We start from the raw sequence: 141,500 nt of genomic DNA, 5'->3' as shown, positions 1-141,500 counted from the left end.
CCTGAATAGCCCTTGATGCAGGACACAGGAAGTGGGGTGAGTAGGCCGAGCTAGGGTCACTGATGAGTGTCTCCCAGTCCCAGCATTCCTGCGCCACGAGCTCTAACTGTCCCTAAGCTTACAGTTCCTGTTCAGGGCCTCTCTCTGAGGGAGAGCACAGAAGGCCACTTCCCAAGGTCAGCTGTAGCTGAAGGAAGACTTTCAGAGTTCTTCCTAGGCCTGGCATACCTCAGACGACCCTCCTCACACCGCTGGGGCCCTGCAGCAGGCTGGTGCTGGGCTCGCCTCATTTTCACAGCAGGGGGACTACACTCTGTGAAAGGGGTTCAGTGGCTTGCAGGGACACAGGAAGAGGCCCTGTGATCTTCAGGAGCCTGTGACAGTATCCTGGGGAGGGCCCATGGATACACTGTGCCAGATGACAGATCCTTCCTTCAACCCTGTGCTCCTCATGGGAGGTCCTAGCCTTAGGATCTAGATCTGTGTGAAGGAAACTAACCGGAACAGGCCATATGGTCTCACTAAGTTCACTCAGAGTCCTCAGGGAAGCAGGCCTGTCCCCTTAGAAGATGTGGAATCTAGAGAGAAAGAGACTTGGGACTTGGACTCCGGTCCCCACTGTGTCCTGGGCTACACCTGTCTGTCCATCATGTGGTCTTTCTGATGACCCAGGAAGAAGAAACAAAGGCCAAAGTCACGGGCTCGAGAGTCTTTGGAACTTAACTTACAGGAAGGATTTTCGCACCTTCCATTTGCCGTGGACGCCGATGGAAGAGTCCGAGATGGCGAGCCTCAGGCCCTGGCCCGGGAGCGGCTTCAGGGAGGAGCCACGCAGTTCGCAGTTTTGGATCTCCAGGCTGCAGGGAGATAGGTAGGTATCAGCTGGTGCCCGACACAGCTGCCCAGGGACCTCGATCCCTCTGTCACAGCCTTGCCTGGAACACCACCAGGCTCCCTGACTTTCAGAGTTCTTCCTAGGCCTGGCATACCTCAGACGACCCTTCTCACACCGCTGGGGCCCTGCAGCAGGCTGGTGCTGGCCTTGCCTCATTTTCACAACAGGGGGACTACACTCTGTGAAAGGGGTTCAGTGGCTTGCAGGGACACAGGAAGAGGCCCTGTGATCCTCGGGTGCCTGTGACAGTATCCTGGGGAGGACCCATAGATATGCTGTGCCAGATGACAGATCCTTCCTCCAACCCTGTGCTCCTCATACCCAGGAAGGGGGCCAGATTTAAGAAAGCCTGAGATAGCCCTCAGAAAAGCCAGGGCTGCCCATGAGAACATAGGTCCGAGCCTTGACGATTCAGCTTAGGTGCCCCCTCCTCTGGGAAGCCTTCCCTGACTGCTCCACCCACAAATGGCAGTGTTAGTGTTCAGGACACTTCATTTTAAGTTCTAAGCCTGTCTTCCCTTCCAGGTCACTCGAAGTAGCCAGATCCTGAATTAACCCTCTAAGGGGGAGAGCAGCAGCAGCAGCTCCATTATACAGATGAGGAAACTGAGGCTCAGGCTACACACTCCGGAGGCATTAATGCTGCTGTGTGTTGAATTTGGGGGCCCAGCTCCCTCCAAGAAAGCCCGACTAAACCCCCCACCCCACTGCTTGACCCAAGAGGCTTCCAGGACCCACTCCTGGGCTTTGTCCCCTCTCCAGTCACCTATGAAACTCGTACTGCCCACGGCCTATGGCCTTGATGTCCCCTCTGATGTCAGGCAGTGTGATCTTGTACAGCTCTCTCTGCAGAGTCAACAGCCCCTCCTTGGCCGCTGCAGACAAGGAAAAACTGAAGTCAGCCTGGTCACCACGCCTCCTGCCCTGTGCTCCAAATTCTTCAGTTGCTGCGGCCATCCCTGGTTCCCTCAGTGCTGGTAATCACGGCGTAGGCTGCCGCTCACTCACGCCAGGCCCCACGGAAGGCAGGAGGTAGGCATCGTGCAGGGTTGTCAGAGCGTGGGCCCATTTACAGGCAAGAACGGAGAGACCTTTACCAACTACGCGACCAGAAAAGGAGTGCTGAGTACCGGGGTGTGGCCCTCTTTCTTTTCTTTGTCCTCCCTAGTACTAGGTCTGTGTAGGAAACATTGGAGGGTTTCAGGGCTAGAATCCTGGCGGTAACATTTTTCATTGTTGTTACCACTGCTCAGGTTAGAAGAGTGGGCCTGGTTCCAAGGGGATAAGCCACACCCACTTTCCCTTGCACGGAGGAGGGGGGAAACCCCCGCACTCCCTGGAGGTTCTGCCTTGCCTCCGCCAGTCTTCTTGACTCTCTGCTAACCCTAACCGAGAGGCTTTGAACAAGAGCCCAGTCATCACTTTCTCCTCATAGGCGGAATGGAGCCCGGAGCCCGGCCTGTCAAAGCAGCAGCAACCTAAGGCAGAAGAGGCACTTGCGGCTTGGGGCTGGCATACAGTAGGTGCTCAGTAAATGCCCAGAACAAGGAAGGAAGGTTCGTTACTAAAAGTGTGGAAAGGACCACACAGCCGGCTTTGGAGCACTGGGTACACACACTTGGCACGTGTGCCCAGGGAAAGGGGCAGAAAACACATGCTCCTGACTCGGGGTTCCCAAACAATTGTAGTTAGTGGCCCCACTCAGTGTTCTGACACGAGTCTGCCCAGGAGTCTGCCCCCAGCCGGGCAATGCACACAGGTCACTAGAGGCATCCATTTTTACCCTTTTCAATGACACCTCTTCTTTAGGGTGTATACGGCAGGATCCCTCCGACGGAACGCCCCCTTTGCCCCTGGCTAGTTCTTATTGCTGGTTCTACTTTACCTCCCCCGGGGAAGCCCTCCCTGATTTCCCCTCTGTCCATAGCCTGTCTTTGATCCCACCATCCCTACTGAACTAAAGGAGTGTTATGACCTCCGTTAGACAAGGCGATGGAGGCTCTCCGGAAGTGATAGGTCTGGGCCGTACAAACATCCCAGCTCTCTCATCCCGTGGATACGATGATTCTGTGTCACTCTCAGTAGCTTATCCAATACCTTCTCTCAGTTTGTAAAGTTGGATCAAGCCTGGTGGCGAAGAAATGGAACCCAGGGTACTTTAGGAGGCTGAGGCAGGTGAATCACAAGTTCAAGGCCTGCCCGGCTTAGAGAGTGAGTTCAGAGCTAGCCTGGGTGACTTAGTGTGGTGCTCTCCAAAGTCCAAAAACGAAAAAGAGAAGGTGCAGCTGCACTGTGGTAGAGCACCTGCCTAGCATGCGCAAGGCCCTGGGTTCGATTCCCAGTACGGCAATATATGAAAATTCAAAAAGAAAAGAAAAAATAAAGAAAGAAAAAAAGAAAAACCAAGCTGGGAATAGCATGCATAAAGGCACCTAAGGAGTGCTCATCTTGAAGGGACTGAACGAAAAGTTTTGGTAAGTCACATGACTGCCGCTCAGATGTTGGCGCATCCCACCCCCACGCCCCAGCCTGGCTTGGTCCCTCCCAGTATCTAACTGCCTCCACTTACGATTTGTGGTTTTTAGGTCATGTTTTCAAATTCCTCCAAGACTCTTCCACAGGACCAATCCCCAGGCGTGGGGGTGGGGGGGCGGCTGTTTACCAAGCACTCTCTGCTGTCTGCCTTCTCTTCCCGCTATCTGCCCTCTGCTACCTGCCTTTTCTCTGCCACCTCCTGCTTCAGCTGCTGGAACCCAAACCTTCCTCCCAGTCCCGAAAACACAAGCTATGTGCTGAGGTCACACATCCGGAGAGTGACCAGCCAGAATCGGAGCCGTTGCCACTTATCCATATAGCAGGCTCCGGACCAGAGGGACGGTGCTCTCCACATCCAGGCTGTTCCTGGTGTCCCGCCTCTTAGGCCAGCCTATTTTAGTCTTCTTACCGTATGCCAGGCCCTTATCCGTGATCCTGGCCACCAGGGCAGGGTTGGCACCGCGAGTCCCGGGCATGGACAGGAACAGCAGTCCTAGCAATGTAGAGAGCAGAGGCCCAGTCCCAGCCTTCATCCTGGATGCTCCCTGGGTGAATGAGGTCTGTGACCATGTGGGCTGGCTCTGGTGTCCTTAACTAGCCAAGGCCCAGGTCTAGGGGGCGGTTCTTGAGGGAGGGCGGGCTCCTGGGAGCGGGAAAGAGAGGCCCACAGACTGGAACCTGCTTGCGACACCAACGGGGGTGGGAGGGTGGGGGGTGGGGTGGTGGTGATTATTGTTGTTACCACTGCTCAGGTTAGGGGCCTGGTTCCAAGGGGATGAACCACGCCCATTTACCCCTGAATACAGGAGGGGGGAACCCCACACTCCCTGGAAGTTCTGCCTTGCCTCTGCCAGTCTTCTTGACTCTCTGCTAGGAAGACCTGGTGTCACAATCAGGAAACTGAGGTTCACTCAGGGTGGCGGCCCAGCCCATGAAAGCAGGGAGGAAAAAGAAGGTTAGGCTTCCCTGCTCTCAGGACTTTTAACTGTTTGTTTAAAGACGCACGTCTCCTCCCAACCCCGCTATGGGGTAACTGTCTGGACAGCAGCTTGGCAAATCTTTCCAGCACCACGCCAAACCAAACACCACCCCAAAGCTCTTAAAACAGCCTTGTGCCCCATGACCCCAGCAAGCCCTTCTGGAACTGCCTGTGCATAACAGTCCTGTGTTCTAATGTGTCAGCTGCCTCGCCCGCTGTGTGACCCAGGCAGAGGAGTGCGCACCAGCTAAGGCGTCAGGGAAGAGGGACTGGTCACGCGGATCTTAACAAGGTCTTTCTGAGTGAGATTACAATGATGCCAGGTTTCTGAGAGCTGGGCATGGCAGGCTCATCTTTCCGTTCCTGTTTTCTCGTTTACCTTTTGTGAGGATCACATGTCTGTGCCCCCCCTCCCCACCCTCACCCCCACCCCCCGTTTCCCTGCATTCTAGAAAATTCTTCCGTTTGTTTTTGGAGATGAGGGAGGGAGGTCTTCCTTTGTAGTCCAGGCTGGTCTTGAACTCTTGATCCTCTTCAAGCCCTTTCCACTAAATTCAGCTTATGATAAAGATGTTAACTGCTAAGCACTCTAAGATTTACAGAACAGAGAGCATCGGGGACCCTCACGCTAGACCAGAGCCCGCAGTGCCTGCCCTCTTCAGCCTTTCCTTCTGAGTACAAACTAACACAACTACCCTGAACTGCCCGAGGGCTGACACGGAGGAAAAGCGAAAGCAGGAGGCCGAGGCTCTGTGGAATAGTCCTAAGGCATTCACAAAGTCCCAAGCGTGTGAGGCCAAAACTGCAGTATTCGACAGCCAGAAAGTAAGAGGAAAATAAAAATGACTCACACCCGGAACTGGAGACAGGAGAAAGGGGCAGCCTTCCCGCCCACAGTCTGGTCTCCTCTTACCCTGTGAAACCCCTTTGTGTTGAGCGTGTTGAGACATTGAGGGTCAGAGTTCCCTGCACCGCCCCGGTTGCCAGCCGGGGAATAAACCTGACTTCCCACCGACCAGCTCTTGCCTCCCAAGGACCAGCTTCCAAGAGGCAGAGTGGCAGCAGCATCTGGGTCTGGTTGGGTGACAAAACTGCGGAAATAAGCGGGAATTGTCATTCCTAATGACACTATTGCCTTTGATCAAAGTCATAATCGTCAAGAAATTATGAAGGGCAGTCTCTGCTTAGGTGGGTAGGATTGTGGGTATTGGGGCTCAAGATATAACTGCGTGGCAGAAGGCTCACTCAGCACACAGAGGGCACTTAACTCTGTAGTTTCCTGGGTACTGAGATGTGGTCCTGGAGATTTTTATGTTTGTAGTAAGGAAAGATAATAAAAGTCCATAGCAGGAAACAAAATTTACAGTAGGGATGGTCTTGTGTTTTCAGATTTTGCCCAGAATTTCCAGTAATTTTAAACTTTGTTCCACCCTCGGCTCCAGGAACCCTTCCCTGACCACTCCCATGTTTTCCTGAGATCCAATAATTCCCAGCATGACATTAATCACACTGCTTTGTGGTAACTGGTCACTTAGAAACAAGATTGCAGACTCTGGTATTCTTCATCAAAAATGGAGACTGCGACTGGAGAGATGGCTCAGTGCTTAAGAGCACTGACTGCTCTTCCAGAGGACCAGGGTTCAATTCCCAGCACCCACGTGGCACCTCACAGTCATCTGTTCACACCAGTCCCAGGGGATCCAGTACCCTCTGCTGGCCTCCTCAAACACTGCACACAGATGGAGGTGCACAAGACAGACATACCGGAAAAATAACTGTACATATAAAAATAATTCAAAAAATTAAAGATGGAGCTTGTTCAGTTCCGATGGCCTTGGGGTGCCTCAGTAACTTCGTCAGTCTGAATGTGAAGGGGATAATAGTGTGACACGCAGGAAGGACTGGGGGCACTGGGGTTACGTGCGCATGCGCAGCACAGGCAACCCCACAGGACTGCCTACTCCATGTATCAGGTAGTCCTTGTCACGGGGGCAGAGGGTTGTGGAGGCCTTTGTCCCTGGGCCAGCCCCCAAGCCTGGTTATTTCCAGACAAGTCTTTTACTGTGTGGCTGCTGCTAAGCATTGCCAGGGATTAGAAGGAAGCTGTGCTTATTGAGGTCTTTATATGCTTTATATTGAGGTTTGTTTTTATATATACTTTTTGGCTAAGCCCAAACTCCTTCCTGTACCTGCTCAGCCCTCTAGGGTGTGTACTTTAATCTCTGGTGGGTAACTGATGTAGCTCACAGCCACCAGCAGGTCCTGTGTGGTTCCATCCCCATACACTGGCCAAGGAAAGCCTGTTTGAGGAGGTGACATGCTAAGGCCAGGCACTAGGATAAGAAGAATAGTTCTAACAACAGGGACAAAGGCTTGAGAGGAGAACAGAGCTCACACACATGTCCCAGGTCCCCAGGGAGCCTCTGCTTCCCCTGAACCAGGCTGGAGAGACATGTTCAGCTCCGTCCTCATATCCTTGGGCTGCCTCTTCCTGTCAGGCCTCAGTTCCCTGTGTGAATGGGAGACTCTCCTGGGCTTTGCAGCTTAGAGGGCAGAGAGGGACGGGATTGTTTGAAGTCTGGAGACTTGGTGGGGATGGGAATTTCCTGCATCAGGTGGTTTGAGGATGTCCCCAGCTGGGAGATGTTTGCAGGAAGGGGAAATCCCCAGCAACGACCTTTGGACCTCAGAGCTGCCAGTCAGTGTGCTATTGATCCAGGTCTGGGCTTCCTACCCCACCCACTGATGGCCTATCTGGCATAGGTCCCTGCTAATGCCCCAAGGTTCATCAGAGACATGAGGGAGCACATGCTCCTGATGCTGATGCTGGTGAGAACTTGGAGTCTAAGCTTTATAATCCTCCCCTGCTTTACGACTTCATTGACCTTCTCCTGTGAGATAGGTGAATCCTCCTGAGAGCTGTCTCTCAAGAAAGAAACATGCCTTTATATTCTTGATTTGACCTGTGTCTTAGTTAGGGTTTCATTGCTGTGTAGAGACACCATGTCCAAGGCAGCTCTTAAAAAAGAAAACATTTAATTGGGTCTGGCTTATAGTTTCGGAGGTTCAGTCCTTTATCGTGGCAGGAAGCATGGCAGCATGCAAGCAGACATGGTGCTTGAGATGCTGAGAGTTCTCCATCTTGATCTGAAGGCATCCAGAGGAGACTGTCTTCTGCAAGCAGCCAAGAGAGGGACTGTCTTCTACAGTGGGTGGAGCTTGAGCACTTGGAGATCTCAAAGCCCCCCCACATAGTGACATACTTCCTCCAACAAGGACACACCTATTCCAACAAAGACACACCTCCTAATAGTGCCACTTACCATGGGCCACCATGGGCCAAGAACATTCAAACCACCACATTCCACTCTCTAGTCCCCATAGGCTTGTTCAAACGCATGAGTCTATGGCGGCCATACCTGGCCATAACACAATGCAAAAGTACATTTAGTTCAACTTCAAAAGTCCTCATAATCTATCACAGTCACAACAGTGTTTAAAAGTTTAAAGTATCTTCTGAGATTCATGCAATCTCTTAACTGTTATCCCATATAAAATAAAAATAAAAAAGCAGATCACAGACTTGCAGAATCATAGGATATGCATTACCATTCCAAAACTCCATAGTGAGGAAATAGTGAACCAAAGACAGAGAGAAAACCAGCTGAGCAAACTCCAATCTTTGCCTCTCCATGTCTGAGGTCAGACAGTCTTCAGATCTCCAGCTCCTTTCATCTTTTTTGACTGCTACACAGTTATTTCTTTGGGGCTGGTTCTACTCCTTGTTAGCAGCTTTCCTTGGCAGGTATCCCACAGATCTGTCATTTCTAACATCTTGGGGTCTTCAAGGCAATTTTAATTGTACAGCTTCTTGTTCCAATGTCTTGGATCCACACATGATCCTCTGGGCTCCTCCAAAGGCTTGGGTCACTTCTCCAGCTCTGCCCTCTGTAGCATTCTAGGCTCTGGCTAATCCTACTCCACTGCTGTTGCTGTTCTTGGTGATCATCCCCTGGTACTAGCATCTTCAATATGCTGGGGTCTTCCACTGCATCTAGGCTTTACCAATAGCCTCTCATAGGATCTCTTCATGTGCCAAGACCCCTTCAGTCCTGGGTCATATAACTGAGGCTGTATCTTGACCTTTCCTGGCTTCTCCCAGTACCAAGACTTAGCTGCTCTCCATGACCCCTCTATGCCTTTAAAACCAGTACCACCTGGGCAATTTTTTACATAATATTAAGTATGGCTGTCAGCACAACATTTATCTCTGGAACACAGCTTCTTTGTGCTCTCAGAAAAATACTTCCCAGAAGATTTCATCTCAGAGATGCTGGTCTCTTCTTCTGCTAATTTCTTAGCTCCAGCTAATCAGCATCAATTTTCTCAGTAACTCATTCTATTCTTGATTCTAAAGTCAGAGTTACATTACTCAAACTGCTGAGTTCTGCTGCTTGCTCAGGCTAGAACATGCCCCCCACCACCACCCTGGTCTATTACATCATTACCAGCTTTCTGTTTTCCAACCTCTTCACTGCTTAAGATTTGCCATCCTGGACCTTGCTCTGTAAGCTAACCTTGAACTCAGAGATCTGCATGACTCTTCTCTCCTGACTGCTGGGATTAGAGGTGTGTACCACCTGAGCCTTTCTTTCTTTACCCTTTTCACAAGATCTTTATAAGTTCTGGATTGTAGTTCATTCCAGATATAGTCAAGTTGACAACTGAGAATAGCTATCACAAGCCATCAGTTGTCAATTTGACACATAGTCATATCTCCTTACATTCAAATGAAAACAAAAACCAGATAATAATAATGCTTAACATGACACAACCATCCCTTGTTCAACTGCAAACACATAAACAGTAAACTTATCTGGGTGGGATCTTGTCCCAAATTCCCTTAATTCTACTTAATATCCTTGAACACAGGACTTAGTTCCATTTCACTTCCTGGTGCCCCTTTAATATTTTGTATTTTTTCTTTCTCAGCTTGCTACACTTGATCAAAATTCTCTTCAAAAGAGTGAACCACAGGGCAGAGTCTGTGTTTGGCTTTTTTGAGGCCTCCTTTCTCAATGCAATTAATCTGAATCTCTTTACCTTAGCCTCAGCCAGACTCCCCAGAAGAGGGCAAAAAATTCCATATCATACTAAAATTTCTCTCCTCGGAAACCTATTGAGCCAGGCCCCCAGAGTTCAAATCACCCTCAGCACCAATGTCTTCCATGTACCCACTAGGGTGGCCCATTAAGCCCCACTTAGAGCATTCCATTGCTTTCCAAATTCAAAGTCCCAAAATCCATATTCCAAACAAAAACATGCTCTGGCCTATCACAATACCCTACTCCTGGTACCAACTTCTGTCTTAGGATTTTATTGCTGTGAAGAGACAACATGACCAAGGCAACTCTTATAAAAGAAAACATTTGTTTGGGGTTTGGAGGTTCAGTCCGTTATCGCCATGGTGGGATGCATGGGAGCATGCATGCAGACATGGAGCTGGAGGAGCTGAGAGGTCTACATCTTGATCTGAGGGGATCCAGAATGAGACTGTCTTCCTCAATCAGGAGAGGACTCTCTTCTACACTGGGCGGAGCTTGAGCACTAGGAGACCTCAGAGCTTGCCTACATGGTTTCTCCAACAAGGCCACACCTCCTAATAGTGCCACTTCTCATGGGCCAAGCTTATTTAAACCACTCAGCTTGAATTGGCTTATTGCCTCAGTGGAGAAAACCTATTATCTTGGTGCCAAGAACCTGGGGGGAGCAGAGCCCCCAGCCTGGTGGGCTGAGTCCCCAGCCAAGTGGGGAGTCTTTCTCTCTCTGCCTGACACAATCAATTTTTTTACTCATGGTTAGTTACCCTTTCCAGCTGCTGCCTAAGAGGTACCAGGTGCCTCTTTTGGGTTTCAGACCCCTGGGGTCCCCTGCCAAGCCACAGCTGTGCCAGGGCAAGTCTGTTCTTTCCAGGACAAAGACAATCTTTGTTCCAGGGAGCCTTTGGATTCTTAGAAGTCCTTTCCAGGGCAAACCCCTACCCCAAGCTGTTGAACCTCAGGCTATCATTAGGAGCGCTGCCTCATAGTCTTCTAGTTACTGATACAAGCTTGGAAATAGGCAATACTGAGTCTAAACCCAATCCTCAGTCGCCCTTGGGGTGCCTGCCACAAACCTTATCCAAATTGGGGCTGTCTCAGATCATACATCCAAAAAGCTTAGTTTTTCTTTGTTCTGTGTCTTGGCCACCAAAAACCTTGGACAATGAGTTCAACTGATCACCACGGGGCACTCTTGTCTGTAGCATTCATGATTTTGACCATTTTTGCTGGTCTGTGGACAAATGGTTTGAGCTCCCTTATATCCAGGTTTTGAGGGACCTGCGCTCCTGCTCCTCCCTCTGTAGCCAATGCTTGGTGACTTAAGTTTGTTGGCCAGGGTTGTGGCATCCTCAGGCACCCTTCCATCCAGGACGCAGGCCCCAGTCACTGACTGAGATACCTGAGTCACTGCCACGCCCACCCCTTCCCCAGCCCCATCTACTCCCCTTCCCCGCCCCTCCTATACCCCAACTGACCCCTTCCTTTCCTACACTATCACATGTTCTGCCCGTGGCTAGATGAAGGAGTTGTTCAAGTTCACATTCCTTTCTACCACAAGGCCTCTCCCAGACTGAAAAATGGCTGGGTTCCTTCTCTGCCAACCCATCTGCCTATATTAAGGAGTTCTCCTACCATTGCTAAGACCTACATGGCATGGCCTTTGTGTCATCCAGGCTTCCACTCTCACTCCCAAGAAGTACAAACAGGCTCAGACAGCACCTATTGGTCTGTATAGTCCCTGCGAAGAACTGAATTGCAAGTATCACCTGGGTCAAAATGGCCTCCAGAGGGGGGGAACCTCCTCTGGTCTGCTGCCTCCTTCAAGGTGTGAAAATGGTCTCAAGTTGTTAACTTTGATAAGCTTTGTGAAATTACACAAATTGATAAAATCTGGCCATTTTTCTAAACTGATTACAACAGACCCTGATCCCATACACCTGCCATTACCCCGCCCCACTAGCGGGAGCCACAATTCCAGCTACCCATTTGATTTCCCAGCCATCACAAGATATTTGGGAAAAAGGAGCTGAAGATGGTAATCAAAACCCCATACAGGAGTTGGTAAGGATGGCTTTTAAGGTCTTTAATTCCTGAGAGGAGACACCCACATCTTCATGACAGACTTAGATACAGCAGAAGGCTATATTCTAGACCCAAGTCTTGGCAGTTGCCCTGAAGCCAAGGATAATCCCATAGAGGAAACAGTGGAGACCCACCAGTCCCCATCCCATCAGGGTCCAGCCAAAGTCAACTCCTCCAGGGGCCTTCTTCATATGTGACTGAGAAAGCCACTAGTCCTGCGGCTGTGCCAACCCTTGACAGCCTATCAGGCCATGGCCTATCTCCAGCTATAGGAGGTCAGAGGCTCATCCCCTCTGCCACACCATGGAGGTCCAGCCCCACCAGAGCAGGCACCTCAGACCCTCTCAGCCTTAGAGCTCCTTGGTCTGGTGGAAGATTGACAGCCTCCATACTAGGGAACTCCCATCTCCCTCACCAAGCTCCAGGAAGCAGGTAAGTCCATTGCCTTCCTGGTGAGTACAGGGGCTACCGTCTCTGTCTTGACTTCCCACTCAGGTCCCACGGCCCAGACCCATCACCAATTTCTGTTATGGAAGTAGACACCACCCCCTCCTCTTCACCCAAGACTCTGCCTCTTCCTTCCATTCTTACAGGACAATTCTCATGTTCTTTTCTGGTCATGCCTGTCTGCCCGGTGCCTTTACTTGGCCTTGAAATCCTCAGCTGCCTTGGGGCCACCCTCTCCCTGGCCCCCATAATGATTTTGTTCCCCACTCGCCTCACAGACCCCTACCCCAGATTGCTCTGTCCCTACCCTACCTGATTCTGTCGACCCTCAACTATGGGGTATCTCCACCCTGGTAATTGCTACCCACTACCAACCTGTCCAAATTCACCTTAAGGACCTCTTTTCCCTCTCGTCCAGACCCCAGTCTCCCATTTCTGAAGCTCGTTGATGCAGTCTCAAGCCCATCATTACCTGCTTCCTATCCCAGGGACTTCTACACCCTTTTGACTTGTTTTGCAATGCTCTCACCCTCCTTGGTGTGAGCCTTCTGGTGCCTACTGCTTAGTTCAGAATCTTGGCCTCATTAGTGGGGCAGTCATCCCAATCCACCCCAAGGTGACCAGCCCCCCACCCCCTCCTCTCTAACAGTCCTCCTACCACTTCCCACTTCACCATCCTTGTCCTAAACTGTGCCTTCTTTATGTCCCCCCACACCCTGACCCACATTTTTCTCTTTGCCTTCCCCTGGGAGGACCCTGATACAGGGCTGTGGGACAGCTCACAGGGACAGTTCTCCCCCAGGGCTTTGGGGCTAGTTTGCATTTCTTTAGCCATGCCTTGGCCCAGGACCTCTCCTGTTCTGACCTTAACCCTACTAAACTCCTGCAATGCGTAGATGACCTCCTGCTTTCCAGCCCCACCCTGTCTGTCCCAGATGGCTGCCTCTTTACTTCTAAACTTTCTTGGCTCCCTGGGGTACCACATCTCCCTCTCTAAAGCTCATCTCTGCTCTCCAACTGCAGTATACTTGGGCATTCAACTTAGCCAGTGCTCTAAGACTTTCTCACCTTTGACCAAGTGTGGGCTCCGAGGGACCTCCAACCTCCAACTACAGCAGATCAGATTCTTTCATATTGGGTTTCCTAGGCCTACCTTTCACAAACCCACAACTTGTCCTTTTTGTGGATAGAAGTTCCTTTACAGACAACTCATGAACCCAGCAGGTGGCATATGTGGTGGTCACCTCGGCTGAAACAACTGATGTAAACTTTCCCAGTAGGAACATCTTCAAAAAGGCTGAACGAATTGCTTTAACCAGGGCTCTCCATATTGCCAAAGGACAGCATGATAAAACATCTACACTGCTTCAAAGCATGCCTTTATAATTGCTCATAGCCACTTTGTCCAATGGAAGGAAAAAGATTTCTTCACTGCCAAGGGCATTCCTGTTGTCTGTGGTCCCCTTATAGCAAAGCTCTTGGGGGTCCTCCAACTCCCTGCAGAGGTGGCCGAAATTCACTGCTGGGGGCACCAGAGCTCCACAGACCTGTAGCTCTGGGCAATGGCAGAGCTGATTCAAAGGCCCAGGATTTGGCTTCTAGCTCCTCCAGACCCACAGGGCACATCCTCTTCCTGATATCCTCCTACAAACCCAAGCCAGGGGAAGAAACAATTCCTTGGCAAAGGGACCACACAAGCAAAAGAAACAGGTGCCTTCCGTCATCTCTGACATCCACTAGAGCCTACGCATTGGTCCCAAGGTCCTATTCCAGGTTCTAGAGTCCCTTTTCTATCCCACTGACCTAAGAGTCTATAAGAGTCTATATTTTACAGTCCCAGCCTTCAGGGGGATCTCCAGATTTGTCAGACACTGCACCAGCTCAGAGGACACCAACCGGACAAAAGACTGGCAAATTGACTTCACACACACTCCTACCCACAAAACCTCTGCTGTCTCCTAAGCTTTATTTTTACAGTGGATTGCGGCATTCCCCAGGGACACAGTGGACATGGTGGCCTGGAAGCTGCCTGAACACATCATTCCTCTGTTTGGCATGCCATGGATCTTCCAAACAGACAACAGTCCAGCCTTCGTTTCCAAGGTCATTGAGCTCATCTCTGAAGCCTTGAACGTCTCTTGGAAATTTCGTATTCTGAATTGCCCCCGGTCATTGGGAAAGGTAGAGGGAGCCTATGGCCTCATCAAACAACTCACCAAGCTTTCCCTCAAGCTCAGATTGTCCTTGCCCTCCCTCCTTCCCCCCTCCCAAGCCACTCCAGGCTCTCCTACAGGCCTTGTCCCTTTTCATTCCTCCTTAAAGCTTTCCACCTGACCCAGGCTCCCTCATGGCTGGCTACTTACTCTGCCTCTCTCTCCCATGTTCCCCTCTCAGCTCACACCCTGACAGCCGTCACCCTACTCCCACATCAGTGGACTCAGCCACTGATGATCCTCTCCCCCTTTTCCCGGGGGACCAGGCACTTCTCTTATATTTTTGGTTGTGAGCCTAGCCTTTAACAGCAGAGCCATCTCTCCAGCCCCACTGGGCACTTCTCAAACAATTTTCTTCTCTCTTTGGAATCCTGGTGGATGGGACCTGTAGTGGCTGTTCCTGCTTGTCAACTTGACTATATCTGGATTGAACTACAATCCAGAATTGGAAGGCTCACCTGTGATCCTAATCTGGAGGCTGGGAGATACAAGTTTCTGACCTGGATCTTGGCATGGAGAGCTTGAGGCATAGTGGCTATGAATTCCAGAAGATTAAAACAGGGAGATTTCTGAGTTCAAGGTCATCTGGGACAAAGCAAGTCCCAGATCCAGGCATGGTAGCACATGCCTTTAATCTGGGCCACATCTTTTACTGGAGACCTGCATAAGGACATTGGAAGAAGGAAGATTAACTCTTTCTTCTTCACCTGCTTGCCTTGTAGGACTGAGCAACTTGCTAGATCCTTAGACTTCCATTCACAGCTGCTGCTAACCATTGTTGGGGAGTTGGACTACAGACTGTAAGTCAACAATAAATTCCCTTCCTATATAGACTACCCATAAGTTCTGTGACTCTAGAGAATCCTGACTAATATAGAAATTGGTACTTGGAGTGATTCTAGAGGAGCAGAAGTATAAGGATGTATCTTTTAAGAATCTGGAATTGGTTTAATAATTCACCAGCACCTTGATCTATTGAAACCTCTTCAGATACTCTCTCTCCTCAGAGAATATTGAAGACCTGTGGTTGAAACTATATTTCAAACTGAAAGAAGCTGATGCCTTTGATTATCTTGATGAATTAGGTGATCCAGTGTACAAAACTTTCTACAAGTTGAGGGGGAAATTGGAAAACGACTTTGCTACCTTGTTGTTCTTCGTATCTCTGGAAAAAAATGATGAGGGAAAAGAAGGAGTTGTATGATAAAATCGAACGGCTCCGGATGCAAGTAAACAATCTAAAAGTTGCTAAATGTGCCCTTGAAAAGAATCTTCTCTCCAACAGCCATAGAGCTCAAGTTGCAGAAAACCAAACTGAAGTCCTCATTATAAGGTTGGCAGAATTACAGCGAAAATTCAAGTCTCAGCCTCAGAGGGTGTCAGCAGTTAAAGTAAGGTCATGAATTGGCAAAGAATGGGAAGCTATAACTTGGGATGGGGATTGTGGGAAGACCCTGTTGAAGCTGAGAATTTTATCTTTAGATTCTCAAGAGTTTGCCCCATCTGAGGAAGTCGTACCCTCAAGCCCCACCCCTTGAAATAATGCCTTTTTTACATGAAGAAATTAATCCCCCAGAGTCTGATAAACCAGCAGTGACTTTCACTGAAGAAAATGCCAGACAAGACAATATAGATATTTCTCAAGGACCAGCAATAGTTTCTTCAGGACCTATAATCAGACTCAAGGCAAAGCAGGCCCCGAGGGGAGGTAGGAAGTGTGGTCCATGAGGAAATACACTATACTACTAAGGAGCTTAATGAGTTTGCTAATTCATTCAAGCAGAAGTCTGGGGAATATGTGTGGAAATAGATTTTAAGGGTGTGGGATAATGGTGGAAAGAACATAAAACTAGATCAGGCTGAGTTTAATGACATGGTCCCTCTGAGTAGAGATCCTAGATTTAATAAGGAATCTCATACAGTTAAAAAAAAAAGGTGTTGGAAATTTGTTTGAATGGTTGGCTAAAGCAGTTATCAAAAGACGGCCTACTGAAGAAGAGTTGTAGATGCTTGATATCCCTTGGCTTAGTGTTGAGGAAGGGATTTTAAGGCTCAGGGAAATTGCAATGCTAGAGTGGATATGTTGTGTAAAATATAATCCTCCATACTGGGAAGGCCCAGAAGATACGCCCTTCACAAATCCTATAAGATGCAAACTGGTGAGAGGGGCACCAGGACATTTGAAGAGTTTTGTTCTTGTCCTTTTCTTTGTGCCAGACCTTAGGGTTGGAGATGCTACTGCTCAATTAGATGAATTTAATTCAATGGCTTTAATTGTGCCCTGAAGTAACAAGGGCCAGGTGGCAGCATTGAATCGCCAGAAACAAGATGATCGTAGTTATTATAATGAACAGTGTAGACAAAACAATGTTTATAATGACAAACCCCATAATGGTCAGCACAAGATAGGTGAAATTTATAATGGCATGACTCATTTGGACGTTTGGTACTGGCTAATCAGTCATGGTGTTTCCAGACATGAAATAGTTAGCTACTGCATATGTGTTTGATCTGTATACACAGAAAAGTTCTCAAACAAATGAAAGAAAGGCTACTTTGGATCGTGGCAAAAGGCAATCTCGACCAATGAATCAATTTCTAGACTTGAGCCAATTTGCAGACCTAGAACCCCTCAAATGAAGAGGTGGCCAGTATCCCCTGTGGATGGATCTTGATAAGACACCTAAAAATTTTTCTGTTAGCCTTTCTCCAGTTCTTCTCCAGGGGGACCTACAGCCTTTTACAAAGGTAACTGTACTCTGGGGTAAAGGAAACAATCAGGGGTCTATTGGAAACTGGGGTCTTTCGGAAACTGGTTCTGAATTGACGTTGATCCCAGGAGATCCCAAGAAACATTGTGGTCCTCCAGTTAAAGTAGGGGCTTATGGAGGACAGGTGATTAATGGAGTTTTGACTGATGTCTGACTCACAGTAGGTCCAGTAGGTCCCCAAACACATCCTGCGTAATTTCCCCAGTTCCAGAATGTATAACTGGTATAGATATACTCAGAAATTGACAGAATCCTCACATTGGTTCCCTGACCTGTAGAGTGAGAGCTCTTATGGTTGGAAAGATGAAATGGAAGCCTAAATCAGGTAGTAACTCCAATTGCAGCTGCTGTACCAGATGTAGTTTCATTACTTGAGCAAATTAACACATCTCCTGGAACCTGGTTTGCAGCTATTGACCTGGCAAATGCCTTCTTCCAATACCTATCCATAAGGACCACCAGAAGCAATTTGCTTTCAGTTGGCAAGGCCAGCAGTATACCTTTACAGTTTTGCCTCAAGGATATTTTAACTCTCCTGCCCTGCATCATAACTTAGTTAGAAGGGATCTTGATCATTTGTCTCTTCCACAGAATATCACATTGGACCTCACTCATTCCCATCGGTCCTTGGGTTCAGATTGTGGATGTGTGTCACGACGCTGAAAAGGATGAAAAACTTATTCGTCTGATGGAAGAGATTATGAGTGAGAAGGAGAATAAAACCATTGTTTTGCTGAAACTAAAAGAAGATGTGATGAACTGACCAGACAAATGTGGAGAGATGGGTGGTCTGCTGTGGGCATCCCTGGTGACAAGAGTCAGCAGGACCGTGACTGGGTTCTAAATGAATTCAAACAGGCAAAAGCTCCTGTTCTGATTGCTACTGATGTGGCCTCTAGAGGGCTAGATATGGAAGATGTGAAATTTGTCATCAATTATGACTACCCTAACTCCTCAGAGAATTATATTCATCGAATTGGAAGCAAATCATCGGATTGCTCACAGTACCAAAACAGGCACAGCATACACTTTCTTTACACATGAAAACATAAAGCAAGTGAGCGACCTTATCTCTGTGTTTCGGGAAGCTAATCAAGCAATTAATCCCAAGTTGCTTCAGTTGGTCAAAGACAGAGGTTCAGGTCATTCCAGGGGAAGAGGAAGCATGAAGGATGATCAACGTGACAGATACTCTGCAGGCAAAAAGGGGAAGATTTAATACCTTTAGAGACAGGGAAAACTATGACAGAGGCTACTCTAGTCTGCTTAAGAGAGATTTGGGGGCTAAAACTCAGAATGGTATTTTCAGTGCTGCAAATTACACCAGTGGAAGTTTGGAAGTAATTTTGTATCTTCTTGTATACAGACCAGTTTTAGGAGTGGTAATCCAACAGGGACTTAGCAGAATGGTTGTGATGGCACTCAGCAATATGGAGGTAATGTTGCAACTATGCACAATGGTATGAACCAACAGGCATGTGCATATCCTGCTACTGTAGCTGCTGAGTCTATGATTGTCTATCCCATGCCAACAGACGATTCTCAATAAGACTTTAGAAGTATATGCAAATGTCTGTTTTTCATAATTGCTTTTCATATTGTGTGTTATCGACAAGATAGTTATTTAAGAAACATGGGAAATGCAGAAATGACTGCAGTGCAGTAGTTATTATGTGCATTTTTCTGCTATTTAGGTTGGATATTTCTCTACATTCCTGAAACAATTTTTAGGTTTTTTATTTGTACTAGAAAATGCAGGTAGTGTTTTCACAAAAGTAACTGTATAGTGATTTCAAATACAAAAAATGAAGGCAATGCATGGCCTTCCAATAAAAGATAGTTGTAGACTGAAAAAAATCATATTGGTGCACTGTATTGATGACATTATGCTGATTTGACCAAGTGAACAGGAAGTAGTAACCACTTTGGACTCATTGGTGACACATGCATATCAGAAGTTTGGAAATAAATCCAACCAAAATTCAAGGGCCATCTACCTCAGTGAAATTCTTAGGAGTACAGTGGTGTGGAGCATGCAGAGATATTCCTTCTAAGGTGAACGATTATGCTATTGCACATGACCCCTCCCACCACCAAGAAAGACACACAACATTTAGTGGGTCTATTTGGATTCTGGAGACAGCACATCCCCACTTGGGTGTGTTACTCAGGCCCATTTACCAAGTGACTCAGCAACCTGCTAGCTTTGTGTGGGGCCTGGAACAGGAGAAGGCTCTTCAACAGGTCCAGGCTGCTGTGCAGGCTGCTCTACCACTTGGACCATATGATCCAGCAGACCCGATGATACTTGAGGTGTCGATGGCAGATAGAGATGCTGTTTGGAGCCTCTGGCAGGCCCTTGTAGATAAATCACAGAAGAGACCTTTAGGATTTTGGAGCAAAGCTCTACCATCATCTGCAGACAACTACTCTCCCTTTGAAAAACAGCTCTTGGCCTGCTATTGGGCCTTAGTGGAAACTGAACATTTGACAAATAGGACACTAAGTTACTATGTGACCTGAAAGATACAAGTGAAGGAAAATCTTCACAGTGGACAGAACTTTGGGCAGTACACATGGTATTATAGTTTGTTTGGAAGAAGAAATGGCCAGATGTACAGTTGTTCACCGACTCATGGGCTGTAGCCAATGGATTGGCTGGATGGTCGGGGACTTGGAAAGATCATGATTGGAAAATTGGTGAGAAAGACATCTGGGGAAGAAGTATGTGGATAGAGCTCTCCAAATGGGCAATGGATGTAAAGATATTTGTGTCCCATGTAAATGCTCACCAAAGGTGACTTCAGCTGAAGAGTTCAATAATCAAGTGGATAAGATGACCCGTTCTGTGGACAGTCAGCCTCTTTCCCCAGCCATCCCTGTCATTGCCCAATGGGCACATGAACAAAGTGGCCATGGTGGCTGAGGCGGAGGTTATGCTTGGGCTCAACAACATGGCCTTCCAGTCACCAAGGCTGCCCTGGCTACAGCTGCTGCTGAATGCCAACATCAGAGACCAGCACCGAGCCCCAGATGTGGCACCATTCCTTGAGGTGACCAGCCAGCAACCTGGTGGCAGGTTGACTACATTGGACCACTTCCTCCATGGAAAGGACAATATTTTGTTCTTACTGGAGTAGATACTTATTCTGGTATGGATTTGCCTTTCCTGCACGTAACACTTCTGCCAAAACCATCATCTGTGGACTCACAGAATACCTTATCCATTGTCATGGTATTCCACACAGTATTGACTCTGACCAAGGAACTCATTTCACAGCCAGAGAAGTGCAACAGCGGGCCCACAATCATGGAATCCACTGGTCTTACAATGTTCCTCATCATCCTGAAGCAGCTGGTCTGATAGAAAGATGGAATGGCCTTTTGAAGAAGCAGTTACAGTGCCAATTAGGTGACAACAGCATGAAGGGCTGGAGCAGAGTTCTTCAGAAAGCAGTATATGTTTTGAATCACTGTCAAATATATGGTACAGTTTCTCCCATAGCCAGGATCCATGGGTCCAGGAATCAAGGGGTGGAAAAGGGAATAGTTCCACTCACTATCACTCCTAGTGACCCTCTAGGAAAATTTTTGCTTCCTGTTCCTACAACTCTAGGTTCTGCTGGCCTAGAAGTTTTGGTTCCAGAGAAGGGATTGCTCCTACCAGGAGCCACAACAAACATTCCATTGAACTGGAAGCTCAGACTTCCCCCTGGTCATTTTGGGCTTCTAATGCCCTTAAACCAACAGACTAAGAAAGGAATAACAGTGTTAGGAGGGGTGATAGCTCCTGATTACTATGGGGAAATTGGATTGCCTCTCCACAATGGAGGTAAGAAGGATTATGTCTGGAGTGCAGGAGATCCCTTAGGGCGTCTCTTGGTACTACCATGTCCTGTGATTAAAGTCAATGGGAAACTACAACAGCCTAATCCAAGCAGGATGACAAAGGATGAGGATGCAGACCCATCAGGAATGAAGGTATGGGTCACTCCTCCAGGAAAAGAGCCAAGACTTGCTGAGGCGTTTGCAGAGGGTGGGTGGGGAAATACAGAATGAGTAGTAGAGGAAGGTAGTTACAAATACCATCTAAGGCCACGTATCCAGTTGTAGGAACGATGATTATAAAGTAATATGAATGCTTCTGTTTTATTTTGTTAAGAACATATTTGTCGGAGGTTGGAGAGATGGCTCACCGGTTAAGAGCACTGACTGCTCTTCTGGAGGTCCTGAGTTGAATTCCCAGCAACCACATGGTGGCTCACAACCATCTGTAATAAGATCTGATACACTCCTCTGGTATGTCTGGAGACAGCTACATTGTACTCACATAAATAAAATGAATAAATAAATCTCCCCCCCCCTTTTTTTAAAATTGAAACGGGAAGTAAAAACACTTTATGATAAAATTAAAGATTTATATGGAAAATATTTCAGATAAAATAGAAGAGATATATAGAAAAACACATTAAAATTGACAATTTTCATGGAAAATTAAAGAGTAAAGTGGTAGGCATATAAAACATTGCTAAATTAATTGAAATATGAAATAGAAACATTTTATGATAGAATTGAAGATTTACATGAAAAATATTTCTGATAAAATTGTAGAAAAATGTAAAAAAAATGTTAGAATTGAAGATTATCATGGAAAATTTTGTATAGATATAATAATGGTAGGCATAAAAGTATTCCTAAGTTGATTGAAAGTGGAATTATAAACATTTTCTGATAAACTTGAAGATTTACATGTAAAATATTTCTGATAAAATTGAAAAAATATATAGAAAAACATGTTAAAATTAAAGATTATCATGGAAATCATATAGATAAAATGATAGGCATAAAGATAATTATAAGTTGATTGAAGGTGGAATTATAAACATTTTCAGATAAAATTAAAGATTTACATAGAAAATATTTATGGTAAAATTCAAGAAATATATAGACAAACATGTTAAAATGAACTATTTCATGGAAAATTTTACATATAAAATGGTAGATATAAAAACTCTTTCTAAATTAATTGAAGGTGGAATTAGAAACATTTGTGATAAAATCAAAGATTTACATTGAAAACATTTCTGATAAAATAGAGGAAATATATAAAAAGACATATTAAAATGAAGATTATCATGAAAGATAATGCAGATAAAATGCTAGACATAAAAGCATTACTAAATTAATTAAAAGGGAAATTACAAACATTTTCTGATAAAATTGAAGATTTAAATGAGAAATATTTGTTAGTCTATGCCTTTTTATTGGGGAGTTGAGTCCATTGTTGTTAAGAGATATTAAGGGATAGTAATTGTTGCTTCCTGTTATTTTTGATGTTATTTTTATGTTTGTGTGATTATCTTCTTTTGGGTTTGTTGGAAAAAGATTACTTTCTTGCTTTTTCTAGGGTGTAGTTTCCCTCCTTGTGTTGGCATTTTCCATCTATTATCCTTTGTAGGGCTGGATTTGTGGACAGATATTTTGTAAATTTGGTTTTATCATGGAATATCTTGGTTTCTCCTTCTATGACGATTGAGAGTCTTGTTAGGTATAGTAGCCTGGGCTGGCATTTGTGTCCTCTTTGGGTCTGTATGGGGTCGGCCCAGGACCTTCTAGCTTTCATCATCTCTGGTGAGAAGTCTGGTGTAATTCTGATAGGTCTGCCTTTATAAGTTACTTGTCCATTTTCCCTTACTGCTTTTAATATTCTTTCTTTGTTTAGTGAATTTGGTGTTTTGATTATTATGTGCCGGGAGGAGTTTATGTTCTAGTCTAGTCTGTTTGGAGTTCTGAAGGCTTCTTGTATGTTCATGGGTATCTCTTTCTCTAGGTTAGGGAAGTTTTCTTCTATAATTTTGTTGAAGATATTTACTGGCCCTTTAAGTTGGAAATCTTCGCTCTCATCTATACCTATAATCCTTAGGTTTGGTCTTCTCATTGTGTCCTGGAGTTCCTGGATGTTTTGGGTTACCAACTTTATGCATTTTGCATTTTCTTTGACTGTTGAATCAATGTTTTCTATGGTATCTTCAGCACCCGAGGTTCTTTCTTCTATTTCTTGTATTCTGTTGTTGATGCTTGCATCTGACTCCTGAATTCTTTCCAAGGTTTTCTATCTCTAGAGATGTCTCACTTTGTGATTTCTTTATTGTTTCTACTTCCATTTTTAGATCCTGGATGGTTCTGTTCAGTTCCTTCACTTGATTGTTTGTGTTTTCTTGTAATTCTTTAAGGATTTTTGTGTTTCTTCTTTAAGGTCTTCTGTCTGTTGACCCATGATCTCCTGTCTTTCTTTCTTTCTTTCTTTCTTTCTTTCTTTCTTTCTTTCTTTCTTTCTTTCTTTCTTTCTTTCTTTCTTTCTTTCTTTTTCTTTTTTCTTTTTGGTTTTTCGAGACAAGGTTTCTCTGTATAGCCATGGCTGTCCTGGAACTCACTCTAGACCAGGCTGGCCTCGAACTCAGAAATCCACCTGCCTCTGCCTCTCAAGTGCTGGGATTAAAGGTGTACACCACCACTGCCCAGCAGATCTCCTGTATTTCTTTAATGGATTTTTGTGTTTCCTCTTTAAGGGCTTTTACCTGTTGACCAATGTTCTCCTATATTTCTTTAGGGGAGTTATTTAAGTCTTTCTTGGAGCCCTCTATCAGCATCATGAGATACGATTTTAAATCCAACTCTTGCTTTTCCAATGTGTTGGGGTATCCAGGACTTGCTGGGGTGGGAGAACTGAGTTCCGATGTTGCCATGTGGCCTTGGTTTCTGTTGGTAGGGTTCTTTTGCTTGCCTTTCACCATCTGGTTATCTCTGGTGTCTCTGGCTGCAGTTTGTTCCTCCTGTGGGCCTATAAGCCTGTGTCCTTACTCCTCTGAGCTCAGAAGTGAAAGCACTGCTGGGTGATCACTCTCTCCTGGTGGGCTGTGCACAGAAGGCTGTGGAGCCTCCTGGCTCCCTGGTGCAAATGGCTAAATAAATAAATCTTAAAAAAAAAGAACATATTTTTCTTTCTTCCAATCTCTTTAACATCAGTTGGTATTTAAGTTGAGATACTAAAAGAATTGAAGATTTACACTGACAGCCCTTGCTATGGTGGTCCCCACAATAGCAACCAATCGGCTTAAGCCGTGAGATCAGAAGGCTATCCGACTGGCTCCAAAAGGCCACCAACAGCTCAGTTCCCTCACTGGCCTCCCTCCAGCGTCAGATCACTTCCCTGGCCCCGGTTGCCATGCAGAAGGGAAAAGTATCGGAGGTTTCTCCAGGCAGGCATGGGAGGAACCTGCGTGTTTTTAAGAACACTGTTACTATATCAACGAATCTGTTCTGGTGGACACTAATCTGAATCACTCTACCAAATGTCTGAAGAACTCTGCCAATGCGACCAAGGCACACCTCTGTCCTGTTCTTTCTGGCGGTCTTCACCCTTCACGTGGCCAGCCCCGTTCCTAGGGCTGATGGTAATGAGCTATTTTTCTCCTAGTAGCTTGTCTCCTCTGCTTTCTCCCAAAATGGATTTGTGAAGTTTCCCAAGTAATGGTCAAGCAAATGTGTACTTCTGCACAAGCCCACTGACTCCCATCTCTCCCACCCCATGCTGTCTCCCCTCAGCAGGAAAGAGCCAGATCTGAACCGGTGTTCCTATACCCAAAGAGGTTGGGGTGTTTGGTTGAAGCCCCTGCTCACCTCCGCACAAGCTGGGAAACCCCACGCACCTGCACGCTCTGGGCTAACACTTCATCAAGCCTCACCTCTGTGTTTCTGGAAACCCACCCAAGAGTTTTTAACCATATATGAACACAATCCCAGCTCCTAGCTGACACGTCATCACTCCTTGCCTAAGCTCTATAAATATCCCTGGCTTTCACCCTGGTGGGCGACTTCTTTGACCTCCACCTGTAAGACAGGTGAACCCTCCCTGGAACTGTCTCTCAATGAATTTATGTTCTTGATTTGGCTTGAATTGGCTTATTGTGCTGCTGGACACCCAGCCCTCACAGTAGGAGGGAAACTATCATTCCTGAAGCTGGCAGTACCTCAATCTCCAGCAATGGCTCCTGGAAATTTCCCAGCAAGAAGAGGTTGTTTAACATTTGTCCACACAGAGGTCATTCCCTGAATTCAGAGAGTCCTTACTTGTCAGGGGGCAGGAACTGAGCCTGGATCAGGAGGAGGACCACACTGTCACATGTGAGCAGGATTTCCTCAGCTGAGGCACTGCTGAGACATCCCCCCCCCCCATACACATGGTGGCTTTGGGTCACTCAGATGTGGGGTCATGTCCTAAGTCATTTAAAGAATATTTTTTTGGGTACCTTGTGATGTCCTGGCAGTGTGATGAAAACCTAGCTGTTGTCATGGTAGCTGAGAGAACTCAAGACCAGAGAATGATATAAACTCCCCGAGGTTACATAGCTGGCAAATGGTAGAGCTGGGATTTGAACCCAAGGTGCCTGGGATCATATCTCCTGTTCTTAATTCTGTCGAGCATGCTCATCAGAGGCACCACAGGTTCCTCCCAGCAACCTCAGCTGAAACAGGGGTCAGGATTTTACCTCTTGTTTCCAAAGACAAAAGAGGGCTCAAGAGCCAAGTGACATTTGTAAAGTCCCACAGCCTGGGGGTGGGGGGTGGAATTGGGGTGGAACACTGGGTTGGTGTTTGAAATGAGGGCCAGGAATTCCATGGCTAGGGCTTTGAACATTGAGCTGAGCCCAGGCCTCACAACCTCTCTGGAGACTCTTGTAGAACATGAGGTGCCCTGTCTACCTCGGGCATTGCTGAGAGGATCACACGGGATGAAGAGTCAGGGCTGCCCTGCTCATGCCACCCATGTGCTATGGCAGAATGACAAGCCAGGGGCTGGTCTTCTGTGGCCCGCCTCACCCTCACTCCCCTCAGGGCGCCTCTCCCCACCTGTCATAACTCAGCAGACAGTGCCTATCCCACAGCTAAGCCGCTGCAAGTGAGAGCGTTTGGCCATCCTGGAGTGGACAGCCCCTTCTGCTATTTAATCTAAAAGATAGCTTTTTGACGTTACGTTTTCCTGTACTGGTTTGGCGTCATGAGATGACATCCATGAGACAAACATCTGAAGGGAGGAGTGATTTAAACTGGCTAGTGGTTTCAGAGGTGTCACTCCCCCACGACAGAGAGGGTGTGGCGGAACTGAGTCACTGAAGTCATGGTGGACAGCAAGCAGAGAAAGATGATTGTAGGAAAGGCCAGAGAAACAGCCCCTAGACATCCGGTGGCCTGCCTCCTTCAGGTAGGCCGTATCTTCAACCTCTGCCACCTCCCCACAAGGTCACAGTCTGAATCCATTAGGAGATCTATCCATCCACTACATCAGAGCCGCCATGATCTGATTCTTTCTGCAAACACCCCGAGATGTGCTTCACCCACCTCCTGTTTATTAATCAAAGTAGGTTGATAGCAGTAACCTTCATATATGCTGTAACATTCGCCAAGCACGAAGTTGGGCTTCCTTTGGTCTATCACAGCCTTCCTTTGGTCTATCACAGGCCAACTCAGTCATGTTGCCATTTAACTTTAAAGCCTTCTCAACCCTGGGAGGGACTTGGGGTACACTGGTTGCAGCAGGAGGTCCCTGCCTGAAGGAGAAATGGCTCAGAGGGCAACTCTGCAAACTGGCCTTGTCTGAATCTTTGGGGAACATGCTCCCAAACCAGACCCCATAGTGCTGCCTTTTGTGAACACGAGAGGAGATATTTGGGGGGGACTGTGGCTCTGCCTGCCCATTTAGGGCCCAGAAGTGACTGTTTGTGTTTCAGAGGGCAGAGCAGGGTTGTCACGCGTGTTGGAAAGTGGCCAGAAAGTTAATCATGAAAATGATGGGAGAGGGGGGGGGAGGGTCATCTCTCTCTATGCAGCAGAAGTCCCCAGAGAGCAGCCTAGGATAGACTTACAAAAATGAATTGGATTGTGTCTTGAAAAAAAAAAGATTTATGAGAAAGTCTGTATTCGGGCATTGCACATGCATGCAGGGACCCACAGAGGTCAGAAGAGGGCATTCCATCACCGGCAGCCACAGTCGCTGGAGGTTGTGAGCTGCCTCCTGGGACCTGAGCTCTGGTCCTCTGAGAGAGCACTGAGCATTCTCAGAGTCTGAGCCATCTCTGCAGCCCCGGAAGTGTCCTTCCTGTGCTCAAATCCTTCCAAGGGCTCCCCACAGCGTTTGGGAGCAGCCTAGCTTCATCTCTCGCTGTGTTTCCATCACTTTCTTCCTTTTAGCCCCATCTGGATGCCCTCTGGTCCCAAGCGGGGTCCTCCACTAGCTGCCAGCAAGGAGGAACAGGTACACCATCCTGGCTGACAAGTGAGAAGTTTTGTTTCCTTTGCCTTGGTGCCCTTTAATCTGTGTGTGACCTAGGCAACCGAATGTAGGAAATCTACCTTATGCATACCAAAGTCTCCAGACAGCTGTGACATCTGGAAGGAAGTGGAGGCTCATGGGCTGAGGGAAGTCGTGTAGGAACCCAAGTGGGCTTGTGATTGGCTGTGGCACAATCTGAAAGACCTAAACGAGTCGCAGAATGAGGGAGATAGAGTGCACCGAGGCCTGAATGAGATCTTCAGACTAAAGGTACCCAGCCTAGAGAGGCCTTGGGGCCGCTTGATCCATGCAAAACCCATCTAACAGTTTTGGGCAGTCCCACCAAACGTCTTGAGGAAGGACATGGCCCAAAGCCCTTGGTGAGATCCAACACCAGTCCTGGAGAGCCTGGAACTGATGTTTTTCACACCAGGGTCTGGAGATTGTGAGGTTGCTATTTACACTAAGTTAGAGCTGCCTACCCTGGCCTGTTGCTGGCTGAGGCACAATGACATGGACCATCACCTTTTTGGGTCCGGTGTTCAACAGCGCCACCATGTGGTAGTGAGGAATATTGGCCACAGGAAGACACAGGAAGTACAGGCACGCCCCACCAACAGCCCACCTCTCAAATCTTCAGGACCCTAGAAAGCCCAGCTCATTCCTTCCGATTAAGAAACCCCCAAGGACAGTTGGAACAGTGGGACTTTGCGCTAACGTAAGTGTTCAGGACTCAAGAGTTCATGTGGTGCAGGCCACGCTGTACAGCCAGTGAGTGCATTCATGAATGGACAAAAAGCCACACCAGCACACAGAATCTACAGGGGGAAAAATGGGTGTTTTTGTAAAGCCCAAAGTAATGTCGCAGCTCCAGCGGAAATGCCGATGCTGGAGGGGCTGCTCTGAAAGAGTCACGGAGCCCGTCCACAGATCTCCTGCTTTCCCCTCAACTTCCACGGGCTTGGGTTATTTCTAGAGCTGAGCATGGGGAAGCGAGCAGGAGGCTGCAGGTCAGGGCCAAAGACTAAAGGATTCCTGGAGCAGGACAGCCGGTAAGTGTGATGGCCCCTGGGGAGCAGCTGCAGAGCTTCCTGGCCCAGGGTCCGTCCGAGGTGATTTCAGGTACGGTGCAAATCTGCTTCAAGCAACAGGAAATTCTAGGGAGAAACGGGCACCGTTAGCAGAAATGCACCTTTGCGGCTGGGTTGGATTTTTAAAGAAGGGATCCTGTCTGGAAAACTCTGTCTCAATCTAGAAGGTAGAGAGCAAGGGATGAAAACAGCTCACCTTTGGCCTCTACATGCATGCACACACCACACACTTTTTTTGTTGTTTTTGTTTTGTTTTGTTTTTCGAGACAGGGTTTCTCTGTGTAGCTCTGGCTGTCCTGAAACTCACTCTAGACCAGGCTGGCTTTGAACTCAGAAATCCACCTGTCTCTGCCTCCCAAGTGCTGGGTTTAAAGGCATGGGCCACCACCGACTGCCCACACTTATTTTAAAAAAGGAAACTTGGGGGCTTGGCTATGATGGGTGTGGGGCGGGGCCGGGCCAGGTATGCCTGGGAAAGGGAAAGGCAGGAGGCATGGAGACCCTGTGGTGTCAGCAGAGGGCCAGTTTGTGTGGCTGTAGTGACTCCCGGAGAACCTGTCATCAGCTTCCTGAGCAGAGCAGGCCCGCCTTGGGGGCCTCTGTGTGTCGTCCCTGCCTTGCAGCATCTGGAAAGACCTGGTTCCAGTCAAGGCTGAAAAATTACTCCCTACCCGGAGTGCCCTTCACTCTGTTTCCAAGGGAAGAAATTAAATTTTCCCCGGGGTGGGGTGGGGGGGTGGGGGGGTGTTTTTTTGTTTGTTTGTTTGTTTGTTTTTTTTTTTAAGGTAGACCTTGATAAAATTTAAGAACAGAGGTTCTGGGAGGCCGGCAGGGAGGGGAGGCAGATTTCTCTGATCTATATCACCTGTTTTCCAGTCTCATCTTCAACAGCCCCCTGATCTAAAGAACTGAGGTTGACTGACACCAGGCATCAGAGCCGTGGTTCTCAGCCTTCCTGATGCTGCAGCCCTTTAACACAGCTCCTCGTGTTGTGGGTACCCCAACCATAAAGCTATTTTTGTTGCTACTTCATAACTGTAACGATGTGAACCATAATATAGATATCCGATACGCAACATATCTGATTTGTGGCCCCTGTAAAAGGGTGGCTCGACCTTCAAAGGGGTTGAGACTCGCTGCATTAGAGCTAGGAACGTGGTGACGAGGACCTTTCTTGTAAGGGCCATATGTCAGAAGGGCAAGCTGTCAACAGAGGTAGGAACTCAGGACTGGACGAGGGTTTCATTGTGGAGGTACAGGTTTCTTGTGATGGGTAGGGGGACAAAGGGACTTGGGGCCTGAGGAAGGGAGGGGCCCCAACATGCACAGCACAGAGGAAGGCTGGTCCCAGAGCTGGGAAGCTGGCTGGCACAGAGGTAGCTGCTGAGCTTGAGGAGTTGCTGAGAGACAAAAAGAATGGCAGTAATATGGGGGGGGGGGGAGGGGAGGGAGACGGGGCTTGCTGCGGTGCAGGGAGGGGCAGGGGAGGGAGGCGGGGTTTGTTGCGGTGCAGGGAGGGGCAGGGGAGGGAGGCGGGGCTTGCTGCGGTGCAGGGAGGGGCAGGGGAGGGAGGCGGGGCTTGCTGCTGTACAGGGAGGGGCAGGGGAGGGAGGCGGGGCTTGCTGTGGTGCAGGGAGAGAGAGGGGACAGGACAAGACAGGGAGAATGAAATGCTAGAGGGAAAGGGGCCCAGGAGCCTGGAAACTCAGAGGAAGGCACCCTATGCAAGCCATAGGGTGTCACACATCTGCAGGATGTTTGGAGAGAACCCAGTATCTAAATGGGCCTGGACCGATGCTGGGTACATTTGTGGCACACACCATGCATGATAGTTTCCTGCTGAAAGACTACACTTCCCAGCTTCCCTTGAGGACCACAGAAGTCATTTCCATCCCAGAAGAGGCCCATCTTATAGCATATATAAGTGTACAATAGCAAGAAGAGTCCCATCTTCTCCTACAGGCACTTTGGCGATCTGCAGGTGTGCGTGAGAAAGATGGCCCCCTGGCTATGAATGGGCATGGCCCCGCCTCAGATCTGAGCCATCCTCTCTTTCCTTCTGCCTTCTCTTTCTCTACAGCTGCTTTGTAATCGAATCTAACACTAGGCACATAAACACATGCACCTAAAAAGAACCATGAGTCCGCCTGGTGAGTCTGTGTTTACAGAACAAGCAATGATGGTGTAAAAAGTGAGGAGCCTGGTTTAGACTGGACTTCACTTAATGCCAGGCGGGTTTTCTAAGCCCCAGCTCCTCTGTGTCCTGGGGATGTTGTGAGACCAGGCAGAGCTGCATATGGAGCATGGGTTGCTGTCCTTGTGGGATGCTTGGTGACCAGAGACCTCAAGGACTTACCTGGTAGGAGTTAAACACGAAGTTGATGATCTGGATCCCGGCAGGCAAAGGGAGAGGAAAGCCTCTCCGCAGCCTCTCTGTGGTGTGAGACAACAGAGAGGGGAGTGAATCAGGGGCTGGCAGAGGTTTGTGTGCCAGGAAGGAAGCCTGCCCTGGCGCTGTCCTCCATCATCCCCCAAGGCCACATGCAGGCCCTCTGTGGGCCTCTCCCTTTCTGAGGATACACACAGCTGGCCTGGACCACCAGAGCGAAACCAGGGGCTACAGAGACAGAGCGTGGACCTGCCGTGCTTGGGGAACCCTTCTCTGTGGCAGATGAAACTGGGATGGAGCAGTTGCCGGGGCCAGCCACTCCTGAACTCCAAGAACTCAGGTGGAGCTGAGGCAGGCGAGGGCAGAGGAGAGTTTAGTGACCAGGGTTGGTTGGGGGTCATCCCTGAGGAATACCTCAGAGACCCATCTTTCCCGTGAAGATGAACTTGGGCGGGTCAGTCTCGGAGCTGCTGTGAAGCCCAGTTTGGGGGTGGGGGGCAGATGTTAGTTTATACCACCCTGAAAAAAAAATCACTCAACAGCTCCCACCTCGTAGGCTGCTGTCAGACGCGCAAAAATGATGTAAGGGATGGGGGCAGAGTTGGAGCCCACAGCCTGTGAGTTCCTTTTGTCCTCTAAACTTTTGGGTTAGATGTCATAGGTCATTTGAGGGGCCCATCCTTTGCCCTCACAACCCTGGCCAGGATCCAGGGCCTGCAGTCAGGTAGCCCCGCATTTCTGACCTGGACCAAAAACTATTGTTTTCTCCAAAGCTTCTTACCATTAATCTTGGGCAGCACCACTGTGGGTATGAGGTAGTTTATTATATCTTCCAGGAACTTCACCTGCAGAGGGAACAAGATGGCTTCTGTTACCCACCCTTCACACTTCCTCTCCTTCCCACTCCACAGCCTCCCAGTCCGGAGAAGCACGGAGTGGCCACAAGAAACATATGATACCCTGACAAGGTGACAGGAGCACAGGTCGGCTAGGAAGGTCGGGAGTCGATGAGGGGAAAGGGGGCGGGGTTCAGCGCTCTTCCACATTGGTCAACAGAAGTCTTGCAAATGAGCAGGACATGGTACAGGCCTGCGATTGAGGTGCTGAGGCAGGAGGATCATGAATTTGAGATCAACATAGATTACTAAGATTGTGAGCCCTGGCTCAAAAACAAAACAAAAAGCCCCCATAACCAGAAACAAAAACAAAAACAAAACAAAAGCCTGGTGAGGTAGCTCATGCCTTTAATCCCAGGTCCTCTGGAGATTCAGACTGGTGGAAGGCAGAGGATGGATATCTGAGTTCAAGACTAGGCTGGTTTACATAGTGAGTTCCAGACTCAGGTTACCATAGTAAGACTCTGCCAAAAAAAAAAAAAAAAAAAAAAAAAAAAAAGCAAAGGGGGCGGGGCAAGCCTTTCAAATGTATGGTTTTTGGGCAGTAAAAATCCTCATGCTTTTATCCTCGGGGAGGGGGGAGGAGTGGGAGGATAACATGGGACAAAAGCAAAACTTGAGAAGCAAGTCTTCCACTGACACACATACTACAAACAATAAGCTAACAAAAGCACTGAGTGCTACATACAGCATTAGGGCAAGTGGCCCTACTTTGATACCAAGAAATAGGAGGCAGTCATTAAGCACGATATGGTAGAAATATCACCATCAGCACAGGGATGAGCCCGTGTGTCAGGCAGGAGGAGGAGGCTCCAGGAACCAAGGAATTGTGAATTTTAATTAATGAGGCATAATGAAAAACCAGGAAGGATATATTCTAGACCACAAACCGAAATGGTAGGAATACAAGTAAGTTTCACTTCTTGGGTTTGCAAAAGTGCAGGTTCCTGGTGCTACATATGCGCTGTTTTGACAATAATAAAAAATAAAAACTGGAACCATTCCGGAACCCACATTAAGATGCCTGCCCCGAGCGATGACACTGAGAGCTCACAAGTGTGTAAGCTGGGGTCCCTGGGCTCTGCTCCCCAGGCCACTCGGTGTGACGTCCTCCTAGCTCTGCTTCTGGGAAAACCCATTTTCATCTTCTGCAGGAGCAGAAGTTAGTTACCAGCCCAAGCCAGCCTGGGGCAGGGGAACCTGGAGGATCCCCAGGAGGGGAAGGCAGGCCTTCCGATTGCTGTTGTTATCCCAGATGAGTTCCCAGCAGCTTTAGAGGTGGCAGGCCAGGACCGTGTGCTTTTGGAGCTGGTGGCTTCAGGGCCCCAGTGGGGAACTTGAGGCATGTCCACCCATCAAGGCGATAAGGGCGGATGCTCTGCAAAGGCAGCGGGAAGCAGGCTTCTGCTGGATGCTGTAGGAGCATCAGCCTCCGTGGATACAGGTGCACAGTGTGGAGGTGCCGTGTGGTGGCTGGGACCATGTAGGAGAGACTGTCGTGGCTGTTTTGCACAGTTTTAATGGTTGTACCTCAGAAAGGCGCAGCCCCTGGGCGGCGGAGTCCCTGGGGGTTGTTCCTTACTGGTGTGGTGCCTTCTCAAGTTTGTCTTGATTGGGCATGGAGAGACCCTCACCGCCTGTAGTCTGGTATGGTTGCCTCTTGGGAGAGACAGCCCACTCACTCTATTGGGCAGTTTTCCTGCAGATCAGCATGATGATGAACTTTTATAAAACAATAGTTTAGAAGAGCTAACGGTTTTACAGAATTCCTGATTTGATTTAGTTTTAGGAAGTTGAGGCAGCTGATAGAAAGTTTAAGGAGGAGGTTTAAGTTGTTTCTGCCAGAACTATATAAATAGCAGTGAGCTTTCATGCGTTACAAGCACATGATTGTACTTGGAAGAAAAAAAATGGGCTTAGGACAAGTTAATGATCAAAGAAAACATTGCATTCTAGGTTGGGGCTGAGTTCCTGGATCTTGTGATCTAGGGGTGTGGTCACAGGTTTCAGTGTGTACCATGAAAAGTCCGGGTTATGAATAAAGAGTAGATAATTCTATTGTGAGAATAGAGAACAGGTGACTAGCCAGCTGAACAAGACCTCAAAAATACAATGTCAGATAAGACGATGATCTGTGTCTTGGTAAATACAAATCGTCATTAGCTAAACATAGGAAAAACATTTACAACTATAGATGGGCTTGCTTAAACTTTGTTAATCAATGACAAGAGAATTATTACTTTGGGGGTTATGATGACTTGTGGAGAGAAAGATAGATAGGAAGTATTCAGTTAGGTAAAGAGTTAAAAGAAGAATACGCAATCAAGAATCCTGTTGTAATTTCCTTTTGTGTGATGATTTTAATCTGTTTTTGAAGAATATGTTTTTATGGTAATTGTTTTTAGAGAACAGGTAACTTGTGGCTATCAGGCAATCTTTTCTTACCTAGAGAACTTTGTCTTAAGATGGTGTAAAAAGGCTAAGAGGAAAAAAGTTGTTTGAGCCTGCTCTTGAAGCTTGTGTGCCTGTGTACATGTGTGTGTAAAATGTGTGCCTGTGTACATGTGTGTGTAAAATGTGTGCCTGTGTACACATGTGTGTAAAATGTGTGCCTGTGTACACGTGTCTGTAAAATGGCTGGAGCTTGCTACTTAGAGCTTTGTTCCGTCCAGCCACAAAAGTGAATGCATGAATGTGCACAAATGTATGTAGGTATATATGTATATGTGTGAAATTGTTGGAGTTTTTCTTGCTTCATCCACTCAGTGTGTGTATATGTGTGTGCGCATGTGGGTGTATGTCTGTATGTGTGTGTATGTCTGACCGTCTGCATGTCTGTGTGTATGTCTGTGTATTTGTGTGTATGTGTATGTGTATCTGTGTGTCCATGTGTCTGTGTGCCTGTGTGTGTGTCTGTGTGTGTATGTGTATGTCTGTGTGTGTCGGTGTGGTGTCTGTGTGTGTATGTATATGTCTGTGTGTGTCTGTGTGTGTGTGCTTCCTTTTATTTTTCTTTTCCTTCTGACTGGTCCTCAAGGAATGTAAAGAGTTCAGAGTGTGGTCACTGGTCAGGGAAGTTCTTGCCCCAATGAATCACACTTTATTCCCTCAGAAAAACCTGCTGAGTGATCAATTGCCAACTCCACACTCAGCCCTCCTCAGTTTACCTGACCTGTCGAAGCTGGCCTTCAGCAGTATGCATGGGTCTGTGGGCAGGGCTGGGGGAGGAGGGTTGGGGAGGATGGAGAACACTAGGGCAGCCGAGTGGCCAGACCTCTTCTGGGTCATTCAGTCGCTCAGCCACAACCCGGCTGCCACTACAATGCCTTCTCACAAACATCTCACATCAATCTTACCTGAGCCCCCTCCAAACCATTCCTTCAGTCACCCTCCTTCCTCTGCTTCCTGGCCTCCTCAGACCCCTGTGCCCGTGCTCTCTGGCTGGTTCCTGAGCCCAACCACGGGCCCCTAAAAGCAGCATAAACCATAGCTCCTTGTTCCCTGTAAGAACAGGCTCACTGAGGCTGGTCACTGACCCTGAGCCCAATCCTCCATCCTCCCCCCTCCCTCCTCCAGTCTACCTACAGGGACTTGGAGGACCCCAAGCCTGGCCTACTTTACCCATATCTTCTATGACCTCTACTCAGTACATATCAGCCACCCTGGTTTCATACACATGTCAAGGGTTTCATCCCCTACACATGCTAAGATGTTCCCATCACAGGGCCTTATGCCTCTGTTGTTCCCATGGGCGCCAGCTCATTCTGACTGGCAAAATATCACGTCCCTCAGAGTGGCCACTCTCATCACCACCACCACTCGCCTCTTTCCTCGAGACGTGGTCTCATTATGCAGTATCCCTGGCTGGCCCAGAGCTTACTATGTAGACAAGGCTGGTCTCAAACTCACAGAGATCTGCCTGCCATTACTCAAGGGCTGGGACTAGCACACCCAGTTTGTTCGCATCTTTTAATACCAAGGACCAGGTGCTCAGTAACGTGATTGATTCCTCTGCTTGATAAACGGACTCCCAGGACACAAGCTCAGGTGATGAAAGACCGAGTGGAGAGGGCACATGACTGGCCCGGGGCTGCTCGCAAAGCAGGCTGCTTGCTGAAGAGCCAGGAGCTTCCTCAGCAGAGCCCAGACTCACCTTAAAGGAGCCAAAGTTAGACTGCTTCAGTTCCAGCAACAGCCTGCCAAGGAAGGAAGATGAGGCCGGACATCAGTGGCCAGAGTGGCCGAGAACCACGGACACTACCCAGGCCTCTGACCCAGGACTCTTTCTCAGCATGACTCCAGATCTCCCTTGGGGACAGTCACAGGTCCTCAATATTACTAGTGTTGCTGACCACACCCTAAACGCACAGTCCACCTCCCTGCCCCATGCTGACAGAAAAAATGTGTTGTCCAGTGGGGGCTGTTCCCAAGGCGTCTAGAAATACAGTAAGTGTCACTGTCCTGTCCCATGGGAAGCTGCGTGCTGGGACAGCTTGCTGGGAATGCAGACAGTCCAGCAGACAGCAAAGCCAAGAGACAGAGGGACTCAGGCTCCCAAGGACTTCACTGGGGCACTTGGGTCTCAGGCTTGTCAGTCACCTGATCCCACGGTCCCTGGTGGCTAGGATGTCATTTGATGGTGATTTGAGAGCAAGAGGGGGTACTGGAGTGGGTGCTTTGTTCCTGTGAGGCTCCAGGAGGCTCCTGTCTCACAAGTGAGCAAACTCCCTCAGAGAGGTCAAACCGTCTACCCAAGGCCACACAGGTAATAGTAGCAAAGTAGAATTCCAGTCAAATCTCTGAAGTTCTTCAAAGTCTGAAAAGTCGTTGCCCCTGTCCATCAAGCCAGTAGCTCCACCCCCATCCCTGCTCTGTGGAGTCCCAGCCCTCACCCCATCTCTGACACACACACACACCAGAGGCCATGTTTTCTAGTTTTCTATCATCCCATTCTTTTTTATCAGTGTTTCTCATCCTCTCTGTGCCTGACCCCGGCCCCACCTCTCCCCGGCTTTGAGCGAATGGGCAGAGTCTGCCCTCTGCACACTGTCTGAGGCCTGGTCGGGCAGACCAAGGCCAGGACTGGGTCCTGAGTGTGTGTGGCAGCCATGAGTTTCCTTCGGATCCAGGGTCGGGCAGGTGCCTTTCCCTCTCGGCCCCACAGGCCTGCTTACCTGCCTAGCTTCATCTCCCCAATAAGCCTGTTATCTTCAGCATCCACTTCCAAAGAGGCATTTGTTTTCTGCAAAGCGAGTGATCCAAGGGGTTGGTCTGGCCTCCAGGGCAGGGAGGGTCAGGGGTCAGCTTCTCAGACCCCTAGCAATATGGCCATACCTCTGGGCCACACCCACAGAGCCCAGGAAGCAGGGAGGCTGGCTTTGGCCTTGTGGTTCTAAGTCCTGCACTGTCAGCCTGGGGTGGGGAGAACACTGGAGTCCAGCCTGGCCTTGACTTACAATAGCCACCCATTGCATCACACCAGACCTACTAAGAAAGGGAAGGCCCACCTCAGCTTATGGCCTACGTATGGCCTTGGGTAAGGAAAGCCAGAACCCATTTCATCAACAAACTGGGCAGATTGGTCACAGATCTCTAGCACCCTCTTCTGGGAGGGTATAGGCTCATGTAGGTGGTCCATGGACCTCTAGTGTCCCCTACTAAGTGATGTTGGACATATGCAGGAGTCACCAACCATTTCTGTAACAATAGGGTGACCCAACCAATGAACACAAATCAACGGTGGAATGAAAATTTGAATAAATGAAGGGTTAAGCAAACGAATCTGTGAATAATTGAATAAGTGATGGATGTGGGGGCCTGAAAAGGTAGAGAATATTTCCCATAAGAATGACGGACTGACTTAGTCAACAACTAAATAAATAGGTGAATGAATGGATGGAAAAGCACACAGGTGCTGTCTGACTCACAAAGATGGGCAGCTGGGAATTGTTTTATGCTGTGATGTATGTGTGTGTGAGCAGGTGAATTGGTGTCTCGAGGCTCAAGCTATGGAGTCAGGGCGTCTGGGCTTGAATCTGGGTCCCCACCCATCTTACCATGCCAAGCAGGAAGAGGGGGATCAGGGAGGAGTTGGGGAGGACCACAAAGGCCTGGGTCTCCAGCTTAGGATTGAAGGAAAGGCCTGAGGGCTGAATGCTCAGGTGTGGAGGCGAGGGCGCTGAGATCAGCAGCTGCACCCCCATGCTGGGGAACATCTTGGCCACCTGCATTCCCCAGTGGGGACAAGGGACAAAGAGGTCTTTCTTATTTCAAGGTTTCTAAGAGGCATGATGGCCCATCAGCATACAGACCAGTGTCAGTCCGGTCCTGCTGGCCCTGTCGACTCCCCTCTGTTGCCCCCCACCCCAGGAGGAACACGCATCGCTTCTGCTCTCTCGTGCAATGCTTTTTCCCATGGGAACCCCTTCCCACTGTCTGTCCCTGCCCTGAGTGCTTGTCCCTATTCTTCCCCAAGCTTCCCTCAGACATCAGCTCAGCTGTCACCTTATCACAGGACAGTGGTGGGCTTGAGGAGAGCTTAGGAGAGTCTTGGCTCTTCCTTCTTCTCTCGGTAAGCCTTCCTGGGGAACCTTTGAGACAACTTCTCCTAGACATTTCTACCATCCATACCTCCCCAGCCTCCACCTCCTGATAGAAGTTTCTATGGAGTGTGTGCTCCTTCTCTGTAATTCACGTCACAGCAACGTGGCTTTGCTTAGAGATGGGCCTCTATGGAAACCAGGCTGTGTAAGGTCATGAGCCTGGCAGGGCTATGAGCTGACAGAACTGTCTTGCCGGCGCTCCCCTCTCCACTAGTGGCTGTCAGACTGTCCTCCTGGAACCCCAATCTTGGTCTTCCAGTTCACAGAACTCTTAGACATAAATCTCTGGCTTAAGCTCTTCAGTCTGCAAAAGGAACCTTCCTGTCTACCTTAGCTACCTGTCACCGTCACCGGCTGCATACAGGGTTTTGTTTGTTCAACTGCTTTGTGCACCTCAGTGGAAATTTTCCATCTTTATAGAACTGAGAGAGGCAGGAAGCAGAGGAACATGAAGGAGGCAGAGAGGGGAAGGGAGACAGAGAAGGGAGGGGAGGCAGAGAGGGGAGGGGAGGCAGAGAAGGGAGGGGAGGCAGAGAGGGGAGGGGAGGCAGAGAGGGGAGGGGAGACAGAGAAGGGAGGGGAGGCAGAGAGGGGAGGGGAGACAGAGAAGGGAGGGGAGGCAGAGAGGGGAGGGGAGTCAGAGAAGGGAGGGGAGGCAGAGAGGGGAGGGGAGACAGAGGGGGAGGGGAGGCAGAGAAGGGGAGGGGAGGCAGAGAGGGGAGGGGAGGCAGAGAGGGGGGTAGGACACCAAGGGGAGGGGAGTGCCATGTGTGTGTGTGTGTGTGTGAGAGAGAGAGAGAGAGAGAGAGAGACAGAGAGACAGACAGACAGACAGACAGACAGGCAGGCAGACAGACAGAGAAAGAGAGAGAGGGGGAGAGAGAGACAGAGACAGAGAGAGGGAGAGAGAGAGAGGAGACAGAGATGGAGGTGGAAGATAACAGGTAGGTAGAGCTTAGCTGAGATCTGGCTGTGTGAGGGCCACACCTGGCCTCATCCTCAGGGCATTGGTGGGGCACTTGGACTATGTCTGCCCTGGGCTATCCTGATCCACCTCCAATCTGCTGCCTACGGGCCTGAAGGGGGGGATTCTCATCCTGTCACGATGGTCCAGTCCTCCCCAGCACTCTAGTGAGCTGAGTGAGGAGACAAGTCTCCTACCTTGGGCAGGAAGCCCTTCAGGAAGTCAGTGTTCAGATGGAATCTGGTATCCTTTGATAATTGCAGCGAGGAGAGAAAAGGGTATTGGGAGATTGTTATAGGCTGAGAAGAAAAGACACACGCCAGCCAGACTATGGACACCGGTGCACACTGGCACCTCTGTGGCAATACCACCTGGAACTACTTGGGTAGTAATAGGCCAGGAAGGGTATATAGGGCCATGACTGCCGTCTGCTGCCGGACCAATCATAGGATGGTCTGCTTCAGTGTGCCTGCCTCCATGCTACCCCTCAAATGACAGAAGCCTGACAAACCCATCCCCAACCCCGTCCTGTGATACCCCACCCCTGCTGCCTCTGACTCTTGAGGAATACCAGCTGTGGGTCCCAGACTTGCTCTGAGTAAAGCAGCCCGAGCCCCCACCCGGTGGTCTATGGTTGCTCAGTGGGTCGTGGGCATTCATTCCGCATTCCTTCCTATACAGAGGCAAGAACCTGACGGTTCTGACGAGTGCTGTAGGAAGAACCCAGAGTGTTGGGGGCCATGTTGGGATGGCTGTATCTCCTAGGTGGTAGAGAAGTTTCATCATGTACATACGGGGAAACTGAGGTCCAGAGTGAGTCCAGCCATGAACATGAAGTAAGAGCCAATGAGATTGATGGTTGCTTTGGGCAGGTGTCGCTGAGTCAGGGGTGGGAATGACATATGGTGTATGTGTGTGTGGGGGGGGGGGGGTGGGGACTGCTCAGCACTGAGCCCTGGGCTCCCAGCCTCTTCTTACCCTGCTGCCTCATTAATATTCACAATGGCCTTTGGGGAGGACATCAGTGTGGTGGCCGTAGATGAGTCTGAGGTACAAGGGTGACTAGAGTTCCTCAGTTGACAATGAGTGGAACCAATACTTGAACTCAGGGCTCCGTGACTCCTGACCCCCACAGCACCTTGGACTCCGCCCTTGGGGACAAAGCCTCCCACCTAGGTCTGCTGGGCTCGGAGTCCTTGTTCTTCTAAGCTTGCAGGCAGCCACACTACTCACCAGTCGGCTCCCCAGGGTTATTCTCAAGGTTCCAGACTCTTGGTATGCAAACACCGCGGTGTTGAAGAAGTAGTCAGAGATGCCCATGCATACCATGTAGTCGTTGCTGGGCACAAACTTCATTTCTGGTGGCTCAATGGGATATGGGCCTCGGTGTCCCCGCCAGAAAAACTGTCCCTGGAAGGAAAGAACAGAGCAAGTCTCGGTGTCCTTCTAGGGATTGCAGGCCAGTCCAGTAAAAGACGGGAGAGAATCAGCTAGACATAAGTAGGAACTGCCAGCGGTATGAGCACAGTGGGGGCACCTGGGTGAGCTTTCCAGCATCCTGGGACACGAGGAGGCCGTACTAAGTGTCTGAGGCAGAGGCGTCCAGTCATCACCTCCTCCCCGCTGTACCACTCCACCTCCCTCTTGTCAGTCAGCTGGGCATCCATCAAAAGAACAGTTGCTTCCTCTGTCCCATTAGCAGAATTTGGAAGGCTGAATCCTGTGTTTCAGCGAGCATGGCATGCTACGGGGAGGACACATGCTCCCTGTGTCTCTAAAACGAGATTTGACAATGTGCCATGAAAGCAGATGGTTCGTTCAGGAAGAAAAAGAATGTTGAGCTCAGAGAAGCAAATTATAGGTGCACATTGTGGACTATCACTTAGGCAAAGCTGAAAGAGCATGGAGGGTCTGAAACGTGCACAGGAGAAGCAGTGTTACAGTCAGCGCGGTGCCTTGTGCCGGCAGGAGGGCAGTGCGGACCGTGAACCTTTGGCGTCAGACGTGCAGAGAGGCCCTGTACCACTGCAGTCCAGGAACTCTCTGAGCCTGCGAGTCATGCTGGCCTTAACAGTTACTGCCCATGTCACCCATAATTCCTTTCTTTACTTTTCCTTATTCTTCCTTCCTTCTTTCCTTCCTTCCTTCCTTTCCTTCTCCCTCTCCCTCTCCCTCCCTCTCTCCCCCCCTCTCTTTCTGAGATAGGATCTCCATGTAGCCTTGGCTGGCCTGAAACTTGCTATCTAGTCCAAGCTGAACTTACAAAGGATCCTCCTGCCTCTGTCACCTGAGTGTTGGGATTAAAGGTGTGAATCACTCAGCAGACCACACAGTTCTTTGGACTTTTTTTGTTTTGTTTTGTTTTTGTTTTTGTTTTTGCTTTTGTTTTTGTTTTTCAAGACATGGTTTCTCTGTATAGCCCTGGCTGTCCTGGAACTCACTCTGTAGACCAGGCTGGCCTCGAACTCAGAAATCAGCCTGCCTCTGCCTCCCAAGTGCTGGGATTAAAGGCATGTGCCACCATTGCCCAGCCACACAGTTCTTAAAGACGGTGGAAACTCTTCAATCCGCATCCTTATAGAGCAACACAGACAGGACACACCAGTCCACCATGTAAAACAGCCCATCAGCCAAGACCAGACGTACCTCCTGTGTGATCGAGTATATGTTTCTATACGTGTACAGGTGAATGTGTCTATTTGCACGTGTTTGTATGTACATGTATGTGCACATGTGTATGTGTATATATGTATATCCTATGCATGTGTGTGGACTGTGTGTATGTGTGTGCGCATGCATGTGCATATATGCATGTGTTCAGATATATGCATGTGTGTGCAGTGTGTTTATGTATGCAGGTGTGTCTATGTGTATGTGTTGGTGTGTGCCCTGCTTGTGTATATGTGGGAGAGGGGCATTCGGTCTTGTCTAGCACCACTAGAGGGCAGTCACAGTGGACAGAGAGCTGTCCGGATGATCCCTGCCATGCAGCCTCCTGCTCTTTCTTCCCGGATCACCGCAGGGCTCTGCTTGCCCTGAGTTCATTGTTATTCTGTCCTCCATCTGCCCCTGGTTAACCTTCCATCACCTCCCCCCAGGTCCCAGCCCATGAACGTCCCCGAGTTCATCCTTAGGGAGGACTAGAGACCTGGGCTCCATGTGCACACTTAGCTATCATGTGACTAGCTCTTGTCATTTTAGCGACCAGCATGCCACACAATGGGCAATATGGTCCTGGTTCAGTACCAACTGCAGCTCTGGTTTGCTGCATGGGATGCCCAGGCGGGGAGCTGCTCCGGCCTTCCTCTGGTTGTTCACTGAAGGACAGAGCTACCAGTGGAAGGCCACAGGAGATGATTCGTGGACGGCTTGGGAGTTGTCCACATTGTGCTCCTCTGACTCAGTGATCGCAACAGGATCATGAAGCATGTGTGTGCAGCGTGTGCATTTGCATGTGGGCTGCATGGGCAGTGCTGCGAGGGCAGTACTGTGTGGACAGTGCTGTGTGGATCTGCTTCTACGCCTGCATGTGTGCTGTTGCTGTCTCTGTCTATCTTGTGTCTGTTCCCTATTCTCCGTGTATATTGTATTATCTTAGAGAAGGATTGGACAATCTACCTCGGTCTTGATAGTGTTTATTTCTAGGTGGTATGATATAAGCCAGTAGTCCTCAACACGTGGGGTGAGACCCCTACAGGGATCACATAGCAGATATCCTGAATATCAGATATTTGCATTACAATTCATAACAGTAGCAAAATTACAGTTATGAAGTAACAACAAGATAATTTTATGGTTGGGGGTCACTACAACGTGTGGAACTGCATTAAAGGGCCGTAGCATTAGGAAGGCCAATAACCACTGACTGGGAATGCCATTGACCTCCCTCTGTCGCTTTGCCAACCTTTCCTTCCTTCCCTCCCTCCCTTCCTCTCTCCTTCCTCCCTTCCTCCCTCCCTCCCTTCCTTCCTTCCTTCCTTCCTTCCTTCCTTTCTTCCATCCAACAAATTTCCTGAGCACCTGCTGTATATACAATGAAAAGAGCAGCCCTGCCCTGCCTCATCACAGTGTGTGTTGGGTATTTAGCTTTGCTGAGATAAAGCATTGCCGGGGGCACAGTGAGGGGCTATTTCAGCAGGAGTGGCTGGGGACAGCACCCCTGGGAAGACATCTCTAGGGAGAAAGCCTATTTGAGCAAGAACTGGAAGGAAGCAGGGAGAGCTCTGTCCATATCTGGGGCAGAGGAGCCTGGGCAGGGGAGAGAGGCAGTGCAAAGGCCCTGGGCGGTGGGCAGGCAGAGGGAATTTTGGGGATCTTGGGGGCCAGCATGGCTGGGGCAGGGATGCAGGGGAGTGTGGACTGGGGTAAAACAAGCAGTCCATTTCTGGGGTTAGAGCACATGGAGTAGGTACAAATCTCTGTGGAAGCCTTACCTTTAGCTCTCCCTTCAGAAACTGGTTCGTAGTTATAATAGGAGCCACCGGACTGTAGTCAATTGACGTCACATCATCCGCTCTGGATATCACTACACAGAAAAGGTGAGCTGTGAGCTGTGAGCTGTGGGCTGTGGGCTGTGAGCTGTGAGCTGTGAGCTGTGAGCTGTGAGCTGTGGGCTGTGGGCTGTGAGCTGTGAGCTGTGAGCTGTGAGCTGTGGGCTGTGGGCTGTGGGCTGTGGGCTGTGGGCTGTGGGCTGTGGGCTGTGGGCTGTGGGCTGTGAGCTGTGAGCTGTGGGCTGTGGGCTGTGGGCTGTGGGCTGTGGGCTGTGGGCTGTGAGCTGTGAGCTGTGAGCTGTGAGCTGTGGGCTGTGGGCTGTGAGTTGTGAGCTGTGAGCTGTGAGCTGTGGGCTGTGGGCTGGGAGCTGTGAGCTGTGAGCTGTGGGCTGTGAGCTGTGAGCTGTGAGCTGTGGGCTGTGGGCTGTGGGCTGTGGGCTGTGGGCTGTGGGCTGTGGGCTGTGAGCTGTGAGCTGTGAGCTGTGAGCTGTGAGCTGTGAGCTGTGGGCTGTGGGCTGTGAGCTGTGAGCTGTGAGCTGTGGGCTGTGGGCTGGGAGCTGGGAGCTGTGGGCTGTGAGCTGGGAGCTGTGGGCTGTGAGCTGTGAGCTGTGAGCTGTGAGCTGTGAGCTGTGGGCTGTGGGCTGTGAGCTGTGGGCTGTGGGCTGTGAGCTGTGGGCTGTGGGCTGTGGGCTGTGGGCTGTGGGCTGGGAGCTGGGAGCTGTGAGCTGTGAGCTGTGAGCTGTGGGCTGGGAGCTGTGAGCTGTGAGCTGTGAGCTGTGGGCTGTGAGCTGTGGGCTGTGGGCTGTGAGCTGTGGGCTGTGGGCTGGGAGCTGGGAGCTGGGAGCTGTGAGCTGTGAGCTGTGGGCTGTGGGCTGGGAGCTGTGAGCTGTGAGCTGTGAGCTGTGAGCTGTGGGCTGGGAGCTGGGAGCTGGGAGCTGTGAGCTGTGAGCTGTGGGCTGTGAGCTGTGAGCTGTGGGCTGTGAGCTGTGGGCTGTGGGCTGGGAGCTGTGAGCTGTGAGCTGTGGGCTGTGAGCTGTGGGCTGTGAGCTGTGAGCTGTGAGCTGTGAGCTGTGAGCTGTGAGCTGTGGGCTGTGGGCTGGGAGCTGGGAGCTGTGAGCTGTGAGCTGTGAGCTGTGGGCTGTGAGCTGTGAGCTGTGAGCTGTGGGCTGTGAGCTGTGAGCTGTGGGCTGTGAGCTGTGGGCTGTGGGCTGGGAGCTGGGAGCTGGGAGCTGTGAGCTGTGAGCTGTGAGCTGTGGGCTGGGAGCTGGGAGCTGTGAGCTGTGGGCTGTGAGCTGTGAGCTGTGAGCTGTGGGCTGTGAGCTGTGAGCTGTGAGCTGTGAGCTGTGAGCTATGAGCTGTGAGCTGTGAGCTGTGGGCTGTGAGCTGTGAGCTGGGAGCTGTGGGCTGTGAGCTGTGAGCTGTGGGCTGTGAGCTGTGGGCTGGGAGCTGGGAGCTGGGAGCTGTGGGCTGGGAGCTGCTTCCAGTGACAGTAGTCTGTATGACTGGAACTGTGATCTATTACTGCTCCAGGGAGCCCATGAGATTTCCTTAAAGATGTGAAGTCTGGAGATGGAGATTGGGTTTGAGTACTTAGTGAGCCAATGCCAGACCCTGGGTTCAGTCCCTAGCCCCATATGCACACACATGCACAGGCACGCACGCACATGCACACACCCCACACATTCATACAGGTGTCAATGGCTCACTGAGGGGGAAACATGCTTATAGTCCCATTAAATGGGGGACAGAGGCAAGAGGATTGCTTTGAGGTTGAGGCTAGCCAGATTGCTAAGAATTTGAGGCTAGCCTGGGCTGCTAAGTGAGATCTTGGAGGGGTGGGAAGAGGCTGTTTTTTTGGTCCCACATCAGAGCATGTATTATGGACCCAATGGGGCTGCAGTCCAAAAGGGGACAGTCAGTTTATAAAACCCAACTTCAGGTGGACATGATTAATAGACATCATATACATGTATGAAATTGTCAAAGAATAACTTTTTTTCTTTTTCTTTTTCTTTTTCTTTTTCTTTTCTTTTTCTTTTCTTTTTTTTTTTTTTTTTTTTTTTTTTTTTTTTTTTTTTTTTTTTTTTTTTTTTTGAGACAGGGTTTCTCTGTGTAGCCCTGGCTGTCCTGGAACTCACTCTTAAGACCAGGCTGGCCTCAAACAAAGAAATCTGCCTGCCTCTGCCTCCCAAGTGCTGGGATTAAAGGAGTGCGCCACCACCGCCCAGCCAAAGAATAACATTTTAACTCCATTCTGGGATCCAGAATTTTCTGGCGGCCTCTGAAGCCTCAAGCCCATGTCTGCCCCTCTCTGAGTCTTAATTTCTCCAAGAGTGAAGTCAGGAGGCTGGGGCATCCTGAGTTCCTGGGACAGAAGGATGCCTGCCAGCAGTCACTGTTCTTTGCCATTTGCTGTGTATAGAGATATCAGTCCTTTAGCAGTGTGTGGAGAATGAGGTGTAGAGAGAAATGAGGAACCTCTCATCTCAGACTGTGGCTCACAGGCCTCAGAGAGCCAGGGTGTTGGGGTACGGTCCCAGGGTGCTAGTGTACAGGGGTGCCAGGGTGTCAGCTGTTTGCCCTCTGCCTGACTGAGGGCAGTTTCTTTCCATTTTATTTCTGGATGCACAAGGAGCTGGCCCAATGCCAGCTGTGGTGGAAAGAAGTCTGCCCGGCCCCTCCTCACAGGCTCAGGCCTGACACATCCGCTCTGCCTCTCTCCCACTCCCGATGCCCTGTCTACCCTCAGCCCACTCCAGCCCTCACCTGGAAGAGTCTTCACATAAGGCTGAAGTTTGGAGGATACGGAGTTTCTCACGATCTTGCAGATCTAGGGGCAACCAAAGGGATGTCAGTGAGCTTCCATCCACAGGGGCTGGAGAGATGGCTCAGTGGTTAAGAGCACTGACTGCTTTTCCAGAGGTCCTGAGTTCAATTCCCAGCATCCACATGGTGGCTCACAACCACCATTTGTAAAGGGATGAGATGCCCTCTTCTGGTGTGTCTAGAGAGAGTAATAATGTACTTATGTACATAAAATAATTCTTTTTTTTAAGTGCCACCTACAACTAAGAGTCAAGACACACTGTCTCCATCTTTTCTTTTCTTTCTTTCCTTTTCTTTCTCTTCCTCCTCCTCCTCCTCCTCCTCCTCCTCCTCCTCCTCCTCCTCTTCTTCTTCTTCTTCTTCTTCTTCTTCTTCTTCTTCTTCTTCTTCTTCTTCTTCTTCTTCTTCTTCTTCTTCTTCTTCTTCTTCTTCTTCTTCTTCTTCTTCTTCTTCTTCTTCTTCTTCTTCTTCTTCTTCTTTCTTCTTCTTCTTCTTCTTCCTTCTTCTTCTTCTTCTTCTTCTTCTTCTTCTTCTTCTTCTTCTTCTTCTTCTTCTTCTTCTTCTTCCTCCTCCTCCTCCTCCTCCTCCTCCTCCTCCTCTCCTCCTCCTCCTCCTCCTCCTCCTTCTTCTTTAGATTTGGTTTTTTCGAGACAGGGTTTCTCTATGTAGCCCTGGCTGTCCTGGAACTCACTCTGTAGACTAGGCTGGCCTCGAACTCAGAGATCCGCCTGTCTCTGCCTCCCAGAGTGCTGGGATTACAGGCGTGCACCACCACCGCCCGGCCCATCTCCATCTTTTCTCTGTGGCTATAGCAAAATACCGGAGACCAAGTAATTTGCAGAGAACACGGGTTTATTTTGCACCTGGGTTCTTTATAAATTCCAAGAACAAGGGGCTAGCATCTGCTTGGTGTCAGGAGGAGATTTCTTGCTGCATTTTAACATGGTAGAGGGAAGACCATGGCAAGACAGAGAGACATGTCCTGGCTTGGGTTCCTCTGTGTCTTCCTATCAAGCAGCAATGCATCATGGGCACTCATTTGACTCTGATTGCCTTTTCAAGGTTGTATACCTTTAAACACCATTAACAGGTTATTTTGGAGATTAAGTTTCATATACCCACATGAACTCTGCGGATACAAATCAAAACCACAGCCTGGGCTTTCCCTTCCTTTGGTGTCTTCTTAAAAATCATGCAGCTACTCAAGCTTCCTGGCCGCCAGGAAGCTCTGAAAGAGCAACTGTTGTACAAGACTATATTGCCTGCTTGCGTTCCGTGTCTTTCCTGTACGTAAAACTTCCCTAGTGGGTATTTGTGTGATCTGTGCTATAGAATTGTGTTCACTGTTGTTGTTAGTTATTTTGTCTTATTTTTTAATTAACCAATTAATTAATTAACTACTTAATTTTTTGTTGTCTCAGATTCTCCATGGGATGAAGCAGCGAGCAAACACAGGTTGGACCATGGCTAGCCTTCCCTGCTGTGCTCTTGATCGTGGTGCATCCTCTAGTCTCAGATGTTGGTAGGCACCCTCACCTTAGCCTTGTGACTGGAGAGGCCACCTCTGGCAGCTTCCCAGGATGTGGCTCCCAAGGGAAGACACACTGGCCTAAGAACCAGCCGACTTTATTGCTGAGGAAGTCTCTCCATTTCTCTAGAACCTTATTCCCCACCTGTGACATGGAACAGGTCAATTGCAGTAGCCTAGATAACCAAACCTCTGCCACTGGCAAAATTTGGTTACCTACAGTCAACCATTATCCAAAACTATGGAAATGGAAAATTCTAGAAATATGAAAATTTCAAGTTTTAAATTGTGTGTTTCTTTGAAGAGATGACAAAACCTCACCCAATCCCACCTAAGACACAGATGACCCCTCTGTCCTTCACATTCAAGTTCTGTAGGCTACCTGTCTGTTAGCCACGTAGTATCTACCCATCCAGGTCATCAGACCAATCCCGGTGTTTGTGCCCAAGTAACTGTACTTAATAATGGCCCTAAAATCAGGCGGGCTGCCGCTGGAACTATTAAGACAGTGTCTTATCATGAATGTGACAGAGCACTGGCTCATTTTAGCTCTATTTCATCCTCTGGGTGGTACAGGACCCAAGATTTAGCCTTCAAGGCAGGAAGAAAGGCTTTATCGGGTGACATCATTCCAAGAGGTGGTTCTCCAACTGAATAAAAAGGAGACACACGTAATAACCTAGCATCCATCTCTCTGCTTCCTGAGTGGATGTGGTGGTACTGGACGCCTCATTCTCTCACCACCCTGACTGACCTTCTATAATGGGCCACACCTTCAAACAACAGCCAAATTAACCCTTGCTACCTTTGCCAGGTTTTGAACCGGCAGTGAGTAAAATAGCTAATGTGATCATTAAGAGACTAGACCAGGAGGACAAAGGAATGTTGGGAATTGAAGGCAAGATTGAGGGGCTACTACACACAGATGGTGGCCAGGGAAAAGGAGCTGTGGCCACAACATCCAAGATCTCTGTGTCATGATAACTAGACCAGTGGGTGACCAGGGAACCAGGACAGAACAAGGGTGGGAAACCAACTCAATTAAAAAAAAGTATTATTGCAGGAAATCCCCCAGATCTGGGGAAAGAAAAGACATTTAAGAACACTAGGTATTTGGGACCCCAGAAGAGAACTGTCTCATGTCCTACTGAGGCTAAAGACCAGAAGCCAAAATAAAGGAAGAACCCTGGAGACTGTAGAAGAGAAGCCACTCCTGTAGGCAAAGTCACCAGAGTAACAGCACACCAGTCCCCAGGAGCCCTGGGCAGGGGGTGGGGCAGGGGTAAGGGATTCCTCTTCTCAGTCCCAAAACAAAGAACTGTCTGCAGGCTACCAGGAAAAGCTATCACCGAAAGGGAAATAAAGACTCCCCCCACAATGACCACAGACCAAAGCCATTCTTCCCACTAACCAGTGCTGAAGGGGTTGTTTAGAGGAGTCCTCTGTGGGTGTGGGTGGGTGTGTGGGGGCACTCGTGACACACGGCAGAGACTCACACCAGTACAGAGCTTGGGCAAGGATCTGTCTCATTAGGAGAATAAGCATCGAGAGGAAGGAAAGACTCTGGCTTCAACTCAGTAACCTAGAAAACCTTTAAGAAGGAGAAGTTGGTGTGCACCGTCTCTCAGTGACAACCCTAATAGTGGGGTTCAATGGTAAAGATGCTTGCCACTCAAGAGTGAGGGGCTGAGTTCTGAGTTCAAATCCCCAGGGCCTATGTAGAAGCTGGTAGCACAACCACCTGGAACCCTAGTGCTTCCGATGGAGAGATGGTAGATGGAGATAGAAAAGTGTCCAGAGGCCGGGCAGTGGTGGTGCACGCCTTTAATCCCAGCACTTGGGAGGCAGAGGCAGGCAGATTTCTGAGTTTGAGGCAAGCCTGGTCTACAGAGTGAGTTCCAGGACAGCCAGGGCTACACAGAGAAACTCTGTCTAGAAAACAAAACAAACAAACAAAAATGTCCAGAGGTTGGAGCGTCACCTTGCTTGGTTTATGCTGTAGACAAGCAAAAAAGGACTTGCACATCTCAAACAAGGTGGAAAGTGAGGACAGTTTCCTGAGTTGTTCTCTGACCTCCACATGGGCAGAGTGGGCACAAGTGTGTGTGCATTGACACATGTAAGTACACACATAACCAGTGTACACGCGTGCACATGCACGCATGCGAGCTGACCACAAATGTAAATCGCCTTAACTCTCCAATTAAAAGATGCAGACTGACTTAATGGATTAAAGGATAAAGTCTACTTATTGCTGGGCCTTGGTTTGCAGCCCAGATCCTTCCAGGGGCTTCCTGGGAAGAGAGGGAGGAGGGAAGGGAGAGATGGAAGGTGGGGAGGAAGAGGGGAAGAGGGAAGGGGTGGATAAGCTTCCCTTGGAATGTGCTTCTGTTACAGGAGGCCATAAGGTCCCAGGAGGAACTGGGCCATCCTTCTCCAAGGCTCTGTGCCACTTTTCTCCCTGGCCCAGGTTGACAGGGCTTTCAGGGATGGCCGAACACTGGCTGCTCCAGAGAAACTATTGCTTACCCACCAGGCCAGTGGGAGGTCCCAGATCAGCAAATGGAGCCCAAGAGTCTCTGCAGCCTCCCAGGGCCTCAGCTGCTTAGCCAGCTCCCCAGTATGCTCCAGCCTGCCCAGGCCCACCTGCAGCCTGTAGAATCTGGCACCCAAGGTTCTTCAGCAGGATATCCTGCTGCTGCTGACCTTTGGGGACCTCGCACCCAGTGCATACACAGAGGGTTCTTGGAATAGTGCTATGCTGTGGAGGATGAGGGTGCCCTGTCATATGCACCCTCATCATCACTGGGCTCCGCATTCCACAGGGATCCCTTCTAGATGCCTCTTCTTGTGTTCTAGGGTAGCACAGGCAGGGCAGGGGAGGGGAGGGCAGCTAGGAGGAGACAGCAGGGAGGCTGGCTGTTCCTCTGTGAACAGAGGCGGGTGCACACAGGTTGCCTGGCAGTTACGGGAAGGTTTTCTGGGTAGAGGGCACCCCTTCCCTGTTCCATCTATGGACCTTGCTGTAAAGCACACAGCTGGGTTCTGGGGATGACACTGTGGATTCAAACGCTCTGTGGAAGCTGAGGGATTGGGATGAAGGCCAGGGTGGGTCCCTGAGGCCTCTGCCCTGCCACCGCGGGTGCCCAGCCCTCCTCCTACCTTTTTGTAAATGATGTTTTTCAGGGAAGTCTCAATTTTCCTGTGGAACAGTCGGATCAGCCACCTGGAGGTTGACATGTGGGGACATACAGGAGACTTTCAGGTGTACCTGGGAACCCTGGCAGCTAGGCCTTGGTCTGGGAGGCAACCTGGACTGCTTTCATACTAGCTACAGACACCTCCCCATCCCATTCCCAGCTCCCCACTGCTCTCCCCCTCTGTAAATCAGCCACACCGGCCTGCCTTGTTCTCCGCCCCCTACTCTCCCCTGTACCTCTGCTTCCTCTCACTACAGTTGGTACATGTCATCCCCCCCTTGTCCAAAACACCGCATCACCAACTTCTACCCACTCATTCTTTTCATCTCTGCTCAAATGTCATTTCCTCCTGCCCCAGACTGGGCCAGGTCCTCCAGTTCTAAGTGTCCAGGGCACTCTGTACCTCTCCTAAGTTCTTACGGGTCTAGGTGAACCCTGCATTGATATAACGACATCACTAATGTTTCTCTCCCACACTGAGTCAGGTGCTTCAGGAAACAGGAAACAGGGCTGGGCTGCCTGAGAGCCTGGGGTCACACAGCCCTGACCTTGACTACTCGGTGGCCGGCATGAGACCTCTTCCTGAAGACCCTGGGCGGATGGCGTAAGAGCATTAATACACTGAGCCACATAGCTGCACAGCAAGGCCTAGGTGGGGCTTCGTCAGTGTCCACCACCCTCTGTGCAGGCTTCCCAGGCCTGGTGCAGAGCGTGTCTTGTAAGTGATTATGGAATAGGAATTTGAACACCTATCAGTACTGAGCTGTCCCTCGAGACAGTGTCTGCTCCACTTGAGGCCCTGCCCCTCCCACACCCAAGGCTCTGAAACACCCGCGTGGAGGCAAACCTGCTCCTGTATTTTCTGAGGAAGGAGACTTGGGGGTTGGGAAGGGAGGGACAGTCTTCTCTCAGGACTGCAGCCCCAGGATACCTACCCCAGCATGCTGCCTGAGATTTTGATACTGACGCTGTCGATGTGACTGTCGCAGTTGGAACAGGTGATGGTGATGTGGCCTGTGGGGTCACTACCCATTGTCAGGTCAGCGAAGATGGAGACGCCCTCGACGCTCAGATCAAAATTGCCACTGGCTTTGCTGAAAGGGAGACAGAGGAACGTGAAGCCTTTCCTCCTTATACTTCCCCCATTAGCAGGGGGATTCCCCCATTCCGGGGATCAGGGGCTTCAGAGAGAAGAGGCAACGGTGCAAGCAAACCCCACAACACTGGGTGTCAGTGTTCTAACTTGACATCCCAACCTGTTTCTTCCTGGTAGTTACTCTGCCTCCCTCAGAGCCCTTGCTGTGTGGCTTTGTCCCTGTGTCTTAGCCTCTCTGAGCTGTTTTCTCATCCAGGCTTTGTACTAGCAGCTAAACGTGGGGTGTACATCTCGGTTCTGTCACTAAAAATCTGTGTTTGGTGTTGTGACTTTAAACAATTACTGATCGGGTATTCTATTAATGAAGTTAATCGCCATCCCTGTTGGAAGGAAATGAATTTAAATAAGGCAGGGGACAGGAATGCATGTGATTACCACTAAGACTTATGCTCTGGGTGGCACACGCTGCCTCAGGGAAGGAGCCACACCTCTCAGCTGGGCCTAGCTGATACACAGACACTGCATCCTGCTGTTTTAAGTCCCTGAGATTGGGATGCTTGTTACACAGCAGTGGTTGCTGGCTAATACAGCGAAGAAACCAAAAGTCCTGCTTAGCTTTCCCTTCTGAACCATACACACCAACTCAGCCTTGCCAAGTCCTTCACTGGGACATAAATAAACTCCGCTCCCCATCCAGGCTTTTGTAGAGTTCTTTTAAGTGGGACAATTCTCCCAGCCCAGAGACCCTGCTGAAGTGGACTTCCCCCCATCCCCCGCCCCGCCCCTGGCTCTGATTCCTCCAAGTGCCACCAGTCCATCCAGAAACCCTTGCGCATGGGACTCACAAGAAGTTCTTCTTAGTTTTCCATTTTCCGCTGATCTTGATGCTGGCTTCTTTGATGGACAGCTGGAGGCTATCAGTGGGCTGCAGCTTCATCTCAGGATTAGGAATATGAAACCCATTCACAACCATGCTACAGAGGAAAAAGTCCAGTCACCATCCTAAGAAGGCTCAGTGAGTCCCTTCACCCACATGTCGCCCCGGACAGACTATTCGGTCACTTAGGTGTCTTAGGCTCCTTAGGTTCACCATGGACGGGCAGTTTCCGTCTCGTAGGGTGATTATCAACGAAGACGACAAGCCTCACCTGTAGAATTCGTAGGAACCTTTTCCCAGGTGCTTTATCTTAAAGACTCCAGAGAAGTCAGGAACACTGATAGTTTGTAGCTCCTCCTGTAATACAACCATGCCCTGCTGGCACGCTGGAGAACAGAGCATAGAGAGGCAAGCTCAGAACTCAGCTCATAAGCAGGGCTGGAGGCTCCTGGCAGCTCCAGACCCTTGGGCCTGACCTCAGAGAAGACAGCAAGATGCAGCAGGGGTGCCTTCAGATAGCCAGAACCTTGAGCTGATAGCTTACCCACTTCTCCCTTTCTGTATGCCACTCCAATATCACAGAGATAAAGACAGAGAGGACCATGTCCCAACGCGGCTCTGTGAACACTGGAATAGTCATTCTCAGGCAGTGGACCATTCTTTTGATTTTTTTCAACCATTTGAACCACAAAGACCATCTTTAAGGATATATGTGTACACCTGTAATCCCAGCACTGAGGACGCTGAGGCAGGAGAGCTTGAATATAGGGGCCTACAGCAAGACCCTGTCTCCAAAGAAGCCAAATGCTGGGGACTTGGTTCAGTAGAGTAATAGCACCACAAAGATAAGGACCAGAGTTCAGAAGCCACAAAAAACTGAAGGGTGGGGTGACTTGTCTGTAATCCCAGTGCTCAGGAGATGGGGGACAGGGGTCCCAGGGCAAGCTGACTGGCTAGAATAGCTGTATCAGAGAGCTCTAGATTGAAGATTGGCTTCAAAATTTAAAATGGAGAATGATCAAGGAAGATATCCAGTGTCATTTTCTGACCTTCACACGACATATATGCACTGTCACCCCCACACAATCATGGGTATGTATGTACTCATGCACACACACACACACACACACACACACACACTGTGTATTGTGCCTGAGGAACAACACCTGAGTTTTTTTCCCCCTAGCTCCCCGGTGTACCCACCCCCATTACAATGTATGCACACACATCCCAAAACAAATCCTTCCTGGTTCATAGGTCATTCAGAAATATACAGTGAGTCACACTGAGCCTACTGTGGGCTGTATTCTGTAAATCCTGCTCTGATCTAACACCTCCAAACAGTCGGTCAAGTATCTCTCGCCACACCTTCCTCCCGACTGTAGTCCCACTGATGTGCACCCTCTACAGCCTCCAGACTCTGTCTACAGGACCTTTGCACGTGCCACTCCTGCTAGCCACCTGTTCATCTTTCTTCCCAGTTCCATTGCCAGTTCTTCAGGAAGCTTCCCTGACACAGACTGTTCAGCATCTCCACAGTCTTAGTGTCTCATCTGGAGCACCCATTCTCCATTGTAATCAGGCATCTATTCACACGACTCTGATGTCACTCTCCCTTGCTAGGATGGACATCCCGAACAGTTAGTGCAACACCAGCTTTTATGCTTCAGTGTGTCCCGCTGGTGTTTACCGTGGTACCTGGCACTTACTCTTTGTTGGGTAAATAAATGAATGCCCCAGAGGCAGGAATTCTGCCACCAGTGATTATGTGGCTAACAGCACCAAGGATCCAATTAACAGGCAACCATGTCCCTGAGGTGAGAAGAGGGAGGCAGAGAGGTGACCTGAGGTGGCTTCCAGTTTCCCAGGAACCAAGATGTAGTTATAACCAACAGTTGTAACAATAAAAAGCACAGGGGTCTTCCTGTCCACCAGCCCTGCTCCCTGCAAAACTGGGCAATCCTAGGAAGGAAGGGGGGTCCTTCCCTTCTCTCCCATCCCCTAGCACTCTGATCAAGAGCTCACAGCTGACATATGGTTGAGGCAAGATGGGGAACTAGGTTTCTAGTTCCCCAAGCCCAGGCCCTAGGGTCAGCCTTTGGATGTGGGCATACAAACAACTAATAGGCTTGCTGCATTTTCAAAAACCCACTCCAGTTGCCAAATAGGACACTGGAGCTGAGCCTCTGCTCTCCCTAAAGCTGTCAGTCACACATGCACTCATGTGACATGTACACACACACACACACACACACACACACACACCAGCTCTGGGTTTAAACACAACCATATCCTCCTCAAAGCTCATAGGGGAATCTGTTTGCATCCCTGCGATGTCCTGCATGGCCTGAAACATGAGTTCTGGGATAGGCAAGCAGATCCCCTGGGCCCTGTGCACACTGGGTTTGAGGACCCGCCCCCACCTGGTCTGATCTGATCTGGGATCACCCTGAGTTCTGCAGTTCCTCTCTCTGTCACCAGGGGGCAGCACTAAACAGCCCCAAGAAGGGCCTCAGTGAGGACCAGAGCGCACTTTCCATAGCCCTTGCAAGAGACTCTGCTCACGTGCAGGAGTGCTGTGTCCCACCCAGTCCTACAATGGAAAAATCGGGAATGGTGGATCTGTGAGGCACCTGGCAGCGAAGCAGGTGAGCGGAGCTGTTACCTGCCTGGGCTTTGGGAGTAGCCTGGGTTAGCTTTTCCAGAGTCTGCCAGCAGAGTGTGTACGTCTCATTGGAGGCTCCGCCCCCCGCCCCCAACCCGCTCAGTCTCTAACAAAGGAGGTAAGGCTTTGTAAAAAAAGGGCCTAGAAATGGCACGGTATAGAGAGAAGGGATTGTGGGGACCCTCAGAGCCCTGGGGAACTTGGAATCTTCTAGAGAGTAGTGTGGTCTAGTCCCAGCTCTGACACTTTCCAGCCCTATGAGACAGTGCCTTATTGTCTTTCTATGTAAAACAGGGGGAAAGGGAGGGTCTCCCCAGCAGAGCTATGACCTTGCCAGGCACCCGATTTAAAGGGGTATGCACCCTAAGTGCCCGGTCAGGGAACGGGAGGGAGGAGAAAGGCGTCCAATTACCGAAGTCCAGACCCTTCTGGGAGATCAGGGCCACGAAGCCAGGGGAGTCGGTGGCCACTGTCAGGGCTGTGCCCATGATGGCCAACAGCGCCAGGGTTGACCATTTCCGCACGTTGTCAGGGCCCCAGGCCATGTCCTCCAGGGCAGTCCAAACCTCAGGGCCTCGGATGGGAACCTGAAACCTGTAGAGAAGCCTTCTGGGGAAGGGCAGGGCAGTAATAGAAAGAGGAAGGAGGAAGGCGACCGTGGGGGCGGGAGGGGGAGGGCAGCTGCGGTTCCCCATCAACGTTGGGGACCAGTCCAGGGGCTGCCCCAGTGGAGCCTAGAGGTCTGTGCGAGCATGGGCGTGTGCGCATGTGCTGTGCACGCGCACATACATGCAAGCACGCGCGAGCCTGTTGAGACCTGTGGATCCTGGGCTGATTTCTCTTCCTAAGCATTCCGTCCTTTTCCTGAGTCCTCCTTGCTTCATTTAAGGCTTTCTTCTAAGTTGGGTGGTGACACCACATGAAGATTCACTGTATCTATTTTCTATTCCTTTGTTTTTTTCCGTAGTAAAATATTAAAAACAAAAAAAACAAAAAACAAAAAACAAGAAACAACCCAGGACCTTTGGAGGTGTCCCCCATCCCAGGTCTCAGAGGTATTTTTTAATGCTCTAATTCTGGAGTCTTGTCCTTGATATCTCGGCTACACTTTAAGGCTAATCTCAGCCTCTCTGTGCTTCTCGGAGTCTCATTTTCTCTCCTATAGAGTGCGGGGTCTAATCACCTTTGCCCCCGCTCACTGTGAGGACAGGATGGCCTTACAGTAGGGAAAGCCGACATACTGTGCCTTCCGAGAAAGAGATTCCAGATGGGAGCATTAATCGGAACCTCAGAAATAAATACGAGAGAATCAGTTACATGGACTCTTCTCCAAGAAACAGCACCACACATATTTTCATTTTCTCCTGTCCCATTTTTTTTCCTGGCAAGCGTACATAGTTGGTTCTGCCTGTTTGTTTTCCTGTCAGAAATAGGATCATACTTGGTAGCCCTGTAAACTTCGCTTTTTCTGAATAATAAACAGTGAACGTTCTCGCCCAGCATTCACTATTCCATCGTTTCCTAAACTCAGTTTTCTTAACCAGATATCTGTTTTCACAATTTCACCCCTCCTTCTCGGGAATGAGGACTTGAGGCTTCTGAGGGGACAGCAGGCTACTCTTAAAGCCAAGATACTTCTAACACCAGCAGAAGCAGGAGGTACTAGGCTGGAGAGGCAAGGTGGGACACACACACACACACACACACACACACACACACACACACACCACAATCAAGTTCTGCTTTGCACGAAGGACCAAAGGACCATGAAGTTCTGCTCCTCCTGCAGCAGCCTCAGGCCGTGAGTGGGAGTGGCTCCGTCTCCATGGTGAACAGAGGGGGCTGGACTTCAGAGGCTCGAGGTTTCTCATGCCCCACCCCCATCCCTGGATTTTATAGAAGTCTAAGGAAGCTTGCCTGGATCCTCCTATTCTCCTGAGGGTTTTCTTTCTTTCTTTCTTTCTTTCTTTCTTTCTTTCTTTCTTTCTTTCTTTCTTTCTTTCTTTCTTTCTTTCTTTCTTTCTTTCTTTCTCTTTCTTTTCCTCTCTCTCTCTCCTCCCTCCCTCCCACCTTCTCTTTCTCTCTCCCTCCCTTCTTCCCTCCCTCCTTTCCTTCCTCTTTTTTCTCATCACCTCTCTCTAAGTGGATCTCCTGCTGTCTGCCCCATCTAGGAGACATCGCCTTCCCAGCATTGGAAGAAACACAGAGCTGTGTACACAGGACCTGCCAGATGTTTCTCAGGGACCCTTGCCAAGGCTGGGGAGGGCTGGTTGCTCCTCCTAAGCAATGATATCGAGTCCGGTAATGGTCACTGCCTTTCAAGAGGAGGTGAGGGGGAGATGACAGGAATTCTTGTCCCTGGATTGTTGCCCTTTGTACCTCCCTCAGAACCTTTCTTCTGCACCCTGAGGCAGCTGGGATCCATGACCTGTCATAAAATGCCATTTTCAGAAAATAATCGTGGCCATCTTTCCATTCAGACATACACTTAGGCAAAACACCCAGGCACATAAAGTGAAAAAAATCTTCCAAAAAATAAAATAAGGAGTAGAGTGACACAGGAACACACAGAGAGCAATTCTCCTAGGCTTAGGAAATCTTGACATTGTGCATGTACCCTGATCTTTGATTCCTATGGATTTCTAGTCTTTTTCCCAAGTATTTTTTTAAGCATGTATATGCCTGTATATCTGTGCAAGTGTGCATTTGTGTGTGCACAAATGAGTGCAAAGTGAATTTAGAGACCAAAAGAGGGTTTTCAGATCTCCCTGAGCTGGAATTAGACAGTTGTAAGATGTCTGAGACAGGTGCTGGGGACTGAATCCGGGTCCTCTGCATGAAATAGAATATATTCTTTTTTTTTTTTTTAACCACAGAGCCCTCTCTAGCCTGTACTTTTATACTGCTCAGAATGTCCACTTGTGTCAACCTCACCCACACTATTCTGCCCTGACTCCACATGGTTCAAGCGATGAGCAGAACCTATGGTCACAGTAGGACTTCATGGGGGGACATCCCGAGTGTGCTGGCCCAGAGGCTGATTCCCGCCACTGTCCTGTTCTCGGTCCTTACTCTGTTGAAAGGTAAACTAGACTGAGAGCCACCTGGACCTGGGCTCCGGCTCCCGCCTTGTCACCTGCTCCTGGCGAGAGTCTGCCTATGCTCCTGCCCCTTTCTGAAGCCATGCTCCTTTATGGATGAGACTGTCTGTCCTGGAGGCGTGAGCCATCAGACATGCGTAGATGTGCAGACGCAGCTTCTGGCTTAGTCGTGATTCAGCTTTGGTCTGCTCTGACAGGGGAGGCCCAGACCCCCAGTGTGACAGCTCACCAGAGTCCTACCGCACAGACGTGGGACCTCTGGCATCTGGGTTTGTCCTGAGTGCCTTCAGCCCTCCGCCTAGCAGCTCCCCAGGTCAGCAGGCCCCAGCCACAGCAGTTAGGATCGGCTGTGGAGCCTGACAGTCACTGGCCTGAGTTCCAGACCTACTGAACTTGGCTGAACCTCAGATTTCTCCTCATCCTTAGACACCATGCCTTTCATTAGCTCTGACCAATGTTTGAGGCCAGCCTGGTCTACAGAGCAAGTTCCAGGACAGCCAGGGCTACACAGCGAAACAAACAAAACCAAAGAACAGATATAGATGCTCAATTGTGGTAGTCATGCATTATAGTTTTGGGATGTGTATGAATTTGGAACTAGGAAGTTGTTTTGGTTTTTTTTTTTTTTTTTTTTTTTTTTAAAGAGCTTCAAAGTTCACAAAGGAAGTTGATGGAATTCCCTGTAGTGAGGGTTGTTACAATGAGAGGCCAGGGCCACAGAGGGGTCTGGAGGAGGGAGAGGAGTTAGACATTACATTAGACAGAAGCAATATAGTATATGGAGATCTGAACTCGATATAGGGAAGGAGGGGCTTCCCTGTAACCTAGTGGTTCTTAACCTTCTTAATGCTGTGACCCTTTAATACAGTTATGGCGATCCCCAAATATAAAGTTATCCCATTGCTACTCCATAATTGTAATTTTGCTACTGTTATGAATTGTAATGTAAATAGCTGATATGTGACCCTATATAAAAGGCTTGTTCTACTCCAGAAAGGTCTCGGCCCACAGGTCAAGAGCCACTGCTTTAAAGCCTGGAGAAGCGCTTTATTAAGAGTGAGAAAGAAAGCTAACTCAGGAGGCAGAGGCAGGAAGAGATCCGTGAGTTCCAGACTAGCTTGGGTGACATAGTTGAGACTCTGCTTACAAAAAAATAATAATAATGGCGAGTGGGGTGGTGGCTTCACAGTACTTCTGAAGAGTCTCCCTGGGGATAGGGAGCTCTCAGAGCAAAGGAGGGGTCTGACCTTTTATATCCTTTTAGGAGTAGTGGGAAGTTTCATTCACGATTTAGTTGTTAACATTTCATGACATTTGTCTCATGCACATAGAAATCTATGTGTATAGATGTATATATTGTGTATAGATGTATATATTAGGTGCTTTCTTGGAAGTACTTGAGCATAGATGCAGTATTTGTTTCCTAGAAACAAGGGCATTGTCCCATATAACCACAGCACCATCATCAGTCCAAAAGCCAGCGGCCAGCTTACAGACCCCATTCAGGTCTCATGTGAGGTCTCCACAGGGTCCTGCCTCCAGGACTTAGGATCCAGACAGGATCTGCCACTGACGTCACTTGTGTCCCCCCGAGCCTCCTGTGAGCTGAAACAGTTCCTCTGTGTTCCCTTGTATTTCGTGACCTTGGCATTTCTGAAGAACAAGCCAGCTACTATCTGAAGAATGCCAGTTTGGGATGGTCGGAAGTTTTCTGGGGGTTGGAGTTAGGCCACGCAGTCCCACAAGGGACCTGGTAGTGATGCTGCCTTCCCAGGACATTAGGCTGTGCCATTAAGTTGTCACCCGCTGTGGGAATGTTGCTGTTGTCTGTGGTTTGGGTGTGTTGAGAAGGCTTGAGGAGGGCTGGCAGATGGGGTACCAGCCCACGTGCCTTTCTTGTCGAGCTTAATGGGTTTATGGTCTTAAAGAAAGCAGAGTGGGGGCCCCAGGAAGCATCTGAGCATCTTGTGGTAGCGACTGTAGTCACACTCAGGGCTGTGACTTAGGTTAGAGCCCAGGCACGCATTCTGGCTCACCTGATTCTCCCAGGTGGATGCCCATTTGTCTGGAAGGTATGTTTTCATCCTGATACCCTCCTGGAACCAGGACCTGACCCTCAGGGTGACTTTCTAGGACAAATCTCAAGGTTCCCAGAGTACCTGACTGGGGACAGAGAGGAGGAGTCATCATCCCCCACCTCCCGGGGCGGGGTGGGAGGGACAAGTGGGGGCGGAGCCTAAGGAGCCAGCATCACATCTTGATGCCTCCCAGTACAGTACCAGTCCCTATAGGAGGTCTCCTCTTCCTGAACACCCGTTCTTGACCTCTCTCTGTGTGTCTGGAAGTCTCTGAAGCACCAGGCCTGGGTCAGAGTGCAGTCACTGACTGCTCTGTCTTGTTAGGCCGGGTCCACCCACTCACTGGTTTCAGCCAGCCTGCGTGTCCTTACCTGTTAGGTGGACAGTGACACTGACCTCATGGGGCATCAGGAGGCAATGTGCACAGCAGCAGGGTGCGGACATGGCGGGAACCTATGAGAGTGTCTTACTTTTTCTTTCTTCCCCATCTTCCGGGTCTATCCATGCCTGCAGCTGTTGGGAAGACAGGGACTTTCATAATCTAGATTCCATCCTTCCAAATTCAGTCAAGCATGGGTTAAATATTTGGGGGAAAAAATCCAGAAAGTTCTGTAAAACTTGAACTGGTCCCATGCTAAATGCATGTGAATGTGTGATAGTGTGTGGGTGTATCCTGTGAGGTGAGGTGGGTCTTCCGGCTGAGAGGCTGCACCTCAGGCTCTCTGCCTTCTGCCAGCAGCCCCTTCTGATTCAAAGGAAGGAAGCAGGTTTGGTGAGGTTCCTGGGTCCAGGAGGCTTAGCTTCACCTCTCCTGATTCCCAGGAACCTGTGCCTAGACGGGGCGCCTCCATCTGAAGGCCAGGGCCTGTGTCCTGCCAACAGGACAGGTGCTTTTGAAAAACTCAGAGAAGAGACAAGTGCAACCAGATACACCTTTCTAGAACAGTCCTGATGGCTACATGCAGGATGGCAGGTGGGGTGAGGAAGGGAACACCATGGACCTGGACCTGTGAAGAAAGGGCTTCCACAGCCCTGGTGGGACCTGGGCATCCAGCCCACAGGAAGGCCTCTCTAACCTGGAACCTGCTGTGTGGAGGCAGCCCTGGTGGGAAGGAAAAGGGAACCTTAAACAAAGGGGCAGAGGCTGTGGTCCTTCGGGGTTATAGTATGAGACCACAAGAAGAAGGCATTGTGGATCAGGCCACAGGGATGTGTTCTGGTCTTGTCCCTGAAGGTAGGTGACTCCACGGATTTTAAGTATGAGGGTCCTTCTGCATGCTAGTTAGATTTGGGGGAGGTGACACTGCAAATTTAACACATTTGCATTCTTTTGGTCCCCAGTTATAGATCTCTGAACCAAGAGGGCCTGAGGCTCGTCCAAGGACCCTGGATGGAGTTTAGCCACTGACGTAACAAGAGAGTAGGGTGGGAGTGGGGTCTAAATTATCATGAGAGGAAATAGTTTGGAGATAAAGACTGGAATCCAGCCCTCCCCTTGACCCACTGAAAATACATAAGTCCTGTCTTCAGTTCTTTAGCAGCTGCTGCTTGTGACAGTGAGTACAGCCCCAGCCAGTGTCCTGCAAGCCTCGTGATGTCTGACTAGCCTGGTGTGGGGAGAGTGGGAAGGGTGAGAGTGAGCAGCGTGGGATTAGGAGAAGCAGAAGAGGGGAGGGAACCCTAGGTGGTGGCCATTTAACTACCCAGAGTTTAAAAAAGAAAAAGAAAAGAAACAAAAACAAACAAACAAACAAAACAAAACAAAAAAACCCCAACATTACTGATGTCACAGTTTCAAATTCCAGAGAACAGAGCAGCTGCAGAGGTGGAGAGAGGGGTGAGCCCGAGGGCATTGTGTGCCAGTATGTGTGCACTGTTAAAGAACTCAAAGCGCCCATCGCCACCAATTTGTGCCCAGACCAGAGTCCAGAACTGCTACAGAGGACGACCGGAACTCATAAAGGATGCCGAGCCGAGGCCTCGCGCCTAGAGGGACAGATTATACCATTAAAACTTCATTGGGTGAAGGCACAGAATCTTCACTTGGGGCCTAGAGACAGATGCCTGGGAGGTACGTACAGCAGGCAGAAGCTCGGAGTCAGCCACCCTAGCGCACCTCTCTCCTCTGTTACTTTAAATCTGGTCTGATCCTAGCTCGCTTGGCCCCAAATGAAAAATGAAAATGTTTTCAACATTTGCAAGGGACATTACAATCAACTCATTGCCAACTGCCAGCTTGTATAATGTCCGGTTGCGGCTACGTAGCAGGGTCTCTAAGCACAGCAGAGCCTGCAGCAGATCACACCATGAAACATTCCCTATTGCAGCCCGAACCTAACCTGCCCCGGAAGGTGCTTATGTTGAACACTTGATCCCCCTCAATTTTGGGAGGTGTTGGAAACTTGAGGGGTCGGAGCCTGAAGGGAACAGATCCTGGGGCTGGGCCATTGGAAGTTATCCCTGGTCCCTGGTCCTTCCTTCTTCCTCTGCTTCCTGACCCCCCCCCCCTGAAGTGCATGGCCTCTTGTTTCCTATGAGGCTCTTATCATGCTCTGCCTTACACAGGCCCAGAGTCCAGAGCAGACAGAACTACAGGCAGAGAGCTCTGAATCCCATGTCAAACAGACCATCCGCCCCACTCCAGTTATTATGTCAGCTATTTTAGTCATAGCTCCACAAAAGTAAATAATGTATGTCCAAGTAAAGTGATTACCCCACGATAGGAACTAAGGCTACCAACCCTCACGTAGGAACAGTTAGGTCCCTGCGGGACAGGGGCTGCTGTTTGTACAGAAACCGCCATCACAGCAGGAACTGCATAGGGGTTTGCAGAAGCAGGGCTGAGCTGAGATCAACTGGAGCATTTTCAGGTGTGCTGCATGGCTATGTCTACGTCTTTTTGCTTCCTTCATTTCTTTTCATGTTTTATTGTTGCACCTCTGAATGCAGGCCTGAGGACTCAGTACCCCTGAATGCAGGCCTGAGGACTCAGTACCCCTGAATGCATGCCTGAGGACTCAGTACTCCTGAATGCAGGGATGAAGACTCAGTACCCCTGAGTGCAGGGGTGAGGACTCAATACTCCTGAGTGCAGGGCTGAGGACTTAGTACCTCTGAATGCAGTACTGAAGACTTAGTACTCCTGAATGTAGGGCTGAGGACTCAGTACCCCTGAATGCAGTACTGAAGACTCAGTACTCCTGAATGTAGGACTGAGGACTAAGTACCTCTGAATGCAGACTGAGAACTCAGTACCCCTGAATGCAGCCCTGAGGACTCAGTACCCCCTGAAGGACTGAGGGAGCCAGGCCCTCTTTGGCCTCAGCACAGATGAGCCAGTTCTAATTCTCTTCCTGCCTTTACCTCTGCTTGTCCCCTTGGTGGGCATCTTGAGACAGGTGGTAGAACCTAGTCTCTTGGGTCTCTGAAGTCAGAGTCTTTGCCCTTAAATGTCAGTATAATAAGATGCAATTTTTACTATTTCTATAATGTTTTTGACCACTTACTGTTTGTGAAGTACAATGTGGTATTCACCTCAGCTAGAGTGAAGGTTGGCCTGCCTTTCCCATGAGCCTGGTCAAAGCACAGTCTCTCTCTGATGCTGACAGCTGGGAACTACAATATCCATGAACATCAGTCCATGGTGCACAGACACATGGGTGTGGCTGAGTAATCCAGGCATCCACTCCATGAGAACCACTACTGGCAGTGTCCTGAGGCGGGGGAGGTGGGGAGGCCATTCCCCAGGTACCTTCTGTCCTAAAGGTGGAGGCTTCCTTCCTGTCCTGGTAGAGTGACTATTGCTGTGATGAAACACCAACTTGGCTTATGTATCTTGAATCACCGTCCATCATTGAAGGAAGTCAGGACAGGAACTCAAACTGGGCAGGAACCTGGAAGCAGGAGCTGATGCAGAGGCCATGGAGGGGTGCTGCTTATTGGCTTGCTCCCTATACCTTCCTTGCTTGACCTATCTTCTTGTAAAACCAAGGACCACCAACCCAGGGATGGCCCCATCCACAATGGACTGAGCCCCCCACACCAATCACTAATTAAGAAAATGCCCTACCAGCTTGTCCAACAGCCCAATCTGATGGAGGCATTTCCTCGGTTGATGTCCTCTTCTCTTAAATAGCTCTAGCTTGTGTCAAGTGACATAAAACTAGCTAGAGAAGGGGGAGATGAACACTGATAAAATGTTTTCATGTACTGCACCTGACTGAGAGGGAGGGCGGCTTTCATAGGTGAAAGTACTGAATTGTATGGTTAGTTTTAGCTATCAGCCTGACACAATGTAGGATCACCTGAGAAATGAGTTTCAGTGAGGGGTTGTCTAGGTCAGGTTGGCTTGAGGAGTGTGTATAGTGGAGGGGTTGTCTTGGTTACATCAATTGATGTGGGAAGACCCAGCGTGAAAGTGGGCGGCACCATTCCCTAGGCTTAGGTCCTTAACTGTATACAAAAGGGGAAAGTGAGCTGAAAGACCACCATGCACACGTTCATTCTCTCTCTGCCCCTGACCGAGCCTACGACTAGCTACTTCAAGTTCCTGATAGTTTGAAGGATGGAGTATAAACTGGAATCACTAGTGATCATGTAAGCGAGGCCAGGTGTAGTTCTTAGGGCCCTGCACATGTGCTTAGTGCAAACCATCTACAGGACATCCCAAAGAGGCAGGCACGACATCTGCCCCAATATTATAGATGGAGACAAGGCTCAGGGCCTCACAGCTAAGCCGACTGCTCAGGAGTCGATCTGGTGGACACTAGAGACTGCACTCTTGACTCTCCGGAGTTCATTCACAAGAATGAGCCACTGACCAGAAACTGCAGGTTCAGAGAGCCCAGCTGCCTGAGGACATCTGAGGAGCCTTCGGAGCCTGGATTCATGCCTATGGTTTCAGTCTTCCGCCTTATCTTCCCAGGAAGGAAACTAAATATTGACAGGGTGGGACCCGGAGTCCAGCTGCAGCTGCTGTTTTCCCAGCTGTGGAGAGGCAGTCTCCCCTCATTCTCTGAGTCAGTCCTGGACTCTAGTATGGGTCCTGAAAGCCAAGTGTGGCCATTGTGAGAAAACACAGAGGATGAAGAAGATAAAATAGACGCACAAGCAAACACTGTTACGCCTACACAACGCTTCTTACTCAGCATTGAAAACCAGCACTCCTGAGAGAGAACCCCATGGCAAAGCTCCAATGTGTGACATTAAATGGCAGAAGTCGGACGCAGAGGGCACAAGCTCTATGGTACAATTATGTGACATTCTGCAAAGCACAGACTTGTAGGAAGACAACAGGTAGACAGGGTTCTGGGGTGGAAGAAGTGTGAGCTCTAGAGAGGCCCTCACGCCATAGAGAGACAGGATTTAAAACTTCATTGGGTAAAGGCACAGAATCTTCACTTGAGGCCTTCTTAGAGTCGCTGTGTCAGACCTGCTTGTATTTCCAGTTATGTCTTATCTTAGGTAGGGTTTTACTGCTGTGAACAGACACCATGACCAATGCAAGTTTTATAAAAGACAATATTTAATTGGGGCTGGCTTACAGGCTCAGAGGTTCAGTCCATTGTCATCAAGGCGGGAACATGGCAGCATCCAGGCAGACATGGTGCAGGAGGAGCTGAGAGTTCTACATCTTCATCTGAAGGCTGCTAGTGGAAAACTGACTTCTAGGCAACTAGGGATCTTGAGCCCACACCCACAGTGACACACCTACTCCAACAAGGCCACACCTCCTAATAGGGCCACTCCCTGGGCCAATCATATACGAACCATCAGCTGTCTCACGGGTAAGTTCCTGGACGTGAGCTTTCTCTGACAGAGAATTATCTGCTACTCATTCGGTCACATCCCCTTAGTGCTCCTCTCTCTGTGCATATGTGGAAGGCTTTCACACATACGTCCTGGAAGAAAAAAAAATGGTCTTTCCAACCAACGATGCCAGGATTATTCGCTCTTCATGTACACATGACACCCACATTACACTGCCCATTGTAAGGAGTAAAACTTTACAACTTCTTGATGAAATGTTGGAGAACACTCTTCTGGAATGAAAGGGGCTGGCTAGAGAGCTCAGCAGGTAAAGGCACTTGCTGCTAAATCTGACAACTGAGTTCCATCCCTGGGACTCATATGGTGAAATGTCAAGAGTCCATGAGGGTCATGAGAAGACCCTGTGGCCCACACTTAGATGCACACAGTCCGTGTACCTAACCCAGGGGTGTTATCCACACTGAGAGCAGAGACAACCCATGAGCCCTATGAAAGATGCCCCTCCCCCTCACCGTCCATCATGGCCTTCAGGAGGAGACCATCAGAAACATGCCACCTTTGAACTTGCCAGACGTCAGACGGTGCCGTGGCATGACAAGGACCTGGAAGGAGCTGGAAAACTCCAGTAGAGCTGTGAGTTCCGAGCTGTGATTTGGCCATCTTCACATAGGCAAAGCCACCCTCACACTTCCCAAAGGATGCTTTTAAAGTTGTGCGTCAGCAACCCATGCAGATACACCAAGCTATTGACAACAGCAGGTAGAAACTCTCTAACTGTAGACAATGAAACGCTTTCGGCAGTGAACAGGAATGGGCCCTGACACCTGGGTCCCCTGGGCAGCAGAGTGAGCAGAATGCAAATCACAGAGGGGTGTCCTCAGCAGATTCCCTTAACAGAAAGCCGAGGACAAAGCGCCAGAATATCCATTCCGGTTGCATGTTTACTTCTCTATACAGTCTTACTGTAGAGAAGATTAGAGGATTCGGCAGCTGGGCACAGGGGCCTGGAGGAAGGGGCTGTGCGGCCCATGGTTTTGGTTTGGTTTGTAGGCATAATGTTATTGAACATTGTGTAAAGATTATTTTTGTATTATTCAAATTCTGATTTCTGTGTCTCCACCTCCATATCTGGTTGTAAGGTTGTTCCCCAATTATTCCCTGATTGGGCAATAAAGAAACTGATCAGCCAATGACTGAGCAGGGGAGAGAAGAGGGCTGGACTTCCTCCCAGAGGACTAAGAAGACAGGAAGGAGTGGGGGAATCTGCTGTGGGAAAGAGTCCAGGAGATTCCATGAGAAAACACCTGGAACCAGAGAGCCAATCAGTACTAAAACGCAAGCATGACAGGGCTTTTGGCTGGGAGGTAGGCGGATTAGAGGATTAAATTAGAGCAATACTACTCAGTTGTTGTGCCCTTAAAGCTTGTTAAGTAAATATACTAGTCCAGTTAGCTGGGTTAACCACTAGCTGGGTTGAGAGGAAAACTGTGTCACACACTTACTTAAAGCCACTAACGTTGTTTGTTAACTCTTTGCTGGCTGGGCAGGGTGGCTGCTCCTGAGCTGGAATAACAGGGAACCTGGCTGGAGTCAACTTCTCACTCGCGAGAGAAGCAGCCTGGTGCCTGTGCCCTGCTGCTCCCAGTCAACTCGTACACTACACAGTGTCTCCCTGCCCAACACCACACCAGGGCTGGGGACAGACAACTAGAGACTGGCCTGGAGCCCAGAGTCTGAAGGTTCTTCTAGCTGCTCCCAGGGGCTTGCTCTGCTGTGTCCCAGCTAACCTGCCCTGTGGAACCTAACAAGAGCTCTGGTCCCCCACCCCCACCGCATCTACCTCATGCCTCCCTCAGAAAGCCATGAGGGGCAGAGCGTACCTCACCCCTGTGGGCAACAAATTTTCTTCCATGGCTTTAGTGTCTCCAAATTGTCATTCGATTACCCCCACAAGTGAACTTCCCAAGGACAGTCACTGAGCAGGCAGGGGAAGGGTACACTGTAAGGTTGGTTGACATAATGTCCTATTGTCTCCATGCACTGGGGGCACCCATATATCACTGTGTCCCTGGCATCTCCCAGGAAAAAATGGGAAATATCCAGACTCGATTTTTTTAAAGGATTCATTCATTCATTCATTCATTTTAACATACGAAGCTGTTTAATAAAAATATTGAACACTTCACAAATTTGCATATCATCCTTGCACAGGAGCCATGCTAATCTTCTCTGTATCGTTCCAATTTTAGTATATGTGCTGCCAAAGCGAGCACAAGATTTATTTTATTCATATGAGTACATTGTAGCTGTCTTCAGACACATCAGAAGAGGGCATCAGATCCTACTACAGATGGCTGTGAGCCATCATGTGGTTTCTGGGAATTGAACTTGGGACCTCTCTGGAAGAGCAGTCAGTGCTCTTGACCACTGAGCCATTTCTCCAGACCCCAGACTCAATTTTAATAGGGTTTAATGTAGCCTAGGTTGGCCTCAAATTTGCTGTGTATCCTGAACTGACTTTGAACTTCCTGTTCCTCCTGTCTTCACTGAGTGCTGGGATTACAGGCATGGATCACCCTGATTGGTTCATTCAGTGCTGGGGATCGAACTCGAGGCCTTGTGCATGCTAAGCAAGCACTCTACCAGCTAAGGTATACCCCCAGTATATTTACTATAAAAATATATGTTAGGTGCACCGACATATGGAACCTAGGGCCTCAGGCACAGTAGGCAAAGCTGTACCAATAAAATTCACCCCCAGTCTTCAATTTTATTTTGGGACAGAGTCTCACAGGTTATGCAAGACTTGACCTGACCTTTTCATCCTTCTGGGTAGCTGATACCATAAGGCCCGTGTCACCGGGGACAGTAAAGGTAGCATGATATGCTTTATGCAAACATCACGGTGAAATCCAGTGTTTGATGCAGTTAATGTACACTACTAAAATGTCTGCTTGTAGTAAGTTCTCGGGGAGCTGGATTCACAGGGTTCTGTGAACCATTCTGGGGTGTTTGGGTCCTGTTCTCTGAGCCCTTGGATATCCCTGAAGGGTTTTCTGAGGGCAGGGTGGAACAGGGCCCAAGGATGTAATAAAGTGTAGTGTGCTGTCTCAAGAATCTTAAATAGTGTCCTAGACGGGGTGGGGTACAGGCAGAACTTTCCCGAGGCCTGGTGGAGAGGGCCTTGACCCTGACATGTGGCGGTGAGGACAGGGAGGGCGGAGCTGGAGAGAACACAGCATCCATTGACCAGCTGGCCTGCTGGAGTAGGGAGAGTCTTGCAGACTTGTTCTAGGAGGGGCTCTGGTGAAGTGGGAAGGGATAAAAGAGAAGGAGAGCCAGAAGCTGAAAAAAAAAAGAGGCCCAAGAGCTGAGGGTGGGCTGCGACCTCCATCTTCCGGTTTCCCTGTGCCTTGAGTCAACTTCAGGTTGGCTGTCGGCCACCTCCACGTCCCAGCAGGAACATACACCTTCCTGTCTCTGCAAGTCTCCTGTTTCTCAATGCCTGGAGACTTGGCTTCTCTAGCCCTTGCTGCTTGGCACCTGAGTCTTCTCAGCTTATAGGATTCTCTGTCTTACAGTCAGGAGAGGGCTCCCCTGGACCCCACATCTCCCTCCACCTGATGTTGACCTTCGATCAAACCTCCTCAGAGTCCCCCTTGTTTTCTTACCCGACTTCCACTTTGCGGGAGCTTACTTCCGGCCTACAGTGGTCCACTTCCGGCCCAGGCCCACAGGCTCCGTCAGTGGTCCAGTGCTGTTAGAAAAGCCTTGTCAATCTGGAGACCTGCTTTGTCCAGCCCGGCTTCTGGAAGGCCAGTCCTAGATATAGAACTGTGTTGCTTTCCCAAAATTCACACACTGAAGCCTTATTTCTCAGTTCCACAGAGTGTAGACCTGTTGGAAGAAGTATTTATCCTTGATGTTTTGTTTGGCAGCCCTGGCAATCTGACTCAGCATGCAAGGGTGGCCAAGTGTTGCTGTCTTCACCTCTCCATTTCCTGACCCAGAAAGCCTGTCTGTCCTAGATGAAACTCAGTAAACAGTGGCAGTTTGAGTACACAAGAGAACATCTTTCCAAACTCAGTGGCTACTGCTTTGGGTCATTTGATACTTTAAAAAAACGTGTGTGTGTGTGTGTGTGTGTGTGTGTGTGTATGAGAGGGGTGGATGGATGTTGAAGTTACAGAGAAGAACACTACAGAAGCTCAGGCCTCTTAGAACTGCTTCAGAAAAGCATCAACCCATCCACAGTTGTCAGATGCAATGATGCTGGGTGGCCTTGTAACTCTGCCAAGGACTGTTCTGTGCCAGGAATAATTTGTATTTTCTCTGTGGAATCCAGTAAGCAAAACGGTCTAGTCTTCCCCGTCCTCACAGGCTGACAATCTGGGGCTGTAGCAAGATCTGAGCTACAAGGAGTTGTCACTACGCTTGGTCTAAGAAGAGGACCTGGCAGTTCCCTCTCAAACTGACTAACGCCAGTTAGAACACTTCAGCCATTCTGTGACTTCAGAGCTCCCGCCCTCGCCCTTGTAGCTTCCAGCCACCTTCCCTCCGGGTTGGAGGTCAGTGTCACATTGTAAAGCCTTCTTGCAGTCCCAGTTCGATGTGGAGAAACTGAGGCCTCCAGCTAGCAGCCACTCTTCAGCTGTGGAGGGGAGCCGGGCTGGCAGCGGATCTGTCAGCTGTCAACCCTGCAGGCAGTGTAGCCCGCCAACATCTTAACTGCAACCTCATGAGAGCGGCTTGTGGCCAGAAGCACCCAGCCAAGCTGCTTCCAAGGGCCTATCCTTAGGAATCGTGGGAAGCTGAGTTCCCTGCTGTGGGAAGCTGCTGAGCTGGAGAGACACTGGGCACACACATCCCACCTCACACCACCTGGAGACTGGCTCCACCCAAGTCTGCTCACTGCCAACCAAGTACTCAGGACATAGCCCAGCCTCTGATTCATTCGGAGCCTGCTCCCTCCCGCCAAAGCACCTATGACCTCACCCATAGGGCTCTCGTCACTACGCTTAGGATATGGACCACTTGATTTTCTCATGGACTTCTGTTCTAGACCCTGCGACTTCCTGCAGTGCGGAGCAGCCTCTCTTTCAACAGTCATAGCCATCCAGAATAGATAGGATGCACTATCCTCAGGCCTCTCTCAGGCCCAGCATAGTAGCACCTCTCTGTTATAGCTCAGGATTCTGAATCATCACACCCATGACAGAGACATCCAACAAAAGCCCTGTTGCTTCTCTCTCTTCAGCCAGTTCCTCCATCTCAGTAGACCTGCCTCTTAGTGAAGTGCCTGAGTCACTTGGTGAAGTGGAGTCAGCACCGAGACTAGGTTTCATCAATGAATGAATGAAGGAATCTGTCAATGAGTGAAGGAATCTGTCAATGAGTGAAGGAATCTGTGAATGAATGAATGAGTAAATTAGCCTGAACCCAGCCACAGCTCTTTGTCTGTGACTCTGAGCAGGTCTCTGTGCCTGTCTGGGGCAGTGTTTCTCAGACTGTGTAACCAAGGGTCTAACTGGCCATATGTGTTTATTACATGGTGTTCAGCTGAGGTTGTCTGTGAGTGTCTATAGTCCCAGCAATAAAGAGTTGAGGCAGGAGGATCACGAAGAGACCAGCCTAAACTATACAGTGAGTCCAGAACACATGCTGGATCCCTGTTTCCAAAACCAAAAAGGTCTCCATGGTTTACAGTCCTGAGCCTTGTGGTCTCATCCTGTTGGGGAACTGTGCTCTCGGGCAGAGCACTCTGGAGGTCATTCACTCCTGTGAGCAGCAGGTAGCTTCTCAGGTCCCGTCCTAAACTGAAGTCCTGGGATGTTGCTTTATCAGGACCCAAGGGTGGAAGCAGAACTCAGGACTCTGGAGGACTTTTCTAGGGGAATCCAAAGTAGGGGAGACAGACTAGGAGACCAAGTGCCCTTCCTGAAGTGGAAACTTCTGGTTTCTTTGGAAAGTCAGTTATGTCAAATGATGTTTTGCTGGGAAACACATGTGGAAGAATGTTTTCCTGAAGCACACAGGTGAAAAGATGTTTTGCTAAAGCAGACACACGAAAGGATGAATGATGCTTAGAGAGAATATAAATATGACCCCACAGACAGTAAACTGGATAGTAATGGTACGCCTTTCCATTCTTTACTAGTTATCATTTGTTGTAATTTCACAGAGAGAAGTGCGCCAGAAAACTTCTGGTGGTGTTCTGGCCGCTTCAGGACTCAAGTCGAATGATAGAATGAGTTGGAAGTCTCTGGATATGTCAGCTGATACAGACTCACTTGGTGTTTTGCTGAGGCAGGACACGTGATGTTTGGAGGGAATATATATAGAACTTAACAGACAATGATGGTGTGCTTACATACCTATCTTTGTAACATTTCATTGGTCTCATGTCTTTGTCTTCACGGATCTTCACTTTGTCGAGAGAGGCAATGGCAAAGAACTTCTGCCATCCCTGCTGGTCCTGGTCACCTCTGCTGACTCCTGCCGATTCGATGGAGGCCTGGCTGTTTCTGCTGGATTGTGTCACTGCTGCTGATTTGTGTTTGCTGTCCTGACACTACTAAACTGGACTGCTGGTATCCTGACAAATGGAGATTGGAATTGTCTGAAGGAGCTATTTCTTTTTTTTCTTTTCTTTTCTTTTTGTTTTTTGGATTTGTTTTTTTTTTTTTTTTCAAGACAGGGTTTCTCTGCATAGCCCTGGCTTTCCTGGAACTCACTCTGTAGACCAGGTGGCCTCAAACTCAGAAATCTGCCTGCCTCTGCCTCCCAGAGTGCTGGGATTACAGGCGTGCGCCACCACTATAGGCAAGCTATATCTAAACAACCTAGAGCAGAGCCTTGTGTTTTCTTCTGGATCAACCTGCCCTTGCTGATTCGTGAATGGTGTTTGCAAGTGAATGCAGCTATCACTGCTGATTTGTGTGAACTGAACTGCTGATATCTTGACAACACAGATTGGATTTGCTCCAAAGAACTATTTCTAAACAGGTCCACATCCTCCTTAGCCCTATTAACCTTTCCTTTCCACTACCTCAGGTGGGTGGTGGGCTAGAAGGGAGGCTAAAGCAATTAAGAGCCTTATTAAAAGTAGGTTTTGAAAAATTTAAAGCCTACACCTTCCTGACTGGGCTGAGATGAAGGAAAACAATGAGAGCTGAGACTGTGACCATACCAGACAGGTTCGCCCTCTACCTGAGGCTGAGCTCTTCTGTGGGAGCCTGAGGTCCCAGCCTATGATGGTCCTGCCCTGTTCCCATCCTACCAGGCACAGAATGAACAGCCTCAGTCCCACTTTACAGGGAACAGGCCTGGGGTGTCTAGGGTGTCTCTAAAGCCACACCCTCCCCACTATAATGTCCTGCAATCCCATGAAGCCCTGAACCAAAACAAGTCCTTTCTCTCTTAAGTTGATTCTGTCAGACACTGGTTCATAGAAAGGCAAAATTAATTAATTCTATTTTGTTATTATGGTTCTGGTTTTAGAGACAGAATACATAGCTTGAGCTGATGTTGAACTCTCAATCCTCCTGCCTCCACCTCCTGGGTACTGGTATTTCAGGTGTACCTGCCTTATACCCAACTCATTATCGGTTTGATAGGGAGATGAGCTTATCTCTGTCTCTTTGTTTACAGTTCAAGGTTTATGCTTTTGTCTCCTCTTCTAGTTTTCTGGACCATATGTGTCTTAACTAGGGTTTTACTGCTGTAAACAGACACCATGACCAAGGCAAGTCTTATAAGGACAACATTTAATTGGGGCTGGCTTACAGGTTCATAGGTTCAGTCCATTATCATCAAGGCAGGAATATGGCAGTATCCAGGCAGGCATGGTGCAGGGGGAGCTAAGAGGTCTACATCTTCATTTGAAGGCTGCTAGAAGAATACTGGCTTCCAGGCAGCTAGGATGAGTGTTTTATAGCCCACACCCACAGTGACACACCTACTCCAACAAGGCCACACCCCCTATTAGTACCACTCCCTGAACCAAGCATATAGAAACCATCACAATGTGAAATGCTTACATGGTTAAGACTCAAGGCCATATGAACAGATTCCCAGAGAAACTCAACCCCACATCTTCCATTCTCAATACGTTTCTGGTTTATCCTTCCTTTCTTTTGTATAATTAAGTTAATATGTGTGTTTTGTTTATTTTTAATTTTCATTCTTTATTTTTATTTATGTGTGTGTCACATGAGCGCAGTGCCTGTCAGCAGAGGCCAGGAGAGAGCGTCAGATCTCCTGATCCCCTAGAGCTGGAGTGAAAGACCTTGAGAGCCGCCTGCTGTGGGAGCAGGACTGGGGCCTGGCTCTTCTCAAGGGGCAGCAAGTGCTCTTAACCACTGAGCCACCACTTCAGCCCCCTTTTCTGAATTCTTTTTTTTTTAAAGATTTATTTATTTTTTGTATATAAGTACACTGTAGCTTTACAGATGGCTGTGAGCCATCATGTGGTTGCTGAGAATTAAACTCGGGACCTCTGCTCACTCTGGCCCCACTCACTCTGGCCCAAAGATTTATTAGTAGTAGTAGTAGTAGTAGTAGTAGTAGTAGTACATTTTAGCTGTCTTCAGACACACCAGAAGAGGGCAACAGATCTCATTATGAATGGTTGTAAGCAACTACGTGGTTGCTGGGATTTGAACTCAGGACCTTTGGAAAAGTAGCTCATGCTCTTAACCACTGAGCCATCTCACCAGCCCACATTTTCTGCATTCTTAAGTGAAATATAGCATACGTTTATATTTGACTTTTTACCTACTAATAGGCACTAGAAGTCCCTCACTACAGAGATTCTCTTGCTTTTCCCACTACATAAGTTCTCCTGTGTGGCACCTCTCAGTGGTGTCCTGGTTAATCTTCCTCTTCAACTTAATGGGAATGAGACTCACTTAGGGCACACCCCTGGATGTGCCTTTGAGAGAGTTTTGGAGAAGATTAGCTGATGGGAAAGTCCCTCCCTGCACGTGGGTTACCCTGACCCACAGGCTGAGGGCTTGGCTGGGTTGTAAGAGTGAAAAGAAGAGATCTAGCTGGGCTCTGACACACGCCTCTCTCTGCTTGGCACCAGGTAAGACAAATGGGCTTCAGGCTCCTGCCTTTCGCCACCAGGCTTCCCCTCCGAGACGGGCCATGCCCTGTGAAACCAGGAGTCAAAAGAAGCCTTTCCTCCCATAAGTGGCATCTGAAGTGTGTTTGGTCACAACCATTGGAAAAGTACTGACAGATGGATATTTGAGTAGTTCCAACATGTTGTTATTATAAAGTCAGGGAATAGACTGTGCGTCAGACTTTTTTGTTTGTTTGATTTTGTTTTTTTGTTTTGTTTTGTTTTGTTTTTCTAGACAGGGTTTTTCTGTGTAGCTCCGGCTATCCTGGAACTCATTCTGTACACCAGGCTGGCCTCAAACTCAGAAATCCACCTGTCTCTGCCTCCCAAGTGCTGGAATTACAGGCATGCACCACCACCGCCCGGCCAGACTTCTTCATATTTGCAGAATTATCTTGTTAGAATATGACCTAGAAGCAAAAGACCTGTGCTGTGGGGAAATGTGTGTGCCATATTGCTAGCTGGTTCATTTTATGAGACATTCCTAAGACTTTGGTCAGGCCTCTGCAACTGTAAGAAAGTCAGAAATGAGGATAACATGCAGAAAGGTTTATTTGTCTCATGGTTTTAGAATTCCAGCCCACAGTCATCTCGCCTGGTTACCCTTGGCTTGCGGTGAAGACAAACTGAGTGGCAGAGGGCATTGTACAGTAAAGGCAAGATGCTCACCTCATGAGAGCCGTCAGAAAGGGAGGGGAGGAGGAAGGGGGAGAGGAAGAGGAGGTTGGATCCCCTTCCAGGATATGCCTTCTGTGAGGGCAAACCTCCTAGATCCTCACCCCGTCTCAGTTACTGTTCTCTTGCTGCGAAGAGACACCATGACCACGGTATCTTTTAAAAGGCTTCTAATGTGCAAGCTTTCTTACAGTTTCAGGTGAGTCCACGAACATCATGGTAGGAAACATGGCAACAGGCAGGGTGGCTGGCATGATGCGTGAGCAGAAGCTGAGAGCTTACATCCTGATTCAAAAGTTGGAGGCCAAGGGTTGGGGCTGGCATGAGTGTTTGAAATCTCAAAGCCCACAACCTTCCCCCAGTGGCTCCTCCAACAAAGCCACGCCTCCTAATCCTTCCCAAAACAGTTCCACCAAGTAGGGACCAGCCATTCAAACACAAGGGCCTATAGAGTTCATTCTCATATAAACCATCACACTTCCTAAAGGCTCAACGTCATATAACAGCCCCCAGCTGGAGGCCAAAGCTTTCACACTACAGCCATCCACACAGTGTGATGGTGTCCAATGCCAGGATTTGCCAGAATGATGGGTGAGGAGTAGTTTGTCAGTGTGGCCTCGGTTTACATTCTCTCTGTGTCTGTGTCCCAGGACATATGCTGGGTAATCCCACAGAGGGGCTCCACCCTGAGTCTTATGCTTACTTCCTAGCTCACATCTTTGGAGTCAGCCAAGTCTCTGCACAGGGTCATAGGGTCATAGGGTCATAGGGTCATAGGGTCATAGGGTCACAGGTTCTCATGTCCCTTCCTTTTGGTCCTTGAATGTAGCCAGTTCTGTCCTGGGTCTTCCCGACTCCTCTTCCCACAGAGAGACAAACTGATCTATTGTGTGCACGTGCACGCACATGCACACAGGGAAGGGGGCACTCTGAGTGAAGAGCTTGATGCAACCTCTGAGAAACGCTAGAGCCCTGACCTGCTGCGGGGTTCAGAGGCCACCCTGGCTGAGGAATGACAGGGCCAGGATGCAGGGACTGCTGGAGAGAGCTGGGGCAGCAGACACAGGATCTCTGTGGACCTCTTGGCACAAGGTCATCAGCTCTGTCCTTCCCTGCTTGGCTGCCTAGGTGACCTGTCTGAAACTCAGAGGTAACCATGGTATTCCAGGATGATCAACTTCTTCCAGATTTCTAGGACAGTAAACTTGTTGGGATGGGAACCTCCTACTTTCCCAATGGAGCCTCTGACTACTGACTACCTAATACACTCTTACCCATCCACCCTCCTACCCACCTACCTATCTACCCACTATTCATTCATCTAGCAACCTACCCACTCATCCATCCATCCATCCATCTGTCCATCCATCCATCTATCCATCCATCTGTCCATCTGTCCATCCATCCATCTGTACGACCATTCATCCATCCATCCATCCACCCACCAATCTGGCTGCCTGTGTGTCCACATGCTTATCCATCTACCCACCCACTCACCTATCCATCAATCCACCCACTCACCCATCCATCCATCCATCCATCCATCCATCCATCCATCCATCCATTCATCCATCCTTCCATCCTTGATCATCCTTCCACCCATCTACCGCATATCCAACTACTATTCATCTATTTACTAACCAACCCACCCATTCATTCACCCACCTGACCATCCACACATCCACACATCCACCTACCCACACGTCCATCTATTCTCTACCCACTCACCCATCCCTCCCCATTGCTTACCTGTTGGTACTTCATGAGCCCTCTCACAGTTCAGTGTGGACCAAGAGTAAACTTTTCTTGTTTCCTGGAGTTTCTGTGGACTGAGTTTTCCGGAGCAGCTTCATTGGGTGGCCCTGGCCCAGGGTCATGCATGGAGTGGCCATCGGGTTGCCAGCCTGGAATGCAGCCGCTCAAAGGTTTGCCTAGGATGAGGACCCATGTGAAGATGGCTGCCCAAATGAACCCTTAAACTGCCTCATCTGAGCATGTCCATATGGACACTTGAGTGTCCTAGCCACGTGATATTGGGCGTACCCACAGGACAAGCAGCAAGACAGAGCTACAGTGTCTTTAATGACATCATCTTGAAAGTCATACCTCACCTGCCTTCATGTTGAGACCTCGGACTCAAAGTCTAGCCCACACCAAGGGGCTTCTGCTCTCAATGAGAAGAGCAAGAAATCTGTGAGCATCTCTTAAAATCACCACACCATCCATTCACCTAGTAGACATTTATTGAGTACCTACTGTTGGCCTGTCCCTGAGAATCATTCGCAGTCCAGAATCTGCAGGCGCAGATCATGGGGAATGAGTGTTGCAGATATCTGCTGTGTGCAGGGGCCACGTGAGTGAGCAGGTAAACAGCTGTGAGCTCTGGTGAGCTGGGGAACAGGCACCCCAAGTTTGAGATCTAAGCCCCACTTAGTTGATAGTCCTTTAAACTTTCTGTTTGCCTGGTTTGGTCCACTGCCAGTCTTGAAGCTGGTGCAGCCACACCAGAGCTCTGTCTCCCCTCAGACATTCATTCAGCAAATATTTATAGACGTAGAGCCTCTTTCTGACTTTATAGAACAGGCCTGCAACGACCAGCTGTGTACATTGTCTCCTTGGCTTCAAATGTCTTCTCCTGTTTCTTCCCACAGTAAACTTCTATTTCTCCTTCCAAACCCCAGTGCAAGTGTCCTTTTCTCCGAGAAACTTCTCTGACTGTCAAGTGACCCCTAGGAGGTGTGGTTGGGTTCCTTCCTCTAGACTCCAACCGTGTTTGTGCCCTCAGCCCCACAGCCCCGCTCTGCGGTCCTGCCTCCTTCAGCAGTAGGCGAACTCCTGAGGGAGTGAGAAGCCCTGACCATCAGAGCCGGGAAGGAAGGACTTGGGCCACTAGGCCAGGTTTCCCAGAGGTCTTAGTCCTCCAAGAAAGAGTAGATGTTATGAAAAAGTAATCTCCTGGGATGGGGTGGGGTTGTAGATGTGGAGAGGGGCTGGGAATGTGTGCTGGGTGAGGGAGGCAGGAAGGCCTCAGTAGGCCGCACTCCGCTTCCCTTCTTCCCTCAGCTGGCAGCTCACAGCTGCCTCTCCAGATGAAGAGGGGCACCGCCTACAGGCCCTAGAGTCCACAGCCATTGGAGTCTGTCCTACAATTATAAGACAGGGCTGTGGTAGAAGGGAAAGAGAAGTTTCAGGGTACAGGGCCCAAAGGCTAAAGCCCTAGGACGTTCTGGACAACCGAGCAAGCCCCAGAGCCTGTGGGATGCACACCCCAAGCTGACAGTCTCTGGTCCTGGCTGCACTCTAACCCTACCTCCACCCAGCAGTTTGGGGGATCCCAGGGGAGGGCCCCCTTTAGTTCCTTCCTGACTTTTCATGCCTTGCAGGAAAAGCTCACATGCCCTGTCTCTTGCCATATGCTGGTCCACTTGCCTGTCATACTTTTCTCTGTCGTCTGTAGCTAGTCAACACTTACATTATCTTGACATCTGAATTCCAGCCCTTGAGGGGCTGAATAAACCTTTTTTCTTCATAAATTCTTCTGCCTCAGAGTATGGTGTTACAGCCATAGAAACCGTACCAGGGCACCTGCTCACAGGGAACCGCCCTCGAGGCCGGTCTTGAAGATTCCCGTGGCTCCGGCTTTTACTTGAGGGATTTCCATGGGTTGTATTGGCCACCCCTTCAGTATCTACTCATTCTCAAGGGTCTTAGCGGCGTGCCTTGTGTCTGCTTTTGCCATGCCAGGGATAGAACACAGGCCTTCCTCACACATGCCAAGCAAGTGCTGAGTCACTCTCCCACCCAACCAGGGGGTTTAAGGCAAGACTTAGAACTGAATCCTCAGCCTTGGGAACCCACCCGTGTCTTTCTCCATGCCAGACCACACTAACATTTCAGACCACAGACGACGAATGAATGTCAGGCCCACAATCACATGTGCTGACTGGTGGTATCTGCCTGTACTGGACGTTGAGGAGGATTCTGAGGCTGCCTCTAGGTTTTACTGGAAGGTCTGTAATTGATTGTTTATGTCTGTCAAGGACAGGGAAGGGTAAGGGTATACATGGCTGCCAAGTGTCAGGCATACTTATAAATTGGTACACACATTTAGCAAAGGAGTTAATGAACTCAGAATCCCATGACGTTTTCCCTAAATCTGGCAACCCCCTTTTCCCCAAGATGAGTCTGTCCCCCTTGGTGAGGTGTCCTAGCACCTGGCCTCACAAGTCTCAAGGTCACAGGCAGAGTTGCCAGCTGCTTCAGACTTGTCATAAGCCAGGCTTGGTTTTCATCTTTCCAGTGGATTACCTCAGGGGATCCTCTCAGTCTTCCTCCAGGAGCATCAAGAACCTCCATTGCCCGCTGAGGAAACTCTGGCTCTGAGAGGGATGTGATCTTCTCAGGACCACCCAAGGACTCACCAGAAGAAACTCTTCCCACGTCTCCCATCCTCCCACTAGCAGATGTCAGACAGGGTGGGGATGGGGTTGATTTCTCTAATGTAGCCTAGCAATTGGACACGGTTTGGTTCCTCACTGGCTGAGGGGAGAGGATGTGAATCCTTAACCAACCCTTGGGAATCCCCTGGAAAGTCCAGCGGAACCACATCCAGTCCAGAGCCCTTAACACTTGTCTGCCTGATGAAGCCCCACAGCAGTCCTGTGAGAAGTGGTATTCTGAACACAAGAGGACTCTGAGGCTCAGAAGGACTTCTATGGGCTCAGACCAGATCAGGGTGTGTGTGTGTGTGTGTGTGTGTGTGTGTGTGTGTGTGTGTGTCTGTGTCTCTGTGTATGTCTGTGTATGTCTCTCCACGTGTGTATGTGTGTGTCTGTGTATCTGCATGTGTCTGTGTATCTGCATCTCTCTTTGTGTGTATGTGTGTATTTGGGTGTCTGTGTATCTGTGTATGAATGTGTATGTGTCTGTGTGTATGTGTGCCTGTGTGTGTATCTGTGTGTATGTGTGTATCTGTGTGTGTGTCTGTGTGTCTGTGTGTATATGTATGTGTATGTGTTTCTGTGCATCTCTGTGTGTCTGTCTATGTATGTGTCTCTCTGTGTGTGTCTGTGTCTATGTGTATGTGTCTGTGTATCTGTGTCTATGTGTTTGTGTTTATGTACACATATAGAAGTGCACACATGGGTAAACACACTCCTGAGAGCCTGTCAAACTGTTACACCATATCTTTACAGCACATTTTGGGAAAAGCATTCCCAGGCTTAGGGTGTGACAGCTGCTGAGAGACCCAGTGGGGGACTATACTGACCATGTCATTTAGAGTCCATTTCGGGTCCTCCCCCTCCTTCCGATGAACCCTAGTCTCCTCTTGGATGACCAACTACTGCTCATATGGACAGTCCTACTGGATTCCTGAGCAAACGTAGGCTCGGCCTGACCAGACTGTCCTAAGCTTAAGGACAGTGACCCAGGCAAGAGGAATGTCTGGACTCACTCAGGCAGCACACCAAGGTAGTAAATGGAGTGGTTTCTAGAACGGAGGCCTTGTTCCACCCAGGAGTGCAGCTCTCTGCCCCCACCCCCCCACGCTGCCTGGGGCTCTCCTCTCAAGTGTTGCCAGTGGCTGGATCCGCGCCTCCCCCCCCCCCCCAGTTCCCTTGCAGGAGTGTCTCATGTGCAGAAAGTTCCATTTTAGCATGCTCACAGCTTGAAGTCATCCCCCCGGGTTTTCAGGGGCTTCCAGATTATTCCGGACAGTAAGACTGCTGGAGCAGCCTTTCCGGAGGAGACACCCAAGCTTTCTCACAGACTCTGTAAGCACCTCAGGCCCTTTCAATTCCATTTTCTCTGCTTACTTAATTCAGAATCCTTTCTGTCTCCCATGATCCTGGAAAACTGACTCTTGCACCACTTCTGTCTTGGTGCAGTCTGGAACTCGCAACCCCACCTCCCGGCTGAATTCTGCACAGTAAACTGAGGGCTGTTTTCCTTTAAACAAATGCATTCTTATGGGGCTGTTGGCAGTGTTTGCCTAGCATATACAAAGGCTCAGACCCACATAAAACACAAGAAACAGTGCATGCCTGTGACTTCAGCACTTGGGAGAGAGAGGCAGAAGGGTCAGAAGTTCAAGGTCATCCTCAGCTACATAAGGAATTCTACCTAAAGCTGGGACACAGAAGACCCTGCCTCAAACAAAACAAAACAACAACAACAACAAAGCCCTCCCCTCTGCCTCTTACGCAGGGGTTATCAGATGTTTAAATAACATTCCTAAGGAACCCCACAGCAAAGTGAGACTATTGGGGGATTACTAGTTCAACAGCAAAAGAAAAAAAAAAGCCAAGGCCCAGGGGGCAGGAAAGGATTCGGGCTAGCTCCTAACTCAGGTTCCTGTGAAAAGACTAGATAACCAGTGGGGGTGGGGCACGGCTGTGGATAAGACTTGGAAGGGAAGCCACCACACCGTTGGTTCTGTCCCCACTTGTCCTCATCTTTTTAAGCCGCCACCCCGGAGGCCTCACATGTGCTGTTCTCACTGCCTAGATCTCCATGTCCTGCTGCCCCTCTCCCTTCACTTGGTTCTCGCCATTCTTTAAAAAAAAAAAAAAGTATTTTTCCTGTGTGTGTCTGTGTACCACGTGTGTTCCTGGTGCCCACTGAGGCCAAAAGAGGGTGTTCGATGCCCTTAGCAGGTGGTTGTGAAATGGCCGTATGGGTGCTGGGAATCGAACTTGAGTCTTCTAGAAGAGCAGCCAAATCTCTCCAGCCCCCTCTCGGGAGTTTCTGACCAACTCCGGTTCCTTCTCAGCAGTTAACTCATGGTTATGTTTTCTGTTCCTCTCGTTCTTTCTCCCCCGTTTCCGGCAGATGACAACCCCCACCCCCTTCCACGGGCCCCAGGACAGGGAGTCTCTGTGTTGTTCTGGCTCGCACACTATTTGATAATAAACAGATCAACTCCAGAGTCATCCAAAGGGGAACCTGGTACAAAGAACCTCAGTGGGGGCTTCTGAACAGCCCACCTTTCCTTCCATGATTGGTTCCAGAGCTAGGCATGGTGGGTGTCTGGAGGACCCTGCCTCACAGAAATGTGGGTGTCTGTCATGGCGGCTTCAAGTTCTTGAAGGCTGTGTGTGTGTGTGTGGGGTGTGTGTGTGTGTTACAGTTACCCACCATCCCAAGCCTGAGATTGGGCTGTCAGGATCGATGCTGACCCCTGCTCCCCAGTTCCAGAAAGGGATGCCATCCTCACCAGCATCTCCTCCACCACCTCCCCATTTTACAGGTGAGAAAACTGAGGCTTAGGAGACAAAATGACTTGCAGATAGGGACAAGAAGTCAGCAGTCCTGGATGGGGACGCTGGAGGGAGCGCTGGGCAGCGCCAGACACCCCTAGATGGTTCCGGTGGCCTCGGCAGGGGGTGAGGGGTGGGCTGAACTTCGGGCTCCTGTCACCCGCAGCGGCAGCGGCGGCTGCTGTAGGGCTGGCGCAGGGCAAGGCGTCGCACAAAGGGCCGCTGTCCCGCCGCCGCCCCGCCCCCCACAGGGTGGCCCGCCTCTTACCCCCCTCCTTTCGCCTCCTCCGTCTGGGTCCCCTCTCCCTCTTCCCTGTCCCGGTCTGGCTGCCCCTCGGGATGAGACCGGCTTGGGAGTTCCCCGCTAGCCCTTCGCACTCTCTCCAGCGCTAGGAGAGCCAGAGCTTCGCAGGACAGAGACTGCCAGCGCAGGGACCATAGGAGCATCACCATGGTAACGCCCTCCTGGGCCTGGACCACCTCACTCTGCTGGGTTTTCTCCCGCACAGCCCCCCGGGGTGTCTGTGTGTGGGGGTGGGAGCGGGGGTGCACCTAGAGACCCTCGGTTCCTGGTCTGGGTTGGTGCTTAACTGCGTATGCAGCTCCCGCAGGATCAGGGCAAGAGTGGGGCTCAGAGCCACCCCTGGGCCGCGCGTCCTGCCTGGGCCTCTGCAGAGATGCACGCTTTCATCTCGCTCCAAACCAGCATGCAAATCTGAACTGGAGTTCTGGATTTTGAGCCATGCAGAAAACTTGGGGGATGTTTTTTAGCGCTTTAAACTTAATACTGATTGGCAGGGCTGTGTCCTGTAGGGGGTCTGGAATGAGAGGGAGGGTCAAAGTTCCCCACCCTCATCCCCCTACCCCCCCACCCGCACAGCACAGTAGTGCTGGGGGGCGGGGGACGGCGGACCCAGAGGGCAGGAGAGTGGGTTCGACGGAATTGTTCACCAAATCTTGGGTGCCTTTGCTATTTTAGACACGGGGGTGGGGTGGGGTTGGCAAGTTAAATTTGCACATGTTGGAACATGGGATCCTCCCATGAGCATGAGGTGTCTAGGCATCTGGGGAGAAGGCTGAGGGCGTACAGTACCACTGCGCCTGGGGTCCGTGGACCGCACCCTGGGAAGGGGACCTCTAGGAGAGTTGTGTGCCAGTGTCTGGGAAGAAGGAATCAAAGTGAAGTCTGTTGCTCAGAGTCTTAGCGCAGCTCCAGACAGGTTCGGGATTGGGCAGGATTCTCTGGAGCAATTTTGCAAATCTCCGCGGATTTGGACAGAGCTGGGAGACAGGCCAGGGCGTTCACCCCTTGACTCTGATTTGCTGTACTGGCTTGGGTGGGCTTCTCTTCCTGTGCAGGTCCACACCCAGAATTCTTCAGAGAGGTGCATTCACACGGTGCATGCATGCACACACAAATCCCTGAACCACAGTGAATGCAAGCACGCAGGCACCATGTGCCTGCTGCTCCTGCTGAAATATAGACAGACGTGTCTGCACACAGACAGTACAAAACCAGGCTCCCAATCTCAGACTCCAGGGCACGGTACACACCGCTCTTGGAGCATAAAGGTCCATCCTCAGTGGCATGGCCCAAGGCTGTGGTGGTCCGACTCTTGCTATGGCAAGACCCTGTGCTGGGCTCTCCAGGAGTGGGAGACATACCACGCCCACCAACTCTAACAGTAGGCTTGTGGCCCCTCATCACACAGACGAGGGCCTGAACCAAGGAGCCTCCGTAGCTGGCAATGTCACCCTTCCAGAAGGACGAGGTGGGACAGCTGGAATTCTCACCCTGCAAAGTCACCTTAGTGCCGCAGCTCACCTATCTGTTAAAGCTCTGGTTTTGATGGAGTCAGTTTATTCATTTTTCTTAAAAACAAACAAACAAACAAACCCTCAGTGAACCCCAGACTCTCGGGTCAAAGGTCAGACCCTGGGGTGCCCCCCAGAACAGTATGAGGAAGTATATCCTGAAGGGTAGGACGGTCATGTTTTTTATCTCTGTCTTTATTTGCATGTGTGTGTGCATGTGTGCATGCGTGTGCATGCATTGCATGTGTGCATTGTGTGCGTGCATGTGCATATGTGTGTGTCTTGTGATGTGGTGAGAGGAATGCCCATGTTTGTATGTGTGTACATGTGGGTTTATATGACATAGCACATGCATGTGTGCCTACATCACACACAAGTCAGAGGAGGGCCTTTATAACTTCTATCTACTCCTTAGAGCCTCAGTCTCTCCCTGAACCTGGATCTTGCATTTTATTGGCTAGGCTGGAAAAGTCCCCGGGACCCTCCCATGTCTGTCAGGCTCAGTGCTGGGGGTATAGGTGTATGTGAGACCACACCCAGGTTATTATGTGGGCCTTGCGATCTATACCACTGTTTTCTCTTCTCCAATCTTAACTTTGTGCCCTGAACTCTTGGACCTGGTTGCAGAATCCCTTAGGGATTTATGGTCCCTCCTGCCCCAGGACCTTTGCATGTGCTTTCTTTGCTGGGAAATTCCTCTTTCCTGTAATCTCCACCTGACCCAAACCACTGTGGTATATCTGCTCATGATCCACTCACTGCAGTGTGTCACTCTAGCATGCCTTTGTGGCACATATGTGGAGGTTAGAGGACAATTTTCGGGAGTGGGTTCTCTCCTTCTGTGGTGGGATCAAACTCAACATCAGGCTTGGAAGCAAGTACCTTAACTTGCTGAGCCATTTTGCTGGCCCCTGGAGGAGATTTAATACTGTGATTTCTAAAACCTATGGTTTCAAGCATGCTAAGCAACTGCTCTACCACTGAGCCACACCCCCGGCTCTCTTTTTTACTTTATCTTGATCCCACTAAGCTATGTGGGATCCCAGCCTTCAACCTGAGACTTTCTCATATCTAGAGTAAATGGGCGAGTCCAAGAGGAGTCTCTATTTCTTGCCTGAGAGCACGGGCGCCATGGAAACCTGAGCAGAGATGCCCCTCTGGCAGGACTCTGAAGGGTGGGTGGGCGCTTACCTTGTACAGAGATGGGTGTAGTGTGAGCAGAGCCGGCAGGTGCCCAGGAGGGGAATGCTGCAGGTTAAACAAGGAGTTGCTTAGAGGGAATTGTCATGGAAGTGATTGAAACGGGACAAACTCGTGACAATAAATAAGGCAAATTTACACGGAAGATGAATAGGAAGGGAAGTCAAACACTGGATAATCAAGAATAAACATTAAGCAAATAGCTAATCCAAGTATGTGAGCATGGCAAGAAAATCTTGCACACGGGGCAGGCGGGTGAGGGAGAGCCCCTGTCAGAGCTGGGTCTGTTTAGGAAGCAGGAGAGATAGGATGGGAGACCTCAGTACTAGGCTGACAAGCTGCTGAAGCCATCGAGAGCTGCCTGATGTTACTGAGGGCCACAGCTCTCTGTGTATGAAAGTCTTCAGGGAGCCTCACACAGTGTTCCTGCCCACTGACCAGGAGCCTCTGTTTATTCATCTGTAAAATGGGGAGACGATGGCCAGCCCGCAGAATTGTAAGGACGATCATGTAAAGCCATACACGGAACGGACCTAGCTCTGGCCTCATCCAGAAGGCTCGCTCAGGGCAGCTCAGAGGCAGCATAGTTTGAGGGAGAAGTTGTGCCCCAGGCCAGAGGCACTGGAGAATAGAGCCAAGGACAAACAGGAGACTAGGGAGGGCTCACAGAAGCAGAGGCAACTCCCTGGATACCACATGGCTGAGCTGGACTTGAACACGGCTCCTTTGACACCCACTCCTGTCCTGGTTCACTGCATCTGGGCTGGACTTCCAGTTTTGAAAGTTTGTTTATAAAGAGCTGGATTCTCACACCAACCCTTCCCCCATCCACCCACACGCAGACAAAAGCGCAAGCAATTTGAGTTGGATGTGATCAGGCAGTTGGGGAGCTGACCTCGGGACCTCAGCCTAGACAAGTTCAAGGGGGGAGGTGCCAGGAAGCTGGAAGTCCGACACCTGCTGGGCAGCAGCTGGCTCTGCGGGCTTTGGCCCACTTTCAAGACCCTGGGAGGCTGACTGGATACTCAGTAGATCAGGCAGGGCCTGCTGCAGCGTCCCAGGCCTGTTGCTCCTCTGAGGTGGGTGGTTGGGGGTCCTCAGCAAGGGTCTGTGGTGTGCTTTCTCACATTCATCTGCTTCCGTTTCTCACCGGTGAGCCTCTTCTTCATTAGACCATTCCCGGGCAGGAGCAGGGACATGGGGTGAGGTCAGACCTTTGAAACTTCCTCAGCAACTAAAGATTGATCCATTTAGAAACCACATCCTTATCCCACACCTTCCGGAACAAAATTATATGGACAATTCCAGAAGGGCCCTAGAATAGATATGCCCAATGCTTTAAAAAAATAAAAAAACAAATATAATACTTTTATTAATTCTTTGAGAATTTCAAGCAAGTATACAATGTATTTTAATCATACTTACTTTTGCTTCTCAACTTTTCCCAGACCCTCTCTCCACTCCCCTCTCCCTCCCAAATCCTGTTTTGTTTTTATAACTGGTGGAGTTCAATTTGTGCTGACTATATATTCATGAATGTAGGGGCCACCACAGGAGATTGGTCAATCTATTCAGGGCTACCTCCCATCAAAGAAAATGGACTCTGCCTCCTGCAGGAGGTCTCACTGTCAGTTGCTCCTCCTCAGCAGGGGAAGGAAGGAGGTGGGCCTCTCCCCACTTCATGCTGGAATGCAGACTGGCTTGATCCTGTGCAGGTAACCACAGATGCTGTGAGCTCCTGAGTGCCTGGTCCTGTCATGTCCAGGAGACACTGTTCTCCCCAGCAGTTCTGGGGGACGCCCCTCTGGAACTTGCCTAGGCTGGGATTTGAAAGCCAGCCAGGCATCTCCAACCTCTAAGTCTCAAAACCTTTCTTCCCCATTTTCCATGGTGGTCTGAGCCGTCGCTATGATGTGCCAGTACGATGTGGTATGGTGCAGGTGTTCACTTGTGGCTGAGCATGCCACAGACACTTGTCTGCATCTTGCCCAGCTGTAAGCTTCTGCCTTAACCATAGTCAACTGCAGAGAGAAAACTCTCTGAGGAGGTCCGGGCACGCCAGAGGCTCCTATTTATAAGTGTATTGTTTATTTAATGCCTGTGGCCAAAGTCACCTGGTGTGGCATAGTCAGTGTCTCACCTTGCCTGGTTTTTTGTTTTCTTCTTTGTTTGTGGGGGATGGAACCCAAGTCTGTGCACCATTAGGCAAGTGCTTCTCCATCACAAGCTGCATGTTAGCTTTCCCAGAGTAGAGAGAATGCTCTAGGACCCTGCCCACATTAGACCTTCCCATATGGAGGAGGAGGAGGGATAGGAGGAGGAGGAGGAGGAGGAGGAGGAAGCAGCCACGCCAAATCAGACTAGAATCTTGGCTCTGCGGAGTGAGTGGAAAGATGAGGACCTTTAAGGCAGTCCAGCCCACATCTCAGAAGCCCAGTTAAGAACATCTGGCGAGACCATTTAAAAAAGGAGCCAGCCTTAAAAGCACACGATCACACTTTTATGTTTTCCCCATGGTTATAAAAGCTACACTCACTGGTTCCAGAATGTTTGGAAAATGTAGCAAGCTCAGAAGAAAATTAAAAGGCTGCCTCGTGAGGCCCCTGCCCGTCACTGCCCTCAGGGTAACGTTGTTTAATGCCCGCCTGGGTTTTGTCTGGACCTACTCACGTTCTGGGGATTATATCATATGGAACACTTTCTTGGAAAACATTATAATAGAAGCTTAGTTTGAGAGATGGGGAGAAGTTGGCGAGCAGTAAGCCTCTGTGTGTGGGGGTGACTCTTGCACACTGAGCTAGGCAATATTTGCAAGGATGGATACACGGGGTAAAAGTATATCTGACTGTATACCTTGCATTTGCAGAGTTTGCTTGATACATTTAGGAACGACATTTGAGCAAGCTCACTGTAGAGCTGCTACGATAGATGTGTGCATCCCAGAGCAGTGGTGCACACCTGCAGTCCCAGCACTCAGGAGGCAGAGTAGGAAGTGGAAGTCAGCCTGGGCTACAGAGTGAGTTCAAGGTTAACCTTAGCTTCTGGTAAGAACCTATTGCAAAAGACTGAGGACTGGAGGCGTGACTCAGTGGGGAAGATGTGTTTGTGTGTGTGTGTGTGTGTGTGTGTGTGTGTGTGTGTGTGTGTGTGTGTGTGGTTATAACTTATTCTTGCCTCTCATGCACAGGCCCTGGGTTCCAGCTCAGCACTTCAAAAAGAAAACTAGGGCTCCATTTTACAAGTCCATCTCTGGATGGGGAGCTGAGCTCTTTCTCTGGCCCAGATTGCAAAGGGTGCCCCGTCTCCATCCTTTTCCCCATCCATTCATGCCTGGCTCTTGCAAGGAGCAACTGACTGCTGGGCTGGACTGGGCTGGGCTGCCCTCCCAGGGAAGGAATGGAAAAGCATCTATCAAGTTTCACAGCGATCACTTAGAGTCTGGCAGCAACACTTAGACTCCTGTGGTCCCAGGCTGGCCTGCCCAGTTCATTTGTGATGGCAAGGGACCAGCATTCCTTCCTCCGGTCTCTGGGGCCTTTTCACCATGTTCTTCCTGAATTCTTGGACAGTTCTGAGACCCAGGAGACCCTGACTGGTAGATAGTGAGCCACCAAGCGTGTAGCCTGTCTGCTTGTCACAATCTCCCACTCTCCAGCCACCTCTAAAGGTGGCTAAAGCACGTGGCAAATGTGTAAGGTCGCCTGTGTGAGCCAAGGTCAGCTCAGTGGGCGGACCTTGCTTTTCTTGTGGTTTCTTTAGGCCACTAGAATCCTGGGCAGACCACCCTGAAAGAAGTGGACCCCAGACAGATCAGGCAGCCAGAGGCAGGGCAAGAAAGCCAGTTGTCTTTATTGCCATGGGTCTGGGTTGGATCCGCACTGTCTCTCTTGTTCTCACTAAGACCAGGGCAAGGTTGGCTCTGACCCTTTACTTGCAAAATGGGATGCATGCCCCAGGTTGGCAGTGGCATCATTGTATGTGACACTGGGCAAGAGACTGTGTAGGGCTGGTACACAGCAAGTGTCTAATACTTTCTCTCTCTCTCTCTCTCTCTCTCTCACTCACTCCTTTTGAGATAAGAACACAATTATATACCTTTTTGCACAGTGGGTAGAGGTGAAAACCAAAATTAACTTTTAACGGTACAAACGCTGAAGGTCATGTGTAATGACATTTCCAAAGCTGAAGCAGACAGCCGGGCTGCAGACGAGGTCTGGAAATGGCAGGTCCCAAATCGAGGTCACAAAAGGAGGTAGAAGCCAGGTGTGCCAGTGTCCCAGCAGAGACAGGGCGGAGTGGGGCATCCAGCATGAAGGGACACAGGCCCAGGGACTTACTGGGTTTATGTCACTTACTGAGATGACACTTGTGAGCTCTTTCTCTCTGTGTCCCCAGGTTGGTGAGTATCTTAGTCACTTTTCTATGGCTGTAATGACAAAGGCAACTTATAGAAGAAAGAGTTTATCTGGGAACTCACAGTTCCAGAGGATGAGAGTCTATAACCATCATGGCAAGTAGCAAGGAACGAGACAGGCTTGGTGCTGCGATAGGCAGTAGCGGAAAGCTTAGTCTTACCTACAAGGACAGGACAGAGAATGCCAAGTTGGAATGGCTTGAGCTGTTGAAACCTCAAATCCCACCCCCAGTGGCACACCTCCTCCAAGGCCACGCCCACTCCGACAAGGCCACACCCCTCCAACAAGGCCATGCCCACTCCAACAAGGCCACACCCCCAACAAGGCCATACCTCTATCAAGACCACACCCCCTCCAACAAGGCCATGCCCACTCCAACAAGGCCACAACTTCTAACTCTTCCCAAACAATTCTACCAACTGGTGACCAAGTGTTCAAACATGAGCCTGTGGGACCATTCATGTGGCAGTGGAGAAGCAGGGGTTGGCAGGTGCGTGGGGCTGGAGCAGTAGTGAGGCCTACAGGCCTGGCAAACCCCTTCCTGTTCTGCCACACTAAGGATCCCACACCCCTCCCACCCTGGGCTCTGGGGAGTGACTTCCGCATTTCCACTACACAGCTCCACAGCATGCCAGCATGGGTGGACGAAGTGAGGGTCTAGCCCTGGCCATGGGAGTCAGCAGGGTCTCACTCACAGGGGTCTGAAGGACACAGGAGTGGTCACTGCTCCTGCCTATACTGCTACTGTAACTCCTCCCTCCCTGCTGTCCCCAGCAGGACCCTCCTTCCCTCGACGTGGCCATCCAGCACGCCCTGGCGGGGCTCTACCCGCCTTTTGAAGCCACTGCTCCCACAGTCCTGGGTCAAGTGTTCCGGCTCCTGGACTCTGACTTCCGGGGAGATGGGCTGAGCTTCCTCTTGGATTTCCTCATCCCTGCCAAGCGCCTGTGTGAGCAAGTGCGGGAAGCGGCCTGCGTAAGTTGGGGAGGGCCTGGGCTGTGGTAAGGAGCTCCCTTAGGAGGCCTGAGGGCTGGGACTGAGGAGAGGAGAAGGGCGAGGTGTGTCTCTCCAACAAGAAATATGGTGGCTGTGGGGAGAGTTCCCAAGAACCACTGCTTGTCAGAAGGGAAAGGCCACCTGTCAGCAGAGAGAGAAGGCTACTTGACTTATGACCCTCTGACACCTAGGGGTCAATGGCGTTGACATCCCACTAACGGGGGGGGGGGGGGGTGGGGAATCCATAGATCTTGCCTGGTCTTGAGGGGCCTGCCTGGGTGCTGTCATTGTGAATTATAGAGAGCCATATTGGGGTGTCATGCCACCTGGAGGAACAAAGAACTTCACCTTCGCTCTGAGCGCTCCACCCTAGGTGGAGCAGGATCCTGGCTAGCACAGGAATCCCCACTCAACAAAGGCTGGGAGAGGAAGTTCACCTTGATCAGTGTTGAGTTCCTACCAGGAGGGGTGGGACTAAGGCTCCAGCTGGGTTGGGAGAAGTCTGGGGTAGATGGGGAAGAGAGGGTCACAAGCCAAGCAGGGTTGCCATGGAAGGCACCTGCTAATCAGGACTCAGAGCACCGGCCTTCCCTTCAGGTCTGGAGGCTAGCAAGCATCTTCAAAGTCAAGGAGCGAGTGACCTCACACACTGAGAGCAAAGGCCTCTTTGGTGCCTGGTTCTGGGCATCTCTCCTGCCTTTGCCTAGTCCCTGGTTATTTGAGGTCCTATGTAGAAAAGAGAAGGAAGATGACCAAAGCCAAGATTCCCTGGAGCCTGTTTCTGATCCTCCCCCACCCCCTCTCTCTGCAGGCCCTCTATACCCACTGCCTCTTCCTGCATGAGGGCTGGCCATTGTGTCTGCGGGATGAGGTGGTGGTACATCTGGCACCCCTCAACCCACTCCTGCTACGCCAGGGTGATTTCTACCTTCAAGTGGAGTCCTGGGAGGAGCAGTCTGTCCACATGACCCTCAAGTGTCTCTCCTCAGACCTCCGCGAGGTAGACAGGAAGCCGATTCCTGAGTCCTCCTATTCTCTGATTTTCACTCCAGAATGGTTGGAGGCCATCAACAATGACTTTGAGGGGCGTCCCTTACACAACTGTCTCGTGGCTTCAGAAAACGGGGTCACACCAGTGCCTTGGACCAGGATTACCAGTCCAGAGTTTGTAGATGACAGACCTCCAATAGAGAAGGTCTCTTCCTCAAACAGGGACTCCTGTCCACTGGAGGGCCTTCTTCTGAGCAGCCCCCAGGAGCCATACCAGGCTAGTGACTTGGGCATTAAGGGGTCTGTGGCCCAGAGCTGGGATAAGGATAAAAGGAAGTTTTCTGGGGACAAGTATCCAGGGCTCATCAAGGTGGAGCCAGCAAGGCCAGGACAGATGGCCTTCAGGAGAGACAGTGAGGCCAGCCAGAGCCTGGAGGGGGACTATGTGGCTCTCCTGGGCTTTCCCCGAGATTACAGAGGGGCATCTCCAGACAGCGAGGTAACGACAGTCAGTGTGGACACTCAAAAAACACAGGAGACAAAATGTAGAACTCAGGGGGCACCTCTGCTCGAAAGGGTCCTGTCTCTCTCGGGACATTCTGGGGCACTTCCCTTGGGAAGACAGGCATGTGAAAAGCCAGCAGGCTCAGGGGAGAAGCCCTGTAGTGGGGGCTCAAGGAGAAAGGCCAAACATAAATCATCTGGCCACACTGCAGTGGGACAGCCACAGCAGGCCCATACAAGTGTCCCGGAGAAGCTGCTGGCCTATACCTCTGGCCTGAAGGAAGACACTGAAGAAGAACCAGCAGCCTCCAAGATGCAGAAGCCTTTGGGAATGCCAGAAGCCATGGTCCTGCTCAGGCCTGAGCCAAGACAAGCATTCTCTCATCTCCTGTCTTCAGCTGGCCCTGTATCTAAGACAGAGGAGACCATACCAGGACAGAGTAGAGCTTCCAAGACAGAGGACTGCCTCAGTAAGAACACCTCCTTCCATGGGTCTCCAGCTTCTGGGCTCCAGTTCTCCTACTTGAAAGAACAGAGGGCACCCCTTGGGACCCCCGAGAAGGTCCTACTCCAGCATACCAAGACTCCGAAGGCCCTGTGCCCCCTCAGCTCTCTGCAGCCTTGTGAAGCCAAGGCCCCAGGCAAAGGTAAGAGCCCACATTCAGCAGGGCGAGGGCCAGACTTATCCTGGTGCAGAAGGCTCAGGCTGTGAGGAGCAGGGGCCACAATGCTGTCCCAGTCTCAGGGGGCTAAAGACATCTCACTAGTGTCGGGCTGAGTGACAGTATTGGGGTTGCTTGGGTTCACATTCCAGCTTTGGGTCATATTATATGACCTTGCCCAGACGTTTAGCCTCTCTGAACTTAGGCCTCTTTCTCTGCTGGGGACTCACTTCACACAGATGCTCTAATGATTCAAAGATATGCCAGAAGTAAAGAACTTGGCATCGCTGGCAGAGAGCAGATCATGCTATAGAAGAGAGCAGGTCATTTGGGTGGGAGAGAGAACGCTGTCCCTCGAAAAGTCTGTGTCCTGTCTAACATGTCCTGCTGTGTTATTCTTCTTCCCCAGATGAAACAACTCTACCCACAACATCTGGCTCAGGCGCACTGTCTGGGGAGCTGCCTGGCTTCCGGAGAGATCTTGCAGGTCCCCCAGGAGGAGGACTCCGCCTGGAGGAGTGTTCTAGGCCTAAGCCCAGGATTGAGACCCTGGGAGTCAAGCTGCTCCACTCCAGGATAGCCTGCCTGCCAGGTCCCAGGGCTGGGAGGGGAGTCGGGGGAACAGAGAATTCCCAGACAGTGGCGGGGGAAGAGGGGGAAGGCCTGGAGGCTGTAACGTTCCCAGCCAAAGGCTTGGGTTAGAGGAAAGCAGTTTCTAGGTATCCATTCACCAGTCTGTTCAGTTGTCCATCCACTCATCCATTTATCCATCCGTCTAGACTTCAGTGAGGCAGCCAAGGCCGGGCCTGAGACAAACAATCTTGGAAAGGCTCCCAAGAGAAAGGGACAGAATGAAGTAAGGCAGGCAGAGGAAGGGGTGAAGAAGACCATAGTCAGGCTCTGGGGAGGCTCTGGGGAGGCTCTGAGGGAGAGATTTTATATATATCACCTAGCCAACTATGGCATGAGGGTCTGTATTTAATGTCTGAGTTTGTTAGACATTAACTTCAGGCTGGTCCTGAGTCTGTCAGTCATTAACTGCAGGCTGGTCCTAGAATGGGATGCAGGCTGAGCCAAGAAACTGGTAGAGTTAAGGGCAAGTCTTCAGGGAAGGAGGCATCCACGGGGCTCTGCTATTAGTCCTTCCAGCCTGTGGGGAGTAAGCCCAACCCACAGGCTTTGGTCCAGCTAGTGATAGCTTCCATGCTGCATTTCTCAAATTCTCCATCCGTAGCTATTCGATCACTGTTTCCTGAACCCTAGACTCGTTGAGAAACGAGTCCGATGGGATCCCTGCACCCACAAAACCTTTACTCTAGTGTTAGAGAAAATTCAAAGCAAATCTCCAGGAACTGGGAAAACACAGACGGTGCCGCTGGCCCAGGCTTCCCGCAGCAGAGGCCAGGAAGGTTTCTGGAAGAGGTTTGGTGTGATGGGAGTTAGCCATGGAAATGGTGGGAACAGTGTTTCTGAAACAGGGAACAGCACTTGTAAGGGGCAGGAGCAGTGAGGAATACCGTGCCTTTGGGAACTAACTGTCTCACCGCCTTGCTACTCCTGGACGTCCATATCTCCCGGGCTCTACCCACAGATCCCAGAGGGGCCATCTGCTGGTGTCCCAGTCATTTGTTGACACTTTATTGAATTTATCAGTGGCTGTAAGAGCCTCCTGCATTCCCACCCTGCCGTTCCTATTTCCGTGTGACATTGACCACCCAGCATGGCCATAGCAGAAAGGTTTTTTATTTTTAGGGCTGGATATAGTATTTCTGGCACCATCCACCAGGCAAGGGCAGTGTTTGGGGCACAGAGGCCTCCTTGGTCCAGCGGAAAGCAAACCAGGTATACAGTGATGCCTTCTATATGGGACACTGCCTGTTGCCCTGCTCCTGCCTGAGCAGCATTTGCTGGGTAAGCAGAGCCGGGCTCCAGTCACATGACTGCCATGTCCCAGGACATCCAGCCTCTGACCTGTTGCTACTCAAACTTGTACAGGGACCGATTCTACTTGTACCTGGTGGGAGTTAGGGAGAGCAGGCAGGTGGGGCTGCTGGGTCCATCTGCATGCTGCAAGCTCTCAGGGTTGCAGGGTTAGAGCTGTGTTGCTCTAACCTCAGTGCCCTGGCCAACACCTCAGGGCTCCGTGTGCTGACGCTGTCCTGAGCCAATGCCAGGAGGCAGTGGAGTTGTAAAGGCAGCTTATCACAGGGTCCTGGGCCGGGGCCAGAGTTCTAGAAGGGGGGGAATATGGAAATAGTGTCTTGGCTGGATGGGGGTGGGGGGCTGGGGAGGCTGGGGAGCAGGGGGGGGTGACAGAGAGGATCTCAGGAGCTGGAGATAGGAGGGTGGGGCCACACTAGACAAGCGGAACAGGATGAAGGAAGGTCCTGTCAGCTGTGCTGAGTCCTGAGACAGTGAGATACAAAGCCCCCATCCCTAGAACCAGAAATGGCCTGTCCAAAGTATGCGGCTAGAGTACAGAGCTATGAGCTGTGTAAGACAGGGACAAAGATGGCGCCCAGTCACCTCAGCTGCATCCACAGATCCTGGCTGAGTGCCAAACGCTCTCAGGAACTGCCCCACTTAATCCCCAAAGAAACCTCCTTCCCTCAGAACTGAATCTGTCTCATCAGATAGATGAAACTTAAGCTTGGAGATGCCCAGACCAACCCAGGACCACACAGCAAATGAAGATATGACCTAGTCTCTGTGACCCAGAGCTCACCATCCCTGCTTGGCTTCCTGGGGTTCATGCATTATACAGAGGCAACCCCCGAGGAGCTCTATGAGTGAGCGACCCTCTGTGCTGAAGAAGAAGAGTTCAGGGAGACTTTTTTCAGGAAGGGGCTTTGACACTGGGCCTTTGGAGGATGAATAGGAGTTTGGAGGTCACAGAAGGAAGAGAAGAAAGGATCTTCCAGGTAGAAACAGTGTAGGCAAAGGCCTGGAAAGTCACAGAAGGGGCTCCCATGGAGGGCTCCCCAGAATTGTCACTGCTCATGTCATGTCTGCTCTTCTTCAGGTGGTAGGGACAAGGTGGGGCGGCCGTTGCTTCTGGTGTCGACCTCGGAGGAGGCCTGGGAGGCCCCGTGGTGTACTGCCTCGGAGGTCGCGGAGTTGCTCTCCTACTTGTGCAGTGTTCCTAGGTAAGAGGACACTCTGTGCCTTGATGTCTCCACCCTCATCCCTCTGCCACATATAACAGAGGCCCCAGGTCCTTCCATCCACCTTATGATCAAAGAGCCAGCCACAGGCTAGGTGCGGGGATGGTGGATGGGCTCTGTCCCTGCAGCCAGGGCCTTCCCCGGGCTGGTGTGTGGCAGGGAACATTTTACAGACACACAGCAGAAGCCCACGGTTCTGATCTGACGCTGCGCTGTTGAACAGAGCCCTTGGCCCGTTCCCAGCACTGAGGGTCAGCAGGCCTGAGGATCTGCATTTTAGTAATGTTCCTACTGCAAATGACGTGGCTGGATGTGTCTTTGAGAAGCACTGATATGGTACAGAAGAGCCGACAGTGGATTTTAGTTGGAAAGCCAGGGTGGAAAATGGCCACCATCTCTGTGCAGACAGAACCCCCGAACGTCTCCCTCACCCACTGTGCTCTGTGGCCTTGTGGCACTGACTGTCCTCCTTTGTGGCACACCCTGTTCCCCCAATAACTAGGGAACCTGGGTTGGGTCACAAGGAACTCGCATGAATGGAGTATGTGATGTCAACTTCCCTTGCAGTATACTGCATGGCTGCTCTGTGTCTGGGTTTCCCTGCCTGGGGGTGGTCATAGCAAGCCCTTCCTGCCCACTCATCCTCACACAGCCTTGCTGGTGACAGGGACACAAAACAATGTGTCCGGGTGACCAGATACCCATGGGGAGCCACACGGGCTGTGCCTGAGAACTGCTGGTGTAAGGTTTGAAGGCAATTGGGGGTGTCTTCCAGACCCCCTTGACCAGCAGACTGGCACACACAACCCCACTCCACCCCCCGCATCCCCTACCACCCTCTACTCAAAGTCTGAGGGCCCTGGGTTCAGGTCAGGGAAGGACTCCTGTTTGACTTAGGGCTACAATAGGACCAGCCTAGGACTTGAGAAGCAGTCACTGTCCACCCTGCCCACTCTGGTGACAACAGCGGCTAGGTTCAAATTCAGAACAGCCTCTGGTTGTCTGCCTTGAGGCCTAGAATTCCTCACTTCTCTGCAACACTCTCTGAGTTATAGTAATTATATATACAGCAGGGGTTTCTTTATGGCCCTGTCTCTCGCAGCTGGCTACTCTTCGTGCTCTCTTCCGGCCTGCTTGTCCCCCCCCCCCCCCCACCTCCTAATACCACCCTCCCACCTTCAAAGAGCTCCTTAAAGGAGAAAATAGATTCTCCTGGAGCCATTTAGTTAACTTGTCTCATTGGGTAAATATAGGTCATGTGACCCCATCTAGCCCAGTCATTGGCGGGGAAGTTGGGTTACTAGTGCCGCCTCTATAGATCAGAAGCCACACTTGGGAGCTGGTAAATCTGAACAATCTGGGGCTCTGGGTATGCAAAGAAACAGGTGTGTGTCAGGGGTTTGTTTCATTTCATTTATTCTTTGCTTGGAACTCTGGGAACAGAATATAACAAGGTTCACAACCTCCAAGCCACACCCCTTCCACCAGGCCCATCCTTGCCCTGCAGAACCTGATTTCTGTTTTCCACCCTCAGGCTAGAAGATAAAGCCAAGGGGCTGCTGGTGGTGATTGATGCCAGGAAAGGGACCCAGAGGCCTGGCCTGGCCAGTGCCCTGCAGAGCATACAGGTAAGTGCCAGGTAGAGCACCTTAGTCTACCTGGTCTCGGGAGTCCCCAGGAGACTGTGACAGGCCCTGAGCCTGCTGGGCTTAAAGTTGGCCTCACAAAGCCCAGGCAGAGTCTTTCAGTGGCAACTGAAAAGGCTTCTAGACAAAGGGGGCCGGCTGGCTCAAAATAACAAGAAAGAGGTTAAAAGGGTCAGCTGTGGGTCCTGGGAAGCAAGCTGAGAGGGGAATGGCTCTCTTCAGAAAATGCACCACGTTAGGCTGAAAGGGCCCTGGGCCCAGGAGAGAGGTAGCACTTTAGAGAGAGATGGGGCAAGCTGGGAGAGACAGACAGAGCAGGGACCTTAAAGAGAAAGGGGGCTTCCTCTAAAAATCCAGAGAGAAGCTCCAGTAAGAGTGAGGGGAAGGATGAGAGAGAAGGGAAGGGGGAGAGAGAGAGAGAGAGAGAGAGAGAGAGAGAGAGAACACCACCATGAGAGGAATGGGGTGGGCAGAAGAGTCTCGTCAGAGAAGTCCCCAGAGCAAATCCCTCTCCTAATCCCAGGAACAAGGGAAACACGAGAGCTTTCTAAGTGTGAGGAGCTGGTGGGAAGTTTTACATCCTGTGATTTAGCTCAATACACTGTGCGCGACAGCAAGAAAAGAGTCAGGCACCGCAAATGAAAATCACGTCTCGGACAGCTTCTTAACTCTGTCCCACAGAGAGCTGCAGGAAGGCATGGCCTGGTCTCTTCCGGCTGTGGGATCGGACCTTTCAGGAGTGTCCCCCACCTTAAAAGGGCAAGGCCACGTTCTAGCAGCCAAGAGTCGAGTCTAGCTGTGGGTAGGGCCTCATCCAAGGGCTCAGAGAGCTCCACCAACCCTGTGTCTGTGCAGTTCCTCCTAGAAGGGTGCCATTTTCTCAAGGCCGCACTTGCAGGAGGTGACAGCATGGCTCCCAGTAGCTTGCAAGACATGCAGCCAGTCATTTGATTCCAGCAGGAAGGACACAGTGAGAGAAGTCCCAGCAAAAGTTTCTTAGTGTACCATTACTCCTGATTGGCTCAGAAGTCCACATCAACCAAGCCCCATGTTCCTGGGGAATACAGGCCTCTGATTGGTTTAGCCTTAGGTAGCATAAATCCCCTGACAGAGAAGAACCTTAACTAGCCAGTATGGACGGACAACTGGACAGGTGAGGGTATGATGTACTTGGCCTTCTGACCTCTTGTCATAGTTGGGGAAACTGAGGCCTCAAGGAAGTCTTGCAGTCCAGCTTGGGTTTGCTCTTGAGGCTAGAGGCTCACTCTAAACATGCCACCCACACAAGCCCCTACCTGGGGACCACCGCAAACCTCTGCATGTCCCTTGGGGAGACGGAGAAAGAAACAAGACGGAGAGGGAAACAGCGGTCTTGAAGACGCTCTCTCCTCACAGGCTCTGGCTCCGGCCTCCATCGGTAAAGTGCTCCTCGTGGGGGAGAAGGCGTCGGTCCTCCAGCTACCTGTACTCTCTGTCCAGGTGAGAAGACACGTGGGCAGCCGGGGCAGGGGCCGGGCCTGTGTAGAGCCAGGCAAAGGGACAAAGAACTGCCTGATGGATCCCCACTCTGAAAGCATCTACCCTAGCCTAAGAATTGCCAGGGACGTCATCCCCTCCCCCTCTGCAGGAGACATTGTCACATGACCTCTCTAGAATCCCAGCCATTCCCTCTGGCGGTCACTCCCACAGGGCTAGGATGTACACAGGGCAGAGATCAACATGAAAGACTCCATCTAGGCAGTCCCTCTCCTTTACAGATAGGTTAGGCCAACAGCCTAACGAAGCACTGGAGTCTCTGATGCCCTGGGATCCCTCTCCCCAAATTTCTCCTCCTGATTGGTTCAAACATGGCAGACTTAAGGACTGTGAGAGAGCGCGTGCGTGCTCCCTGCCCTACTAGGGTGGGTGTGGGAGCCGACTCTGCCTACTGCAGGAAGTGATTCTGGAGGTCCCCTTCCTCCGGGTTAGAAAACAGGCATGGGACCAGCGAGATGGTTAGAAGGAGGGAACCACTTCCTGAAAGTTGTCCTCTGACCTCAGCGTGTGCTCTGAGGCAACTGTGTGCACACACAATAAAATAGTTGATTAAAACAGAAAAGCGACACGGGGTGAGCTGGGCATTGCCTCTCAAGCTTGAATCTGCCTCCAACATCTAGACTGGTTGCCTTGAAAATAACTCTTAAATCCAAGAGCCAACCTGCCCTGGGCTGGTAGGTGGGTGTTGTAGTGGGCACATCTCTTGAGGGATCTTATCCAGGTGTAGGCTCTGATTCAGGAGTTCCTGTGGGGGCTGGGATCCTGCAATTCTTTGCCTGACTGTGAATGGTCCCCGGAACATCCGGGATAGCAGATGAGTCCATCCCTGCACAGTCTGCCCCACCCAAAGCCTATGTATTGGGAACCGTTCCAACTCAAACCTGAAACCTTGCTGCCTGGCAAATACCTTCTCTGTGCCTCAAGAAACACTGTTATGATTTGGTAACCATCAGCCCCTAGGAGGGAGCAACACCATTATGGTCATTTGAGAGCAGTGTGAGAACTACATACATTTCATCCCTGGGACAACAGCGTTGAGAAAGAGTTCTGAATGAATGAGTGCTGCAGTTGATTGATGATGTCTGCCTTGAACGCAGACTTGGGAGTAACTGTATGTGTGCCATTCCAGAATCAGGGTCTGGGTCAAATGATTTGTCAAAGCTTCCAGAGAAGTCTCACTGCTCAGACCTTCTGGACCTTCTCAGTGGGAGATGTGGAGCCTGCACAGAGATCTAAGCAGGACCTCCTACACCTCTGGGGAAGAGTCCTCTGTTCCCCCTGACTCTCCTTTTCTCGGCAGGTGGAGGTACTGACCTCACTGAAGGTCCTCAGAAACCACGTGGACCCTAGCCAGCTGCCGGAGGCTCTGGAGGGCCGCTTTCCCTACCACCACAGCGAGTGGGTGCAGTTCTTCCAGGTGTCTACCCTCAGAGTCTTTGATCTCCAACCCTTCTCCTCTCCCCTTCCCCGGCCTGCCCCATGGGTCCCTCAACAAAAACAGGGTTCAAGAACAGACAGTCACTCAACAAGCATTTACAATGAGGGCAGAGTAACCCCAGTAAGGCATCAGGCTCTTGAGGCCCGCCTGCTGGGATCCAGTCCAGATCCGCTCTGGGTCCTTGGGTGAGTTTCCCACCTTTTCCTCGTTGGCAAAGTGGGGAATGGGGAGGGTGGTGAAGTCGCCTTTCCATGGGATTTTTATGAGGACTGAATTAATGTGAGCGAAGAGCTTGGAAGGGTATGTGGCACACTTGGAAGGCTTCGGCTGTTGTCAACTGAAGGACTGCCGGGCATCTGCTCCACGGAGCCGCAGACATGCCACACACGGTGGGTTAGTATGCACTGCCCCCTACAGGGCAGGGAAAAAAGCTGCTCCTGGCTGCTTGCCCTGCTCCCACAGGTTTGGTGCCCAGTTTAACTCCGGAGGCCACAAGGGTTATGGAATACTCTATCTTGAAGGCCCACCAGGACCCCGCCACCCACTGCCTAGTCTGGACCTCTCAGCCAGGGTCTAGGGTTCCCTTTTGCACTGTGGTATGACCAGCAGCCCCCTGCATCTCCGCACAAATTATAACTGCTTCCAGCCAGGATTGGGGGCAAAGTCGCCCGTCCATGGAGAACCCCTGTCTCCTCAGACAGTCTGACAGGTGGCTGGTTATCTGCTGCTTGTGTAGGCGATCTTGTTTGAATTGTTGGGTTTGCTTTTCCTTGTCAGTGGCCCTGGGGTGTGGACGCGTGCCCCCAGTGAGCTGGGCTAGGGTTGTGCTCTGCGCTTCCAGGCCCAGTCTGTGAGCTAGCGACGAAGCTTAGGCCACATAGCCATATATTCCTGACTTTGTGGTCCAATTGGCCTTAAACTCAAGAGCCTCATCCCTCCTGAGTCCCAAGTATTGGGGTAACAGGCCTGTGCCCTCATGTCCTGCTGATTGTGGCGTAACTGTGGATTCAACCATCATCAGGATGGAAGTATTTAGCTGGGCACAGTAGCAGAGGCTTGCTGTCCATCCCTGCCCCTGAGACGCGAGGACAAAGAGTTTAAGGTCATCCTTGCCTACATGGGACCCTGTTGCAAGAAACTAAACAAACAAACACAGAGAAAGCAACCAGTGAGGTGGCCAAGAGGGAAAAGCACTTGTCATAAGCCTGGTGACCTGAGTTCCCTCCGTGGTACCCACACAAAGGAGGAAGGAGAGGATCAATTCCATGAAACATTCCCCTGAATGACACACACACACACACACAGAGAGAGAGGGGGGGTGCACACCCCTCTCCCAATAAAAAACTAAACAAACAAAGAAACAACAACAACAGTAACAAAAATGAAGGTGGGGAGGGAGGGGTTACTGTCCTGGGACCCTCTGCAGACTTTCATGTGTTTCTGGAAACAAACCAGTACAGCTTCTTTCAAGGCAGCTTCTACGTGGCATCAAGAACCTGAGTCATCACCAGCCAGTTTCCAGTCCTCAGGAAGTTCTGTAGGACTTAGCACAGCGTCTTGGGCGTCTTGGCCTCAGTGTCCTGGAATCACCCATCTGAACACGTAGAGGGAGGGAGAAGTGTGGACTCAGTTCAGTGGCATGTCCTGCTCCCAGGCTCTTGGCCCCCTCTCCAGAGACCTCCCATTAGCCCTGTGACCTTTGAACTTCAACTCTCTGGCTGTCCCTTTAAGGGAAATCTTATTGGGCGAGTGATCCAGGGTGTAAAACTGATGGTGATCATGGTTCCGGCAAGCTCTGGGCTCTACACTCAATCCTGTACACAAATTAGTCCATCAACCCTTCGTCCTGCTGCAAAACATGTACTGTAGTTTCCACCTCTCAGAAGTACAGGGAATCCCAGAGAGGTTAAGTAACTTGCCTGCGGTCTCACAGCTAGCCAATGGGTCAACTGGGCCAAGGGTGCGTCTCTAGCCCACACCACACTTCCATCCTACCCCTTCTGTTAAGGACCTCCAGGGCCAGTGAGCAGCTCAGACCTGTTCTCTTTCTCCTCTGGCTCCTGTTCCCCCCACTGAAGACCACACTGACTTGCAGTAGCAGCATTGTGGCTTGGAGACTCGGTAGATGTTTTCAGACTGCCCAGAGTGTGGGCTCATCTGTGGGCTGGGGTAGGTAGTGGCGGGAGGAAGACTGGGGTGTGCACCTTCACCAGCTGCCCTGGTGGTTCTGAGGTAGTGTGAACTTTAGAAGCACCACCTGGTCCCTTCCGGAGTGCCCTGGGGAAAAGCATCTCCTCTTGGTTCCCTCAGGCTGAGCTCTGCTCTGGCTCCTGTCCTTACAGAAGCTGGACCCGTTCCTCGCTGACCTTCACCAGGCCTCCTCCCTGCTGCAAGCTGCCATCCAAGAGTTTGAGAAGAGTGACCCCCCTGGTGGGGTGCAGGTAAACCTGGAGCGCCGGGTGGGGGAGCCGCCAGCACACCTCAGGCTCTAGGTACCAAGAGCGCCAGGTGGGGCACTTGGGGGGAGGGGACACTCTGGTTTTCACTAATTAGGCTTTAGCTAATAGTTCTTGGGCATCCACTCTGCACCCTGCACCCTGCACTGGGGACCCGGCCTGGGAGACTGGCTTGCCTGGGCCCTGGTGAGGGTCAGCATGCAGTGGCAGAGTGGCCATTTAAAGGGTAGTTATGAGGGATCGGGGACATAGCTCAATGGTGAGCGATGGCCGGCCGAGCAGCCTGAGACCCTGAAAGAGAAAAGGGAGGGGGAGGAGGGAGGGAAGATAGTGCCAACTGCGCCAAATGCCTGCCGTAAACACAAGATGGCGTGAGAAGAGCGAGGCAGGTGAGTGGTGTCTGAAGAGATGGTGTTTAACCGAGGCCTAAAAGCGTATGTCTTTGAGGGGAAATGAACTCCAGGCAGAGGGCAAGCCCTGAGGTGGCGTGTGGCTGGATATCTGTGGAGCAGAGTAAGGGAGAAAGATAAGAACCATCTCTCTGAGAGACGGGGCTCCAGGAGAGTTTGAAACAGGGGATCGTGGGGTACGCCCTTTAATGCCCTTCTTTGGCAACAGGGAAAACCAGAGGGCATCAGAGAGCCAACCAAGCGTCCGGGATGGGTGTTCCAGAGAGAAGAGGGAGCTAGAACCAGTGAGGTTACCATGGTGATAGGAGTGTCATAGCTTCGGAGATGTGCTAGAGATTGAAGGGCAGACTTTGCTGGAGATGCGTGGACTTAGCTGGGAGAGTCAGGCTCTCTCCCTGTGGGGATCCCTGGATGGTGGGGAGAGGAGATTGGGCCCCAGGATGCCCCCCTCTGTTGGCAGGAGGCCACCAGGTGCCTGAGTAAGTCCAAGGAGCTGATGGAGACTGTGCTGAGGGACCCAGGCCTGCTGGCTCTCCAGAGGGAAGGCGGAGCTACTCTGGCCAGCTTGCAGCAGGAGGCCAGTGGGCTAAATGCTAACCCTGATGTCAGGTATAGACACCCAGTCTCCTTCATTCCCAGTCAGAGCTCAGAAGTGGGGACACCCTGTGAAGGGAATGCCACGGGCGGGTCTAGGGAAGCCGCCTCCCTGCCCTCCTGAACCATGGGGATAGCCTCACCAGCCCCTCCTTCATCTTGGCTGAGCATCGTTAGCCAGGGACAGGCATTGAAGGACTTCTCTTGTCGTCCCCCTCCATGCATGGTCCTGTTCCACCCCAGACTCTGTTCCAAGCCCTTCGAGGTCTGTCTCATTCGTTCCTGGGAAGAACACCTTTATTTGGCTGTAAGAAACTGAGGCTGAGCATGGGGAAAGTAGTAAGGCCCAAAGGAGCCAAGCCGGGTCGGCTGGGATGCTAGCCCTATGGGCTAGCCTTATGCACACAACTAAGAACAACTTAGGTATTGAACTAACATTTGATATATCTGTGTGCACTGTTCTGGATATTTATAAATATTAATTATCATTTAATTCCTACTTGTGATGGATCCTTTAGTTACAGCAGAGGAACCTGAGACTTATAAAAGGTTGGCTGAGTATCTTAGGATCTGGAGTGTGCTGGCATTGGATAGAAGCTGGTAGACCAGATCACCCTGAGCTAGGTTCATCCCATGTTCATGTAGGTAGAGCGGGAATAACATCGGACCCTGGTGCCAACTGTGAGCCATCTCCCACCCACTCACAGTGCCCTGCTATTACCCACCATGCCTCTGCCTCACCAGCGTCGTCCAGCCCCTTGACTACCTGAGGTCCTTTCAGACCTTTGACCTGAAGTTCCACTAGGGGGCGCTGTGGCCCCACGCTCACCGCAGCTCTCTGCTGTTCTGTGCGCAGCCCTGCAGCCCTGGTGGTTCGCCCCTCCTTCAGGAGTTTCGGGCTTTCTTCTGATGTAGGATCCGTGACTGGGGTCCCTCGAAAAGGCAGCCTTTCCTTCCATCATCTTTGTCTGAAAACCAACTCCCCAGGGAGACTCCAGGTTTCTCCCTTCACCAAGTACTGACACGGGAGAAGTCCCCTCACTAGCTGCTTTAGGTCCCCTGGCTTTGGACCTAAAGGACGCCAGGTTGGCTCTACAGGAATCTGAAGCCAGCCTTTGACCCTGAGTCTCTATCGAGACAAAAGATTTCACGGGTTACAGGTGCCACCCTCTCTGCACCTGTTCCGTGCAGAATGGAGGCTAAGAAGATAGGAATGTGTGAGCGCCACCCAGCCTCCTATGCCCGACACTGAATGTTTCTTAAGAACGAGGAAGGGTCCCCTGGCTGGCCGGAAGCCCCTAAACAGCACTAGAAAGTTCCACGGTCAGGGCCTCATGCCTGCCTGGGGTGGAATGAGCTTCTGGAAGTCCCTCCTCAGATCACTCTTTGCTCGCAGCCACTCCAGGAAGTGGGTTCTGTTACTGTCCCCATCTTTCAGATGGGGAGCCAGAGACACCCCCCCCCGCCCCCCACCAAGTGGTGATGTTGCGCAAGGACCCACACTAGCGGGTAGCAGAGCTGGGAGCTGGCTTAATACTCTGCCACACAAAAGGGGCAATCATTTCAGTTCCTGTGGCACCCTCAGGTTTGCCACTGAGGCCCAGAGAAGGCTAGGGACCTGCTCCAGGTCACACAGCAAGCCAGTGGCTGGCAGCCCAGCTGAGGCCACAGGTCAGGAGGGCAGGCCCTTGCCTGAAGAGCACACAGAGAGAAGCTTCTTCTCCCCGTCTTCCCCGCCCCAGGAGCCATCTGACCGAGGCTGCCGCCCTGTACAACCTCGTGGATGATCAGCTCCACGACTTGGTCACTGCGTCCAATCAGCTCCTCCGAAGGCTGGAGCTCCGGGTCCGCCTGGGCCACCTGGAAACGGCCATCCACCAGGTGAAGGGGCGGCTACAGGGGACATGGCGATTTACAGGGCTCACTGTGATCTGGAGTTAACATATCACACTGGCAGGCCTTGGTGTTTGGGGCAAGGCAGCAAACACGCATTCAGCCGGTGATTGTGATACGATCTGTGTTTATTGAGCACTGGCTGTGTGTGTGCTCTGGACTAGCGTATTTGTGAATGTCCTTGTCTCCCAATATGCTCTCTTACCAGTGGCAAGGGAGCTTGGGGACTCCCCACCACACATGGGGAAACGGGGGCCGGCATGTGCTACCCGCTGTGGTTGTACATCTGGAGTCAGAGCCTGGAGCTGCTGGTACCCCTTCCCCTGACTGCAGTACCTCAAGTCAGCACAGTCCTCTCTACCTTGGGCCAGGTCATTCCTGCTGGGGGCTTAGTCTTGACTCTGATGCCCCCAGGTCACGTGACTGCTCAAGCCTCTGCACCCTCATTTCTAGCCTTGAGTTTTGTGAATCCAGTGTAAGTTCATGGGAGCTTGTGGGTGTCCCCAGAGCAGGAATGCCTCGTTTTCTTTTCCTGTTGCTGTGATGATATACTCTGACGAAAGCAACCCGAGGAAGTTTATTCTGTCCCACGGTTCAAGGGTGCATCACAGTAGGGAAGACAAGGCTCTGGAAATGGCTGGTCATAGCACATCTGTAATCGGGAATCCCAGCCAGGGAATGGTGCCACCCACAGTGGGCACGCCTCCCACTGCAAACACCAAAATCAAGATAAGCCCCAGGGACTAGTCTTCTAGCTGATCCTGTACTCTGTCATGTTCAGAGTTAGCCCTAACCATCACAGGGTCAGAGGACCTTTTCACCATTCGTCCCTCAGTGACTGTTCACACCTCTCCGTTACCACCCATAAATTGAAGCCAGGGACAGCAGGGACACAGTCTCAGTGGACTCTGCCACTGGCAGTGTTTCTCCAGGCCCAGTTACATACCCCTAAGACAGGGAACTCATCCCCCAGAGACCAACCTTTTATGCCCATGTGACTGTAAGTGGTCAGACTGACCCAAGTTTTGCCTTCCTGTAACCTCACTCCACCTTGGCTTCCTCCCACAACCATATAGACAGAGAGTCTCCCAGGGGCAGAGCACCCACAGAACCATATCCCCTCTGGGTTGAGCTGAGGGACACCATTGCCCTGTGACATTTGCAGAACGCAGCCATATGCTCTCCTCCCTGATTCTCCTGCCCGGCACTGGGAGGGTCTCCATCCAGGCCGGTGACTAACTAAGGACGAGAAGACTTTGGCCCCTCGGGCGTTGGAGGATTCAGGGAGATGGCTCAGTCAGTGAGGTGCTTTACTACACAAGTCCATGGACCTGAGTTTGATCCACAAAACCTACATAAGATGCTGGGTATGCTGGTGTGCATTGGTAACCTCAGCACTGAAGTAGTAGAGGCCGAGACTTTATTGTCCAGCTGGGCCTAGCTTAATTGGTGAGCCGCAGGTCCTAGTGAGAGATCCCTGTATCATAAATAAATAAGTAAGTAAATAAATGGTGGACAGCTCCTAACGGAGCAACACGTAGGTTGACCTCTGACCTTCATATACAAATGCACTCACATACCAGCACACACACACACACACGCACACATGCACACATGCACACACACATGCACACACACATGCATGTATATGCATAGAAGGAAGTAGGCAGTTAGCCTGGTGTGTAACCCCGCCCATCACACTTAAACCATTGTCTTCTGCCCAGGTCAGTGACTGGATGGGGGGAGAGGGCAGCCAGTGTCTGCAGGCGCTTGCCCCTGTGGATGGATGTGCAGAGACAGTGGAGAAAGTCCATGCCGAGTTTGAGGATTTCTTCCTGCAGGTTGCGGTATGTTCTAAGACCCAAGGTGCCAAGAGGGTATTATTGGGGTTGGGTCAGCTAGGTCCAGGATGTAGGGGTGGGAAAATGCGAGGGAGCTTCGAGGGGTAGTGGGGAGCAGCCTGGACCACAAAGGTATCATTTTGGGTTCTGCCTCCTCTAGGAAGTCCTTTAAGACTATGTACCAAGAAGTTAGAACCCCTGGCGGTTTCTTAAAATGCAGGTTCCAAGGCCCAGACCTATGCCTGCTGGGTCAGCATAAAAAGACAGTCAGGGATATCACATTTGCGATGACAGAGGAGGCCTTGGCCTGTCACAGCTCTCAGGGAACTCTGAGCACTGGAGGATGGAGCTAGCCTGGACCCAGCAGAGAGGGCTGTTGAGGAATCGAAGTCGCTGACCCAGACTTGAAGGTCACAGAACCTTCCAGAAGACTCTGAAATTCCAGGGCAAAAGGTTGGACTGTTGGAAGTGTGACAACTTGGCCGTGGGTTGAGCTTTGTAGATAGGGAAACTGAGGCTCGTGGTCCACAGAGGCTCCTGACTGCAGGCTGGATCCTCAGGTGGGAGTTGAGTGTTCTTTGCCTTCTCAGGCCCAGTACCGCCAGGGCCTGGAACTGTCCAAGCAGGCGGCCCAGCTGGGAGCTGCAGACGAAGGGGCAGGCGAGACAGGGCTCCCAGACATGGTAGCCTTCACCTCCACCCAGCAGGCCTTCCAAGCCAGGCTGACACACTTCTACATGGCGGCCGAGAGGCAGCGCACTGACCTGGAGACCCTGCTCCATCTCCACCGCTTTAGAAGGAAGGTAAGTGAATCTCTTCGGCCATCAGCATAAGCCTCCATCCTCCTGCTGGGGTGGCACAGGGTCGGGGCGGCCTGGACACAGCACTAGGCACCCTGTGACAGCCATTCCCGCAGTGGTGAGAGGGAAAGGTGTGACATGGGACATGCCTGGGTCCTTCTCCAGGAGAGGCAGAATGGCGGTGGGTTCCCTTATCCAAGTAGGCAGGATGAAGGTGGAGGTGGTTAGGTTAGAAGGGACACCCGCCTGAATACACAGGTACTTCACACCTGTGGGTGACCCGGGGCCACCTGCATTGCATCCAGTTCACAGGCGAGGAAACCGAGGCCCAGGAGAAGTCAGCTACTCCAATAGGATTAAGCAGCGGCTGAGTAGGATTTGACTTCCAAGTTTCACCTCCTAAATCCACGTCACCACCACGACCACTACCACCCCCATTTTTCTAATGGAAAAACTGAGGTCTAAAAACAAGAAAGCAGGCTGGGAGGGCCGGGACCCAGCTGGACAGGAAGCCACAGGGCTGCCTTGTGCCCTCCGCTGCCCCTTGAACTTGCCAAGAGGGACAGAGCGTGGGAGGCGCTTGACCACACCCCCCAGCTGTTGGCTGGCTGGGCATGAAGGGACAGATTAGAACATGGGGATGCTTCAGAGGACTGTAGGAGGACCCAGACAACTCAAGCATGCCTGGGACCCAGAGGACAGGGCGTCTCTGTCTCCTCAGGCTAGGGACAAAGGCAGTGTCAGCTGTCAGCATTGGCAATGAAGGGACACCCTCCCCCTCTCCCGTCATGGAGAGCACAGAAGGGCAGAGTCCAGGACTCAGAGCATGGGTCACCCGTGCCCTCGTAGGCTGCGAGTGACCTCCACAGCTACCCCAACTGCTCCGAGCCTCCGCTTCTGTTGAAAATAAAAATGTCTAGTGCTGATGTTGGGTCTCCACAGCCAGGCTCTGTGCCAATCATTGTCACACTAACCCTATGCTGAAAACAGAGAGGTCACACGACTCACCCAAGGCCACACAGCTGGTCGGTGGCAGGGCTGCAGTTCAAACCCAGACCTTGGGCTTGAGTGTGTTCCCAGCCGGGTGGTAGGAGAAGGAAATTGGAATCAGGGGCTTCGAGCACTGGCTGCTCTTCTAGAAGACTCAGGCTTGATTACCAGTATCCACATGATGGCCCACAACGGGCCATAACTCCCGTTCCAGGAAATCTAACACACTCTTCTGGCTTCCCTGGGGACCAGGTGCACACACGGTGCACAGACATTCATGCAGACCAGATACCCACATGTGAAAAGTAAAATTAATTTTTTAAAGACAGAAAAGCAGATTGGATTTGAGGAACCCCACCTCTACCCCCAAAGCAATGCATCTAGAGCCAAGGGCATCTGGAAGCCTCTCTACCCAGTGGTTGCTGCCCACTCTGTCCCTGAGACCTTCCCCCAAATCAACCAAACTCTCAAGCATTGAAGCCTTTGAGTCTGCTATTCCCACTGCCCGGAGAGCTTTCCCTTGGCCAGTGGAGCTGAGGCCTGTCCAGATGGCTACACCTTCCATGTTATAGCTTCACCATGCTCCCAAAGACCCAAAATAACCCTGCCATGTGTCACTCGCTCGTCTCTGGTGTGTGTACCCTGCGGCTTGTGAACTCCCTGAGGCTGCAGAGCACACTCGATGTTCCTAGAGGGTCAGCCTGAGATGGGTAAAACGGAGAGAGAGAGAAGACAGGCTGAGAGAAGGTAGCACTCGTCCCGTCATGAAAAGGGGCAGGCCTGACCGTCCCCCTGTCCACCTCTGGAGGTTTGATCAAGGCTGGACACTGATGCCCTGACTGCTTCCCTGTGCAACTGAGGAGTTGGATTTGGTGTCTGAGTCGCTGGCCATGACTGTCAGGTTTGGCTGGGAGGATGGAGCCACAGACAGGACTCTGCCCAGGTGGGGCGCCCAGGCGCTGGATCTTCTGCCCTAAATAATCCTAACTCGATTCACCGCTAAGGGAGATTTATGGTGCTGCGAGTTTTGAGTGCTACCGTGAACATGAAGCCATTTATCTAAAGACAAGCTCCCTTGATTCACAAGACGCCTCCTCACAGCAAACGTCTCTCCTGTCCCCTGGCCAGTAGCATGCTCTCGGCCCTAAATTAATGGAGAGAGAGATTATCCATTGCATGAGCTACTGTACCCAAGGGGTTGTGGGGATGGGATGGGGAAGGGTGTCAGGGAAAGGCAGAATCACATGATGGGCACAGGCCCAGCTGCGTGTGGGCTGTGGGGCCTGCTGGGCTGACCGCCCACCCTAGCCTGAGCCAGCTTTTCTATGGGTGCAAAGAACAGATCTAAAGGGGTAGACCAGATCTGGCATGGGATTCCAGCTCCTCCTTGCCACACTGCGTGACTTGGGGCAAGAGATTTCAGCACATTGAGCCTTAGTTTCACACTTTGTGAAATGGACTGCAGACCAGCTCAGAGTAGTGACACAGGACACTCATGGAAACAGGGCAAACAGATGACACTTGGGATGTAGTAACCATGCTCCTCCCTTCAGTGTCTCTGCTCCTCCCACCCCTAGACTGGGAATTCCACCTAAGGTCTCAAGCCAGGTAGGGAAATGCTCCACCACCAAGTCACGTCCCTAACCTTCCACTTTTATTGGAGACAGGTTCTTCTTAAGTTGCCCAGGGCTAGGTGTGAACTCGCTCTATGGCCCTGGAAGGCTTTGAATGTATCATCCTCTAGCCTTGACTTTCTGAGTGGTCAGGATGGTCTTAAGTTACCGAGCCTGTCTATACTCAGTTCTGTGTGTGTGTGTGTGTGTGTGTGTGTGTGTGCCTCTGGAGGTCAGAGAATAACCTCGGGTATCCATTTTCGACTTCCACATTTTTTGAAATAGTCTCTCGTCATTTGCCCTGAGCACGCTGGCCTAGCTTGCCCTAGAGCTGGTGGGGCTCGTCCTGCCTCAGCCTCCCATCCACATCATGGGCACTGGAATTACAGTTGTAAGCTCCACCAGGCAGCCTTACATGGGTGCTGGGGATTTGAACTCAGGTCCTCACACTTGTGCTGCAAACACTTACCCACTGAACCCTCTCCCCTTCCCAGCTCTCAGTCTAAAGAGGATTTTCCTGGTAACTTCTGTAGCTCTTGCTTTACAGTATGCCCTGCTGGCCGTGGATCTGTTAGAATGGACCTGAAGAGGCCAAGGGTGCTGGAGGGTATTTGCAGGGGTAGCCACGGAGCCCAAAAGAAAGGAAATGATGGTCATCAGAGTGGGCAGATGATTGTCAGCAGGCTCTGCGCATTCGTTCACTCAGCCGCACTGTCTCAAAAGCCCCTGCTCAGAGACTCATCATCCTTACGGAGTCCCTCACCTCCCTTTCTCTTCCTGTCCTTAGATGTTCCAGTTCCACACGGACTGCCAGAACCTGCTCTCCCAGCTCAGGCTGGGCAAGGCTGTGAAGGCCAGCCCTGGGGACCAGCTCCACCGCCGCCTCCATTGCTACCTGAGGCGCCTGGCTTCTGAGTTCCAGACAGAGAAACTCCTGGCCATGAAGCTCCAGGTGGCCTCCCTGAGCAGGCCTGGCCTGGGCCAGGATCTGTGGGAAGAGACCCAGGAGCGGCACCAGGAGATCCAGCGCTTGCTGAGGAAGGCGCTAGCCTACTGCCCATGCCCAGAGGTTCCTGCTGCCCATTTGGCACACATAGACCGAAGCAGGCCAGCAGCTAAGGGTCAGGGTCTGCCTAGAGAAGTGGGTTCCAAATGGGACAGGTCTCTACAGGACTTTCTGGCCGTGGATCATGTGTTCAAATCCCAAAGGTCTCCCCGGACCCCTCAAGGGGAGCAGAGCAGAAACATGTGGGTAGGCCTGCAATTCCCAGAACCTGGCCCGTCTGTGGACACTGAAGAAGGCAGAGGCGCCCCCAAGCTCCCTGATCCCACCCTGGAGCGGCTCATCGCCTCCCTCTTCTCCTGGCCCCACCTTCCCAAGCAGAGCAAGGCCTCCCTTCCTACTGGAGGCAGCTTTTCCTTGGAAGGGACAGGCTCACAGACATCCCTGGAGGACTCACCCCACACAAGTCCTCCTGCGTCCCTCTAGCTGGATCTGAACCACCACACCAGCTCCAGGGCCTGTGATAGGATGGACAGAGGGATCTGCAGAGCCTGTGCCACCCCATCAAACGTAGCCATGGAGCAGTGTTAGGAGGACCATCTTCCGGCTCCAGAAAACTCCAAGACGATGGATTGTTCCCCACACAGAATAGTGCATGTGGGAGTTAGAATCCAGACTCAATAAAGGGACGTTTTTATTGAGAGTTGTGACTGCAGAGTCTCATATGGAAAGACTGGTCGGGGCCACCTTGTCAAAGAGTTGTCCTTTGGCAGCCCAAACTGCCACCCAGGGTTCGCATGGGTAACAACATAGTGAGAGGGGCCTCTTGTTTTGAGCGCCAGATTAACAGACCCCAAGACAAGGACTTTGCATTTGGCAGTGACCCCAGGAGCTACTGGGAGGAGGGTAGACAGGGAGAGGGAATAAAGGGCATTTGCCAGGCAAGTTCCATCCAGCTGTGGCCTGTCAGGAGACAGCAAGGACAACAGCTGGGCTCCTGAGATGCCCATCTGAGATGGAGGCAGCCCAGTACTCCTACTCCGAGGAGCTGGCTCTGGTGGGCAAGGACAGCAACATGGAGAGAAAGAAACCTGTTGATGCAGAGCTCTCCCCAGGGACCAGGGTCCCCAGCTCAGACTCAAGGAACCACACAGAATCTTGTCCTTGTGATCCATAGATGTCCCCGGTTCCCAGGGAGTGTGACCTCATCTCCAAGTCCCACATTCAGTACCAGCTCTGCTGAGTCATCAGGGGCAGCGGTGGAGGTGGGTGGTGCAGTCTTTGAAAGCTGGTGAGGGTGGGTGTAATGGATGAAGACCATTAGATCTACAGCACCTGGCTTTTTACGGGGCCGCATAGCGCCCCCTAGTGCCACTTCTAAGCACTGACATGTTGGAACTATTCATGGGGCTCCGAATCAGTCTTTAAAACCAAGATGGCCTCCTGGCAGCCCCGACTGAGTTTTCCAGGCCCTGGGGGTGGGGGCTGGAGGTGGAGAGTAGGATAGCTATTCTCCAACCAGAGAGGATGAGACAGGAAGAGAGAAAGCCTGAATCATGCTTGGGACAATGAGGTGCCTCAGGAGACATCTCAGCCCCAAACAGCTTTAAGAATCTTCTCTAAGACTGAATTTCTCTAAGCACAGCCTGAGGTCTCCCTGCTTCAGACCCACCAGTGAAGGCGATCATAAGGAAGGATGCCCAGGGACTGAAGCCCCCTCTGTAGACACACTAAAACCAGGCTCTGGGCCTGGGGGGAGGCTGGAGGCTGTACTGGGGCCACCTGCTCGGTGTTTTCTAGGTGGTTGAGGTCTGCTGTGCTGCTCTCACAGATTGCTACAGGCTGTATAACTCACAAACAATAGAAGGTTTTTGAATTTACAGTTCTAGAGACTGAGGAACCCAAGATCAAGGGGCTGCCTCCTGTGAGGACCGTCTTCAGTGCAAGCGTCACCTGCAGACAGAGCTTATGTGAAGGGGGGAGGGTCAAACACATCCTTATGAGAAGGCCACTCCCACATTAATCTTGAGGGAGGACAGCATCCACCCTTTGGACCTTTCCACCTCCACCTCTCAAGTTTCCAACAGGTGAATTTCAGGGGACCCTCGAAACCTAGGGTGGTTCCCTCAGGAAGTTCTTGGGGCTCCAGGCTCCAGGCAGCTCAGACTTAGCATTCTTTTCCTAAGTCTTGCATCCAGAAGGCTGAGGATGCTCCAGGAATTTGATCAGCCATCTCCATCCAAGCCTGTCACCCCAGGGGGGAGGGGCAGCCTAAGGTTCTTAAGCTATCGTTACCATAGCAACAGCATCCAGCCAGTGGAGACCACAGGCTTGGAGCAGAAAACCTGGGGAGTAAGAATGCAAGCTGCCTTTAGCGAAACCCACAAAATGAGGACAGGGTAGGAAAGGATGGGCGAGCCAAGGCTCGCTGGGTAGGAGGGATCCCCAAGGTATTGCACATTCTCCTGTTTCCAAAAAGAACTGAACCTCAACTCTTGACCTGCTTACCATGGCTCCTAGGGAGAAGAGGTACAGACATAGCATATGAGTGAATGACATTCAAAAAGGAGGAGGGTCTGGGTAGATGGCTCAGTGGATGAAGTGCTTGTGAAGTGCTTACTGTGCAAGCATGGGGATCTGAGCTCAGGGCCCTAGGGTGGTGTGGCAGTACATGCCTGTCAGTCTGTGCAATGGGACGGAGGAGACAGGCAGGTCCCCAGGATCACTGGACAGCCAGCCTAGCTGAGTCAGTGAGTTCCAGGTTCCGTAAGAAACTGTATCACAAAGCAAGGTGGGGAGAAAGAGCACAGTTGTTCACATCTGGCCTCCATGTATACAGGCGATAGCTCCCAAGTGCACGTACGTATGCCCGCAGGAATTTAAAAATAAAAAACAAGGAATCAGCTGGTGTTTCGGCTGCACCCAGTTTTGTGTTGAGAGCCTTAAAAACTCTGCAAGGCTGCTCAGCTGACTGCATCCCCACAGCCCTGTGGAGATGGCATCAGTTTCCTATCATTTTCTGGAGGAGGAAGCCAAGACGTCTTCTAGTGGCTTGGGGATGTCTTGTCTGATGTGACAGCAAGTGACTGAAGTGGACCTTACCTGTGCCGCCACCGATGCCTTGGCCAACGCAGGCAAGCCGGAGCTGACTGCTGGGTGCCCGCGGCCGTGGGTTTGTTTTCTTTGTGCTCCTGTTGTCCTGGGCCATTAGCACGTGCTGCGAGTCACGGGTCTCTGGGTGGGGCCTACACCGGGCCCTCTGGTGGAGCATGAGCAGACCTAGAGAATGGTTAACGATGAGGACCTGGAGTTGCCTCCCCAGGCTGCATCAGTCACAGGCTGTGTGTCCTTAGCCGAATGAAGTAACTCTCTGTTTCTTGGTTTCCTTACTTGTAGACTGAAAACTGCAGGGCCTCAGAGGCTTAACTGAGCTGGCCTGTGGGAATCCTTCAGGCAGATGCTGAAACATAGTAACTGCTCACTAAACTGTAGCTAGATGCGTAACTTTGACACCAGCCCCTGTTATGGTCACCTGGAATATCCAGGAATCTATCTCTCTAGAGGCCCAGCAAAATCCCCTACTGACTCACCAACTCCATCACTCCAAGTCATGTGGCTTCCCGTGCTTTCTAAATCCCCAGCTGACTCTTGAAGGCCACAGGGACTTAATTTATTGGCAAGGTAGAAACACGGCAAGGAGTTCCCACGCATGGGAAATGGCCCCATGGCCATAGCTTCGAATAGCAAAGCCTTATCCCCAGAGGCTGCTCTGAGAGAAGGGGGTTGTGGTGTCCCTCCATGGGACTCTAGGCAAGGGTTTGTAACCTGCTGTGGGGGGAGAAGACTGGAGATCATAGAGACCCCTAAGAAGGTGGTGACGTGACCAACTATCCCACTGTCTCAGGACCCCTGTCCAGCCCCTGGAAATGGGAGCCTGGGGACAGTTGAAGGAACATAGCTTGAGATGTCAGAGCATCCTCTGTTTCTCTCCTCATAGTTCTCTTCCTCAGACCCTCAAACCCCCAGCAGGGGAACGGAAGGCCTGCCTACCTCTCTTCTGCCCAGCTGCAGGCTGTTGACATCTTTCCTCAAAAAATAAGGTTACAGAGTATCTTTGGTGTGGGACAGGATCTCCTCCCCGGGGGCGACCGACCAGTGTGTAACAATGTAATGCATAGCAAACCTCTGCACCTTCCCTTTCTGCAGCCATCAGTCCTGTGAAGGGACAAAGCGTTGAGCGTTAACTTGACAGAGGTGGGGGCAGAGGCAGAACTGAGCCCAAAGGGAAACTGAGGCACTGCATGGTGCTTCCTCATCTGATGCTCACCTCAGCCCCCAGGGTACTGCAGACATCCTCCCATTTCCCAGACAAGAAGATGGATGCCAAATATCTGGGGAAGGGATGGAGAGGAAGGAGCTCAGACTCAGACTTGTCTGCTCAGTGCGGCAGCATCTCGGACAACACAGAGCCTGGGCGACATCCACTCTGAAGTAGTCAATACACGCTCTGTGCCCACTAACTACTCACTCCAGATGTAGAGGGGACAGCTGGTCCGGGTCAAGGCACAGTCTGCCCTCAAGAAATAGGGCTGTGCTGTTCCCAGGGGCTGTAAGCTGGCTCCCTGCCCAGGACAAACTGTCCAGCCCAGATCCCCACCCTCACCCAGCTGAAAAATAGCGCAATAGATGGGAGCCAGCAGGACCCCGGGGAGGAACCCCAGGGAGGAAGCCTGAGGACAGCAGCACCCCGGGGGGGTGCGGGAGCTCTGGAGGGTGAACACTGACCTCCTCGGGCCTCACTGTCCCCATCCATGAAATGGGGGTGTGATGCTGAGATAGATGTGGAAACACCCAGTTGGTCTCCACACCTGGCCCCTGGCTCACAGCTCCTGAACCCCGAAAGGTCTCCAGAGGGCTGAGAGGGTCTCTGAGTGTGAATGAGGAATGGGCTCACCAACCCCCAACAATCCTGTCTGTGGAACCAAGGAAGACGGAGGGGCTGAAAGTCGCACTGGTCACCCACAGTCTTTGACTCACCAGTGAGTGTGATCTTTGTAAAGAGTCCAAGGCCTGGGTCAGGGAAGCTGCCACAGGCTGGACACTGGGGAACAGAGGGAGGTGGCGAGCCCAGCTGGGCACAAGGCTCTTCGCCACTTCGCTTGCCTTGCTCTTTCCACGGTCCCATCAGGACATTCCTCTTTACCTTTGTAGTTGGCCTGTGTATACCAGTGTGTTCCCGAGCTCCGTGATCTGTCTCCGCAAAGAGATGAAGCCCAAGGAGGGGGATCCCCCCTCCCCCTCTGACTTAAAGCTGTTTGTTCAGAAGCACAAATCATAGGCATGTAATTGGCATCTAAAGTTGGAACAGTCCCCTGGGCCCAAGCTGGTGGCCTACGCCATCCCACTCTGACCCTAGGAAGGCCGTGCCACCCTGACCGGAGTTGAAGAATGCCCACCCAGGGTCCATCAGAGAACTGGTAGTTCATGGAAGAACCCTGTGGATTTAGCTTTTTTTTTTTTTTTTTTAGAAAGATCTAGTGGCCTGTGGTAAAGGACAGCCCTTCTGAGGGAGTGGAGGCAGGATAGCAGGGTGACCTCTGGGTATTGTCATTTGAAGCACCCATCTACCCTCCCGACTCTGCCTGCCTCTCCACACACTAACAGCTCATCCTGGCACTGAGGAGAGGAACAACATGCCCTTGAACCTCTTTAGAACTCTAAACACACTGTAAAAATAGAAGGAAAACTTACATGAAAACATCATTAAAGAGCCTTTTAAAGATGGCGCCGGCCCGTCCAGGAGCAAGACTTCAGCATGAGGCCAGCTGCTACTGAGTGGCTCCGGCTGCTTCTGATTTCTGGCTCCAAGGTCACTATGCCCAGAGACTCAGGTGCATAACAGGAGGTGCACATACTAATTATTATTATTATTATTATTATTAGACATAGCCTCATGTAGGCCAGCCTCTAACTCTGATCCAACTGTGTCCACATCCTAAGTGCCATATTACAGGCACTTACCACCATCCCCAGTTTTATGCAGAACTAGGGATCAAATCCAGGGCTTTGTGAGTGCTAGGTAAGCACTCTGTCGGTGGAGCCTCGCCCTTGGCACTGCATTAGCCACATAGGCATTGCCGTGCAAAGCACTTGGCAGAACAAATTGCGAAGAAGATGGCATTGTCTTGGCTAAGGTTTCTGAGGGTTCGGTCCATCATGGCGGGAGGGCACGTTGAAGCAAAGCAGTTGCATCTCCAGAGGCAGGAAAAGCAGAAGCATGGGGATGGGTGTGGTTTGGGATGATACACCCCCAAGCATGCAACCCCAAGGACTTTTGTTTCAACTAGGTCCACTTGCAAATTTTCCAGAACCAGAACGTTCTAAAACAGCACCGTCAGCAGCCTTCAAACATTTAGCCCACGGGAGCATTTCAGCATCATTGCTGATGCTGTGATGTAACACCGCAGCCGAAGCAACCTGGGGAGGAGGGCTTATTTTAGCTCACAATTTTCAGGGTACATCCCGTTGACAAGAACAGGAGTCAAGGTAGCGGGTCACGTTCTGGCTGATCACATCCATGGAAGAGAACAGAAAGAGAATGAAAGCACAAGGTTTTCAGTACTCTCTCTCTCCTCTTCACGAAGTCCAGGACTCAGCCCAGGAAACTGTGCCTCCCACAGAGTGGAAGGTAAGGGTGGGTCCTCCACCTCAATTAATCACCCTCTCCTGACAGACATGCCCTCCAGCCAACCGGAAAGCCTTCCTTGAGAGTTTCTTCTCTGAGGCCTCTAGACTGCCCAGTTGCTAGTTAAAACTGAGCATCATCTGCTGAGACAGGATGCTACCAGTCTGTGCTGGCTGACTGTGGTCTCTGCTCCACAAATGGCCTTTACTTCTGCCAGTCACAAGGCCCTGAACCTCTTCTCAACCCCGACAGAAGCTTCCCTACAGCTTTGTAATAAATCATACAAAGTCACTTTCTCTGAATGCCAACTGGGAGCCGTCCAAACACACATCTCCTAAAATAGCTAAAGCCCATGAATTTATCACTGGTTAGTTCGAGACTGAAGTCTGGTTATACAGAGACTTGATCTTAGACCTCACCAAATGTTTATTAAAGGAAAGGTTAATTTTTTAGTTTACTTGTGAAATAGTAGGTGTCTGATACCTTAAGGCGGTGGTTCTTAATGTGTGGGTAGCGAGTCCTTTGGGGTCCCACATCAGATATCCTGCATATCAGATATTTACATTACAATTCACAACGGCAGCAAAGTCATAGTTATGAAGTAACAAAGTTATAATTATGAAGTAGCAATGAAGTAATTTTATGATTGGAGGTCACCACAACATGAGGAACTGTATTAAAGGGTGGCAACATTAGGAAGGTTGAGGACCACAGCCCAAGGTGATAACTTGTGGGATGGTTTCAGTCTATAATTTTCAAATATTAATTTTTAATTAATTAGTTGAAACTAAAGCTAGGGGGGAAGCTTTCCTTTTATTATATGGGTTTCCAGAAATATTCTCATTTTTAAATTAATTTACTTTTATTATGCATGTGTGCATAGGATGCATGTTGCCAGGTGCACATGTGCCCTGGTGGAGGTCAGAGGTCAGCTTTTGGAAGCTGGTTGTCTCCTCCCACTGAGGGTTCCGGAATCGACCTCGGGTGGTCAGACCTGTGAAGTGGGAGCTCTGTCACTCACCAAGCCTTCTCTCAGGCCAGATGTTCTTAATATGCGATTGATAAATGTAAGGTCTCTCTCCAGGTCCAGTGTAAGTTTTTATTAAGGCTATTACAGATATGGAAATATAGATGTATATCTTCATGTTAAATGTCCTTCTCATAATGGAATTTCCAGGAGAATTCAGTCCTTATAAAGAGTAGCTTTCAAGACTCGGTAAGCTTACCCTGAATGGAATGGGAAAGAGGATTATTATTAAGTCCTATAAAAAAGAGAGAGCTAAGACTGAGCATTTAAAAGTGACTAGAGTGTTAATGTATACTTTTGTTAAGTGCTCAGAAGTTTTCTAAGCTGATTTTGCCAGGAAAAGTTAAAAATGTAAATTTAAAAGATGCATTTTTATACTGACCTACATTTAGAGTTTTTTCTTTTTTTTTAACAAGTTTTCTGTCTCCCCCCCACCCCCCCGTATGGAATGACATATATTTCTGTCAGTGTTGAAATGGGTTAAGTTTGCAGTTGGAATAATGAAGTTGCCACTCAGTGTTAATTGGTTGTCAAATAGATTATGTATTTTGTTATAAATAATGTTATGAAAGTGGATATTTTAATATCTAACTTGGCGTTTACTTACATTTTTAAATCATCAAGAGCTCATGTTTCATAAAGTTGCTTATGGTTTCTGTGGATTTTGCCTGGTTTTTCACTGATTGGGAAAATGAGTTTGAATGAAGTCAATGTTCATGTAAGTGTTTGTGTTGAAGTCTTTTAAATAACTGCTTTATACACAACTATTTTAAAGTGATTTCAGCTCAGTGAGCACTTAGTTCCATATGTCTGCGGTTAGAAATACATGGAGTGGTGAGTCTGAAATCTACTACATTTATTTATTTTGTGTATGTTTGTGCACAGGTGCAGTCAAGTGCACGTGAGCGTGCCACGACCCATGTGCCAGAGGAGAACTTAGAGGAGTCACTTCTCTCCTTTTACCACGTGGGTTCCAGGAACCAAACTCAGGCCATCAGGCTTGGTGACAATCATCTTTGTTTTCTGAGCCACATTGACAACCCTTGATCTCTATATTATACAAAGCTCACAGAGGTAAAAGTGTGTAAATTTGATGTGTGGAAAAATGCCTAGTATATGCTATGTTTTATATCTGGACTCTTCTTCTTTTTCTTTTTTTTTTGGGGGGGGGGATTTGTTTTTTGGTTTTTTTTTTTTTGGTTTTTTGTTTTTTTTTTTTTTGAGACAGGGTTTCTCTGTGTCACCCTGGCTGTCCTGGAACTCACTCTGTAGACCAGGCTGGCCTCGAACTCAGAAATCCACCTGCCTCTGCCTCCCAAAGTGTTGGGATTACAGGTGTGCACCACCACTGCCTGGCTATATCTGGATTCTTAACACATAAAATGGCCAAAAGAATTCCCCCTGGAGTTTCTGCCATTATTAAATCGGTACTGTTCCTACTATAGGCTCACCGTGTAGGCAGGCTTACTATTTAAACCCCGGTCCACATCTATTTGCCTTGTCTAAAGACCTTCTGCTGTCGTGTCTATGGGTGTATTTGCACATCAGGAAAGGGTCCATTTGTTGTCACTAGCGCTGGCTCTTGTGTTGTAAGATGTCTAATGTTTGGGTGTTTGTCTGTGCAGCTACAGTGCCTCCTCTACCTGTTCAGTTCACAAATGCTCCTCTTCTGTCGACTCAGCTTTCTACAATCTGAAACATGAAAGAACCCTTTGCCAAGCCGGTCTGCTCCAGAAGAGAATTGTTTACCTTTCCCAGGCCCTTCTTCGTGTGTTCCTAATTGTATCTTGACTGTTCTCTTGAAGCAAGGATAATGAGACAGGCCCTAGCGTTGTGCGCTCCAAGCAGTTTTTCCTAATAATTAAGAGGTATTAGACACTAGCCACTTTGGGAATATGTCTGTAAACAAGCAGGGAATCTGCAGGCTAGTGCTCCTTAAATATTTGCGCCTGTATAACTATTGTCTGGTAACAGTCTGCAGAATTACAGCTGCCTTTTTTACTGCAAAAACAGTATTTTTGTGTGTGGGGGGGGGTTGTTTTCTGACTCTAACACATCACCCACAAAACTGACAGAATTAATTCTCTTAGGTTGACTGTCAGAACTTGACAGGAGACCCTGTTGCTGAAGACCCTGACTATACATTGTGGTTATAGGACTTGCAGGAATCAAGATGGTACTTGCCCCTGAAGCTAGCTCTTGCAGTGGCAGAAGAAGCTATGCAAATGGAGAGAACCTTTATCACCAGTTCTATCTGGCTTGAAAGCCTGTAAACCCCCTAACAACTGGCCCACCAACATAGCCTCAGCGACGAAATACTGGCATGTATATCTTGGGGACAACTAATAGCTGTGTGATTGGACTTATGGACTTCTGTCAACAGGACAGACTCATGGCTGGTACTATCAACCAAGCCAAGAACCCATGGCTAAAGACTCATAGACCCTGGAATCTACAACTACTGTTTTGCTGAATTAATATAGCTCCCAACTGACTTCTAAATACTTATCCTTATGCCCGTTGATAAATACAGCTTTTACCCCCTTATCAAAGAAGCTGCTTGCTACAGCAGATAGAAGCTATTGCAGAGACCACAACTGGTCAGGATGCACAGAACAAGCAACTCAGAGTGTGCGATCCCAAATGGAACTTGTACAACATTATCTCTATGCCTAAGGCTCAGGGAACTGCAAAAGAGTGTTAGAACCAGAGGATGGAGATGGTGGCTTGTTGCAAGGATGTCTTCTGGGTACGACAGGAGCTGTGCTCATGGACTCTGAACAATATGGCTGCCTGCATAAGACCACACCAGTTGACATAGCAACATGGATGGGGAGAACGAGGAGAAAGAGGGATAGAAATGATAAAAATATAGTGTACTCATTTATGAAGTTCTCAAAAATTAAAATAAATTCAAGAACAGACTCCAGTGAGGCTCGGTCTAAGAGTTATTCATTTCACACCCCCTTAGTTGCTTAAAATGTGTTACAAAGGGTTTATTTGTACCCATTCCTTGACAGCTGACATTTACCACTGCCCTCCAATGTGGTAGCAGGAGGATAGTATCTGAAGGCCAGCCTGGGCTACATAGTGAGACCCTCATCTCAAACCAACATCACAAAGATACTATGTGTGCCTGCCCTTCCTAGTTCCTAGATCAGAGAGGAAGAGCACGGTTCTTTACCATGGTGACCTGACACTAATGGAACATCCTCTAGCCTGGGTTGCTGCTTGTATACTGTGTATGATGTTTGTTTAAGACACAGGTGAATTTCAGAAAATTTCATGTCAACTTCAGTGTATCACCTTAAGTCCCTCAAGGCTGAAATCTGAAAACAAAGAGAAGGGGGTTATCTTGGTCTTGGCAGGAGAGACGGTATCCTAATGAGGCCACTTACACAAGTGTTAGATACTGAAGTTATGGGTCCCGAGGAATTAAAGTTTCCTCAGCAGCCCTGTGCTGGGAGAGGGGAAGGCTGAAGCCTGGTGCAGTCACAGACGAGGAGCTCACCTCCTAGGAAGAGGTTCCATACACTTTAGGTAAGTCCCCATGACCAACTTGTAGGACAGACTGGGGCAGAGACAATGATGTGTCAGTGACAGGCAGGGCACACCTGGACCAGGACTGCCTACTTATGCTGCACCCCCCCCCCATTTAAACATAAAGTTCATGTTAGAGTCCCCAAAAGGGACTTGAGTGGCATTGGACATTTGTCATTCTTTCCAGTGGGCCCCGCAATGAATAAATCTGCCACCTCAGCTTTTCACTGTTTCTTGGCCTCTTGAGGACAGGCCGCTGAGTCTGGCTTGGTAGAGCTGCCAGGGCCCAAGCTTGCGTCTGAAATCTCTGGTAGCAGCAAGACTCTACACGGCTAAGAGCATAGGGCTCGCAGAAGCAACCTGCAGATTCAGGACAAGCCTTGCACAATTCCTACAGCCCTACTTCACAGATAACAAAGCAAATCTTCACCTTTCTATCACACTTCAAAAAGCCCCAGACTGCCAAAATACTGGAGAACTGCAAGGCCTTAGTTTAAAGGCTTCCTATGAATCGACACTGATCAAAACTGTGCCACATAAGGATCTAATCCAGGTGTCCACAGCCTTGACCGAGATGCCAAGTCTACCAGTGAAGAAAGAGTTGTCTCCTCAAGGCCAGCAAGGTGGCTCAGTGGGTAAAGGTACTTGTCACACGAGCCCAGTGACCTGAGTTCTATCCCAGGCCTCTGAGTCTGGAAACATCCTCTGACCTCCACGTGGCTGTTGTGGCACCCTCACACCCAAGCACATCATATGCACACAACGATAATAAAATAAACCTTTGAGAAATAGAATTGTGTCTTCGGCAAATGGCTTGGGGACTACTGGATTTCCGTGTGTAAAAGAATGAAGTCGGACCCCTAGTGACTCCATATACTGAAGTGTAAGAATCACAGACCTTAAAAGAAAGAAACTGAGGAGAGAAAGTGTGAGTTTGGACTTGACAGTGGATTCTCAGACATGACTCCTAAATCACAAGGGAAAAAAAGGGAAAATGTATACATCAGACTTCATCAAGATTAAAAGCTGGTAGGCTGGTGTGGTGACTCATACCTCTAATCCTGGCATTTAGAAACTGAGGGCAGGAGGGTAGGTCGTTTTCAAGGTCAGCATAGGCTGTGAAATGAGACACTCTCTCCCCAGTTAAAATCTCTATACATCAAAGGACCTTATCAAGAAAGCACAAACAAGGAATAGAGGGATGGTTGGGTGGTTAAGAGGACCCAGGTTCAGTTCCCAGCACCCACGTGGTGGGTCCCTACTATCTGTCACTCCATTTGATGCCTCCTTCTGATCTCCGTGGGCATCAGACATACACGCACAAGCATACATGCAGACAAAGCACTAATACACACTAATACAAATATATATAATAAAAAAAGAAAAATGGAAGTGAGAAGACAGTATGTAGAACAGGCACAATATTTGTAGATAGCACATGGAATGAATCAGCTGTCTGGGGCCCACTCAGAAAGTAAGTGCTGACCTCACAAGCTGGACAGCCTGAGTTCCATCCCCAAAACTCTCGTAAAGGTGGAAAGAGAGAAGCAACTCTCCAAAGTTATACTCCAACACACAACACACACACACACACATACACACACACAGAGAGAGACACACACAGACACACACAGAGACACACACACACAGAGAGACAGACAGACAGACAGACACACACACACACACACACACACAGAGAGAGAGAGAGAGAGAGACAGACACACACACACACACACACACACACACAGAGTTACAAATACAAAAGTCTTTGAAGACTTCTTGACTTCTTTAGACTTCTTTAGCCAGGGTACATAAAGAACTCATACAACTCCACAGAAGACAGCCTTCTGTTTGAGTTGACCTTGTGAGAGAGAACACATCAATGGCCGAGAAACACATGGAAACACGCATCCTTTGCCGTGAGGGAATCTAGATGAAAACGGCCACAGCCTGCCTCTCACCTTCTAAAGAGATGGTTACAAAAACAAATGCAGAAGATTCCGTGTGTGGGGAGGTCATGGAAGCAGAACCTTTAGACACATGATGGGGCAGCTGCTATGGCTTAGATAACCCATCCATCCCAGCCCAGGAACTGAAAACAAACAGGAGCAAAGAAAGATAGTTTATGCAAACTGTGCAGCATTAGTCACAATAGCTAAAGAAACAACACAAACATCCAGAAAATATGAATAGGTAATCACACACACACACACACACACACACACACACACACACCATCCATATACAGAGAAAGGAACGATATCCTCATTTGTTTGAGGCTGGGCTTCACGTATCCCAGGCTAACCTTGAGCTTACTATGTAGCCAAGGACGACTTTGCATTTCTAATCTCCTCACCCCCCTGGAACAGGCATGCACCACCATACCCCGAGCTTAAGGACATGCTCAGTAAGGGCTCTACCTACTGAGCTACACTCCCTCTTAAACAGGAGACAAGTTCTGATGCATGCTGCAGCTTGGGGCAAACCTTATGCTAAGTGCAGTGAACCAGACATCAAGGGAGGGCTGTTTGCAGTTCCGGTTCTGCTGTGTGAAATGGCCAGATGTTCACAGAAACATTAAGTAGGGGAGGAGTTAGTTGGGGCTGGGAGGAGGAGAGGGTGGGAATTGTTAGTGGAGGGGGGGTGTATTTGGACATATGAAAGATATCTGGAAATAGCCAGGGCTGGTGCCCACACATTTTGGAGATGACCACCAGTGAACTTTGCATCTGAAAGATGTTAAAGTGATCCGTCGTACACTGTGCGTATTTTCTCCACAGTGAAAATTCTTGGAGAGAAATAGTGATTCATGCAGAAACATGGACGACCTTACAGACTTCATGCTATGTGGAAGAAATCAGTCTTGGGAGGCTGCAGTTACCATAACTACATTCACACAGAACACAAGAAGAGTTGGCGGTACCTAAGACTGCAGAAGGAAGCATTGGGTCTAGCGTGATGCTTCCTGAACACGACGCACCGTTTCCTTTCTTCTTCTTTCCATAAGTGGATCTTATGCTAAATGCGCTTGTTTTAATTTGTGGGTGAATGTTTTGCCTGCAAATGTATACGCACCACTTTCATGCTTGCTGACTTAGACGTCAGAAAGGGGCATCAGATCCCCTGCAACTGTAATTAGGGATGCTGGTAAACCACCGTAGAGGTGCTGGGAATGGAACAGGGATGCTGGTAAACCACCGTAGAGGTGCTGGGAATGGAACCCGAGTCCTCTGCAAGAGCAAGTTAGATCTCTCTGACCCCAGCTCTCATCACCATCATCACCACCACCATCATCATCTCCTCCTCTTCTTTTCCCCCTCCTCCTCCTCTTCTTCCTCTTGAGACGAAAGTGTTCTAAAATTAACTGTGGCAATGGCAGGACACACGTGTAAATATATTAGAAATCATTGTGTTGTATGTTTTAAATGAGTGGGTTTTGTGGCATGCGAGCTTTATCTCTATATAGCTATTTAAAACACACACACAAAACACAGACAGACAGAAGCCAAAAAAGAGGAAAGCACAGAAAAAGAAAAAGAGAAAAAGTGACCACAGAAATCTAGACAGTACTGATGTACCGCGCAGGCTTTCCTTTTCTAGGACTTAGAGAACTGGGCCCACCTTCTTTAAACTATCAAGATTTCCTTAGCCTTCTGATTGACAGGGTCAGCCTTTCCTGGCCATCTTGAAGGTGTAAGGTTCCTTTTAGGGCTAAGGGTATAGCTTAGCAGTAGGGGGAGACCCTAGATTTAATGCCTAATATAACACATACATGTTCACATGTTTACACACACACATTCATACCTTGTGTAAACCTATACTTTACCTTGATTTCATGTATTTAAATTGCCATTTTGCAATATTTTATTAATGCTCATGCCTCGTCCTAAACTGTTTGGTGAGAACAAGAACTGAGTCTGCCTATTCTGTGTCCTTTGGACTTCATGGTGGTCAACTGCATGAATGAACAAATGAATGAACAGTAACTCTTTTCTATTAATAAGGGCTGCCCAGAGCTCAGTGAGACCTCTGTGATTGATTAATGATGTCTGCCATGGGTGCTGGCAGGAATACAGGTAGCAGATATGCCCTAAATTCACTAACCTTGAGCTTGATAGGGCTATGCCTTGGGGTCCCCTGCCAGAGAGAGCTCAGGGCCGCCTAGGAACAGTCCCATCTCTCCCCCAGCTCCCAGAAAAAGAGCACAGTTGTCATCCCAGCTGGCCTTGATAATCAATCACACAGCCACGCTGTGCCCATTAGGATTTGTCATTGAGCCACATCCAGGTGCAAGAGGCAGGCAGAGGCAGGTTCATTTGCATTCGTTTGTGTGAAATTTGCATATGCCTCCACAGCCCTGTCTTCTTGCAATTTTCAAGTTAAAAATGTCATTACTGCTCCCGTGAAGCCTGTTATTTCCTGATCTCATCTCCCGCTCCTACTCCCCCCTCTGCCACAGCGTAGAGGATGGGCTGGCAAAGGAAATAGGGTTTGTCTGAGCTTGGGCTCAGCTGCAGATTCACTTATGACTTCCTCCAGGCTGGGGCTGTGACACCAGGTAGAGAGACAGGGGTGTGGCTGGGGGAGCTGTCCTTCAAGCAGCCACTGAAGGGTTGATACAAGCCCCACCCACTCTGAGTTCTGCACTCTGAGGTCAGATTCCCACACCTAAGCTTCTGCCCTGGCTGTGTCTTCTAGAAGCCTCTTCTCTCTCCTAGCACAATAGTATCCATCACTGGGCATAGTCTGTGCATTTAGCACAGCACTTAGCATGCCTGTGGCCCTCAGGGGACCCTGAGGCATGGCCTTATCTAGTTCTATGTTCTCAAGTTTGAAACACACTGTATCACCTATACCCAGCCGGCAGGCATCATTAATTGATCACAGACTTCTTTCTTACCAACCTCTATTTGTAGTTAGTCCTTTGCCTAGCCTATGCTTATACCTCATCATCATAGACTGATGCTTGGGGAGAGAGAGAGAGAGAGAAAGAGAGAGAGAGAGCTCAGGATTTTAACTTGGCGGGGCGAAGAGGTTAGGTGACCTCTAAACCAAGCATATGGTCAGAGGGCCATGTGTTCTTAGAAGTCAGAAGAACAGGTCTCACTGATGGGCTCAGAGGTAGATTTGGGAGGGCCGGAGGCAGCAGACCCCCCACACACACCCCCAGGCCAGGCTCCACCACCCCCCACCCTGCTCTGAACACCCTCTCCCACTCTCCTCCCACCTGGACTAAACTATGCAGGTGACATGTGAGCCCAAGGACATCACGGAAAAACTATAACAGGAAAGAGTGGCGTCTGGCCTCTCAAAAAGAACCCTGTGGTTCTTCTCTTAAGGTTTATTTATTTTTATTTTATTGAGTGTTTTGGCTGTGTGGCCTGCTGCATTCACATTCCGGAGGTACAGAGCTAGGTAGGGAGCTGAGGTCTGAGCCACTGGGTTAAGCGCACCATGTGCACGCAGTACCCACAGAGACCAGAAGAGGGCCTGAGGATTGGACGGACAGGCTGTTGGGAGCCATCGTTCCGGGGGAAACCTAACCGCGACCCTCCGCAAGATCACCAAACACTGAGGTTTTTTACATGGGGGTAAAAAGCAGATCATCAGCAGAACATGGCGGTGTTTGTATGTAATCCGAGCACTCCGGAGGCTGTGGCAGGAGGATCACAAGTTCAAAGCCAACCTGGGCTACAGAGCAAGCCTGTCTCCACAAGAAGCAGAATGCAGAAAGCTTTCTTTCTGTGGGTTATGACATGGTGGCCCTACTGACATGTGGCTTAATAGTCCAGATAGGCCTCACTGTCCCTGCCCAGAGGCTGCTTCTTTGTTGGAGCACAACTCTGATGTCCTTGCCCTGTGAGAAAGTCCCCTCCTGGACAATTCCTTCACCTGGCTTTTGTTCCTAAGGTTCTGTGCCTAAGTCACTGGTCAGGGCTGTGACTGCGATTCTGACGTTTAACACTTACCTAAGCCAATAATCTTAAACTCACACAATAACGGTGACCTCTTAGTTACTGAGTACGAGCCGCTGTGCTCAGTGTATAAGTATTATCCCATCTCAGAGCTGTTCCCGCTGTCCTGGGAGTATTTTTATGAATGGAAAAACTTGAGGATCAGAGAGGTTAAGTAGCATGCTTGAGCTCACACAGCCCACAAGTGGCAGAAGCAGGATTTGAACCCAGCAGGCTGGTCCCACTCCATCCTCGGAAGTCTCTCACACGCTCCGATTCCCCTCAGGGTGTGGAGTTCTCAAACCTACGTCTGCCCCTGTGCTCTTTGGCTCTAATCCATGACTGAGGTCTAAGATATGTGAGTTAAGCAATGACTCTCCGGCGGGATGGCAGGCACCGCTGTTTGCCACGCGGGATCCCCGTGTAATTACGAGCGACTCCCTAACGTGTTCTAATTTGGCCGGTAAATTGCATGGATGCCCATCCCATCTGCTGTGTGTACGGTATCTCCCCGGGATTCTGGGAAGAGTGGGGGGCGTAGAGTCCCCGTGCTATTCTCGTTCGAGAGGAACTAGGCTGGGTAGGGGGCTGAGGCCAGGACCACTGGGAGGCGGGATGAGTCCCAGGGCCTTTTGACCAGCGGAAGTGGCAGGGAGCAGCTGCTTTCCACGGTTCCCTGGCTTCCGGCCACCGTGGGGTAGGCGGGGCTGTAGGCAGGAAGCCAGCCCACCCCAGCTGCGGCTCTCCCTAACCCTTACAGGGAACTGCAGTGCTGTCCACCTTGGTTTATCCAAGTAAAGGGGCTGTTACTTGGGCCAGGATGGCTGGGGGTGGGGTGTCAGCACAGCCCACTGCTTGGAATGCCTCAGAGCCTCCTGCAGAGTCTTCGAATGTCCCAGGATCCCCTGCAGGGGAAACTACATGCAGGTCTCTTGGGATGACTAGTTTTCAGTGGCTTGGAAACTCCTGTAAGCTGAACAATGCTTGGGAACATCCCAGCACACCAGTATCCTGTGGGAGGGCCTCCCATAAACGCGCTCCTGGGTGTGACAGCCAAACTTTGGGGTTCCGGTCTCTGTAAGTCACACTTTTTCCCCCCAGAGACAGGGTTTCTCTGGGTAGCCCTGGCTGTCCTGGAACTCACTCTGTAGACCAGGCTGGCCTCGAACTCAGAAATCCGCCTGCCTCTGCCTCCCAAGTGCTGGGATTAAAGGCGTGCACCACCACCACCCGTACATCACACTTCTTTCTCTGAAAACAGGGGCTATAAATTGTGGCCTTGGGCTTGGATGAGGTAACTCGGAGAATTCTCAGAGAGGCAGGTAGCACAACAGAGCCATGTCCAAAGTATTTGGAACCCTACAGTCCTCCACTGAATTAGTGCAGTGGAGTTGTGTTCTGCTCAGCCACTTGCTTAGTGTGAGAACCACCTCTGCCCCGCCCACCATCCCCGCCCCGCCCACCAGGTCAGCCCCTGCCCACCAGGTCAGCCCCTGCCCACCAGGCCAGCAAACTTCTCACTACCACCACTCTCTCCCCCTGCCTCCCACTTCCTGCAAAGCCCCCGGAGCTCAGGGTCATTCAGATCAGAAGGCTGCTGCCAGAGCGCTTCAACAGCCTGCATCAGAGAGCCTCAGTCCACTTAATACACTCGAGCCTAGGCGGGGCTCATCTTCCTGGAGGTCCAACAGCTGCGATCTCAGGATTCAGCAACGACCCTGCGTGCCCCAGCATCCCCCAGAAGCCTTATTTCCACTAGCTGTACTACTAGGGTCCCGGTCCACCCTCTGACCCTCATCTTAGTTACACCCTTAGGCCTGGCAGGCTTTTCCCTGCTGGCTGTCTCAGGGTTTCCACATCTCCTTGACCCACGCTGGGCCCACTGCTGGGTCATGAGGAGATGTGTAGGTGGGGGCTTTTACTTCATTGTTTGTAAGAAAAGGCCCCACAAGGCCAAGCTGCTCTACTGCTCTGAGTTCTCTGTGCAAGAAAGTCCAGGATTGTTGGGACTGACTTGACCCAGAAAAGGGTCTGACAGGTCTGCGAGGAGCTGGGGCAATGGCTGACAGAACTGAGGTGTCCTGGAGTTTCAGAAGCAAGACTGACCTAGACCCCACTTCAGGGTCCTCACGTTCTGGGCACAGTGGACGACATTTTCCAAAGCTGCTCATAAAAATAGGCATCTCTCATTCCATGAAGCCTTCTTACAGAACGACCTTGGCTCCTCGACTGTGCAGGTGGAGGTCTTTGAGAATAGTGCCACAGCAAATTTGCCTCCGTGTGACTTCAAAGCAGGGTCGTAAAAAGTGCATTTTTGTTTGGCTGTCTTGGAGCCTGGCCAACAGGCTATAAGGAAGCTTGACCTAATCCCCACACAGAGAGTCCACCCTGAGGGCCATAAGGACACCTTTTGGCCTGTGGTACAATGCCAAGCTCCCAGCTCACAGACAGCATCCATCACCAGGCTTGCGCTCAATGAGGCCCCTGCCCCCAATGACTGAGTCACCCTTCAAGTGTCCCCGGCTGGCGACATGGAGACAGAAGAACTGAAAACAGGTGACAACTGCTTTTCACAGGACAAGCGCACAGCAGAACAGAGAGCTAGAACTCACAGATCCCTTGAGACCACTCACCACACACCTGCCTTTAGACCCGTACCCTGCCCCTCTTTCAGAGTTCATCGTCCTGCACTAAGGAACAAAATGCAGTTATTTAATGGGAGGGGTCCCACCCAGAGCTGGGCGCAAAGTGATCAGGCACCCCCCGGTGCCCCCACCCTTGCCCAGAAACCCCAGAAGTGCTCAGGTCTGCTCAGAGAATAAAACAAAGTCTGAGGCACACCTAAACCCTGCCAGCTCTCCAGGGTCCCTTCCATCCGGATCAGTTCCTGGCACAGGGAGTCAGGAAATGTAGAGCTGAGGCTCCTGAGAAGTTGGCTGTTCTGCCCCAGGCCTCACCTCATTTGTGATGTTAATTGAAAAGATTTGCATAATGCGATCACTGAAGCGGTATTTATCTTGCACATTAGAATCATCTAATCATCTGTGATTTTCCTTCTCTTTATCTTGATGATGCCAGGAAACGGGTGGGGGAGGAAAGGAGGCTCTGTCTTTCTGGGTCTCTGCCGCTCTCCGTCTCTGTCTCTGTGCCTCTCTGTCTCTGTCTGTCAATGTCTCTGTTTCTGTCTCTGACTCTGTCTCTCTCTCTCTCTCTCTCTCTCTCTCACACACACACACACACACTCACACACACATATAGAATACATGACAAAAATGTCCTCGATCCTAAAACGTAAGAGACTGAGATAGCAGGAGCATGACTGTGTGGCTAGGGTGGCCTTTGTCTGGTTTGCAACCCTGAGGATGTCTAACTTAAGACAGACAGACAGAAGACGCCCACTCACAGTGCATGTCTGCCTTAGCCTTTCATGCTAACATTCCTCCATCCCCGCCCCCAACGCCTCGCCTGCTCCCCCAGATCACGGTACCTTACTTCTTGTTTCCTTCGGTTCTTTCCTCAGAAGACGTCACTTCTTCAAACTGTTTTATGTGTTTGAGTGTTTGGCTATATGTGTACGTGTGTGCCCCACGTGCATGTGTCTGGTACCATGGAGGCCAGGAGGGGGCATGGGATCACCTAGAACTGGGGTTACAGAAAGTTGTGTGCTACCATGTGGGTGCTGGGAACTGAACTCAGGCCTTCTGCAAGTGTCACCTGCTGAGCCATCTCTCCAGCCCTGACATCAACTCTTCAGGATGATGTCTGTGACGTCTCGTGTAGCTCCTGTGTGTTGGGGGCGGCGCTAGTGTGGACATGCGCATGTGGAAACCGGGGGTTGACATAACCCACCTTATTTTTGAAACAGGGCCTCTCACTGAATCTGGGAGCTTATGGGATTGATGAGCAGGTGATGGTCAGGCAGGGTGAGAGCTCTGAGGTAGCACTTACCACAGCATCCTTGCTAAAAGCAAGAATGCCCACCGGCTTCTGGCTCCTGTTCCTGTGCCAGCTCCTAGATGAACACTTCTGCCTGAGGTTGCAAAGTGACTTAGTGTGACTGAAACAGAACAGACAACGGATAGGCTGGCTGGGCTGACAGCTCACCCCACCCCCAACCCCACCGGCCCCTGACAGATCACTAATTAAGAAAATGCCTTTCAGCTGGATCTCATGGAGGCATTTCCTCAACTAAGGCTCCTTCCTCTCTGATGACTTAAACTTGTGTCAAGTTGACACACAAAACCAGCCAGTACAGTATTCTATTTCCTAAGAGCCCTCCCGCCTCCTGCAATCCAGGGGCTCAGTTTCCTCTCTCCTCTGCTCCCACCTATGAACCTATAATAAACACCTCTCTAAAATTCCTCCTCTATGGCCCATGAATTTCATTTTCTTCTTTTAATCCTGAGACAAGAACCCCCAAATCATCTGCTCAAGCCAGCTTAGGTAGCTTTAACGTTTCTGGGACATTTGCTCCTCAGAAAGACTGTGTCAGTCTCAAAGACGCCCTAACACTCCTGTATCAAAATCAGCCAGGCTTGCTGGCCAGATATCTCCAGGCACCCAGGTGTTTCTTCCTTCCTGGCTGACAGCACAGAGGTGTGAGCTGCCACTCGAGGGCCGGGGACCCGAACTCCCGTCCTGTCCTCCTACTTTACACAGCAAGCACTTTGCTAGCCGGGAGCCGTCTCTTCTGCCCTCACCTAACATCTGCCCTCGATCTTTCTGAAGTTTGTGAGCAGTCAGTGCGATAGCACCTGCCTGCTTAGTTACCCACCATGCTTGCTTCAGTGGAATGTAAGTTCCACCAGGACAGGGTCACCCCTGAGATTCGCATCTTCTGCTTGACCTACGATTGCTATGTCTCTCTGGGGTTGTGGCAGGTATTCGACAAACATTTGTTAGATGAATGAACACTTACAAGTCAGATAAGATTAAGACGTGGTGGCGCAATGTTAATGACAGCTGCCCAGGACTGATGTCACTAAAGTCAGCCTTTCCGTGGAAATGAAACTCTTTCCGAAAGCCTTGACCTCAGGGTCAGCACGCTGCATAGCTGACATTTCCCAAGCATAGGAGATGATCATCGGCCTCAGGGGAGCCTGGGGGAAATGGTGGTGTTTCAGGCACTGGGCAGGCACTTTTGCAACCCAGGCAGATAAGCGAGGCCCTCGGGAGAGACTGGGGGAGAGGTGACCACAGAGGGTACGGAGAGAAAGGCTTTGAGGTCAGTGGAGCAGACCTCAAAACAGGAAGCTGGGAAGGAAGGTGGCTTCTGTCATTGTTCAGGGGGCATGCACGTTAAGGTGACCCCTTAAGTCTATGCTCTCGCTGCACCCCCGAGGACACAACAAACTGAGGCTCAGTGAATGGGCTTGACCAAGCTGGTGAACTCGAGGCTCCAGGGCGGGAAGACCAGGAGCGAGTGCAGGGCGCTGACTGGTCCTCTCTGCCTGTATGAAACTTTTCTTCCTGCAATTCTCAGATTGGGGGGTGACTTCTAGGAAACCCTCTCTGAAGCACTCGGGCCAAGATCCCCTGTTCTCAGGAAACCACGCTTTTGGCCTTTGTTGGCCACATTTCCTCAGTGACCTTCTGACATCTGTCACCCAATTGTGTCCTACAATCTACGGAGCTACGTGCCTGGCTGTGGTGCTTACTGTTCTGTTCCCAAGCCCGGGACATACTGGGTACACTGAGGACCTCTGGTTGGATGGATGCACAGTGTGTGTGCTAAAGAATTGGGGTGGGGTAGGGGCGACAGATCAGAAGCACTTCTCAAACAGTGAGGTGACATGAAGACAGACCAGGAACCAAAGGGCACCTCAGCACCCCTTGGTACTGCAGAGGGCATAGCAAGTGTTTGGTCCTACTTGGTCCACCATAGGCACACTGCCTCACCACCACCATCATTAGATTCTGACTCTAGATGTCTTCCACTGAGGCATGCTGAGACACTCGTGTATAACACCAGGTCAGGAAAGCTGCCCTGCCCCAAGCCGTGGATGTGTCGTGTGTTTGGTCCAGGAAGTACCTTGGAAACTTCCTGGCTTTCACCTCCCCCCTCTGCCAAGGGTATTTATTATTCAGCCCAGTGCCCAGCTTCTTGTGGTCTGAGTGTCTGGGCTCAGAGGTCATGCTTCCTCTCTCTGCATGCCAAGTCACCTTCAGTTCCCCAAGGAAGCCATCCTTTGTTTGTCCGGGCCTTGGCACCCGCCAATTCCAGTCGTCTGCTCAGAAGTGCTTGTCTCCCTCCAGAGCACAGCAGTGCTTCCTGGAAGTTTTCCTTCTGACAACACCTCTTCAGGTTGTAGTGTGTTTCTTGCCTGGCACAGAGGTGGTAACATCTGTGCATGTTTGCAACATAACCTAAGCTCTAAGTGTCTGAGGTAAGACCCTGGGCATTGGCATACTAGGCAAACACTTAACCTCTTGACATGCCTATCTGGAACCTTGGGACTGGCTCCTGTTCAAATGGACCCTGCTGGCCTCAGGCTAGGAATACAGTGTGTCGAGGATCCGGTCTAACTGAGAGAAGGAATGATGCCGGCTCCCAGCCGCCTCTCGCTTTTCCATCCAAGCCTGTAGCTCAGCATTGCTGGATGAGGAAGCTGGCTGTGAGTCTGTCTGGCTTTTTAAATTTTCACTTCCTCTTTCTCTTTCCCAGCAAGTCGATTTCAACCCTGAAGTGCCCAGTGCTAACCCATGAAGCGTGGCCCCTGGCATCATGGAAACATCTGACAGGAAATTCCTCAACATTCCCTCTGGAGGCTGGAGAGGGCTCTGTCCTCTCCTCAGCCAGCCCCCACTTCTCCGGCAGGCCTGTAAGGCTATGGCCAGCTGGAGTCTAGAGTCAGGAAGACTGGAGTTCGATTCCCACATCTACCTCTGCATTAGCTGGCTGGCCTTGAGTAAACCACTTCTCTGCCTCAGTTTTCCTACTTAGTGAATGAACAGCCCAGAAGTCCTGGCAGCCATTCTGGGCCTCTTTCTCCTGTTCCTTACATCTGGGAAGGGCCAAATTATATGGTCGGTGAGAGAAGAAGGTTGTCTCTTCCAATGAGAGGGGCTGGAGTTTGGGGTGGGACTAGATGGCCAAGGGGCGAGGGGACATGGCTTTGCCACTGAGGCTCCCAGCCAGGCTGGTAGGCTGTGTTGCTGAGGAAGGCGGCTTGTTCTCCATGCCTGGCTTCCTTGGTGACCCCTCCTTGACCCAAACAAACCTCAGCAGGCCTGATCCCAGCCATACTTCTGACACCTACCTGACTAATTTTGCTTTGACTGTCCCAACTTTTGGCCTGGATTTGTCTCCCTTGGAGGCCACTCCAAGAGGCCTGGCTCTCCTGGTCCGCAGGAATGCAGTGATTCCAGCCTGGGTTTGCAAGGGACTGATTGCCTCAGGACAAGGTTTCTGGACAACAGAGCCTGGTCAGGGAAGAGACTGAGGCTGTTTTAAATGTTCAGAGGAGGGGTGTTTTGTCTGCATGCATGCCTGTGGACTGCATGCATGTCTGGTGCCTACAGAAGGCAGATGAGAGTGCTGGGTCCCCTAGGGTGGAATTATTCTATGGGAATCAAATCCAGGTCCACTGGAGGAGCAGCCAGTGCTCTTAACCACTGAGCCAGCTCTCCAGCCCCAGATAGTCTGATTTTCAATACTGAGTTCCTTGACCACTCAGTGTTCTCTTAGGGTTTCCAGGGGCTCCCTGGGGTATCTCAGAGGAAAAACAGCAGCATGAGTCAGACTGGAGCCAGAACCCAAGCAAAGGCTCATAGGAGGAAAGGCTGGACTGTCAAGTAGCCCAGCAGAGAGAAATACTAGTGGTCGTAGGATAGGTGCTCCCAAGAAAGACACTCATGTACAACCACATTGCCCTCCCTCGGAATGTCAAGCACAAAGCGTTGAGGTCACTGGCTAACCAGGGAGGGACAGCACACTTATTTGTTCAGTTATGAAAGACTTGCTATTCCCACTTGAATGTCTGAGGCAAGTCACACTTCCCATGTTCAGAGCTAAGCCATCGTCTCTTTCAGTATCTCCTCATCCCAGCCAATGACAACTGTTCTCCGCTGGGGTCAGAACCCTCTCACTCAGTTTTGGCAGCTGTCTCTCACACTACACTGAAGGTACCCAGAATCCTTTAACATCTGCTCCCACTATCATCCCACAGCTGGATTATGGCACTAGCCCCTCCCTCGTCCATCTGTTTCAAGGCCCCCCTCAGTGCTATCCCCCTCCCCCAGCATCAAACCCAACCAAGGCCAACTTCTTCCAGCTCTTCTTTGTACAATGGCTCCCGTGTCAGAACACGTCCGTGTCTTTGGAATGCTCTGGAGACTGTAAATCGTTCAGGCCGCCTTGGATTCTTACAATACCTTTTTGGAGGCAAACAGGGCTTGGGGGAGGGTGTACTGATTATGCTCCTGGTCACTATAAGAAAATCTATGACTGTAGCAGCGTAAGGAAGGGAGGGTTCACTTGGCTCTCAGAGCATGCCGTTCTTCATGGCGCGGAGGATGTGGGGACAGGAGCTGGAGGTGGCGTGGCGTCCTGTTGCATCCAAGTCGGGAACTGGAAAGTCATGAACTCAGTTTCTTGAGATTCCAATGTGAGGAATGGTGCCGCCCACAGGAAGGCCAAGCCTTCGCACCTCGGTTAACTCAACCTAAGGTTTGTCTCCTAGGTGATTAAAGTTCCCGTTACCATCAACACAAATTAACCACCATGGTGGGGCTGCTCCACTTTACAGATGGGAAAACTGAGTCCAAAGCATCGTGGAAGTCACCTGCCAGTCCTGCCCTCCCCACTCTGACACTGATGCCTGAATGGCATCTCCTGCTGTCTCTAATCAGGCAAAGCTGTGTGCCCTTTTCATTCCACAGAGTGCGCGCTGGCTCAGCGCCCTTCAGTGGCGTCTAGCCAGGTATTGAAATAAGACTGCGGACACTGTGCACTTGGCTGGAGTGGGTCCCTGGATTCCACCCCTTTTTAGGCCAGATCTGAGCAGTGGGTGGTCCTACTCTGGGCTGCTGAGTTGATATCAGAGGAATTAAAAGCCCCGGGGGCTGGAACAGGTCAACTGCTGGGTTCTGGCTCCACTGACTCACTGAGAGATCCTGGGCATGTCACTTCCCCCACTCAGAGCCGCACCGCACCGTTTCTATGGATGGACTCTACCATCTAAGCTCTCTTCAGAAGGAGTTGATGTAGCACACTGTGAGGTCAACAAGTTGTCGGCAGATCACTTTAAAATAGAAAGATGACTCAGGAGGGGCAATATGTCCTAGGACAGCAGAACCACAGTGTCCAAAGACCTGGAACAGCAGGACCGATGGGCTAAGTGTGAGGAGACTGAATGCAAGGGACGCTTTCTGACAGCCTGTGCCGTGCCTGGACTCAGTCACTGAGGCAGTGTGAGATTAAGTCAACAGGTCTCTGGGGGAGCATTTTACAATTTATAAGGTTATTTTGGATGTCACAACGATTAAGGAATTAAGAGCCATAGTGAGATTTTGGGTCCAAGAATCAGGGATCCTAGGTCTGGCTAAAGTGTCCGGAACTGTCTCCTTGTCTCCTCTTCTCCTTCAACAGAGCGTTACCAGTCTTCCTTCACTACTGTCAAATGCCCACTAACAAAACAACAACAACAAAAAAAACAAACAAAAAACAAAACAAAAACAAAAACCACCACAGAGCTAAACAGGTCAGGTTTTCCTCCACAGCAGAGCCAAAGGACTTTGCAGGAAGTCACAGAAGGACTCTAGCTTGAGAACAGGTTGTTACTGACAGAGAAGCAGACACGGGGCAAGAACGGTGACTCAGTTTCTGAATCATTTTCTCATTCCACACAGCCCGTCTGGTCTGGCCAGAAAGTCGAACCATCTCTGACGGCAGAGTTATAGGGAAAGGGTTCTGCTGTGCTTGAGGCTGTAATTCCCGCAAGCACAGCAAAACCAATGTGTGTGGGACGGACGGACGGACGGACGGACGGACAGACGGAGAAATGAGGCTCCTAGCATCGCATTCTAGTTCTAGTGTGCCCTGGCTTCCCCATATCACCAGATGGAAGGTGGACTCTTGTGATTCATTCCCTCTTCCTAATAAGGGATGTGGTCAAATGAGGTTTGCTAGACAGCGCAGGCAGGAGGCATCTCTGAGCTGGGGGTGCACTTTCTAATTGTGACATCCCCTGGGAACTGCGGATCCCTGTTCTCTGGGGGCCTTGCTGGCTCTCTCCAGGTGAAAGGTGCCACGTGCCTTCCTGCATGCTCTCCTTTTTCAGCTAAGGTTACTTCTCCTCCTCTGGTCACATGCACATGAACACAGGCCATTGTGTCCTGCCC

The 141,500-nt window shown here is 50.4% G+C and overlaps 3 protein-coding genes, 1 long non-coding RNA gene and 1 other non-coding gene across 6 annotated transcripts in view; 1 reads left to right on the top strand and 4 right to left on the bottom strand.

The window, feature by feature from the left end:
• Lbp (lipopolysaccharide binding protein) overlaps positions 1-4,027 on the bottom strand; it is a 25,199-nt gene extending 21,172 nt beyond the window's left edge. The window contains exons 1-3 of the mRNA XM_052184153.1: positions 3,840-4,027; positions 1,662-1,770; positions 729-857 (exon numbers count right to left, since the gene is read on the bottom strand). Coding sequence (XP_052040113.1) covers positions 729-857; positions 1,662-1,770; positions 3,840-3,963 — 362 coding nt within the window. The 5' untranslated portion in view covers positions 3,964-4,027. The remainder of the gene's footprint in view (positions 1-728; positions 858-1,661; positions 1,771-3,839) is intronic.
• A 24,146-nt stretch (positions 4,028-28,173) lies between these two features.
• On the bottom strand, positions 28,174-56,596 carry Bpi (bactericidal permeability increasing protein). Its single transcript, XM_052181551.1, has 15 exons — positions 56,391-56,596; positions 53,585-53,699; positions 53,282-53,410; positions 52,276-52,434; positions 51,303-51,366; positions 46,553-46,616; positions 43,730-43,821; positions 40,530-40,706; positions 39,494-39,544; positions 37,787-37,954; positions 36,905-36,972; positions 35,884-35,926; positions 31,616-31,679; positions 30,802-30,878; positions 28,174-28,511 (listed from the first exon to the last, which is right to left on the bottom strand). Exons 1-15 carry the CDS (start codon positions 56,521-56,523, stop codon positions 28,473-28,475), a joined length of 1,443 nt encoding a protein of 480 aa, XP_052037511.1. The 5' UTR covers positions 56,524-56,596; the 3' UTR covers positions 28,174-28,472.
• Positions 56,597-69,092: 12,496 nt separating this feature from the next.
• LOC127686640 (U6 spliceosomal RNA) lies at positions 69,093-69,199 on the bottom strand. Its single transcript, XR_007978221.1, has one exon. It is a non-coding gene; the product is annotated as a U6 spliceosomal RNA (small nuclear RNA).
• Positions 69,200-76,605: 7,406 nt separating this feature from the next.
• On the bottom strand, positions 76,606-81,216 carry LOC127684669 (uncharacterized). Its single transcript, XR_007977761.1, has 3 exons — positions 81,037-81,216; positions 78,478-78,659; positions 76,606-77,013 (listed from the first exon to the last, which is right to left on the bottom strand). It is a non-coding gene; the product is annotated as an uncharacterized LOC127684669 (long non-coding RNA).
• A 3,027-nt stretch (positions 81,217-84,243) lies between these two features.
• Kiaa1755 (KIAA1755 ortholog) lies at positions 84,244-114,656 on the top strand. Of its 2 annotated transcripts, none has more exons than XM_052184152.1 (14): positions 84,244-84,441; positions 92,195-92,392; positions 93,225-94,554; positions 94,979-95,161; positions 97,592-97,715; positions 99,268-99,361; positions 100,775-100,858; positions 102,216-102,332; positions 104,696-104,794; positions 105,680-105,828; positions 107,556-107,694; positions 109,431-109,553; positions 110,138-110,350; positions 113,738-114,656. In XM_052184152.1, exons 1-14 carry the CDS (start codon positions 84,439-84,441, stop codon positions 114,437-114,439), a joined length of 3,558 nt encoding a protein of 1,185 aa, XP_052040112.1. In that variant the 5' UTR covers positions 84,244-84,438; the 3' UTR covers positions 114,440-114,656. The 2 variants fall into 2 exon arrangements, with proteins under 2 accessions (XP_052040112.1, XP_052040111.1); XM_052184151.1 differs by having other exon boundaries at positions 92,192-92,392.
• The last annotated feature ends 26,844 nt before the right edge of the window (positions 114,657-141,500 follow it).

The sequence above is a fragment of the Apodemus sylvaticus genome, chromosome 5, assembly GCF_947179515.1.
Source record: "Apodemus sylvaticus chromosome 5, mApoSyl1.1, whole genome shotgun sequence".
Taxonomy (NCBI): domain Eukaryota; kingdom Metazoa; phylum Chordata; class Mammalia; order Rodentia; family Muridae; genus Apodemus; species Apodemus sylvaticus.
This window is presented reverse-complemented; position numbering and strand designations above follow the sequence as displayed.

Excerpts from the sequence above, each read along its gene's own strand:
- Kiaa1755 (XM_052184151.1), top strand. Across the intron at positions 109,554-110,137 it reads ATTTCTTCCTGCAGGTTGCG|GCCCAGTACCGCCAGGGCCT; the intron begins GTATGTTCTAAG and ends TTGCCTTCTCAG. Across the intron at positions 110,351-113,737 it reads TCCACCGCTTTAGAAGGAAG|ATGTTCCAGTTCCACACGGA; the intron begins GTAAGTGAATCT and ends TCCTGTCCTTAG.
- Bpi (XM_052181551.1), bottom strand. The coding sequence starts at position 56,523 with ATGGCCTGGGGCCCTGACAACGTGCGGAAATGGTCAACCCTGGCGCTG. Across the intron at positions 40,707-43,729 it reads TTCTGAAGGGAGAGCTAAAG|GGACAGTTTTTCTGGCGGGG; the intron begins GTAAGGCTTCCA and ends CTTTCCTTCCAG. Across the intron at positions 35,927-36,904 it reads GGGGAGATGAAGCTAGGCAG|GCTGTTGCTGGAACTGAAGC; the intron begins GTAAGCAGGCCT and ends CTTCCTTGGCAG.